The sequence below is a fragment of the Odontesthes bonariensis genome, chromosome 15 (assembly GCF_027942865.1).
Source record: "Odontesthes bonariensis isolate fOdoBon6 chromosome 15, fOdoBon6.hap1, whole genome shotgun sequence".
Classification (NCBI taxonomy): domain Eukaryota; kingdom Metazoa; phylum Chordata; class Actinopteri; order Atheriniformes; family Atherinopsidae; genus Odontesthes; species Odontesthes bonariensis.
In genome coordinates this window covers 32,126,864-32,271,042 of record NC_134520.1, presented here as the reverse complement: position 1 = coordinate 32,271,042, position 144,179 = coordinate 32,126,864, and the positions used below count along the sequence as shown (strand labels likewise).

The 144,179-nt window shown below is 40.1% G+C and overlaps 2 protein-coding genes across 4 annotated transcripts; one reads left to right on the top strand and one right to left on the bottom strand.

The window, feature by feature from the left end:
- The first annotated feature begins 33,926 nt into the window (after positions 1–33,926).
- adcyap1r1b (adenylate cyclase activating polypeptide 1b (pituitary) receptor type I) lies at positions 33,927–74,314 on the top strand. 3 transcript variants are annotated; one of them, XM_075485991.1, is made up of 14 exons: positions 33,928–34,273; positions 52,144–52,289; positions 58,368–58,464; positions 60,071–60,184; positions 60,951–61,054; positions 61,154–61,251; positions 66,030–66,162; positions 66,258–66,411; positions 66,498–66,558; positions 66,657–66,726; positions 66,810–66,901; positions 67,211–67,340; positions 68,533–68,574; positions 69,791–74,314. In XM_075485991.1, exons 2-14 carry the CDS (start codon positions 52,233–52,235, stop codon positions 70,181–70,183), a joined length of 1,545 nt encoding a protein of 514 aa, XP_075342106.1. In that variant the 5' UTR covers positions 33,928–34,273; positions 52,144–52,232; the 3' UTR covers positions 70,184–74,314. The 3 variants fall into 3 exon arrangements, with proteins under 3 accessions (XP_075342107.1, XP_075342106.1, XP_075342108.1); XM_075485993.1 differs by having other exon boundaries at positions 33,929–34,273; positions 69,804–70,082; XM_075485992.1 differs by lacking the exon at positions 52,144–52,289 and having other exon boundaries at positions 33,927–34,273.
- Positions 74,315–85,283: 10,969 nt separating this feature from the next.
- On the bottom strand, positions 85,284–131,224 carry ghrhrb (growth hormone releasing hormone receptor b). The gene is made up of 13 exons (XM_075485990.1): positions 130,611–131,224; positions 118,432–118,540; positions 101,709–101,816; positions 94,934–95,034; positions 94,040–94,137; positions 93,809–93,941; positions 91,587–91,740; positions 91,386–91,446; positions 89,095–89,164; positions 88,575–88,666; positions 88,346–88,475; positions 88,220–88,261; positions 85,284–85,766 (listed from the first exon to the last, which is right to left on the bottom strand). The coding sequence occupies exons 1-13, from the start codon at positions 130,710–130,712 to the stop codon at positions 85,572–85,574; spliced, it is 1,395 nt and encodes a 464-aa protein (XP_075342105.1). The 5' UTR covers positions 130,713–131,224; the 3' UTR covers positions 85,284–85,571.
- Positions 131,225–144,179: the final 12,955 nt, after the last annotated feature.

Below are 144,179 nucleotides of genomic sequence, written 5' to 3'. Positions count from 1 at the left end.
GATGTTTTAGGCTTCATACATTTCCACCTCATTTACTCTAGGAGCCTGGAGGCTGCAGACTGGCTGTAGCTGCTCTCTGTGGGAGTGTGTGTGGGGTCTGTGGTTGCTGTGGTTGAAGAATCCTCCTCCTCTGGGCACTGCTGTTGCGTCTAAGTATATCATAGTGACATTGTATGGGATCATTAAAGAATACACCAATCTTTACAAAACGATTGTTTGAAACAGGCAGCAGAGAAAGCAGGACTTTGCACAGCCTGGCAGATGTAAATCCAGCTCTGTGTCTACAGGAACCTGAGGAATCACTGCATCGCCCCCTCCATCTCCTGCACGTATGCTGCATAGTGACTGACTCATCAAGTCATCATCTTTCTCAGTGTAGCGATTATTTCCCCACAGAATTTATTTAATTGCTTGTGGATCCTACAGTCATCGAAAGAAAACAATTTTCTTACACCTCGCAGCACTTTTTTCAGCCTGTGAATGACATGAAACATAACGAAATCTCCCCTGAGACGACGGACAGAGAGCTTTACCTTTGCTGACCGATTTTTATTTCCTTCCACAGTGCTTAGTAATTTCATATCTGCTTAATTTTTCATCATCACCCAGGAAGTAATATATCCATGAAGTCATGGCAGTAGTATTACTGATAAAGTTGGGGATGGATTTTCACAAGAATATTTAATAAAAGCGGAGGTGACGGATGGTCTAACTTCGAGATGATTAACTTTTGATGTAAATCCTGATCAGCTTTGGCAGAGAGGTATTCAGGCTCTGACTGCTCTTCTATTATCAAATGAATGAAATGTTCCCAACAAAGTTCAGACAGAAAAAAAGTAATTTTATAAATCTATGAGGATGCTTTACTTTGTTTGGTATAGATAATTTAATTTAATATACATGTCATCTTAAAACAAGGAAGAAAAATGTACAACAGGCAGCTCGAGCCAGCCCCCAAGGAGACATGTGCTGTCACTATGAAACTGAATTTAAGATACCAAGGACAAGTGACCCGGGGAGGCCGGAGTCAAATCACTGACCTTACAATTGGTGGGTGACTTCTCTTCCTCCTGAGCTACAGCCGCTATATTCTATTCTTTAATATTTATATGATTATTCCCAGAGTCTGATGACGCAGATGTGATTGCACATCCTTTCTGTAGGTCTCAGGCTTTCTCATAAACTGTGTAATAATGACCACACTACATGTTCTTATCTACTGTTATTATTGATTTCCAAGTGCAAAAGAAGTGACCCACCCTTTATTTCTACCATAAAAATGCTGCAATGATCTATGGTAACATGCTAAGTGAAATGAGCTCCTTTATTCTTCAACACAGCCTGAACCCTCTTACACACGCTTTCATTTTTCACATTTTCTAAATTATCTTTTTAACACAACCTACTATATTGCCATGAAGATATGATACATGTTTTTTTAAAACTTTTACTTATCTTGCTGCTGACACAAATTGAACTAGGACAAATAAAAGAGTAAGCACATTCCTTATGTAAACACTCTTAACTCGCGTAGCGTAGCCACGAGGTACCTAGCCCCTTAGCTTGAACCTGTTTCCATGAGCTATACATGACTTCTAAGACACTCAATAAAACGATTCTCCTTATGTATCAACCTACAATCACACAGAGAAAATTCTTATGAACATGCTCTTAACAAATTTACATTGCTTTTTACTTATAAATACCTTGAACAAGGGAAATAGCAATGGGAGAACGAATAAATGAAACAGTTCCCTCAGCTGTGTACTGCCAGTTTACAGTTTAAACAGGAAGAAGAAGAAATTCAAACATCTTAAAAACCCAAACGCGCCAGAACACGTGAAGCTTGGCTGAATCTAAGAAATGAGAATGGTTCCTGAGCTGCATGATGATGTTGCCCGAGGATAATTTAAAAAAAGGTTTAGTTCCCTTATTGTCTCATTAACCTGTTACCATTTCTGTCTGGCACTTTTCCACTCACCCTTCATGTGACTCTAAATTTAACAGCATGTGGGGAGACAGGTGTGCTGGAGCCAGAGCAATGCCCCGCCAGCTGCAGCTAGTTTGTGATTGAGACCTCTGCACAAGGAATACATAACTGTGTACTAGTATTACTGAAATGATATATACCAATATACAAATTGTATATTTTTATATCTTAGCAGGGTGTTGTCTTTACTCTGTCTAAGTCTGACCAAACAGTGAGTGAAAACCAAAGTAAACAGCAGCTGAAAACAAAAGTCTTGTGTAAAAGCGACTCAGCCTCTTGTGGACTTTTATACCTTTTAAAACTGGTTTTCACTGTTTTTAATCCACAGATTTGAGGGTGTATTTCTATATGCCGTTGCCTTAGTCTCAACTTGCACTAATGTAGTATGAATGGAGAGACTGTGTTGTATAATCACTGGTTCCATTACACATCATCCTTCTTTGTTTGCATTCAGCCTCCCTTTTCTGAGCTCATCAACTCCCTCTCCCCGTTCTGTTTTTAGCAGGACCCTGCTTCCCATGCAGGGGCCAAACACACTCCCCCAATGAAGAGTCACATATTGCATGACAGTAAACAATCAACAAAAGGAAGTGTCTCTGCCCACTCTGGCTCATTTGGAGTTCAGTGGGGCGACCCCGCTTGTCCACCACCTCTGACCCAGAATTAACACAAATAAACATTCACACAGGGGAGGGGAGGAGTGATGGGGGGCAGAAACTGGAGATGCCAATTGGGTATGAAGCATCTCCTCCTCTTTGACCTCCACCCTCCTTTTGAGGTCTCACAGTGTTGTACCCAGCAGACGTGAGGGCGCACCTGTGTAGCTGTATTCAACACTGTGTGGATAGGCGAAGAGAAGCAGACAGCAGGGTTTGCGTTTATAAATGCTGTGCTATATCACATCACCATAAACTTCTTTCCTTGGACCACTTTCGGTAGGTCCTGACCTCTGCAGAACAAGAACCTCCCGAAGAAACAGTTGTGGAGATGCTTTGACCCACCAGTCTAGCCATCACAACTTCGAAAATTTTTAATCTAATTAATCACATGATTTCCCTGATTAATCACGATTAATCGCATTTGGACGCAAAATCCAAAAATGAATTCAAAAGTAGTGTATAGCTTTTAGCATTTAGTTTTATTTTAAATGTGCTGCCATATGAATGAAAGTGCCATTACATTTGTTGTGCAAACACACTTTTAACATCAGCATCTTTCTGTAGTTTTTATGTAGAAGCCTCGCTCCACTGTCTGTTTCCTTGAATGACTTGCTGCTATCAGTTGTGTGTTTTGCCTTTAAGTGATATTTTAGACTGGAACTACTACGCTGAGAAGACAATTCAACTTGGCAGTGTTTACAGATGACTTTGGTTCTGTCGACTCCGCCGTCTGGAAGAACTTTAAAATGAAAATGGCCGAGTAAAAGTTCCGTACCCTTCTCCAGGTTTGGTGGATCCGCCGATTACTTTCTTTTCCGGTTCCGCAGCAACAGACTTACAACATAAAAGCCTGTGAGCAACAGACTTTTACAATAATAAAATAAATAATAAAACCTGCGTGATAAAATATTTGTCTCCCAGCCCTAGTTGGAATAGATGAAGGATGTGGTTTAACATTGTCTTGCTGAAATATGCAAGGCCTTCCCTGAAAAAGACTTTCAGCATTGATGGAGCCTTTCCAGATGTGCAAATTTTCAGTTCAATTTGCACCCTCACCCGCAAGAATTTCAGATTTTGATTCATCTGACCTTTAAATGAGCTTTTTAAAATTGATTTTCAGCTGTGACCCTTTTTCACAGAGACGTCTCCAGATTCTCTGAATCTTTTGATATGATGTTCTGTGGATGATGGAATATTCAAAGTCCTCCGTTTTTTTTTTTTGTTTTTTTTTAACTTTAGGGAACGTTTGTTTAAAAAAAACAATTTTGAAACAGTTTTTTTGCAGACTGCTTGATCTCTGCCCATCTTTACTTCTGCAAGACTCTGCCTCTCTGAAGTACTTTCTTTTGTTACATACTACAAAATACATGAGAAATTGCTGCATTAGCATGCACTAAGCTCAAATAATTTACTTATTGATCAAATTTTTAATAGATATTGTTATTATCTAAGACATTTTTTTAATTAATTGTAGGTTTTGAACTAATATGAGAATATTAGTTAGTTGTATAATTGTGTTTTTTTAAGTATATCCCTTAATAACTTAAGTAGTAAGCATTTAAAACATATTTTCCAGAGACAAAGAAAATGTTTTGCAGCTACCTTGTATGATTTTTTTTGCAGGTACATTATCTTAAAAGTCAAATTCAGTCGGAAAAAGTGCTACTCAGTATTACTTTTAAAGCCTGAATGCCCTAAACATAGTGAACATGAATATTTAAGGTGAACCTTTATGGCCACATTAAAGTTTGATTATATTTGACAGAATTTTTCTGATAAAAGGTTTAGTATGTGGGATTTAATGACATCTAGAGGGTTAATTAGCAAATTACAACCAAGTGAATATCCCCTTCTAACCCCAAAACTAGTTATGATATGGTAAAGAAAACACAACTTTTCTTATTTCGATGCTGATTCTTCTTATCAGTCCAGTTCGGCACTAATGAGAACATACTTGTACATATTATATTGTGTTTCTGACAGATTGCCCTGAATGTTACGTGCCAGCCTTTTGAGTCAAAGTGAAAATGACACCCTTTTAATGTCTGAGTAGGTGTAACAAGAGAGGAAACACTTTGCTGGTAATCTGCAGTGGTATGTAATGATGAATAACTCTTGGTTATGTGCATGTGTTTATGTTGCTTTGTGCTTGAAGCTCATTTACCCATCTGTTTTGCTCTGTATGTAAACAAGTGAACACAGCAGAATCACAGGGCTCTTTTTCTGTCTCTTCATTCGTCTCATTGTCAGCTTCCACTTCTCTCACGTGACTGTATCTACCTTCACTCTGTGTGCACACATGTCATCACATCACATATTAAAAATGTGGCACGAGGTAACAGATTGCTGTTTTAATGTGGAGGAGAATCCAAAGCTGAAAAATAAACCTTTTTGACTAATTAAACCAGTGTGGCTGATGGAGTAATTACAAAAGTTATTTCAGCTTTTGGAGGTCATGATTCCTCTTTTGTCTGGACAGTTTAAAACATTTTAAACACCGATTCATCTACAGCAGCCTCAGGTACTTCTTCTTCTGCATAGCTGTTGACACCAAAACCTTCAAGTGTCAAAGGAAATGTTCTGCCCTGCGATTTAAATTGATTAGTAAATGTGAGATGAAGCTGGACTTAGAGATATTGAACAAACACGACTTGCAGGTCCTTCCTCCTCCCGCTCAGAAGCCCCTCCCCCTTTTTGTTGGAGTTGAAGCTGTCCTGGTAGGCATGGCAGTTGTAGAAGACACTGTGATCAACACCAGTAAAAGACATCTCCTGATTCTTTCTGTATGTTTTCAATGCGTGGAATTTTGTGCAAGAGAAACCTGGTGTGTTTTTCATCTATTACGAAAGTTTAATTGAGTATGGCCTTTTTAAATTAAGTTATTACAAGTTCTGCTTAATTATCTTTATCAAAAGTTGATTTAATGCAAACACAAAACTATAATTATCCATCCTCTCGTCATTTCATTGGACACACACTTGATTCTGCCTCTGGACAAGGAAATGTATGACGAAAATGTGTTGTTTGATTTGAACAGACATGACAATCACCGACTCACAGCTATAACTTCAACACACTGCAAAATTTACCAATCTTCATAAGCCAAAAATATATATTTCTATATCACTGTGTCTGCGTTGAGCCGCTGTATCAGAGACAACACTGTCGCCACCAGGCTAATTAAAAAATTACAATGATGTTTTCATCCAGCAGATGGAATAACATCCTTTTTAAATCTTCAAATTAAACTCAGCAGACTCTTTTTGGAGTCCATGGACAGTGAAACAAGCTTTCTGAGAGATATTTACACCCCAATAAGGTTACCTTGCTGTTCCAGTGGTGGAAATGGAAAGAAATGTCCAACATCCTAGTTAAATAATCACATTTTTGCTCAGCTTAAGGAGAAGCAGTTTAAAATCCAGGAGGATTACATTGTAAAGTGCTGGAGATGTGTGTCAGATTTAGGTGGAATTTTCCGTGAATCCCCCTGAATAGTTCTTTTTTTTTCTTCAAAAGTTCCTCAGTATCTTCGGAAGTTGACAAAAATCATGTAATATTCACACATGCAGGTCACACTCAGCCTCTTCCTCACTGTCCCTCATTATACAGACTTTAGGCTACCTCTGTCCTGTTCTTGCTCCCCCCCCTTTGGCTCCTTCTCCCCCTCTGTCTCTCATCCTTCCCCTCCCCGGTGAGCAGCATGGTTGGCAGGCATGCGTGTGATCTGAATTTCAACATCAGTGTGTGTCTACTAACCAGACTCCTGGGATGTTGCTGCCCAGATTTCTTGTTTTTTTTTTCTCCCATCGGCTTCTACCCTGTGGATTTGTTTTTCTTCCCCATCTTTGACTGTAATCTGGCAGTGCAATCACTTTAGAGTTGGAAAAAATTACATTTAGCTAATCACTTCAGTAAATATACGCCCGTTACAAGCAAGGTTTGACTCCTGTGTAAGTGCCAATAGTATGCTATGCTTTAAAGTTATGTAATGTGCTGTGTGGCACACTTACTGCATATCAGCATCATCAGTGAATTTCACTGCAGACTGAGTTTTCCTGCTCCTGCTGCTGTCATGGGAACAAAAGCTTAGTCTGAACCGCACTGGGATTGTGGGCTTATGAAACCTTCAAGCTCTTTAATTATGGTTAGTGATAACAGTCACTTTCGATTTAAGAGGTATTTAGAGGGAAGTTTTTTGCTCAGAGGGACCGACATTTAGGCGATTTCTGTCGAGACTACAAGAGATTTTACTGCTATTGGGAAGAATGAAGCTTAAAACTCGATAACTAGATAAGTATGTTTAAGGTTCAGTTTTCTTTCAAAACTTTATGTTTACAATTGAAAAAAAAGACTAATTTTAAAGTATTTAATCACTGTGCTTCTATTCAAAATGAAAGGAATTTAAAGGAGACTTTAAACGAGGCTGAAAAGAGTCATCAGAGGGTGATAATTGTCAGTTTTTGGGTCCTTCTCTGTCCTCCTTGGACAAGGGTTAAAAAGTCATTTTAGCAAGTTTGGCCATAATCAAAGGCAGAATATTGTGCAGGCAGAAGCTGCGCTGTGACAGGAACGTTGCTTGTGTGAATACATACAAGCAGCTCGACGCAGCTGTTGTGAAGCCGACGTGACACTTTGGAGAAGAAAACCAAAACAAAACAAGTCACCTCAGACTTAATGAGAGGAATATGGAAAGAGGTCTGCAGAAATATATCTTTTCAGAGGCAGAAACAGCTGATTGCTCATCTGAACAGTCACAGAAGTAAAATGTTTGCATGTCAGAATGAATAAAAACAAAAATCAGCTAATGTGAGCATGTTTTTTAATTATATCTCTAAATGTTGACATTTCCTATAATACATAAAAATTGTTTGAAAGAAGATTGTTTTTTTTTTCCCGGTAAATTTGAATGTCACCAGGGAATCTGTGATGGTTTCATGTGCTGAGATATAGGAACCATTCACAAATCACAGGCAGGTAGAAACCAAAAAAAGTTCAAGCATTGATAATTATCACATGAAATAACTTTACAGACAGGAAATAGGTTAAAGATATGATTCAAAATCAGAGTAACGGTAAATGAAGAGTGGCAAAAAAACAGGATTAAGAGACGGTAATATGCCACAAGGAATCATAAACAATCATAAACAACTGGAAAGTCAGGCACAAAGGAATAATCTCACAAAGTCCATCAGACTCCATGAGAGTACATTTGCGGAGTGAGTGATGATTGATCACAATCAGGTGAGGATGGCAGTAGCAGAAAAGTGGATTAATCACCTAAACACAAAACTCGTGAGGTGTAAAAACAGGAAGCAAAAGTAACAGAAACTAGCAAAATTAGCTTAGAAATAAAACCAGGAAGTGACTGAAAACTGACCAAGATGAAAGAAAACTGATCAATTCAATATCAAACGGAAACCGTGGCAACAAATCTAAAAAAAAAACTACTGCTAATATGCATGTATCTTCTCAAAATGACCACTTATATCTGATATTTTTTCCCTCTTTTACTGCTCGGACACACATCTGTGTCGTCATGTGATCATGAGATCAAAGTGGAGGTGAAAACATTATTTTCTATAATTGTCGACCAACACGCTTTCAACACAAATTACATTGTTAAAAACCCTTTGAGGAATATTGAGTCGTTCTAAAGTCTGTCGTCAGTTAATCATCTCGATTGTAACTCATGCCACAAAGTTATTTACATTTTAATTTTTGAATGAGTGTTCAGCCTTGGTGGAGGCATGAACTCCCCGGAGCTCGCTGCTCATCTTCACGCCTTGTCAGATTAATGGAGATCAGTAGACTGAAAAGAGGAATGAATGACCGACGGCGACAGACTAGCGGCCCTCTGGGAGCTTTGTGCAGATGTTTACCAGCAGACAGCGGATATGCTTGGAAATTTCGGCAAAAGAGATGACATCAAATGCAGTGGCTAAAGATAAAAAATACAATTTTTTTTAAAGACATTTTTATCAAAGATTTACAGATTACTTCTGTTTGATGAGGCAAGTTTGTTGGTGCATCCCTCAGCAGAAGAGCTTAGCTTTGTTGTCATAGCAGCATGAACAGGGTTGACAAAAAAATTGCACAGACGACACAAGCTATGTAAATACCGCAAATAATGCGGTATTCCTACCAGCAGCCATCACCATCTTCAACACCTCCCCTCTGGCTGGAAGAGAACTTCAACCTCAATAGGCTTGAAGTCTCTCCTAAAAAACAAAAACAATAACAACAACAAAAAAACAAAACAAAAAAAAAATACTGTAGATTTGTACATAGCGAATGTTTATTCACTATTTTTTATTTATTTTATTTTATATTTATTTTATTCTATTCTATTTGCTTGTTTTTACTACTTTAATTGTTTTCATATCTTTACTGTATGCTGCTGCAACAAAACAATTTCCCAAATTGGGATTAATAAAGTATCTATCTATCTATCTATCTATCTATCTATCTATCTATCTATCTATCTATCTATCTATCTATCTATCTATCTATAATGCAGTGTTTTTTCATTTAATTGAATTTCTTTACAAGGGCTGATGTCCATCAAATTTCCCACCAAGCTGATCCTGTTTTAACAGCCAAAATTCTCCTTTTTTGGGCTTTTTTTGACAGCTCAAAATGAAAGTATTCCTCTTTTTTTCCTCTTTAAAAGACAATCCAGCCTTTTTGAAGCACTGAAATATTCTGATGGTTGTTTGTTGATAGCTTCCTGTCTGAGTCATAATTTACTGCTAATGTTCATGCAACCAGCGGAAGTTTTTACAGGGAGTTGAGGTGTTTTATGTCTGACAATAACAGTCTTGAATGTTTCATTAGATTGTGTGGAGGGGATATGAGCACTGCGCAGTACTGAAGATGTAAATTCATAGCCCCTAGTGTGAGGACACAGCTAAAATGTGAGAAAAACATCCTCCCTCTGTTCTCATTGAGATGCATCTCAGTGGAGCGCCTATTTCTGCGGCTGTAACTGCTGCCCCTGCAGCTCGAAGAAGTCCCACGGAGAAGACGTACAGTAGCAGCAGCAGCAGTTGATGACACAGCAGCCTGAGGATGGTCTGAAACATCATCGGTTGAAGGTCCTCACCGAGCATCAGTTATTTGCCTTTGATGGGGTGTAAAATGACAGAGAAATGATTTTAGTCTATGAAACACCTTCCCTTCTTTGGGCTGGTTCAGAATGATTAAACAGAGTCTTTAAGAGGTGCACATTTATAGGATTTTTGTTGATTTAATAGACATATTTTAGCCTGAAGCATAATTTAAACTAAGCTAAATGTACAAATATTGCAAAAGCTAATCAAAATAATTAGCTGCTCTATCTCAAACATATGGAAACTGGTAGTAAAACTGAAGCATATACCATCACACATTCACCAGAAGATAAATGCTGTTGTTTATGATTTACTCCTCTTTTCTTTCTTTCCCTGATGCTATATTATTATTAAGTGTTCCTAATTCTGCTTCAACAAATTTAACTCAGAATCTCCTTAATTTTACTATCACTTATCGTCTCTGCTTTCCTTAACCTCCTTTACTATGTTTTGTTTTGTGTCTGCACTCCATGTTCTGAGCCTCGGGCTCTGATCTTTGTCTGTTCCTGCCGACAGACGGCAAGGCCAATTTAATTAGGCGAGCAATCCCACACCAGCTGAGAGGAACCTGGCTGAGCCGAGATAGCTGGGTTCAACCCAGGAACCCGCTAAACATTAACTGCGTTTAACCACCTGACAAGAAAATATGCTTGCCTTTTAATTATAATTAGACTCATTGTGCTTTTGAGGCACAAATTACATAATCATTATCAGTCCATGCTGCATGTTCTCTCATCTGCAAATTACAGCCTTCGTTTTATTGTACGCTCACACTCATTATCAAACTGATAATCAGAAGTGGTTTCGCAGAGATGGTTTTGTGGAGGAGTTCCCTCTGCAGTTACAATTATACAGTGTTACTACATTTTATAGCTACTGTGCACGCGCTGTCTTTTGAGAGCACGGAACACACTGCTTGTTTATTAAAATGCCAGCGAGTCGACAAGCATCACCTGCCATTTCCACCGACCTCTTCAAAGTTCGAGGGGCGACAGTGGTGTCGTCTTTCATGTGAAGTTGCCTCGGCTGACTCCAGAAGAAAAGGTTGTGGATTTACAGCTTTGCTGCTCTGAGCTGAGAGTTCATCCTCCACCTGTGACCGAGCACAACTCTCTCATGTTAGTGTTAGAGATCAATTTCCAGCCTGTCATTAAATAGTTTCTGAACAAACATCACTCAGTGTTTTTGCTGAATTTGTTAAGCCTCTTTTAGCTTTTGCACATTTAATTCCATTGACAGTGATCCATGACGTTAATGGTAACAAATCTCTGCTAACTGGGTTATGGGAAAGAATGATTGAATAAGCTTTGGGTAGAAAATAGACTAAAACTGTTCTGCACAGTGCATTATTCCAATGAGATTACAGATGAGACAAAGTCAATATAAAACAGCTCGTGCAACCAAGCAGACTGTGATGGTGTGTAATTCATAATGTGCTCTCTGTCACTTGAAGGAAAAAGCACATCTAAGCCAAGACATTTAGAGTTCAATCTTTGTTTACTGGGCTGGATATTTGAGTTATTTGGGATCTTTTGAGTATAAGCATGACAGAATTTAGTGTAATCTGGCAACAAAAACTGAAGTACAGCACTCACATGTTCACCTGTATGCTGCACACAATGCATGGCAAATTCTAAGGAGTCACTTCACTTTGAGGATGTTCATTCAGCTGTTTGTTTTGTAAAAAAAATAGATTAGAGATGTGACACAGAGCTATTTTAGGAGCGAGTTCAAATTTATGGTGGAAGTTTAAAAGAATCATCCATGACAAGGCTCCATCCTGTAAAAAGGGAGCTGTGCAAGACAGTTGGATCCTGGAACATTTTTATTTGTTAGTGAAGTCCTAAATGATTTAAACTGTCAGAACATATTACTTTAATAATTAAGTATAAATACATATGTGAATAACAAAGTTCCAATGTAAATACAAACATATACCCTTTGATATGAACAGGATAAAATTTCCAAGTCTACTTTTATTGAAGTAATTTGTCCTCCCACATTTATTTCTATGTAGTTAGTTCTTCTTTTTTTATTATTTCTGCATGTACCCACCTGTGCACAACAAAGCCTTAGACTGATTTTTTAAAAACTCTGAAAAAATCTGAAAAACATCCTCCTGCAGTTAAAAAACAGCTCCATAATTGTAAGTTTGAAGAGCCTTGGAGCACGTCCACAGATTTATCTTCCTGAGCACATGCATCTTTTAACATTTTTTTTCCCAGTGAGCACAAAGTGCATGCAGCTGCATAAAAGATAATACATGATACATTTTAAATTTCACCCAGCATCTTTCCTCAGATTGTTGTGCTGTTGTTGTACAATGACACTGAACACTCTTGTAGGAAATTTTCTAAATGTTCCAGAAAGGCACAGGTGTTGACACTTCTGAAACCACTCTGTGGGCTGAAATGATCCCCCTTTTAGCCAAAATATCATCCCAGGCTGTAGTTGTGTACACTATACTTCAACCCTGTGATCTACTACTGCACTGGAAAAAAAATCAAAGTCTTACCAAGTATATTTGTCTCATTTCTAGTCAAAATATCTCATTACACTTAATATAAGACACAACTGCTTAACAAGTACTATTTCAGCCAGATATAGGGACTTGTTTGAAGACAATACATCTGGAATATCTTGTTAAATGAAAAAGTCTTGAAAACAAATAGTTTTGAGTCGGATTTCATATGAAACAAGCTTTTTTGACATTTGAAGAGGTTTTTAAGCTAATTTCAAGATCATTTTTGTCTCAAAAGTCCCAAATATCACATCTTATTTCAAGAAATCTGGACAAGCCGATTTTCACTAGTTCCATTGGCAGATTTGTTTGCTTATTTCAAGCAAAAACGTCTTGTATTTGTTGTTTTTCTTACTTATTTTTGGAGGGGCATTTTTTCCAGTGTGTTATTCTGCAGGAGAAAATGAAGACTCACTGTGGGGCTCTATGGAGCCATCCATTTTCTAAATGTGCTTAACCCATTTCAGGGTCGTGTGGGGGGCAGGGCATGCCAAGCAGGGCCTAATGAGACAAACAACCATGCACACTCACCACTCACTCCTTCGTTCAATTTAGAAACACTTATTGATCTAACATGCATGTTTTTGGATGGAAGGAAGCTGGAATACACGGAGAGAACCCACACATGCACAAGCAGAACATGCAAACTCCACACGGGCAGGCCCCAGCCAGGATTATAACCGGGCCATGACAGTGCTAACCACCACACCACCGCGCAGCCCTGCTCTATGAATCCAGTTTAGAGAATTCTACCTTTTAATTGCAAGGTTGGAGTGAAATCTGGAAAAGCTGTGGTAAAAACGGTCAATTATAAAGTAAATACTCTGTGAAACAATGGTTCCGAGGCTACATTTACACGAACAGTTTACATTTCACAGAGCATGCCCACATTACGCCTCTTACAAAAGGGGCACGTACACACTCTGAAAGAATATTCCAGCCACCTTGAGCTTGCATGTGTCTAATCAAGGATGACGTGACATTTGTGGTTTTTGTCCAGCCCGCAACAGGCACTACGTATTTGTCTCTGACGGGCTGCCGATCAATCTGAAACTGCGTGTTTGGACCAGCATGGGTTTTCTTCTGTGTACTCTCCTGGAAATGTTTCTTTGACACCGAGTAAGAGCAAAATCCGAAGTATTCCAACAAGTTCCAACACACATAATTCCTTTGATAGGTACATGTCCGCATCTGTAAAACAAGAATTAATCTCATGCTGCAGATCATTGCGCAAACCAGACTGTTTAATCACCAGTGGAAAGAGTTTTTAGCTTCCCCCTTTCACATAATTCCAACTTTGTACTCCAGTTTTCACACTTCATGATGTTTTATTTAGTCCCCCCGTATCTACTAGTTGGACTCATCACAGAAAGTGACTCTATCTATTGAAAACCCACCAGTTTGCTGTTTTGTAGAGAGTTGTAAATGCCATAAATTTCAAGTTTTTCATATGCTTCAACTGACTTGTGACGAGTTTAAAACACCCTGTTTCTGAAAGACTCCTGGTGTGGCATGAAGTGTGAGGGTGAAGGAAAAAACACTTCAGGTGAGATGTTACAGAGCGGCACCCAGTTTAATCGTGAACTAGTCGAACCAAACAGGAAACCAGACAGCTGTCTGACTCCAGGAGATTCAAACCTGAAGAGAGCGCCATAACTTGTGTCAATGGTTCCCCACAGTTACATATTTGTCAAAGATATGTGTTTTCAGGGCCTTCTTTTTTTTTCTTGGAGGCAGTCCGAGTGCAGATCTGGCAACACTTGGCGGGGAAGCTCAGAGCTTCATTCATCAAACTCTAAAAAGACAGCATGTGCTTATGTTGATGTGAATGACAGAGGGGGCATCAGTCGACCGCAACTGGACTGAACAGGCGATTAATCTTAGAGAGGACCGAGGTCATAGCTCACTTGAGCTTTTGGCAGACTGTTCCCTTGGCAACCGCAGCTGGAATAAGCAGGGAGTCTCCTTCAAAACACTTACACTTACAAAGATGCAGCTCTTGAACCTGCACTCACATAAACACAGAGCTGACTGTCAGGTGTGCCATTGGTATTCAGAGTGTTAGCTGAGGTGTGCTCACTTTAGCTCATTACAGTGGGAAATGAGACACAGCCCTCACCCATCATCACTGTAATTGGTTAAATTGCAGCTGTATGCATTGCTTCCCACCTGTTGCCAATTTACCAATGAAAACATCTGGTTGAGAATATGAAAAAGAGAACACCATTAGCTGGGATAAGAGGTTAATATTATCAACTTCCACCTATATTGCTGTTAACACACGCTGAGGAGGAAGCAAAACTGTAACCTGGAGTAGAACCGATGATTGTCCAAATCATTCTAGAGGCATGCTTTTCATTAAACTCAGGGAAATATGAAAAAATAAATCATGAAACTTGCTCAGTAACCTCAATTATGTTTTGGGGAAACGCTGCAAAGGGAATATAGAATCTCAGAAGAATTAGATGGAGTGCTTGGACAGAGACACGGGACTGTATTTACTGTGATTGCTCCAATACATTCACATACAATTTTTGTCTGCCCTGCAAGTGTTTGTCCAGTCAATCAGTTGCTCGGGGGTAAAAACTCCTTCTGTTGCATAAGGATTTGTACGTCCAGAGTGTGGTCAAGTCCCCAGAGAGATTTAGTAAATTTTGCATCCGGTGTTCAGGTTCAAATTTTCTCAGAATGCTGTCCTCTGCAGAAATCGAGAACAAAGCTTAGATTTTGTTGTCAGTCCTTTTGTTGTGCAGTCTCTTGGGTTGTTTAATCTGTTTAGGTGGCAACAGTGAAGGAAAGATTTAGCATTGCAGTTGTTCTGGGAGTCTAATATTACTAAGCAACATTGTAACGAATGGCTCTAGAGGCACACTAGTGTGCAAAAGTCTTGAGCCATCCTTCATTTCTTTATATGAAGAATTTGAAGCAATTGATTGAAATGAACAAAGTGAATATCTGGTCTGACATCCTTTACTCTCCACCACAGCCTGAACCCTCTCAGACAAGCTTTCTGCACTGGAAAAAATGCCCCTCCAAAAATAAGTAAGAAAAACAACAAATTAAAGACGTTTTTGCTTGAAATAAGCAAAAAAAATCTGCCAATGGAACTAGTGAAAATCGGCTTGTCAAGATTTCTTGAAATAAAATGTGATATTTGGGACTTTTGAGTTAAAAGTGATCTTGAAATTAGCTTAAAAACCTCTTCAAATGAAAAAAAAGCTTGTTTCCTGTGAAATATGACTCAAAACAAGATGTTTTCAAGATGTATTGTATTAAAACAAGTCCCTATATCTGGCTGAAATGGTACTTGTTAGGCAGTTGTGTCTGATATCAAGTGTAACGAGATACTCAATGAGACAAATATACTTGGTAAGATTTAGATTTTTTCCAATGTGTCATTTCTTTAAGGAGTCTTCAGGAATAGTTCTCCAGGCTTCTTGAAGGACATCCCAAAGCTCTTCTTTGGATGTGGGCTGCCTTTTGTTCCGTTCTCTGCCAACATGATCCCACACTGCTTCAGTAATGTTGAGCTCCGGGCTCTGGGGAGGATTCATCCCTCCATCAGACCTGCTGCCACTGATTTTCAGTCCACTTCTTGTGTCATTTGGCACAGCTCAGCCTTTTCTCCCCATTTCCCCTCCCTTAGAGTTCAGTATTACAAGCTCCATCTGAAAAGACAGTTTTTGTGAGTAAAACCCAAAGAGATTGTATAATAAATCATATATATCAAACATTAAACATTTGAAATGTATCACTTTCTTAATCACTTCTTTTTGTAATGACTTTCTTGGATAGAAAACACATCAAACATTGGAAGTGAGAGATTTCACTCATTCGTAACAACATGTCTCAAAAAAGTTGAGACAGGGGTAACAAAAGGCTGGAAAAGTAAGTGGTGCCATGAAAAAAAAAAGACAGCTGGAGGAACATGTTGCAACTAACTGCGTTAACTGCGGCAACAGGTCAGTAACATGAATGGGCATAAAAAAGAACACCCTCAAGAAGCAGAGTCTCTCATACGAAGCCTCCATATCCTGGGTAGAGATCTTCAGGAAATGGGTAGAAGTTAATCAATCAAAGAGGTTGTTCTGCAGCCATTTGTTTTTTTGGAAGTGGACTATACAGAATTATAACATGCGGTTATGGGTAGGCTCAAGATAAGTCCATGAAAATCAACACTCCTAGATGGATTTGTCTGTTTCTTTCACGCTCTTTTCTCAAAATGTCATCTTAATAAACACACTCCCTACATTTGAGAGTCTCATTGAAAGTAAACAATGCATAATTAACACAAGCAATCTTTCCAGGGCAGCTTACTGGACAGATGTGACAAGAGAAGGTACAAACTGATCAGTAACACAGAGTTAACTACATAGAAATCACAGAAAAGTCACGTGGTAGGTCGCTTTAAATTCTGTCTCTTTCCAATGAATTGCAGTGGAATTAAAACAAAAAACCCTGCAACCTCTTTGATGCACAATTTTACAATAAGTGAGCTAAAGGTAAATAAAAACCAGCTACTGGGTATAAAAGAAAGAAATGCTTGCAGTTAACGTGTTAATCAATCCAAACCACCACTTCTCCACGCTTCTCCTCCCACTTGTAGGGCCTCATCTCACTCATAGTGAAAAAGGAAGAAGAATCTGTAGAGTTCTCACCCCTCCACCGCCCTGGATTGATTTTATGTAGCGTTCCAAGAGGAGAGCAGGATAATGAGATCACAGCATGCATTTTTCATGGACAGGATGAAAGCGCAAACGACACAGCTCAGAATCTACATTTCAAATAAACTGCAGCACACATCCTTCCCGAAAAGAACCTTTGGCTCTGAAAATGAACTCATTGCTCAGTGTTTTTCTGAAGCGAGGACAATAACCTTTACGAATGGCAAGACAAATGCAGAGAGAGGCTGTGAAGAAGCCAGGAAGACCCTTATTTACAGCTATTGCCTTTAATAGCTCAGCGTTGAATGAAAGAAAATCGGTAGCAGTGACAAATATGGGAATCTTTCATGACAAATGGACACCTATGTACAAACCATTTAGTCCACACAGGCAAGAATCTTGAATATGTCCCTCAATGAAAACACAAAGTTTGATTAATCAGCTTTTTGTCAGCATATTATCTGCAGTAGCCTGGATGAGGCTGAAGGATTCTATACGTATTGCTGTTCAAACAGAAGGGTCGAACTTCTAGCTGCCATCTGCAGACAGCCTGAAAATAGGCTTGCAGCCATTTCCTCCGGCTGTGTGACAGTACAAGGGGAGACAGCACAATAACAGTGATTGCACTCTGATAAAGGCAGTAATTTTATTGCGGTGGGCCGAAGCTGATGTGTGTGTTGAGAACAGGCCCAATTAAGCGTTTCACCATCAGCAGCTGTCTTTGTGTAACGGCATGTTTAAACGCAGTGACACAGCTCGGTTTAGACAACCAGTTCTCGGTTTTCTACACATATTTGGTAGTTACATCTTATGACGAGGCTCAGACTTGAAGCTAATTATGTCCAATTCAGCTGATTTCCAACTTTCCAATAAGAAATCCTGTCCGAAACCAAAAGTTAAAAGAGACAAGTGAAAAAATAGCTGTGACTTGAACTCAAGTCTCATGTTTCAGACTCACAGGAGTTTACTCCAGAAAAGACACTTCCTGTAAGTGTTGTCCCTGTCTAATAATGCCATATGACAAACATGTCTTTGTAAAAATGTCAAAGAGCGACTACTTCGGAGACGTCAGGGACTTTAACAAAACAGCAACTATTGACATCCAGGGAATGTCATGGGTTAGCCACACTGATAAAAATATGCAGTACAATATTCCCCAAGAGATGCTGCATTCTCCAAGTTCCCCAGATCCCAGTTTGTTCCGCCATCCAGAGGTTGTGTTGGAATAAAGACGATTCATGGTACCAGAGCATGGTCAAGCGTCCATGCTCCCGTCAGAGCTGCTCAAAGAGGTTCTCCATAATATTAGAGAAGTGGTTTCAATGTTATGGCTGTATGTTTACTGAAGCTGCAGAATTCTAAGTTGGAAACTGACCAGATTTATATTGTGTTTTGTAACTTCCTCTGTTCGGGGTTGGATGAAAGAGTCAGACAGGGACTATTTTTATTCATCACACTTTCCTGACATGTATAAATCATTTTGTCTCTTCTTAAAATTCAGGGAAAATGATTCAATCTCAGCAGAAGTAATTGGTTTTGAAAAGATGTGGTCGGAACTTTTAAATTCCCATGAGAGAGTATAAACTGTCACAGCTCGATGGGCTAGAATAATCTCTGCAGCTTCTCATTTCTTTCGGTTATTTATATTTGCATGTTTGTATATCAGTGTGGATATACTGCCACTAAATATCCTGACTGGCAGTTGAGGCATTTGTCATGCTGTTTTATACTGACAAGCAATAGCTATGAGGTTTGTGACAGTCATGAAAAACTGTTTATAGCCCCGATCCCCTGAGAATTACCAAATGACTCTGCTAAGGGACGAAATAGCTGACACACACTGTTAGCAGACACTGAGAAATGCGCTCCTCTGCGGTGCAATCTTCATTTCTCAACCTGGCCTGTCGAACCTCCGGGGGATCAGCTTTAATGAAAGTACTTAATGTTTTATTTATCAAACGACAACTGGTTCTCGTATTGTTTGGACTGATAATGTTTAACTGCACCACGTTTATCTCTGAAGATGTTAGTCAAAGTCCCGCCCCCCCACAGTGTTTGCCCTCTCCCTGCAGCTTTTTCCTCTTAGGTTGGATCATGTTGCAGCAGCATGTTGGGCATCTGTACTACAAATAGTGTCGATGAACCAGTTAGATCTGTTCTGTTCTGTCTGCCAGATGAATGGGCGACAGAACTCTCAGTAACTAGCTGTCACAACAAATTTGGGAGCTGACAACATTATGCTGTCATGTTTGTCCTCTTCTGAGTAGTTTATCCAGGCAGAAAAATGCAGATCTGCGTCACACTAACATTCAGGTTTTTTGATGAGGGTCCAAACAACAATGACCGATATCTCCATACATTTTGCTCCAATTCGAAAAAGAGTTGATAGCTTAGTTGATAGTCCTGCCCAAAATTTCATGTAAAAAAGGGTTTATGCATTTAAAATTGTTCTGTTCGCTACACAAAAATCTTCAGCTTTCAGGTCATCTATTATCAACCAGCTTGCTTTTCTCAGATTTTAAATTAAAAATGGATTAAAAGCATTGTTTACAGAGACAAAACTAAATTCCAAAGGTCCAACTAGAGTGAAATGACTTTCCATGGTCCTCCATTCCATTAAATCCACTTTCTGCTGCCTTCAAGCTCACCCATAAACTCAGAATGCTCTCTATCTTATATATGTCAGTGTTTAATTCTTTAGTTCATGTTTAATGCTTTATGAATTATGTAAAGCCTTTGTGTATGTCTATAAATAAAACGTGTTCTGTGGACAAAGAAACCATCACTGTGCCGTACGTATTCAATAAACCTGTACATTCTTTTCTTTACCAGATGAAAATGGAGAAATATTGTGAAATAGAAGCCTCCCCTGACAACAGCTTTGCCTTATGACATCATATTTGTTTGATGCTACCAAACAGTGACAAAATCAGCCTTTTGATTTGAAGATCAAAAATATAGCTTATAGCTTCTACTGCTTATATACTCTCACCAGCCACTTTATTAGGTGAACTTTGCTTGTAAAAGGTTGGACCCCCTTTTTCCCTCAGAACTGCCTTAATCCTTCGTGGTATACTTTCAACGAGGTGTTGGAAACATTCCTCAGAGATTTTGGACATTAACATGACGGCATCACGCAGCTGCTGCATATTTGTCGGCTGCACATCTATGATGCCAATCTCCCGTTACACCACATCCCAAAGGTGCTCTGTTGGCTGGAGATCTGGTGACTGTGGAGGCCATTGGAGTCCAGGAAACTCATCGTCATGTTCAAGAAACCAGTTTGACACCTCAAACTGGTTTCAAAATATTAGATTTGTGACATGGTGCATTATCCTGCTGGAAGTAGCCATCAGAAGATGGTCATAAAGGGATATATATATATATATATATTAATGCGTTAAATTTGACATTTTTATAGAACATGCGCACGTTAAGCTTGTGTAAAAATCTGATTTTGCATTAAATGTTTAAATTTCCATTCCACAAACAATCTTTGTGTATGTCTCATTGTAAGCATGCACAATATACTTATGACCCCACCTCTCGCCCAATGACAGCTGGGATAGGCTCCGGCCCCCCCCGCGACCCTAAATTGGATTAAGCAACTATAGAAAATGGGTGGATGGATGGACTAACTCCTGTATTCCACCAGAGGACGTTGAGTTCTTGATCAGTCATTTTTGTTAAAGCTGTGTGTATAAACCATCACAAGCATTGCCTCGACGAAATGGAATTTAGGAGCAAGGAAGGAAGCAGTTTCTATAATAGTATTAATAATGACATGGCAATATAATAATATTCTTGTCTGGGTGATAAAGGATGAGAAGGACCCAAAATGCAGATCCAGAGGGAGGAGATTGAGGAGAAACTAAATTGATTTATTAAAACTGTAACAAAAATGGCTCAGAGCACGAACATGAACCACAGCGAAATCCATGAACTGAAAGAAACCGAGGGGGAATGTAAACTGTGGGGAGAATGATTAGTGAATGAGTTCAGCTGAGAACATTGAACACAGGTGCTGCAGTGGAGGTAATGACCACAGAGACGAGGGAAACTCAGCGGGAAAGTGGAGCAAGAAACAGAACTGAGGCGAGACGAACTGAAGAAACCTGATGAACCAATAACTAAGAGCAAAAATACAAATCAAGAACAGCAAGAAATCCTAACAAATGACAGAAAACAGATAAGAGAGCTCGTTAAAGACAAAACACCGAGACACTTCTTATCTTTGAAACTGTTTTCTGCTCCTGCATGCAATTACTACTATTTCTCTTCCTAACTGAGAGTTAAAGGCAGGAAGTCAGAATGTGTTATACTTTGTATAACCATCACAGAGAGGATATGACCCGTTTTGATTGGTTTACTTCATCCCTTTTAGGTCAGTCGGCTGATGCTTATTCTGCTCTCTTCACCTCACGAGTAACCGTTTCTATTTTTGTGATATTTCTTTTGGACTTTTTCTGATTTGATTTAGAGCGGCTCCAGGAGTGTTTGTACGCTGGTCGGCAGTGATTTTTGCACACTGACCTTTGAATTACTCGCTTTGCTTGTTTTACATCCCCAGAGCCTCGTCGCTTTCACTTACCACTGTGTGTCTCTCAGCTTTCTTTGCACAGTCCTCCTGGACTTTTACCGTCACTGTGCGAACTAGTCAAAAACCTGTTACCCACCACACAGTGGGAAAAGATACAGCATGGGATTTCTGTAAAGGAGTGTTACACTCTGGTGGTGTGGAGGAGCTGAGGCGAAGAGCAGAGCAGGGCAGTCAGGGGAAGGAGGAATCTCTCTTTTTTTACCTCCCAAACTCGAGCCATGTCCATGTGTGCCGCTGCATGTCTCTTGTAAGATGTAGCAAGGCTGCTCACTCGAGTTTCCATGGTAATGGCAAAGGAAAGAAGAAGAGCGGAGAGGTTTGTGAGACCTCATGTGGAGATCTCCATTGATCTGAATGAGGCTGTAGCTAAAGAGGATGATTCACTCGCTCGGCTAAGAAAACAAGAACACAGAGGGGTGAGAGAGCACAAGGATAGCTCGGAGGCCTCGGCTTTTTAAAGAGACCCATGACTTGTTGAATTCACACTCAATATTGCTCTTATTGCAAAGACCTGACAATGAGAGAGCAAGTCCAACTGAAGGGCCATTTGTTAACACTCAATTTATCACAGGGCTCACTTGTCAGCTATTTTCTGCCTGTAAGTTTCTATGCATAAGAACAGAAAGTCTCCATGGCAGCTGATGTTGAAACGCTCACAGTCGGCCTCTGACTAATACGCCATAAAGCCAGTCTAAACACCAGCCCTCATATTGATTTAGTTTTCAGTCAAACTTTTGCTGCTTTATGTTTTGTTTGACTTTTTTCCCAAACTTCTCTAAGGTTGGATTAGCATTGATGATGGATTGTATGTATTTAAGTACACACGCATGCATATCAGCCAAGATTGTTAGATTGGTTGTCTCCTTTAAGTTTACAGTCGATAAGCATGTTTCATTTGGGAATTTACATTACCAAGAGTGCTGTGGGAAGGAATGGAATCTGAGGAGTTTCCAAAATGGGAAATTAATAGAAAGCATTTTGAGAACCACTGTTTGGGGAATAATGTTCCCCAGAGACACTGAGTGAAGTAGGTTTATTCACATCATCATAGAAAGGAGAAGATCTGGTGAAAGGGCTCCATTCAGACTGAACAATGAGGCTGAATGTGTTGTGTCTCTCTTCACAGGAACCAGTCTGTGTACAGCACAGATCACGCTGACATAAAAGGATAACCAACACAAAACGCATTATATTTTCATTCTACATTTTCACAATGCGACGGAAAGTGATGCACAAAATGTGGATAAAGAATGGATATACTTTCTGAATGTCTGCGCGTCCTTTTGTGAGTCGGTGTTTGAAACAGATGTGTTGGAAATGTGCCTTCCCAGATCTTCATAAATCATGCTGCATTATGAGAGGGCCCCAACCCTTTTGTCTTGTTCTCTCTTTCTTCCTCCAGTTTCTGCACACGGCCTTGCTTTCAGGTAGAAACTCTGTTGCCATGGTGATTTCAACGCCGTTATTGCTACAGCATTGTGTGGAGAACCTGCTGGCAGAGAGGGAGATACATCATCTTTACATTCCCCAACATGCACAGTGGACAACTGTGGCAGCATTTATCACCCTGACAGCGTGTTTACCCCTCCCACTTTCATAAATCATATATCACCAGTGTGGGATGAAGAACTGACGCATTGGTCACATTAGTCTCTTCTGTGTGCACTTAATACCTACCTCTTGTGAGATGTCTCTACCTACAGCCTAGAGATGGGACCAAGTCTCACATGTGCAAGTCTCAAGTTAGTCTCAAGTCTTAGCTTTCAAGTCTCAAGTAAGTTCCAAGTCATTCTTGGGCAAGTCAAGTCAAAGTCAAGTCACCTTATTATTTTACCTGCAGAATCTGATCTTAATAAAGTGAAAACACAAAGATATAAGTAACTGTCAGTAAACATCATTGGCCAATGTGTCCAACCTGTCCACCCCGTATCATATCAAGCTAACGTTAGCTAACTACCGACTAGGCTAACAGGATTATATTAGCTAATATGACGAGCACTTACTGGTCAGAATGGATCTTCAAATGACGAACAAAGTTGGAAGTTGTCGTCTGGCTGTCTGAGATGTTGATGCCGCATGTCTTGCACTGAGCTGTTCGTCTTTTGCCGTCAAAATGGTAATTACAAAAGCCGAAGACAACGACTCTTGGTCCCGCTGACATGTTGATGCATATCTGATATGAGTTTATTCTCTCCAATAAACACTAAGGTATGTAGAGAGGGCATGACTGATTGACAGGGTAGGGATCCAATCATGACGCCATTCTCAGCCTGCGCTCCTACTGGGTAATCGAAATTATTTTTTTTATTAATTTTATATTCAAACTGAAAACATGAACTGAATAACACTCAAGTCATTCAAGTCATCGTGTCTCAAGTCAAGTCAAGTGCCGAGTCTTTAACTTCCAAGTCTGAGTCGAGTCTCAAGTCTTTTATTTTTTGTCAAGTCAAGTCACAAGTCATCAAAACAGCGACTCGAATCCAAGTCACAGTGACTTGAGTCCCCATCTCTGCTACAGCCCACTGATCTCCGGTGATGACTTCAGTCCAGGGGCGATTTTAGGATCTGGTCTTTAGGGGTGCCCAGCCCCCCGTGCTCACAGAGGCACATTATTTCTCACTAATTGAGGCGAACTAGTACATTTAGAAATTTTGGAGCCGTATTAGTTTTGCTTTGAGTAGTGTTTTCCCCTACAACATTCAATTTTGACCTCTTTATTTCAAAAGACTGTGGCTTGACAGGGATAACAGAGAGCCTGAGACAAATATTGAAGATAACTCAACATTTATTTTGGGAGTAAAGAGTTAAAACAAAAACAAATGCTAGAAAATAAATAAAATGGTCACTAAAATAATGCATCCTCGAGCAAAAAAAAAAGTTTTTTTGCATAATATAATATTTAAAAAATGTGCTGAGCAAGGGGATGCCGAGCTATCTCACGGTGGTGCCTTGGCACCACTAAAAATACCCTAGCCTCGCCCCTGCTTCAGTCTCTGGGATCTCGCTGTAAATAGTAAAGAAAATGTTTTTCTACCAACTAATTTTACAGGCAAGCTGAATTTACAACCATTAAGTCGTCATTTGGCTGTCGGGTGGAGTTGGGATACGTGATTAATTAGCCGAGCGATCATCGATCCGGCTGCCGAACACTTCACTGGATATGGATTTCTAAATTGAAAATAAGATGGATTTTGGTCAAAAGATGCCCCTGACAGACTCTAAGAATGTCAGTGCTGGTTGATCTGTTGACAGTCCTCTTGCCTTTCTGCCTTTGAGCGATATGGGGGGTTATCATTTCAGAAAAAAAACATTTTTTCTATCTTTTTGGCAAAAATCCATTTCAGTTACTCCAGCAGGCTAGTCAAGAGGAAAAAGAGCAGTCTGTCTGACAGAAGGATGGATTCCTGCAGTTGTCCTCAGGGCAAGATCTCTTGCATCAATTTTAAGTTTCTATATGAGATGATGTAGAATTTACAACAGCAGCAAACATCTGTGTGTTACATGAAGATGTTTCAGTGTATTTTTTGAATTTTTTTCTTTTTTTTTGTCAGTATGTAAACAACACAAGAAAATGCAGAGCACTGCCTTAAAGCTGGACTCAGAAATATAACTTAAGAAGATTAATCATTGTACATTTACACAGAATCAAACATATGCTTAGAAGAAAATTAAACCATCCATCCATAATATAATAATTTTGCAATTTAGAGATGCCAATTAACCTAACATGCCTGCTTTTTGGTTGGTGGGAGGAAGCCCGGTCAGAAGCCACGCATACACGGGGAGAACATGCAAACTCCACACAGAAAGGCCCTGGGTGGGAATCAAACCTGGAACCCTCTTGCTGTGAGGTTAGGGTGCTAACCACTACACCAATGTGCAACCCACAAGGAAACCAGCTTTTGATTAATAAATAACCCTAGAAAGTGTTACATAAATTGTATAAATAACCATGATAATGTTGCACAGAATGTATAGGTAAATAAAACCAAATTTCCATAAATAAATGGCGTTGGATCATAATGTAAATGCTTTATGTCATTGATTATGATTGTGTGATTTTTAGAGAAGAGGTTCGGTGTGATGATGGATTTTGGATAAAGACACAAAAATGTTTTAGTCTTGATTTTGGTGAACCTATAAAGGCTGCCTGGGGTCAGACATTGAAACAGCCAAAGAGATTATGAGTAGATGTAGTCGGGCAGGATTCCTGAATTCAGGAAACAAAGCCTGTTCGGGCAAGCTTTGGAAAATGAAGCTCATAACTTAGAACGGCCTACATGTTGATCTGGTGAGAAGCCAAAGCCACGGCCACACCTGCACACACACCGAAACAGACTCAGGACACCGACACACGCACACACCATGAAGGGAAACTGAAATAAGAGTGAGGACCTGGAGCCGAACAGCTCGTGACATATGACAGATGTTTTTAGGCCGGTGAGGACAGCACTCACCTCACTTCAATGCATTTCTACTCCTGTATGACTCGTTGCTTTCTTACAGAGATGGGACCAAGTCACACATGTGTAAGTCTCAAGTAAGTCCAAAGTAATTTTTTCTTGGGCAAGTCAAGTATAGTCAAGTCAAGTCAAGTCACCTTATTATTTTACCTGCAGAATCTGATCTTAATAAAGTGAAAAGACAAAGATATAAGTAACTGTCAGGAAACATCATTGGCCAATGTGTCCAACCTGTCCACCCCATATCATATCAAGCTAACATTAGCTAACTACCGACTAGGCTAACAGCATAATATTAGCTAATTTGACGAGCACTTACTGGTCAGAATGGATCTTCAAATGACGAACAAAGTTGGAAGTTATGCTAGATGCTTAACACTCAAGTGGTGAACAGAATGGCATATTGACTGATGTCATAATTTGGGGGAATAATTGATTGCCAATGAAGTAAAGATGAAAATATTGGAAAAAAGTAAAAAAAACGCCTGATTTCTTTGCATTAAATTGAGCCAAAATCATGAAGAAATGTATTTTAAGAGTTATAATTTAATTGGATGTTGTCTCCACATGTGTTCTGTGCATCCGGAATGCATTTATTGACAGCTTACCCAACCCACTGAGGATTTGTGGAAAATTGTAATTTTCCAACATTTTCTATCAAAAAATGAAAGGTACATACACTAAAATGGCCACAACTTTTTTTTCGCGATGTTTCCGGCAGAGCAGCCCCTCTAATTATTGCTTCTTTTGCCTTGTGTACACCAAGAGCGACCTACGCTAACTGAGCCCCGGAAATCATTATTTCTCTATGGAGGGTGAGCTAAAGGCTGATTCATACTCGGCGCAAACGCGCAACTGTTCTGGCTTGAGAACCATTAATGACGTCATCGAAAGCGCCAGCCCCTACACAGTTCCTTCAGCTCATAAGCGCAGTTTGCGCCGAGTATGCGTCACATTTGCAGTTCTCTCCAGACCAGCGAGCGTCACTGTTGAGGAAACAAGCTGAAAAGCATAGGAAGAAAGCATACACAATGCCACCTGTGGTGTCACGTCAGCAGAGGCTGGCACATCTGATGCGGAATGAATTTACTCTGGGTGTAGAACTGTATATGTATCTCAGAGCTAAGCGGCTGCGGCAAAAACAGAAGAGAAGGTGGAATGTTTGTCCTTTGCAACAAGACGAACTTTGTCAAACGTTGTCCCAGTGTAACTTCATAGACGTGTCGTACAGATGTTTGTAGAGGCGCATCCTCTCGGTCACCGTGGTCTCTGCAGTGTTCATTTTTTCTTTTTCTTGGTCAGCTGTTTCCGGTTGAGCGCGCGTGAAGTCAGAAAAAAAGTTGTGTGCGCGCCCTTGCGCCGCGCGAGGATTTTCTAGCTTGCGAAGGGGGGCGTGGCGGAATTTTGGGACACGTGACCGTTTGCGCCATTTGCGACCAGCTAATATGAGCGAGGTCGCGCCGAGTATGAATCAGCCTTAACTGCGCTACCAGAGCGGATTCCAGAGATTAAACTCAAGCTAACTTTATGGTAATGAGCTATGACGCGGTTCGGCGAAAACCAATGACAATCCACAGATTGTAGGGGTTCGACAATCCGCAGGGTTTGCGGAAACAGACGTGAAAACTTTGGTTCCTAGTTCCTATGTCCTTTAAACATGGCTACTGAAAAATTAATCACTAATTAATGGTTAATTTTTAACTGGTTCTTTGGCCATTAGTTTAGGCCCTATCCAAACAATAGTTGTTTAATCCTGAGACTGTTGCAATTGCCGTGTCGAGTGCTTCAATACAATAGTGTAGTAACCCCACGCATACCTTTCTCACTGCAATTAAGTTTTATTTCGGATCTATTTCGGATTTTATTTCGAATTTATTTTATTTTTCACAGCTGCCTCTGCTATTCCTGCTCTTCTCAGGTGTACCTATTAATGTAATTTTACATAATTTGTAACGTGATGTATATCTTGTATAACAAATTGTAAATAACAACACATTTATTCGTGTCCCTGCCCTCTCTTTTCTCATGTTTTTTTCCAGCGGGGATGCTGCACAGCCGCGGGGCCTTTAAGAATTCAACATTCTAAATGTGACGTCACGAGCGAACACAGCTACCAAAGCAAATTCCCAAGCAAAGCTTCTCCAGCGACCTCCGCTACCAGGAAGCGTAGGTCACCCTTGATGTAAACGCAGCATTAGGGTCAGTGAACATAAAAAACACAAATAAAAAGTATGGCAGACCATGTCAGGTTCAACCCTTTTTTGAGACTTTGGCTCCCCGACTGTCATTCAAGTCATCGTGTCTCAAGTCAAGTCAAGTGCCGAGTCTTTAACTTCCAAGTTTGAGTCGAGTCTCAAGTCTTTTATTTTTTGTCAAGTCAAGTCACAAGTCATCAAAACAGCAACTCGAGTCGACTTGAGTCCAAGTCACAGTGACTTGAGTCTCCATCTCTGCCTTCTTAAGTTGCATACTGGAACTTTTATGTACTTTGTCTTCTGCAGACAGATCTGTAACTGGCCAGAAATTGCTTCATCTATGGCAACATCTCGTTGCAGCAGCGATGGCAGACTGGAAAAGCCAAATGAGATGATAAATTTGGACTGGAAGTGTTGTATAAACTGAACCCACAGGAGTGTGTCCCGACAGAGATATAAGGTATAACACTGAACCCAGAAGCAATTGGTGGGATATGGCAACTGAAAAGTAAAAAAAACACTTAAAATGAAGAAACCCAGAGTATAAGAGAGGCTTCTTTTATAAATAAACTTCAACTTCTGTACTGGAAAAAAATGTCCCTCCAAAAATAAGTAAAAAAACAACAAATACAAGACGTTTTTGCTTGAAATAAGCAAAAAATCTGCCAATGGAACTAGTGAAAATTGGCTTGTCAAGATTTCTTGAAATAAGATGTGATATTTAGGACTTTTGAGTTAGAAGTGATCTTGAAATTAGCTTAAAAACCTCAAAAAAAGCTTGTTTCATATGATATGTGACTCAAAACAATTTGTTTTCGAGACTTTTTCATTTAACAAGATATTCCAGATGTATTGTCTTCAAACAAGTCCCTATATCTGGCTGAAATAGTACTTGTTAGGCAGTTGTGTCTTATATTAAGTGTAATGAGATATTTTGACTAGAAATGAGACAAATATACTTGGTAAGACTTTGATTTTTTCCAGTGTGCTGTAATGCAGACATTATTTTTTCTTTTTCAGCCTTCCCACTTTCTTGTTCACATGATGTTTCACTGAATATCTCATAAAGTGTGTAAATCTTTAGGTGTGTTCTATTGCAGGGTTAGAGAAGATGTTGTTTAACGTTTTTTCTTTTGATGTAACAGTAGCTCTGCTCATTAAGAGGCTTCTGTCTTCGGCTCAGTCTGTGAATGTCAGTCAGTTACGTGGCTTTTTTAGGGTGTTTTTTTTTCTCCACTGCGGATTTGTTTGACCTATGGATCTGTGCAGATGTGCGTGGTCAATAACTCACAGTTAAACTAAGACCTGCGATTGATCCAAATGTCATTAGCTTAGTCTTTTTAATTCTGTCATGGGCATGATTACAGATGTGCCTTCCTGTCCTTTACACTTTGACGGAGCATGTGAATGGGGCATTTTATTTCCAATCCTGTGGATACTTTGTGGCTGGCAGGTGTTTTTGTCCCTGAATACTTGCAGCTTTTGCTTTCTTCCCCCCCCCCCCCTTGGCTCTTTTAGTCAGATTTCACCCTTTCTCCTCTTCAAACATTCAAACATATCACAACACCCACTTTTTCCTCCCCAGCATCCCCAATTACCCCCCCGAGCTTCCAGCAGCACTCCACATCCCCTCGCATTGAAATGGGCCAGTTGCTATGGCAACCCCATACAGCAGCATATTATTCCTCTTTCAGCCTTCAAGAGGATCAATTAGCAATGATGTCATTGCATCAAGAGAAACAATGAAATTTCGATCAGGATATCTTCAGAGCAGCCAGCTGCACACTGAGTGTTTGTGGGTGTAAATGTGTGCATTTGGTGTTATTGACACACATGCAAATCTGAGGGGGAAGGAAAGTAAAACAAAATAAAATAAGTATTCTTTTTTTTTTCCTGTGCATTGAAGGCAGACTTGAGGTGCTTGAGTCACCACTACACACTGTGTGGGAGTGCTGGATGGCAGCAGGATGGGGAATACAAGTAGAATGAAATCCACAGCTTTCAGCGTGAAGCTTGGATGAAAAAGAGAAAAAAAATTCATGCGTTGAATTTTAGGTGCTAGAGAAGAAAATTGGAAGTGGACAAGCTAAGTCCAGAGCAGTCGGTGGCATTTCTCTGAAAGAAAAAGTCGAGCAAAGAAGTGCTGGAAATTGAACACTGAACTCGGTCTGCTCTGCCTTTTCTGTTAAGGTGTGAATTGATAAAATAACCCACCTCCTACTTCTCTAATCCTGCTTCTTTCCTTTTACTGTCTGACAGAAGAGCAAGGACTGCTGGAGAAAAGGAGGCTCGCCCCTGTGCTCAACACACCAGTGAAACAAATGAGTTCCAGTCTTTAAATGTTACTTTAACTCTTTTTTTATCCATTTTTAGAACTGAATGTACAGCACCCAATGCATTGATTGAACTCTCCTGCAGATAAGCGGAATTCTACATCAATTGCAAACGGCAGGCGGGTAAGATAGTGAGTATATTTTTAGAGACGCTCATCTGAAGGCCCTCTCTTCCACCCCCACCATCAGCAGCTGGTAGTACGAGAACTGGATTCCCAAAGGCATACACTACCGCATCTAGCAGACTTGAATGTGCATTGACTGTGATGTGGAAATCGAATTAAAAAGCAACATGAGGTGTAACTGAGATTAAGTGAGGTGTCACTCTTTACCTTTAAATGGTAATCTTCAACCTCAGCTGAAAAAAGGTGAAATCCTCAGTTGGCCATCTGGGACATGACTCGAAGGGATGAACACACACATGGACACATCAACCTGGGAAGGGTTATAAGGCCATTCCCAAACTATCTGGAGTCCATCGTTCTGCAGAGAGAAAGATTATTCACAGGTGGAAAACATTCAGGACAGCTGTCAATCTTCCCAGGAGTGGACGTCCCAGCAAGGTCACCCCAAGGTCAAAAACCCAAGTGCTACATCTCAGACTCTGCAGCCCTCAGTATGTTAAAGGTTAAAGGTCATGTCAGCACCGTTAGAAACAGACTGAACACGAATGGCTTGTGCGGAAGGGCTGCAGGAGAAAGCCTCTTCTCTCTAAAAAGAACATGGCAGCACAGCTTAGGTTTGCAAAGCTGCATCTGAACAAACCACAAGACTTCTGCAACAATGTCCTTTGGACAGACCAGAGCAAAGTGGAGATGTTTGCTCATAATGCACAGCAGCACGTTTGGAGGAAACCAAACACAGCATATCAGCACAAACACCTCACACCAACTGTCAGCCAACTGTTATATGATGCTTTTATGATCAGTGATCAAATTCCCACTTAATTTGTTTTATATATATATATATAGTTGCAATTGTCATTAACTCAGAGTTCATGCTGCAGATGACGAGTAGCATCTGCATGCTGTTCCGCAGAAACTATGCCAGATCAAATAAAACACATTTCCTGCCTCTCTCAAGGCACCTACATGCAGCGTTTTGAGGATATGAGTGACAAACCACAAGAAAGAGACGTTAACTCTGTGAACACTTAGAATGAAGAGAAATCTCCTGCACTTACCTAGAATCAAGCTAAAATACATAGGTGTACAAGTATTTAAAAGGCTAAATGGAGTAGCTTAAAAACTACAAGCTAAACAGTATCCATTATAAACTATGAAGAGTTTTTCAGCTTTGGCAGAAAATTGTTAATCCTAACAGTTCACACGGTGCACTTGGTTGTAATAAGTGAAGAAGGGGAACTATGAAGACATTTTTAGGCACTAAAAAAATGTAACTAGAAGCTAATAATGGGACATAACTGCAGTGATAAGAGCAAAATTTGTATGAGGCTGACTTGTTTCGCATGTAAACAAGTTGGAGATGCTGGTGTCCACATGGAGCTGAAAGGGATCTGGGTTGCGGGATGTTGGACAGAGTGTTTTTCTTCCCTTGGCTCTCTCCAGTCTTTGTCTTCTTACTGCCTCAGTGGGTGAGGAGCAGAAATTGGGAGCATTTGCTGTCTGTGCTGGAAGGCATTCATGGTTGTACAGATATAAAGTGATGGGGTTTCTCACTTTGTGGACCGTCTCTTTCAGTAAATACTTATCGACAACGTCCCTTTAGAAAAAGAGAATTTTCTTCTTTTCCAACATAAAGAGGCCCACTTTCAAGGTGTGACGTTTTTTCCATGTTCTATTGTAAAAGAAACACTGTTTTTTGAGTTGTCTCAGTCATTGCACACCGTCTGTTTTTATTTACCTTTTAATTAAAAGTCATTTCACCCTTTTTGTTTGTGATACTGTTTGAAATATTGATTTTTCTCCATCACAATCCAACACAACACCACCCTCTGTAGCCTCACAGATGAGTATTTTATTCACTATGCTTTTAAAATGAACTTATTGAATAGGAAGTCACTGTCACCACCTTCGAAGTGTTAAAAGTCAACCTAACAAGCATGTTTTGAGCAGGTGCGAACTGGTAGAATGGTTTGATTTTGCACTGTTTGTGTGAACCAACATGGTAGTATGTCCAGAGGACATGCTCCGTTTAAGTTAGTTCTATGCTCTTGAACACTGTTATGCTTATGTTACGTGCACACACCTTGTTTCCATGTGCACAGCACAACTTATAACATGTAAAACCCTCCACCACACTTGATTGATGGTTACTGCATTTCTTTCTATTTCTTTCTCGTTAAGCAGGCACACTCTGGCATGGGAAATCCACCGTCCACGAGGACTCTACCATCATCTGCTGCAGCTGTGGTCACATGTAGTTTTACTCTGTGCTGAAACTTTGTGTCAGTTTGAATCATATCTAAACTTATCTGTTTTGCTTCAGTTTATAACCAAAATATATTTTATGTTCCTCAGGTTTTCCCTAGGTGAGATACACGTGCACACTGTGGACTTTTCCAGGAACACCCTCTGAAAAATCAGGACAAATGTATGAAATATATCATACATTCCAGTAATTGTCTTTATTAACACAAATTGTGGATATTTTCCATGACACGCAATGTTTAAAAAAAGAAAAATGGATCAATGAGAATTTTATTCTGAATCTGAAGAGAGTCCCCCCCAAAAAAGGTGTGAAGTTACAAGAATGAAGTTGTTTTAATGACTAAACCAAACCAAACAGCAGCTGGAAACAAAAGGAGGCTTCAAACTCACGTGAAACCCTTCAAAATGTTGAAAATTTTAATGCTGATAATAATTTATCTTGTGACAGATTCATAAACATCTGTGAAGCTGCATGTATGAATGTAATAATGCTGCCCATGAGCAGAAACAAGAGAAATTCCTCTCTCAGTATGGATGGATTCATTTCCATAAAGACAGATTCATAAACTTCTGTGAGACCAAGTCCTAAAGGTTGAAACTGGAGATATCAGTCGTATTATTATTGAACAACCACAATATGCAGAATGTAGGAGTTTTAAACCCCATAACATAAAATTCTGCCTTTATCAGAACAGCTGTTCTCCTGAAAGACATTTTCTTTTCTTTTTTTGTCCTTCAGGGATTCAATAAAAAAATTAAGGCCACTCTCCAAGGTCCTGATCACTTTTGTTTGAATCTGACGAGCCTTCATGATGACCTTGGGACCACACACGCACGCGCACGCACGCACAGTTCCACCCATATCATCCTGTGTGTTGAATCTGGTGAGACTTGATTATTTAACACAGCCCGTTTATGTCTCCCATTTATCATGCAAGATTGGATTTGTGCCTGTGCGCGCATGTGTGGAATTGCTTGTGTGTGGATGAGAGAAAGAGAGACAGTGAGTGGAGGAGAGGGGGCTAGTTGAAATGCATAGCGCATTCTTGCGCGGAGGGCGAAGCGATCAGCCATCCGCAGGGCAGAGGAATTGCTCGAAATAATCACAACCACTTTCCTCGCACGAGAGCGGAAATCTTGTTTTGTTTCTTAATTCTTTGCGCACAAAGCGAAACCCCTGCATTCTTCCAACTGTGAAGTCAGAAAGAAAGCAATCTGCATTCTGACTGGAAGTTGTGTCACCGGCAGATCGCGAACCTTCGCATCCCCGCGAGGGTTGATTTGTCTCCAGCGACGTGCGCTCAGGAGCCGCAGCGCAGGACTTTCATTTGGAGTGTGGCAATAAAATGGTAAGACTTGACATAAACGGATGAATTAGAATGTTGCTTTTTTCCCCTATCTTGAATCAAACACAACGTTTTAATGTTAAGACACAGACGGATGCGTGAGGGCGTGTGTAAAAGAGGAAAATGGAAATGAGCTTGTCGGGATCTTGCAGCAAGTGTCGGCTAATCTGAGGAAGGAGGTTTCTTTCAATCAGTGGCTGCTCACTGCCTTCAGCGTGCACAATTTAGCGCTGAATCTGGGATAGGAGGATTTTTTTTTAGGAGATACTAAATGATAAACTGTAAGTCATAATAAATAAGCATGCGTTCAAACATATTATATAATAGATCTGCAATTGAGCCGTCATAGACCCTAAATTGAGTTCAAAGAAGCTTTACTTTAAAATGTTTTTCACTGCATAGAAATCCCTCAGAATACACTGTATGTTTCCATAAATCATGTGTCATACATGCATTGACACAGCCGCATATCCACTTGCATGCCTGCAGGAATTCTGGTACCGAACAGCAATCCATTCACTTTAATATCCTACAGACTTTAGTGCTTTATTTAGGATATATGAAATTCAGCCTGGGTGCACAGTATGTGTCACCTTGTAATGCATTCTGATTTCACTGAATCCCAATTGCAGCCTTTTCTTTTCTTTTCTTCTTGATGTGTGTGGATAATTTGGGAGGATCCATGCCGCACTTAAAGCCGCTGCCGTCCTCATTATCTCCTCTCTCCTGTACCACAGGGTTTTCTGTCCAGCATGCTTGTGACAGCCTGCATCCTTCTGGTTTGGTTACACTGATAAAAACTGAGATATTTGTTTACATTTCTGAATGCTGGGCTGCAGCCTCATTCATAAAGGGTGATGAATGAGCTGCATATCCGCCCTGAAACCTCATTCAAGGCCAAACAGGTGCAATTAGTACGGTTTTGCAATAAAACAGTCAGTGGGAGCCGCCTTTGAATGGACTCCTAAATCTGTGGGAACTGTTTAAACATGCGAATTGGTTTATCCCGAAAGACAACATGTTTGAGCTCTTTTTCGTTTAAATTTACAGTTCACATCTGGTTCAAACCACAGAATCCTGTTTAGATTTGCTTGACTTACGGCAGACAAACATATCCACGATATATCTGTAGGTTGTTGAAGTTAAAACCGTGGACAAAAGATTTGTAGAATAAATACTCAGCGGAGGAGGAAAGACCTTTTTGTCTCCCAGATCTGATGTTGCTGACATTTAAATGATCCAATTACTCTCCCGTTGGCTTGCCTGACCAGCAGAGGAGAGAAAGTAAAGGAGGAGGAGAGGAAATCAGGGCGTTAGGCCCAATCTCAGCATGTTAACCTTGTAACACACCCAGTATCATGCATGAGCAGAGTGTCGGTTAGTCTTACTGGGTTCTGGATGCAAAAGACTGCAAAAAACAAACTATGATGCTTGTTTTTAGCCCTTGGTTTAAAATTTGTTGCCATATTTCCCAAGTGCATCTTGTATATACCCAGTTGAACGTACACAATGCCAATACAAAGATACACCGGGTATGTTTGTGACATTCATTCCAATGTTGATATTCTAAATGTATTCTCCATCATTTTGTACTTGGTCAGGTGGTTAGCTGGGGCCTTTCTGTGTGGAGTTTTGCATGTTCTCCCCGTGTATGCGTGCGTTCTCTCCGGGTACTCCGGCTTCCTCCCACTGACCAAAAACATGCATGTTAGGTTAATTGGTGACTCTAAATTGTCTCTAGGAGTGAGTGTGCATGGTTGTTTGTCTCATTTTGTCTCTGTGTGGCCCAGTGATGGACTGGCGGCCTATTCAGGGTGTGCCCCGCCCAATGACGGCTGGGATAGGCTCCACCCCCTGCAACCTTAAATTGGATAAAGCGGGTATATAATGGATGGATGGTTGGATAATTTAGTACTCACTTTTGATAGTTTAAACATCATAAGAAGACAAATGATCCATGTAATGTCCGAACCTCTGTCCATCTGGGAACTTTATTTTTCTGTCATGCCTTAGAGAGTTTTGCTGCCTCATTGTTGCAGTTCGAGCTCTGATGAAAACTTAACCATGCCCTGTCTAATTGGTTTTGTAAAGACCATCAAATGAAGAAAATGCTTGAATTTACTGTGCCATACGCCAGCTCAATCCTTAACCTCTTATCCAGTGCGGGGAGTTCATATGGTTTCTTCTTCTACGCTATTCATCCTCTCTTTCACAACATCATCTTGCTACACCACATAAACTTGAAGTAGAGTTCCATTTTTACGGTCCAGCAAAAGGGACAAAATTCAGACTGAGGCTATATCCTCAGTGAACCCAGCTGCTGCTCTGCTCAGTAATAAGAAAGCACTGGAACTGATGGGAAATTAGAAGGCAACATTCACCAGAGGTGGAAATCGTACTTCAGTTACCACCACAGCTGATCACTACCAACCCACTGCAAGGGTCTGATTATTCAGTCCATTTTCTCCGTTCTCAAACCAACCAACAATAATCTGGGAGCATGCCCGTATTCAGACCTTTACGGTGGATTAAAACAGGACATCCATCCATCCATCCATCCAGCCATCATCTTCCGCTGGTCCGGGGATCGGGTCGCGGGGGCAGCAGCTTGAGCAAAGAGACCCAGACGTCCCTGTCCCCGGCCACTTCCTCCAGCTCTTCTGGGGGGACCCCGAGGCGTTCCCAGGCCAGCCGAGAGACATAGTCTCTGTAACGTGTCCTGGGTCTTCCCCGGGGCCTCCTCCCAGTGGGACGGGCCCGGAACACCTCACCGGGGAGGCGTCCAGGAGGCATTCTCACTAGATGCCCGAGCCACTTCATCTGACTCCTCTCGATGCGGAGGAGCAGCGGTTCTACTCCGAGGCCCTCCCGGATGACCGAGCTTCTCACCCTATCTCTAAGGGAGAGCCCAGACACCCTGCGGAGGAAACTCATTTCGGCCGCTTGTATTCGCGATCTCGTTCTTTCGGTCACTACCCACAGCTCGTGACCATAGGTGAGGATAGGAACATAGATTGACCGGTAAATCGAGAGCTTGGCCTTCTGGCTCAGCTCCTTCTTCACCACGACGGGCCGGTGCAGAGCCCGCATCACTGCAGACGCCGCACCGATCCGCCTGTCAATCTCCTGCTCCATTCGTCCCTCACTCGTGAACAAGACCCTGAGATACTTGAACTCCTCCACTTGGGGAAGGATCTCATTCCCGATCCGGAGAGAGCATTCCACCCTAAAACAGGACAGAGTCAGCAGGAAATCGAGTTATTAGGCCAGTTTTTCTTCTCACTTTAAGGGATTATAAGGGAAGCCTGTAATAAGTTTCCTGTGACTATTATCTCATCAATCTAATTGTGATGATCTATTACTGTATGTATTTTCAACTGTAACCCTAATTTTGAATAAACAAACCAAACATCATCTGAGTTCACTTTACTTTAAGCAATTCTTGGTGACAGTTTGAAAGCTTGATGAAGCCACAGGTATAATAACATGTTATTTCTTTCCTTTCATACTTAACCCTCCTGTTGTATTGCGGGTCAAAAGTGACCCACTACCATGTTTAGCTGTAGAAAAAATACCTTAAACTATCTTTTTCCAACTTGAAATTTTATGACTTTTCCTAAAGGGACCCCATCATTAGAAAAAGTCACACTTTATTTTTGTTTATGTTTCCATGTGGGCTGTACACCACTAGGGTACAAAGATTGTCTTATGGGTCATTTTTGACCCGTGAATTATAAAAACATTTAAACACCAGAAAAAAGTTCATTTTTTTTCCCTTTTCAATATAATTAATTCAGAAGTAATTACTTCACATTTATATAATAGCAATAATAAACCTTTATTATCTAAAAGAAAACTGAGAAAACTGTTGGTCCAACTGAGAGTTGGTTTGTGGTAAAAAAAAAAAGTGTAATCCTGAAAACTGGTGATGTTTGTATTGTGTAACAAAAAATACATGATAAAAAATGTATTGAATTGAGTTGAATAGATAAATAACAGGTGGTTTCATCATACAAAATAGATTTTGGATTTAAAATTCAATTAAGTTGGTTTATTTTGGGGCTTTGGTAGGGCGGGTCAATTTTGACCCATAGGACAAGAGGAGTAAACAGAATGTTAAGACCGCACAAGGGTTAAAAAATTGGTAGTAAAATTTACAAAATGACGTCTCTAAAAGCACCATCGCCTATCTAGAGGGCTCATGTTTGCAGAGTTTGCATGTTGTCTCCATATATGTGTTCTCTGGCTTTCTTCCACTGTCCAACAACATGGATGTTAGGTTAGCTGGGGCTTCTGAATTGACTGTAGGAGTGAGTGAGAGCTAACATGGTTGTTTGTTAGGTTTGTATCGGTGATGAACTGGGGACCCATCCAGGGTCCATCCTGCCTCTCACCCAGTGGCAGCTGGGATAGGCTCCAGCCCCCCTGCAGCCCTGAATTGGATTAAGTGGGAACAAAATGGATGGATGTATGTTTGGATGGAAGTCGCTAACCTTGCACTCTGTGCTGTTGCAACGCATTTACCATAAAGTGCGTAACATGAGGGCACAGGTGAGAACATGAGCTGACATTTCGGTGACACCTCATGCTTGTCAGCGACTTATTGCTGGCCAGATGTGTTGCTGGCTTTGGCAACTTTGGCAACTTCTGCTTGTTTCTGAGGGATCTGATTTTTTAGACTGCATTGAGGAAAATAGTCTCTTGCGATTGCTGTTTATTTAATGAAAATAGAATAACATGTTCCTCAGTAAGGCCAGGGATTAGTTTAACAATTGTGGTTTCTCTGTAGGCGCCTGTATGGCCAGAAATCTTCGGGCCTTATTGTGGCTTGTCAGTGTGGTTGCAAAGTAGAGATCCACAGGGTTGTGGCCTGTTGCGAAGGAAGAAGAAAAGGGACAGTGTACATTTAGGGGTACTATATACTCAAAATCCAGTTTGATCCAGAGCAGGCAGTCAGCTCTGGAGATGCCGTTGGTGTCGAGCCTCACGATGCAGCCACGCAGCAGACGAATGTGTCTCCTTGCTCACTGGGTCATGTAGGAAATCAGAGCAGTCACGGGGCTGAAATGCATCCTGAGCTCACACCTGCTCTGCTTACCCTACAAGTCTCCTGTCGCCCAGTTTTCTTTTTGCATTTGTGTTTTTGTCCCCATAATCTTATTAGTTGCAGTGTAGGTGAGAATATTCACGGATAATCTTACTCATTATTAAGTAATATGTTTTATATATAGATCTAAAGATAGCAGTGTTATGAAAAGCAACGTAATGCTGATATTCATTCAATACTCATTTAATTATAGCCTTTAGCAAACACCCATTGCAGTCGCACCAGGTGCTCACAGGCTAAATGTCAGAGGTGAGACCAGAAATTAGTAAAGTCTCAACTGGTGCAGACATGATTTTAGGATCACAGATTGGATTAAATGCTATGGAGTTTACTTTGAAATGTACAAAAAAATGGAAACTGGCGAGTTTTATGGAGGAACCTAGTGTACAATAATGTAAGTACTTGTACCATCTCAGCTTTTTTCATGGATGCTTTTCTTCTGTGCTTACAATGAAAGTTTTTGACTGCTTGAATCACAAAGAGTTTAGTTTATGATTGCAGCTGCTGTAGTGCATAATGACTTATCTGAAGATATAAAAGTGAACACAGAGTCAAACAAGTTGAAATTATTTCTATTCAGGCCAATCAGTAAGAAATACGGCGATGACTTTAAGGATTTTCGGTGAAGCTACCGTTAGCTCCTAATCAAGAAGCCCAAATAGGATTTTTCTCTCTCTGGCAACTTTAAGTCACTAGAATGTGGTTCAGGAGGTAGAATCAGAAGGTTATCCCCACATTTTTCCTTGTGTGAGCACTTGATGACACAATACACCCGGTGTCTAAAGGCCAGCACGCACCTTTACGATGTCATCGTTGCATCGTTTGTCGGGTGATCGGCATAACAATTCGGACCGTATTTGACACGCTCGCACGTCCACCGCACACACTTGCGAACCTACGAGTTTTTTGACCGAATGTTATCACATGACCGAAATAGGAAGCCACAAATCACGTGACTTTCAAACTGGAGGCAGCCATGTTTGTGTCGTAGTCGTCCAACGTGACTAAGTGCGCTATTCCCATTGGCTGTTTAAATAATCCTGCGCGATGACATCGGAACAGAGACCGCACACACATACGATTGTATTCGGCACAAGGAAAATCCGTACGGAAATATCAAACATGTTTGATTTGATCCGATGAAACGACAAACGAAAAAATCGTCTGTCGGCTGCTACCGCACACCTTTACGATTCCCATGCGAAGTCATCGGGCCGACAAAATCGTACAGGAATCGTAAAGGTGTGGGCTGGCCTTAAAATGGAAAAAACTCAGTGTGACTGGTTGAATGGTCACCAAGACTAGAAAAACCTAAAAATGCAGTAAAATACTAATTTTACACCTTTATCAATAAGTAAAAGTAAAAAGGTGAAGAAACAAACCTCACAGATGGTAGCCCATTCGTTAGTCTTAAAGTTTCTCATCTGGAGCGCACAGTGGATCCTTATAACTTGAGAAATAACAGTGGTTTTTCCTCGTCTTTGTGCCTTTTATCGACTGTTTTACAGCCTTCAAGTGTTGGAAAAGGATTTTTAGGCCAGTAAGTGTCCCATGAAAGTTGCAGTAACCCAGTTTGGTCTTTATTGGTCTTTCTTCCACAGACCTGCACTTTTCCCGCGGAGGCTGCTGCAGCTGCGAGCAGCCTGAAAAAGCAATTGCAGACTTACAGAATAAATGTGCTGGCCACTTTACTGTTATACAGGAAAGCCCAAAAAAAGCTGTTGTCAAGTTTCACAGAAACAGAAAGAATCAGGGATCTGCTGAAAATGTCATCATCGTATTGAGGTGTTTTGTCAGATCAAATTACAGTATGTTAACCTGGCCGACAATATGTGATTTGATATATGGCTAAAACTCATCCATACTTAATCAAATGAATGATTTAATGATCAAAACATCCTCCTACTTGTTGGTAATTCTCTGTGATGTTGTCAACAACAAATCAACATGCATCATGCATAATTTGGGACCTTTCAAGTCCTTTACTGTGCACCCAGTAACCCCTAACACTAACCAGTCGAATTGGATTTCGGTGGAGTTGGACGATCCAAACGTGTGCCATAGCCAGACATAACTGCATCCACACAGCGTTATATTTCTTACTCAAAACTCTCAGCGCCTGAACATTCATTCATCCGCTTTTGATGCCCGCTGTATTCTTTACAGAAGGCTGGAGCCTATGCCAGCTACTTCCAGGCGAGAGAGTAAATCCTGGACAAGTTGTCAGTACCATCACAGGACCAACAAAGAGACAAACAACAACAATCATGCTCCGATTCACCAATCAGCTTTAAATGCATGTTTTTGTGCATGCATGCACAGGGAAAACATGCCGAAAGCTGAATTTCTAACCAGGAACATTTTTGCTGTGAATTGATGGCAGTAACCCCCATGCAGCCACAACTGAGAGTCGTAGATGTCTTTGGGCCTGGATTCTCTTTGAAAGTGGCACAAACGATTGACTTATCAGGCTCATTCTGCAGTTAGAAAACACTGCAGAAGTGTTGCTTTATATCATATATAGAAGTTGTCAAGCAAATGTAATGATATCAACATTTGTCACAAAAGGCAACTTTGTCAGTAGGTGGAATTTGTTCAACTTAATTTGTTTTCAACTTAATCCAAACCAGAATTGAAACGTAGAGACCGCCCTCTGACTTTAATATGAAACAAACAGCACAAACAAACCTTGATCCAGCAATATGAGTCACTCATATGTACGTATTGTTGCTGCATTTCCAAGATTTTCAAGTTCAAAACTGGAAAAAATGAAAGAAAATGCCAGCAAGAAGTCAGATTTCTCTGTCAGGAACTTTGGGAAAGTTGAAAGAACGCTTACCAAATAAGTGCAAGATCTTTCATTTGCATTTTTGAGCTAAAACATTTGACAAAGTACTTGAGGAGCATTCTTATTTTTCTTAAGCATGTGAGCTCTATAGCTTCCGATAAGAATTTGTTGTTGATAACAAAAAAGAAAACTTCCCACTACCCTTGTACATGGAATGCATCATGCTATGAAGTCGTGGGTGGAGATCAAGATCAGGAGGCTGGATTATTCTCCTCTGGGCTGGTGTGTAACAGAACTGGATCTTTAGATCTCGGTGGCTACAAACCTGTGACATGTTACATGTGAGGTTTTTTAGCTGGTAGTTGCTTCAGAAACACAAATATATAAATATATATAAATGCTAAAATAATCCATTGAAGGACCACATTTCTAATAAGAACTTTTATATATATCTTTGACCACTTCTCTGATCAAAAATACACAAAACAAAATAATCAAAGCATGCTTTGAATCTGTGGTTATTTAAGAAAATGTATTTAATTTCTGGTCATCTGTGATGGGACCGTGGCTGCTTTAACGGCTCCTGGTTTTCATGTCTCCTGGGATGTTGTCTGTTATTTTAACTTTATTTTTGCATCAAAGTTTCTTCGCCTCAGACACGTGATGGCACGGTTCCCAAATGAATTGTGGGAAAAAAAATCAGACATAATGGGAGTGAGAAACCAGGCCAGTTTTCATATTCTTCTTCTCTCCTCCTCTTTCTCTGTAATGTGTGCGGCTTGCTTACCCCTCCCAAAATAATGAAGACTAAGTCATGTCTGTGCATATTAATTCCCCCCATAAATCTAAGGCTAAATATAGACTTTAGTCACTTACTGTGATATTTAGTTGGAATTAGACAGTCCGGAGCTGGATTTATCATCAGATGAATAATATAGAAGCACAGAGAAGATTTAGGCTGTGGCTACACGAAAACGTTTTTCACTGTAAACGATACTTTTTCTTATCGTTTCGCTGTCGCGGCCACACGGAGCCGGCGTTCCCACTACCCCAAAACAATAGTTTTTGAAAACGGGTTCCAGAGTGGGAAAGTTTGAAAACGGCCTCGTTTCGTTTCCATTGTTACAGCTAAAATGTTTTTGCGTCAGTCACACGTTGACGCTGTGAGCCAATTTTAACACTTCTCTATTGTCTCACAGCGTGGCGTGACACAGTGGCGTGTGTACTGCATCGTTTCATCGTTTTCATCCGTTTTCGTCTGGACAGCAGCGCGTTTCCGTGTGGTCGCAAGAATTTTCGTACCCGTTTTCAAAAAAAACCTCGTTTCGTTTCCGTGTAGCCGTAGCCTTAATTGGGAAAAAAAAGCAGAAAGCTCCCTCTTGATGACGGTTACAAAGAGAACAAAAGTTCAAGGGTCTTTGTAAGTGGAGGGGGATGGCTGCTGCATGCTTCTACTCTCTGTGCTACAACAGCTGTCAAAGCCTGACCAGAATGTGTCCTGAGGGACCAAACTGCTCCCACTTAAAACAGAAGTGGTTCAACACTTTCTCCCCCCCTCTTCCCTTCATCCCCGTCTTTCTTATTCTGTTTAATGATGCGCCTTATCGCTGACTTTTCAAAGCGCTTCTCTCAGCAGTGTTACAGGTGGCTGATCACTTTTTTTCCTGCTTATTCCTGAGAGAAATGATTCATCTTCTTCTGAGAGGAATCATCCTCTCTTATGACAAACACTCACCGAGGTTCTCAACTTTTTCACCTCGTACCCTTCCTCTGCTTATTCCAGCCCAGTCTAATGGCAAAATAGAAAACTTTCCTCTGCAGACGAAGACAAAATCTTGTTTTTTCCCCCCCGGCCAATTAGCACATTCCAGAGTTATGTATTTCAGTCGGACTTGTGGTTTGCGTGTCAAGCACTTTTTATGAGTTTAGCGCAGGCCAAAACTTTTGACTGACCTTAATCAAGTAATTTTACATGTCTAAAAGGGATAGCTCGCCTATTTTGACATGAAGCTGTATGACATCCCATATTAGCAATATCATTTATGAATATTGACTTACCCCCTGCTGCGTCCTGTGAGCAGAGTTCCAGCCTCGTTTTGGTGTTGATGAAGGTGGTCCGGCTAGTTGGCTGGGGTTTAAAAAATACAGTGTTTTGGTTCTCAAAATAATATGCATTCAAAAGACTAATACATTTGCATCACAAAATCGTTCTCCAGGAAAAAGTCAGACCTCACAATCGCTTGGCCCTATTTTCTCTCCCTTCGTATCACTGCGTGCTGTGTAGACCGTGCAGACCGAAGAGCAGACCGAGCAGCAAACACCGTAACTGGTGCAGCTATCGCTAGATGGCTGGACGCATTGATATGATGGGAGCCAAAAATAGCGCAAAGCGATTGTGAGGTCTGACTTTTTCCTGGACAACGATTTTGTGATGCAAATGTATTAGTCTAGCCAACTAGCTGGACTACCTTCGTCAACGCCAAAACGAGGCTGGAACTCGGCAGGGGGTAAGAAAATGTTCATAAATGATGTTGCTAATATGGGATGTCATACAGCTTCATGTCAAAAGAGGCAAACTGTCCCTTTAAGTGATTAGTCCCTTTGAGATGTTTCGGTGTGTAGCTCCACCATCCAATCATTTCAACCTCCATTGCGAACCTTTTAAAAGAACATTTTGATAGATGGAACACTTTGGGGCTCGATGGAGTTATTTCGTGTCCAGCAGCAAGAACATCATAGATGAAGTTTTCGTGACCATGGTTGGACTGGGTTGGTTGTTCAACGTGAGCGCGTTTAGTTTGGTGGGTGAATGTGCCCGTGTGTGTGTGTTTTTTTTAATGAAGTAAGGGGTTTTTAGATGGAGCGTCAAACATCCCATACCCTCAGGCTGACTGTGTTGAATATGAAAGCCTCCGAGACTCATTAATCCATTGGCTCCTAAAGCACCTGCAAAAAAGGCTGCTCAATGCCTAAGCCAGTTTTTAGAAAAGGTCCCCAATGCCTGAGGGTTTTTTGAACTAAAAACAATTCATTGAAAACACCTAAGAAAAATTTAAAAAATTTTCGCTGGCTGGATTGTATTACTTTTTTCTTTATCAATGTTGGACATTTGGTTCATGTAGTTTTGCTTTATGATTCAGGATAATACCCAATGCTGCTATTTATTATACTACTATTACTATACTGTTACTATACTATAACTAAATCATAATCATAATATCAGCAATAATAATGAATGATAAAAAACAACCTGCAATATATCTTGCATTGTGCAGTTATACTGTAAACTTCAGTGACACGACTTCTAAAACATCATAGTTGTCATACTGCAGTAATTCGCACCGGGCTCTCTTTTTTTTACATAAGGGCAACGCCACTCAAATAAGAATGAGAAGTCGTCAGAATGCAGCGCAAGAATAAATAATTACATCATGTTGAAACGATCTCGTGCCATCACTCGGGCTACATTTGTCTGATACAGCCACTTGCTCTGCCTCCAGTAATCCCGGCGAGTTGGTAGTTTGATTATTCCAAAAGTTAGGCAGAGACCGATGAAAGATTTCATCTCCTGCTTTGACACGGGGCTCCACTTCGAGTTGGATGGTGTGTGGCCGCGCCAACTCCACATCACTTCCATCGCTGTCACAGTATGTCTCGTTAACCGCAGCCATTGTAGCCGAGCTGTCAAATTAGCTACAAACGCACTATTGCAGAACAGGCTAATCGAAAACACCCACCTCATGTGTATTTGAACCAATTATTGTGCATTACATGGTGCATGCGTCTTGAAAATAAAGATAAATGAACAATGTTGCGCTACGCAACAACCGGCGTTAGGGACAATGTTGCGCTACGCAACAACCGGCGCGAGGGGCAATGTTGCGCTAAGCAACATCCGGCGTCAATGGGTTAAACCACTGATTACAGCTCGGGAGTAGCTGCCGAGCTAAGACAGACGTGCACAAAAATATACTCAAAGACTGAGATTTTCTTTTAAAGCAAAGCTTGAGAACTTTGTGAACCTTAAAACTATGTGCATCTGACTCCTTTTTAAGTGCACTGACCTTTGTTTTGCCTGAAACTCCAGGGGCTGAGATACTGCAGTTCATGACTTTGGAGTCCAGCCGTGCACCACACTGTTTTGCTTTATGGTCATATGACATTTTCTTGGGCTTTCGATGACGTCTTTGTGACCTCTTCAACATGACAACAAATTCATTCGTTGAGCTGAACAAGTGCAGGGCACACAAATAGTTTCGTTTTCATGACAGTGGAACAAAACTATTGCCAAATTTTCTAGTCTTTAAATCTAATTTCAACTCAATTTGTGTTTTTATTCAGGGCTGATTTGGTTAGCTTTTAAAACTGTTTGTGTCAGCTTTCGGTTGAATGTCTGAACCTGTTGTGAACAGACCGCTGGTTAAGGCTGAGGGCTTTACTGGATTAGGTGCGATTGATCAACAGTTTACAGGTAAGATTTATTGGCACATGAATTAATGGCTGCTGACAGTTTCCTCAGGGTGTTTGATTTCCTAATGAAATTTATGGCCTTGCATAATCAAAGTTATGGCCCTGATTTATTGTCTAAAAAACATAAACTGTGTTCCCATCAACATTTTCATGTACATTTTGTGAGCTGCGCTGTGGAAAAAGTTTGCAAAATTGTTAAAAATGTCTTTAACTGTCACTTTAAGTAGTTAAGTAGCTTGAGGGGGATGGAAACATCGTCTCGATTAAGCTCCAAAGTAGGCAACATTTAACTCACATGACTGATCACATGGATGATCGATTGTTTCTGCTTCTAAAGAAGAAATCTTGCCTAAACTTGCTGTGATGATAGAATAATCCTGAAGACCTCTACATATGGGTGAAGTTATAAATGGGTTTCCTCAAACAAAAGCGACCACAACTCACTGCCATCTTTTAATGACAACATTCAACCTGGTTTATTTATTTCTATTTGTTTCCGCAGCGTTAGCTGTTATCCTCATGCCAAGCGTGCGTGGGACAAACTGCCGTAGCAGTGACTTCGGTTGAGTTATAATTAGGTTTATTCATTTTTGTTCCACTCATCACTGCATCCTGAACCTGTATCTGGGTCCTCTTACACACACAACTGTGGCAAAAAGCCATGAGAAGAAAAGCTGTTTGATAAATTACCAACAGCTTGTTTAGAGTGGGAGGTGTTGAGAGTTTCAGAGAACAGTGTTGGAGTATGTTCACGTGAGCATCTTTTGGTTTAAATCATGTATAACTGAAAGACAAAACTTTGGATCGAATCTTGACATCCAGCTCTGCAGTTTTGTTGTTGGAGTAGAAGTTATGGAAGTGTCCCTCTCCTGTAAAGTCTACTTTTCTCTCATTAGTCAGCTCCACAACCCCGAACCAGCCATCAGATCCATTTTAAGTGGATGTAGATTACACTGGAAAAAATCAAAGTCTTACCAAGTATATTTGTCTCATTTCTGGTCAAAATATCTCATTACACTTAATATAAGACACAACTGCCTAACACGTACTATTTCAGCCAGATATAGGGACTTGTTTGAAGACAATACATCTGGAATATCTTGTTAAATGAAAAAGTCTTGAAAACAAATAGTTTTGAGTCAGATTTCATATGAAACAAGTGTTTTGTGACATTTGAAGAGGTTTTTAAGCTAATTTCAAGATCACTTTTAACTCAAAAGTCCCAAATATCACATTTTATTTCAAGAAATCTTGACAAGCCGATTTTCACTAGTTCCATTGGCAGATTTTTTTGCTTATTTCAAGCAAAAACGTCTTTTATTTGTTGTTTTTCTTACTTATTTTTGGATGATGATGTAACAGGTAACATAAAAACACCTAAAAATCTACGTTTCACAGACCAACCCAGACCAAATCATGGTTCTCCATGCATCTTTTTTGTACATTTGGGTTTGATGTCATGTTGAATAATTTGAAACTGACCACATACAATCCTGGTGGTGCTGTGTGATGGAGAAAAATCCCAAACTTTTGCTAAACTTGCAGATAACTTGATAAAGGGCGGCACTGATGCGCCGTGTTAGATCTGGGTACTCCGGCTTCCTCCCACCATCCAAACCCACCATGCAACCCTACAGTTGGATTAAGCGAGTATAGAAAATAGATGGATGGATGGATGGATGAAATGATGGCGGTTTGTTTTAGAGCACTTATCATGAAAGCTTTTCTGTGGAAGTTCTTCTGAAGCCATTATTGTGGCCTCTCCAATACTGCAGATATGTTAGCTTTTGTTTTGTTATATCTTTATTTATTTTGTTTGTTTTATGTGAGTGTGCCCTGCTTGGACTCAAGCTAAATGCAGCGGAGACTCTGTAATTAGCTAATTAATTTAAAGTCAAAGATAGTAGTTGTCCAGAGTTTCCTATTATATAAAGTTTTTATTATATGTGTATTTTCATGAAGATCAAACGTTTACTATTTTTTTTTCCAAAAAGAAACATTGTCAAATTGAAGGGAATCTATTTACAGTAGAAGGAGCAGAAGGAGGTTCCAGGTCCACGTGGTCCACTTCAGATCCAAACTCAGCAGCTCTCTCAGCTGTTGCCCTTGACAACGCTTGCTGCTGGCAGGGTTTTGGTGGAGTAGGAATGCCAAGCTGCCAAGTTCTCCCTGTGGGACGAGGCCCGAGAGCTCTTGGCTTTGTTCATGCAAACACTCCCGGCCTCCAGCTTCATGCTGCAACCACCAGGACTCAGGCATTCATGCACATGGACTTTTAAAAATTCAAAAATTCCAACATTTGAAGAAAAACAACGATATTTGTAAAGTATTCACTTCACAGTGACAGTGACATTAACTCAGTGATGTTTTCTTGTTCAGCTTGTTATTCAGATGATGGTCACCAACCAGATTTAACAAGCTAAAACTTTTTTAACTTTTTATTGGATATTGACATCATCACTTACTATTTACATAATAATTTGCTTCCTTCCAGTCAACTGTTTTACATTACACAAAAGTTCTAGATGCTATTTTTAGTAAAAGAAACAGCCAAACAAACATTAGAACACAGTTAAAAAGTTGGACTAACCATTTTATGCAGACACATAATGCGAATGAAAGCCCCACTTAGACTGAACACAACAAAGGCACCGAAAGGAAGCCATAAAATGTTCATCAAAAGCTGCAGAAGAGTTAAACAAACTCAGAGTTTTAAAACTGAACTTCCAGTCCTGCCATCAATCAACGTAGTTTCACAATAGTTCACGAAGTGTCACACAAACATTTTATTACATTATCTCCTCGGACTTGACTTTCTTTTTGGGGTGTGGGGAACCACAGGAAAACAGCTAAGACACAGGAGAACAGTCTTGTAAAAAAAATAAAAATAAATGTATTAGGGAGCTTAGGGGAAGTTAGGTTTGGCATTAAAAAAATATTTGGTTATTTTCCATTTCTGTCAATAGGGCCAGATGTTCTGTCCTGTGCAAAAGCCCCTCATTTCTTAATATATTTCAAGGAAATTGGGAAATAGTTGTACTGATTGATTGATTGATTGATTGATACACGTGCAAACCTAAATGTAAATAAATATATAAGACAAAAAAAGGAGATTGTAAAATTAAAAATCTTTGAAGTGAATTTCTGCTCTGAGCTCCTTTCTCCTCCAGCACAGCCTGAACCCTCTCAGACGAGCTTTCTGTCCTTTCTTTAAGGAGTCTTCAGGAATAGTTCTCCAGGCTTCTTGAAGGACATCCCAAAGCTCTTCTTTGGATGTGGGCTGCCTTTTGTTCCGTTCTCTGCCAACATGATCCCACACTGCTTCAGTAATGTTGAGCTCCGGGCTCTGGGGAGGATTCATCCCTCCATCAGACCTGCTGCCACTGATTTTCAGCCCACTTCTTGTGTCCTTTGGCACAGCTCAGCCTTTTCTCCCTGTTTCCCTTCCTTAAGAATGGCTTCTTGACAGCCACCCTTCCATGGAGCCCATTTCTGATGAGGCTTGGGCCAACAGCAGATGGATCAGCTGAAGGTCCAGATGCATCTCTCAGCTCCTGTGTCAGGTCTTTGCTGGATTTTTTACTCTTTCTTAAGGACATCACTTTCAGATCCTGTTCATCTGCTGTAGATAGTTCTTTAGGCCTGACACTTCTTCTTCTGTCCTCCACTTATCCAGTTTCCTCAAATGTTTTAAGGACACACTGCACACCATGCTGAGATATGCCAAGTTTTCAGCTAACAGCTCTTTGGGAATCACCTTGTTGCTGCAGAAATCCTGTTTTCTGTCCGTCACACTATGTTATCTTTGCTGTTTTTCATAGATGCAACTAAAGAAATGGGAACAAATGATGATGTCTTTGTCTTTGTGTTTAAAATGGCTTCTTTGCTGAGTTGTCTGTTATGTGTGGACACAACACTGGTTCATCCCTTGAGTTAGGAGCCTCTTTTCTGCTTGAAAAAGGTCATAGGTCAAAAACAGATTCCTCTGAAAATGGTGAGGTACAATGATGCTTACGAGGCTTTGCGTGACATGTGCAGTAGAATTGCTCATGTTTGTAGCTTGATGTGGTGGGACTCACTGATACCACCTTAGCACTTTTGTTGCTAGATTTAGCACATTTTCAGACTACCCTAGCAACTTTTTTTTTATAAAGCACAGAGCAACAAATTGAGCTACATTTCAAATTTGTTTGGGAATTTTTAGCAAAAGGGCTAAGCCTCCAGTAATGATGTGACATGCTAATTAATGCACTCAGTCGCCGCAGAGGAAAATCAAGCTTGTCTTGCAAAAAGTTTTCAACATTTGATCAAAAGACATATGTGTTTCTCAGGGGGCTTGTTTGCTAAATTTATTTGATATATTTAAACAGTTCAACAACTTTAAAACCAAAAAACATGTGATGATAAACAAACTAATCTAAATGAAAAAATGTCAAATCATTTTTTCGGGGCCAGTCCATTTGAATCATGCCATTGTGTAATCTACGTAATGTTTTATGTTATTAAAGCTGCAGTCTGCAGGATTTGTTGTTGTCATACATAAAGTCCTAATTTTTGACATTTTAAGAGTTTACATGATCTATCAGAACGCTTGAAGTTGAAAACGGTGACCTCCGTAGTCGCAAAATGCAAGAAATGCTTATTTTTAACCGAAAAATAAAACGTTATTCAACTTCCTGTCCCGCCCCATCAAAACACATGAGAACTCGTGCACGTCTACGTGCACGCCAGATGCGCTTAGACGACTCCTCATTCATCAACTCACCTGTCATTTGCGATCATGGAAGACACAGTAAGTAGACTAGCCCGAAATGAAGTTCAATAGTCCAGATAAATAAGCGTGGGGACGAGCCTACCTTGTATCGCGCGTGCACAATCGGTGATTGACAGGCAGCAGAGCCCAGCTCGTAAACCTGATTGGTTACCTTTTACCGGTCCGGTCTGCAATTTTGTAAACAAACCTGCTGGCTTTGGAGGGACCTAGCGGGACATTTAGGGGACCTAGAGAACTCATTTTTTTTTGTATTGGGGTATTTAATGTACTACTTTCAGAATCCCCGGACAGTTCCAGGCATTATGCTTGAAAAAGAGTTGCAGACTGCAGCTTTAAGCAATGACTATGGCATTACAACGTGATTTAGCAACTTTTAGCAACAAATAGACCCACCTGCAGCAACTCCCCCTGACAATCAAAAAACAAATCCTTCCTTAAAGAATGTGAAAAAAGCTTGAAATGTGATCTGCTTAAGGATGTTTTGACAGAAGCGATCCCCAGTTTCATCATGAACATCCATTGTTTCCTTGAGGCAGATTCAGAGAAACACTTGAGTTAGATTTTGGGCTTTTCAAACATTTTCTATGGGTGGAAAAGAAAAGTGCTTTCTGGTGTGGATTTGCTCTTCGGAGATTTATACAAACACTTAAAAAGAGCTGATGCAGTAGGAAAGAAACTGGCCGGATGAGACGTGATAAAAACATCCTCTCTCTGACTGCCCCACACTCTTTCAGATCCCGAGGTGAGTTGGCATCCTGCTGTGTTTGTCTGTTCAGCTGTAAGAGCTCAGTGTTTAGAGGAACTACTGACCAAGAAGAACAAAATGTCTGCCGCTTCCATCAGCCCGCTGACCCTCACCCTGCTCTTCCTTCTGCCTTTGGTGAGTAGTTTTTCTTTCTGTATTTCTTTTTTTCTGTAAAAAATCACTACAAACTTAAACCCAAAATATAGTAAAAATGAGATTTAGTAGTCAGTGTCTTACAGCATGCATACATGGACCAGAGAGGACATGCTCGCCATTAAGGCGAAGAAGATGAAGCTGGAGACAGAGATTTGAAAATGATTGGACAAAACATGTTTCTATGAGGCCTATTTAGGGGATGCACATAATGTCATCAAACATGTTACTATACTTGGGTTGAGTCAAAAAGTCTGGCTCAATGATGGTAGTCTGCTTTTTTACTGGCTCATTTACAGGGAAATACTTCTAAAATGGGGACGATCTGTTGTGCAGTTGTAGGAAAAATGTATTTATTATTATTTCACCAGCTCGTCTCTTATAAACAGTCCTCGGTTCACCGTGTGGATCTTTAGTCTATCAGTTATGTGTGACCGAATACAAAACAAAAAAAGATAAAAGAGTTAATGTTGTTCTTTTTTGTACACTTTTGCATGGCGAGCATACGGAACACTGTTAGGACCATCCTACACTTATATCGTGAGAGTAATTGTTCAATTTCATGCTGCTAGTTGCATGGGAACTACATTTTCTCTGTAGCTTGTACCTCAAGCTATCAAAGTTAAACTAAAGGAAAAAAAAGAATACTTCAGCACACTTAAGCAAACTCGGTGATAAGTGCCTAAAATCATAGAAAAAGTGTTTCTTAGCAACTATATTGGAGCTCTCATGGCATCCATCCTAAGTTAGTCATTGTTGCAACATGTCTGCCTTTGGTTTCTGTGTGTGGTTGTGTTTGGATTGTCCACTTGCTCACTCACTCAACCACAGACAGTTTCAGACATTACTTGGATGCAACACGACATGATTATGCAGCAGATGTTTGAAATCACTGGCGTCTTCTTAAGAATGCCAGAACATCTGCATCGCAGATTTGAGGCCATGGACACCAGTGTTTGTGTTTCTTCACACGTTTACACTTGAGAAGTTGAACTGCACTCCAGAATTTCTTGGACATCTGTTTATTCATTATGGTCCACTTCATCGTGAACAGATGGATGTTCCCAACATGTGTCTGCCTCAGTGAGTCATCCTTTATACGTGCAGATAAAACGTCAATAAACCAACAGCAACAGGTGGACTTCTTCTGAATACATTCAGCAAACGGGGATTGATTTTCACACACTCGTACATTCATTCACTGAAGTAACCACATGGAGAGTCAGCATCAATAATTCATTCATCAGCATGTGACAGGAACGATGGATAAGGATCCTTTCTCATAATTTATTGATTGTTTGTTCAACATCATTGCTACCCGTTAACTGTGTAAGAACTGTTTTCTCCCATGCCTCTACTCCATTAAAAGCTCTTATAAATGTTATTTTATGACTGTATATGATATTCACATCCACTCTGTGGTCGTCGTTATGGGCAACGGAAATCAATCCATTTCATGGGAAAAACGATATGGACAAATAAGACCTACTAAGAGACAGAGTAAGTGCAAACATGAACAACCACAAAGACACAACACCTGTTTTTCTCTTGCACCGTTGTGTAGCTTGCACTTGAATTAGTTTCTCTATCTTCTAAATGTACCTGCTGAGGTTCAATGTGCCACAGAGAGGGGCCTGATAACTGAAGGCTCTGCCTCCCAAACTGGCCGCTGGTTCCACAGAGAGGGGCCTGATAACTGAAGGCTCTGCCTCCCAAACTGGCAGCTGGTTCCACAGAGAGGGGTCTGATAACTGAAGGCTCTGCCTCCCAAACTGGCAGCTGGTTCCACAAGAGAGGGGCCTGATAACTGAAGGCTCTACCTCCCAAACTGGCAGCTGGTTCCACAGAGAGGGGCCTGATAACTGAAGGCTCTGCCTCCCAAACTGGCAGCTGGTTCGACAAGAGAGGGGCCTGATAACTGAAGGCTCTGCCTCCCAAACTGGCAGCTGGTTCCACAGAGAGGGGCCTGATAACTGAAGGCTCTGCTTCCCAAACTGGCAGCTGGTTCCACAGAGAGGGGCCTGATAACTGAAGGCTCTGCCTCCCAAACTGGCAGCTGGTTCCACAGAGAGGGGCCTGATAACTGAAGGCTCTGCCTCCCATTCTACTTTTAGAAACTCTGGGAACCTCAAGTAAACCTGCAGTCTGAGAGCAAAGTGCTCTGTTGGGAAAATATCCAACTGTGAGATCTTTAAGATATGATGGAGCTCGGTCATTAAGAGCTTTATATGTGAGGAGAAGGATCTTAAATTCTATTCTAAATTTAACAGGGAGCCAAAACTGGAGAAATAGGATCTCTGCTGTTAGTTCTCATCAGAACTCTGGCTGCAGCATTTTGGATCAGCTGGAGGCTTTGGCACATCCCAATAATAAAGATGGAGCAATTTTTCTGCATCATTCTGAGACAGAATGTTCCTGATTTTAACAATATTACAAAGGTCAAAGAAGGCAGATCCTGGTCAAAAATAACTCCAAGGTTCCTCACTGTAGAAGCCAAAAAAATGCCATCTAGAGAAACAGTTTCTTCCTGAAGCACTCGGGTGCAAAGATAATGTCAGTTTTGTTCGATTTTTGAAAAATTCAGCCATCCAGGTCTTTATTAAAATGCAAATATACTGCATTGTTGTACTCCAGTACATCATCATGCATTATAATTAGATTGTAAAAGTTTAACAAACAACCAACGATTCCAATTAGAAATATTCACAATAAATATAATGGTTAAAAAATGTGCCCACAAGAGGTGGTGATTGTTGCTTCTTTTTGATTTGTCAAAAAAAAATTACATTCTTTACATGCTGTTTGATTCGATCCTGAAACAGTTAATTACACTCCAAAACTGGTGCTACACTGTATTTAAGTCTTAAAAACTTCCACGGTCAAGTGTAAAGTTGAACTGCTTTTAGATAAACGCATCCCATCAGTCATGTGATCATTTAGCAGTCATTGCACAGCTGTACTCACAACATACGCCCATGTACATGTGGTGTGAAGTTGATCCAGCTGGGTGTGCTCGGTTTGACCTAATTAGATATAGAGAAGTTATCCAGGGTGTAACAGATATGATATAATTATGATGCCTTTAAATAGAACTCTTGATAATGGGAAGTCATAGACAAGACTCAGGAATATGGAGCTGTCAGAAAATTTCTGCAAAGGAGGTTGTGAATATGAGGGACTGAAGATGATTAACACGACTGCATTTTAAGGCTCCATTAAGAATAGATTACACAGCAGAGAAAAAAAAAGAAGTTTTTTTTTTTCATCTTAATAACCTTTCTGCCATCAAATGACCCTTTTCAGTTTCTATGTACTTCATCTCAACATAAGATTAATGTTCGCTGGCAGAGTTCAGCCACAGAGTGAAATCTAAAAAGTCATTTTCATGTTAATTCCTACAGTTTTATTTCTTTGTTAAACAACAAATTAGCTCTACTACATCAGCTACAATAATCACGAGATCCATCTGTTCATTTTCTTTAGTGCTTTGTCCATTATTATTGATTCAGAGACCGGTTTCTGTCTGCAGACCCTGATAAAAATGAGTGGCTTTAAACTAATGTATTTCCAGGTAATTAATTGCTAGTAACTATCTTTGTCTGTCTGGATTCTGGTACTGGAGTACTGAGTGGGTTATTATGAGCAGTTGTCCTGAAGATTGGGTTGGTGTGCTCTCAGATTAATCAAAAACAGAAAAGTCGTTATCAGGAAAACCCAAATGATTAACTCAAAGAGGCTAAAGTGCTTTGGAGTGATTGAGGGTACGATCAGATGACCAAAGCAGAATCCAAAGTGATAAACATGTCTCATCTAGCTTAAAATATAAAAAGACCACTTGAAATAAAATATATGACATGAAAATCCAAATGATAGATCATGGAATAGTCCAAACACCACCAGCTGAGCCCAGTCTCAGCATGAAAATGTGATCAAATATTCTGACTATGGCATCAGTTTCAGGAGTTTAACTACATCATCAAACTCTTTCTCTGTGATGACATGTAGGTATCCATGTTAAATCATTGGTATGCACCCGGAATGATCCAGATTATGGTTTAATCCTGAACAATCCTGAACGGGCTGCACCTATAATGTCACCCCAGTGATGCAAATGGCAGGAATTCTCCACGACAATAGAAAATGAACTGAATTCTGATTAGTAAAATATTTCCTCAAAGGAGGAAAGCAGCTTTTGGCTTTTGCTTTCCTTCAGGGCCGGAGTGGGACTCACTTTCAGCCCTGGAGTTTCATGCCTCAGACTAGCCCACTTTAGATCACAACCTATTATTAAAATCATGTCATTCTAACCTTACATTTTGATATGAAAAACACATTATGGCTTAACCAATTAAGATATTTTCGAGGTTTATTTCATATTACTTGTATCCTATTCTCTTTCAGCTGTGGGCTTTGTGTATTTACTATCTTACTTTTAATGATAAAAAATACAATGGGTCACTACTATCGTTCGGGCATAGAAAGTGGTTGTATTGTGGTTATGGTTATGTTCACACACTCAGTCTCCTCATCACTACTGGCTCTGCTTCTGACACTAAATCACATTTTAAAAATGGTCATAATTCTCAGCACAAATCTCCCCTTTTTTACAAAGCCTTCTGATCAATTCAGGTCAGTTTCACTAATGTAGCGCTGAATCATTGAGCATCTCAGGGCACTTTTCATAGAGCAGGTCTACACCATACTTTTCATAATATTAATTCTAATAATATTCACTGAATCCTACCTGCCCACTCTGGACCTGTGGGCTCATGGCTGGTGCTTGGTGCTTCTGACTCTGAGGGGCTTCAAGACAAAGTTTCCCAGTTATGTGGCGTTGCATCATACTATCATTTAAATTCTATAACGTCACGTTATATGCCACAACGTCACGCAATTCATTGACCACTTGAACGGTGGTTTGCAGACGATGAAACGTTTCATCGTCCTCATTTGATGTTACAAACCGCAAGCTCGTTTTAGTGAAAAAGTTGCCAATATTTGCACATTAATAATCATCAGTTATATGATGACACCTGCCGACAAACTGAGTGAAGACACACACTGGAAAAAATCTAAGTCTTACCAAGTATATTTGTCTCATTTCTAGTCAAAATATCTCATTACACTTAATATAAGACACAACTGCCTAACAAGTACTATTTCAGCCAGATATAGGGACTTGTTTGAAGACAATACATCTGGAATATCTTGTTAAATGAAAACGTCTTGAAAACATCTTGTTTTGAGTCACATATCATATGAAACAAGCTTTTTTTTTTTCATTTGAAGAGGTTTTTAAGCTAATTTCAAGATCACTTTTATCTCAAAAGTCCTAAATATCACATCTTATTTCAAGAAAAATCTTGACAAGCCGATTTTCACTAGTTCCATTGACAGATTTTTTTGCTTATTTCAAGCAAAAACGTCTTTTATTTGTTGTTTTTTTACTTATTTTTGGAGGGGCATTTTTTCCAGTGTGTACTTGTTCTCCTCAATGACCCCAAACTAACGCATCTCGATTAATCTGCCAAATCATCTTTACATAAACCAGACTGAAGACTGTTGACGTCAGTGTGTAAATGTCCCCCCTGCTGCTCCCTATAAAGCTGTGACGTGGCGTCTCTCCCTACAGACGCCTGCAGAGAGACTATGATTATGTTCTTGCCAAACACCAACCTCCATTACTGTACGTTTGCCTCAGTCCCAGCATCAGCAGAGGGGCTGTGATAAAGGCGTCTCTGGATGTGACTTCTGGCAAAGTCCGTGGCATGGTGATAAAAAGTGCTCGTCTGAAAGCCTCGGCTGCTTTTCTTTTCACCGGAATAACACCCCTCCTCTGGGTCAGTTGGCATGGGGAGGGTGCCAGCAGCTCAGCAATGTTTTATTTAATTGGTTGAGGTTTAAAACAGATCTCAGAGCTACAGCCTCTCCCACACTGTGGTGTGAACCACATACAGAAGCTAATGAGGCAGCCTATTCCATTTTATCTCCGAGTCCTTCCTCAGTGCTCTCCATCTACTTGACTGTGTTTTTTTCTTTGCTCTTCTTTGTGTTTTTCAGGCTTCAAACCAACAAGTTCCCTCGAATTGTGTGATCAAGAGGGAACAGGAGAAATGTATGGAGATGATGGCCTCGGAGTATTCCAGTGATGAATTTGGTAGGTTATTGTAAGTCTTTAATCTCTTGCCTTCATGCTTACAACTTTTAAAATTTATGTTTGACATGAGCTGATTAAAATTAAAATTAAAATTCAGGGTTGACATTCTAATGAGGAGCAGATACTTTTACAAACTGTGTTTGTCTCTGACCTGCTTCACTGCTGCAAAGAGATCATTAGACAGACTTCAGTTTTTATCTGAGCTCAATGCGCTGAGAACCAGTGAGAATAAGAATTAGGATTCTCTCTTTGCCTCTATGTTTACGGACATGGAGACACGAGTGAGGCCTTAGTTGTCAGTGTCTCGTGATGATGATTATGATGAAAATTAAAGCTGAAAAGTGAGTGACAAGCATCTCCCTGCAGATCAGATGATGGATGAGCGATGCTCAGTGCTGCTTCCTTGTTTCAGAGATCTTGTTTTGAGAAAAAAAAAGTTTTGGCTTTAGAAGCAACTTTTTTTTGTATTTTAGGCATTAAAGACTGCTTAATTAGTGGGCGTGCCTTAAATGAGACCCATGCAACATCTACTGCACTGTTTTTAGGTTAGTTTGTGATGACTCCAGATACAGACAAAGACCAAAGTGCACACAATGACAGTACACCTCTAAATATGTTTATGTTTATGCATTTGGCAGATGCTTTTTTCCAAAGCGACTTACAGGTAGGCAGGTAGGGTAACGAGGGTCTTGCCTGAGGACCCCTACTGGAGGTAGTACCTGTCAAGCAGGGGATTTGAACCCAGGTCACCCACATGAAAGGTGGCAATCTTACCCAAGTTTTGTGATCATTATTATCACAATGTTAATTCCAACTACACCAAAACCATAAACAAGAAGTGTGGGAGCAGAAATGGATCTTGCATTGCTATTTGTTCTGCTAATCTGTATGGTAAAAGTTCTATTGAGGAGTAACTGGACCTGAAACAAGTACTTATTCATCCTCCAAAATGAAAAGATGTCCATGTTGCTATCTGCTTACTGTCCACTGTGAAGGACAGTTTACCACTTGGACCATTACCTTAAAATGAGCGTGATTGTTCCGTCATTATCGAGAGGTTTTTTTTCCCCCAGGGGGAAAAAGAAAGAACAAAACTAAAACACACCGAAATAGTCTTGTGTGGAAGAAAAAAAACCGAGGTGCAACTACAGCTGATGGTGACTGGTTAAGTGGAAACAGATGAGCTAATTAGCAACAAGGAACGGGTGAGAAAACAGAAGGTGGGGAGCTGGGGAGCACTGGTGGTTGCAAACGTTTCACAGAAAGAACAGATCGAAATAAGCACAAGATGGAACCCAAAGATAAACAAAAATAAATGACTATGAGCCAGACTCAATCAATATAACACCACATAAAATCCGTCTGCTGTTAACCACCGTGATTAAATGTGTTAAACTTGATAAGAAATGTGTGATCCAGCTGCAAAAATCATTAAAATAGATCAATAGATTTTTTTAATTCTCTTTATGTTCTTATCAGAGCTGCACTCTGAAAGATGCTTGCACAAAATCTAACTGGGTACCACATGAGGAGTTTGCTGTAGCAACGACCATATGGCTTTTTAAATGGAAAAAACACCGTGTTTGTGTTCCTGTCGTGTCCTCAGACTGCCCGTGGTTCTGGGACAATCTGACGTGTTGGCAGCCAGCGAAGATCGGAGACGTGATCGAGGTCAACTGTCCCGAACTCTTCTCTCAGTTTATGAGCGAGGAAGACTACGGTCAGTTTGTTTGTCCTCAGACACTCATAAAAGCTCAGGTTACGTGTTCTGCTAATTCAGTTCAGCAAGTGATGATCTTATAGCTTTATCGATGGAGACGTTCACAGTGTCGCCTCAGAATAATCTGTTCTCCACAGACAAATCGGTTTATTGTCTTTTCGGGTTATTTCCACTTGCAAACGACAGAAAAACTTCTTAACGTTTGCCTTTTGTCATCAGACTGGAGGTTTGAATTAAAAAAAAAGCAACTAGAATGTTTTAAAGTTGATGAACGAGATGAATAGAATAGTTTTTCAATGTGAAATAAAGAATATTTCTATTTGCTAACATGTTCAGAAAAGAACATAATTTTAATTAAATGAGCAGACTGTGTTTTTTGGATGAATAATCCAATTGAATTGAATAGATCGGTTAGCAAAGGAAAAGAGGGAAAAAGATTATTCTGACAACCTGAAAGCTACCGAAGAGCAAACCACAGGGAATACAAGTACACTGAAGGATTAACTATTTATGATTTTATGTAGCATTACATTCGCTTCATATTTACATTCAGAATGATTCTTAGATTATTTATTTTCTATCCTCAGAGATGTGAGGCAGCAATAAAACAAAGATCCCAGCGTAGACTTTCAGCCTAACATTTATTAGTCGATAAAAACTTCAGATGCTGGTGAACTAATTCGTTACAAAGACTTCTTTACTTCCTGTTTTCACTTGAGGTATGACTCTGTTTGCTAGAATCACACAAAGTGTTGTGTGTCCACAGAAATGGGGAAGGTGAGCCGTAACTGCACGGACTTCGGCTGGTCAGAGACCTTCCCCCACTACATCGATGCCTGCCTGTACGAGGAAGGAAACAGCAGCCACCCGGTGAGTTTACCACCGCCACAGCTGTCTGCAGCTGCATCACACAGCATCATTTCACCTTCTCCTCACTCACTCGTTATTGTGCTTGTGCTTCCATTGCAGGACACGTATTACGTGTCGGTGAAGGCTCTGTACACCGTGGGCTACAGCACTTCTTTGGTGTCTCTCACCACTGCCATGGTCATCCTGTGCAGATTCAGGTGAGATTTCTGGGGTGATGGAGATAGATAATTTAACAGGCTGGAACACATTAAAATAATATACAGTGAGGAGTTCACTGTCAGGTAAAGCTATGATGTAGAAAGCAGAGATGGGGACTCAAGTCACTGTGACTTGGACTCAAGTTACTGTTTTGATGACTTTTGATTTGGCAAAAAACAAAAGACTTGAGACTCGACTTGGACTTGGAAGTTAAAGACTCGGCACTTGACTTGACTTGAGACACGATAACTTGAGTGTTAAGCATCTAGCATAATTTCGAACTTTGTTCGTCATTTGAAGATCCATTCTGACCAGTAAGTGCTCATCAAATTAGCTAATATTATCCTGTTAGCCTAGTCGGTAGTTAGCTAACGTTAGCTTGATATGATACGGGGTGGACAGGTTGGACACATTGGCCTATGATGTTTACTGACAGCTACTTATATCTTGTCTTTTCACTTCATTAAGATCAGATTCTGCGGGTAAAATTGCAATAATAAAGTGACTTGACTTGTCTTGACCTGACTTGACTTGCCCAAGAAAAAATTACTTGGGACTTACTTGCGAATTGAAAGCTAAGACTTGAGACTTGCACATGTGTGACTTGGTTCCATCTCTGGTAGAAAGTAGGAAATGCTCAGAATAAGTCATATAATTGCATAGAGCAAAAACAAACAAACAAATTTAAAAACTGAAGAAACTGAGCATTTAAAGCTATGGTTGGTAATCCTGTTCAGAAACACATTTTGTAATACTGGGTGAAATGGTCCGTCTATCCTGAGAGAAATCTATACAAGATGTATTTAGAAAAAGGGACGAAAATAATCAGACCTCTGTGGCAGCTGCAGGACTGAGAAAAAGCTGATCTCGGATTGGGGCGCCTACAAAAAACCAATCAGATGCCTCTGCGCTTTCTGCCTACGCCCCCCTCTGTCGGCTCCCTCCTCCGCGCACGCACGCGGTTCTACCGGTAGCGAAAACGACTTTATACGGCAAAAATGGCTTTGGATGAAGCACTGACGAAATGGGGGGGGGGGAGCTTGCTAGCTCTCTAGGATTACCTACCATAGCTTTAATGAGCAGCAAAGTACTAACCTGAACAAATAGAATTAGATTGAATATTGTCTCGAAGCAGCCACAACATTAAAACCACCGACAGGTAAAGTGGTTATCTCAAATCAGTCCAGTTTTATTTATAAAGCGCCAAATCACAACAAACGTCATCTCAAGGCACTTTAAAGATACAAATCAATTCAAGCCAACAGATCGCATCAAAACTTCACTTTCCCGTCCCGAGCGTGCACAAGGCGATGGTGGAGAAAAAAATTTCCTTTTAACAGGAAGAAACCTCCTTCAGAACCAGAACCAGGAAGGGCGGCCATCTGCCTCGACCAGCTGGGGGCTGAGAGGACAGAGGGGACAACAAGCACCATAACACCAGGCCAGAGATACCTGCTGAGAGAGAGAAACACAAGTTAATGACAGCAATGATGTCACATGTACATGGAGAGTAAAGAGAGCAGAGTATATGCACTGGAAAAAATGCCCCTCCAAAAATAAGTAAAAAAACAACAAATACAAGACGTTTTTGCTTGAAATAAGCAAAAACAAATCTGCCAATGGAACTAGTGAAAATTGGCTTGTCAAGATTTCTTGAAATAAGATGTGATATTTGAGACTTTTGAGTTAAAAGTGATCTGGAAATTAGCTTAAAAATTTCTTCAAATGAAATAAAAAGCTTGTTTCATGTGAAATATGACTCAAAACAAGATGTTTTCAAGACTTTTTCACTTAACAAGATATTCAAGATGTATTGTATTAAAACAAGTCCCTATATCTGGCTGTAATGGTACTTGTTAGGCAGTTGTGTCTTATATCATGTCACGCCCATGGGACTATGTTTTTAGTTTTCGGTTACATTTTGGTTTTTAGCCTGTCATGTTTTGCCATTGTTTTTCTCCTCACTTCCCTCACTCAGTTAATTAGTTCATTCCCCTCACCTGTCCAGTTTCACTAGCTGCACCTTGTCACCAATCACTCACTCCCTATTTAGTTTCCAGTCTCCCCTCTAAGATTTAGATTTTTTCCAGTGTGCAAACTGTAAGTCACACAACAGATTTTTCTTGAAAGACGCCATGTGGGTCTGGGAGTGCATGAACCCCCGGGAGGGGTATGCACGGAGTAAATGTCATTGTCAGAAGGTGCACGCACGGCTCACCGTGGATGGTCACAAACTCTCCAATTTGTTAGTTAGTTAGATAGATTAGTTAGAGTTCTTTATTGTCCATTAAACTTACATGAAATGGAAATTTCTCTTTGGTAATGGCATAAAAAACACACAAAGACAAACACATATCACACTCAACATAATAAATAAATAGATACGGGTAAGAATAAGATAAAAACTATAGAATAAAGACACATTACTCTGTCCATTCCACTCAAATATTAAAACCATATAAAAGTTACCATACTACTGCTGAAAGACTGTTTAAGGTGCACTTAGAGCTTCTCTACACTATGTTACTTTAGAGGTAGATCTTCATTGAGAATGGCCACAGCTGATGGAACAAATGAGCGCTTGTAACCATTCTTCCTTGTCATTGGGACTTTTAGTCTTCGTCCAGATGGTAACAGCTGGAGAGCACAGTTCAGAGGGTGAGTGGGGTCCTGATAGACTTGAAATGCCTTCTTTGTTAGGGCCTGTGTGTATAGATGTGAAAGTTGTAGTTGTTTGTGTCCAATGATCTTTCCAGCCTGGTTGACAATCTGTGCCAGTTTGTTTTTTTGTTTGACAGAGAGGTGCCCATACCATGACACGATGTTAAATGTCAGCACACTCTCGGTCAGGGATTTGTAGACCATTGACATGGTGCGCTGACTGGTGTTGAGGCCCCTGAGTTTCCTCAGAAGAGCCAGGCGCTGTCTTCCTTTCTTGAATGTGTAGTCTACATGGTCTTGAAATTGTAGCTGACTATCTATGACTGTCCCAAGGTATTTGAACTGTGACACCTGCTCTACCTCTTGACCCTTCATGCTGATTGGCCTGAAGGTTTGCCCAGTGTCTTTATTGCCTCCCTTCTTGCTGCTTCCCAGCCACATCTCCTTGGTCTTGGAGATGTTAAGATCCAGGAAGCTGCTGTCAAACCATGCAGATAGGGTGTTGATGTACTGCAGGTAGGGGGAGCTGTCTGTGTCCCCTAGGCAGGCAATTAGGGCCATGTCATCTGCATACTTGATGAGGGAGAGGTCATTGCTGTTGCATTGCAACTCATTTGTGTATATGGAAAAGAGCAGGGGTGATAGCACACATCCTTGAGGAACACCAGTGTTGAGGACTAGAGAGTCAGAGAGGCAGTTGTTGATGCACACACGCTGGGGCCGGTTTCTCAGGAAGTCCCTGATAAGGAGGACTAGGCCAGAACTGACTTTCATGTCACAAAGGCGCTGTAGGAGGAGGTGTGGTTGCACAGTGTTAAAGGCTGAGGAGAAATCCATGAAAAGAACACGGGCGTGAGGGTTTGGTTTATCCAAGCGAACATATATATTATTTAGGAGAGTGAGTGTGGCGTCCTCCACCCCTCTGTTGGTTCGGTATGCAAATTGCATAGGGTCTAATTGACCTGCTACCTGGCGGGTCAGATCGTTGCGAATTAGACGCTCCATGCATTTGCTGAGGATGGGTGTGAGGGCAATGGGTCTGAAGTCATTATTGGTTTTAGCGTGGGGAGTTTTTGGTACAGGAATGATGGTTGCTGTCTTCCAGACTTTAGGGTAAAAGTTGCTGTTCAAGAACAGCTGGAATACCTTTGTGATGGTTGGACCTAGTTGGACGGCACATTCCTTTAACACCCTCCCCTTGAGTCCGTCTGGGCCTGGGGCTTTATGAGGGTTAAGCCTCTGGAATATGGAGGTTACTGCGTGCTCGTGAATAGTCATTGGGTCAGGAGTTAGACCAGCACATACATCATCACACTCTTTTTGAAAATCATGGATGTCAAACCTAGAGTAAAAAGTGTTTAGGTTGTTTGCGAGCTGGACAGGGTCCTCGTCACATTGAGAGATGTGTCTTTGCTCCCTGCCCATCATTTTGTTCAGCCCTCTCTTTGTTGTGGCCACATGCTTTACATCCCCTGTGGCCACATGCTTTACATCCCCTGTGGCCTGCACAGTATTCCTCTTTTTGTAGTTGTCCATCTATTGGAATGCGGCCCCCCCGAGTGGAATAGTTTTTAGGCTGCATCCCCTCTGATAGTTTTTCTCATTTCAAGCACTCCCATTTACAACGAATATTTGATGACTCTGAAATAAAATGATGTCTTGTTTTTATGTTTGGAAATAAGTTTCCCCGAGTGGGAGCAGGAATGATCTGAGAGGATATGAAGCGCCTCGTCTGCAGATCTACGCAGACATGTTCTTCAGGAACACATTGACTTTTAATACATTTAATTATATCAATGAACATTTTATGTGACAGTAGCTATACTATGATTTATGGGAAGTTGTCTTACAGCCTTGTAAAGCAGTGACTTTACAAATTAAAATAACTTATTTAATTGGTATGGTCTCATTTTCAGTTTGATGCCATCAACTTTTCACAAGTGTTTTGGAGTTTGAAGCTCCTGCTTCTAAAATTCTGGTATTGATAGTAAATCAAATTGAATCACAGCACAGTAAGTGTTTATTGGTATAAGCATCTTCAGCTAATACTTCTCTAATTCATAAAAAAGATATACTACACAAAATTTAGTGTGTGCATGTCTTTGTTTCCACACAGGAAGCTGCACTGTACCAGGAACTTCATCCACATGAATCTATTTGTGTCGTTCATTTTGAGAGCTATTTCTGTCTTCATCAAAGACGGCGTGCTGTACGCTGAGGAGGACAGCGATCACTGCTTTGTGCACACTGTGAGTAACAGACACACGGCTGCAGAAAAGCAGCCTGTTCTCCGTTAGTGATGCTCAATGGCCTCCAAACTTCCTTCTTCTGTGTCCTCTTTAAGCTGGAGTGTCGAGCAGTGATGATATTTTTCCATTACTGCGTCTTGTCCAACTACTTCTGGCTCTTCATTGAGGGTCTGTATCTCTTCACTTTACTGGTGGAAACCTTCTTCCCTGAAAGGAGATACTTCTACTGGTACATCATCATTGGCTGGGGTGAGACTTCAGACACATCACACACAGTCTCGTCAATCCGTCAATACCCAGACTTTGTTTACATCACCTTCTGTGTGTTACAACAGGAACGCCGACGGTGTGCGTGACCATCTGGGCAGTGTTGAGGCTGCATTTTGATGACATAGGGTTAGTTATGAATAAGTGATAAGTGATGGGCTGAGTGTCATGTCGAGGTTCGTCTGTTTGTCTGCTGAATGTTGGGTTTTATCTCGCTGCTCTCTCAGGTGTTGGGACATGAACGACATCGCTGCCATCTGGTGGGTGATAAAGGGACCTGTGCTGGCTTCGATTATGGTGAGAAACCTGGAGAAAAAACTGATTTGTTCAAAGGGACATTGATTATATTGATTGTTGTTACATGGCATCTGTGTCTGCAGGTCAACTTTGTGCTCTTCATTGGCATCATCGTCATCCTGGTCCAGAAGTTACAGTCCCCAGATATAGGTGGAAATGAATCCAGTATTTACCTGTAAGCACTTGACTTACTCAAAATCTGTATGTCAGACATAAACATCAGTCCAACATACTTTGATCACTTGTAGTTTGCTTGTGTGCACTTTAGAGAAAATGTCAGAAATAATTCTGTGTTTATTTGAAAATTGTTCTTTCATTAATTAATTCTCACTATAACGAAGTAGATTTACTCAAATACTGTCCTCAGGTACAAATATAATGTCCATGTACTTAACAGCTGAGTAAACATATGGTTATGGACAGCTTATTCTATCTGTGCGCGTCTATAAAAAGGATTCCCACCTGTGTTTGTGTTTTTTTGCAGGAGGCTTGCCCGCTCCACTCTGCTGCTGATTCCTCTGTTCGGGATTCACTACACCGTGTTCGCCTTTTCTCCTGAGAACGTCAGCAAGAGAGAGCGCCTGGTGTTTGAACTCGGCCTCGGATCGTTCCAGGTAATAGCTCCTATATATGTGCTTAAATCTGCCAAATAATGACTTGAAAAAAAAATTTGCTATAATTTTAGGATTGTCCCGTTGTTGCCGCACATGTCCTGATGACAGAAATCTGCTTTCTGAGGGTTTTACATCACAAAAAAATCCGTTTTTAACCACCCAGCCACTTATGAAGGATTGAAACAAGTGCAAAGTAAATTAAATTAGGTGTAAATATCAGCAAATGGGCGGAGCTGCAATACATGGGGGTGTGTTTACCGAAGACCCTGAGAGTTCTCAGAGCAGCTCAAATAAAACAAACTAACTGGTCAAATAAACCTTTTAGCCCAGCTGAGAATTTAAACAGGATATCAAAGCATTGTGGGCACACAATAAATCCCAGCTGTATTTGGGAAAAGTTTGTAAAACTACCAGATGAAAAATGAGACGGGTGTTGCTAGTGGTCCTTGACTCGCCATCACCATGGTTCTGCACAAAATCAATCCACTAAGTGGCCGCTGACCGTAGTAAATCCTGAAACTTAAGTTCTCAGACAAGGAACAGCACTCAGACGTCTGTGGTGGGCTGCTGGCTCTTCAGAAAAAACAATCCACAATGTGTAGCTCCAGTATGTGTACATGACGTCCCGTAACAACTGCTGTAAGATTGTTAACTTGGCTCTTCGATCCAACAAGCATAGGTATTATTATCTGAGCAGGTGTGTTGACAGGTGTGTAGGTTTCCTCACTTCAACAAATGAATTCAATTCTTACTTTCAATATTACTTGCTGATTTAAGCAAGTTCTGCAAATTCTGGCATCCAAGAAAACACTTTTCTTTGATGGATGGTTGGTTTGTTCCAGGCCTATTTTAGAATTAAGTTGTTAAATTGTGTAGCTCCACAGTTCAGTACACTGTTACACTGTTGTTTAGCTGAAAATTCAAACTTTCACTAAGAAGGGCACATGAAACATTTGATCCTTGTTGGTTTAAATAACGCTGAAATCAAACAACTACACAGGAACGTGTTTACATGCCTTTTTGTCTGTCAATTAAGTAACATGTTGAACAACATTGTGCCGTTTCTGTCAGTTTCCTCTTTATTGAACACTAAAACGAATAGTTAAAATAATTATGATTTTCCAAACAGTTGTGTTTACAGAAGATATGACAGTGTTTTAGTCTCACGTTCGAACCTTTTGTGTCTCTTCAGGGCTTCGTGGTGGCCGTTCTCTACTGCTTCCTGAATGGAGAGGTAAATCTCACTTTAAACAATCAACACATTTTAAGCACTATGTAACAAAAACAGACCAGAATTTAGTGAACATACATATTAATAAATGAGAGTCGAGGTTTAAAGTGTTCGGGAATTGTTACAAGAAGAACACACTAAAAAGAAGCTCTTTTTTAAGAGAAAAACTTCTCGTAGATGTCACTCCTCGTCTTGTTTTTAGTCCATTTTGTTTACATATAAAACAAGGTATTTATTAAGAAAAACTAAGGACTGTATTATGATCAAAGTGAACATCATCAACAGCATTGAAGCTAACAATTCATGACATTAGAAGTGTGTTTGTTGATAGGCAAATATATCTTCAGTGTTTATTATGTCCTGTATTTGTAGTTACACCAGGTGTACATTTAAATTTAAATGTACTACTTTTAATTATTAGAGTAAAATGAATAAACAAACAAAAATTGCTTTAAGATATGATGATGAAATATGTTTCAGACACTGTTCAATCCCATATTTTTATACAGATAAACTCATTTCATAGCTTTATGTATTTCATGGTTCCAGGGAAACATTTCTGGAGTTTGTTGTGTTTATTACATCAGAAATCAGCTGATTTTAGTTTCATGGCGTTTAGGGTTGTCACTTTTCATGAAAAAGTTCAAGCTGAAATTATTTAGAAATAAACTCGCAGCTCTCAGAATATATTTGAACGTTGCGTGTTAATGTTGCATCTCTCCGTATGAATCTTGCTTTGGTGCTCAGCTCGCAGGAGAGTAAGATAGCTGTTTTGTACAAAGTTTTGTACAAAGTTTGTAAAATCCAAATTGCTGGATTCAGCTATCACGATGGCTTTGCTCTCTAGATTCCTTCTCTCCATAGCAACAGAACAGACTCAACAGTGGCTTATTTTACTGAGCGGTCATCAGATCAAGCATTTGATCAAGTTGTAACTACAGCGCCCTCTGCTGGATCCCAAAGCACGCCTCACGGTCTGCATCAGACTGTAACTGATTAGAAGGGGTTATTGACGTCCAGAGTTTCTCAATATTTGATCAGATGTTCGAACTTTGAGGAAAAAGTGACAACCCAAGTGTAGATGTGAACGCTTGTTCAGTAAATGTATTGTATGAGTCACAGAGAGTGGCCCTAATGTGCAGGACAGTCAGATGTAGAGACTGAGGGACATCAAGTTTATCTCTTTCCAGCGAGGTCCATTAATAATGACCTTGTGAAGTATATCCCTCAAGGTGCAATCGGAGATCAAGAGGAAATGGCGCAGCTGGACGGTGAACAGGTACTTTGCTGTGGACCTGAAGCACCGGCATCCATCGCTGGCGAGCAGTGGGGTGAACGGGGGCACGCAGCTGTCCATCCTCAGCAAGAGCAGCTCGCAGATCCGCATGTCCAGCCTGCAGGCCGAGACCCCGGCCACCTGAGCGGTGCGGGCGTGGACACCACATCCACCAACATCTCTGTCCCCGACACCAACAAACCCACCACACCCACCCTTGTCCCGATGACCAGCCTCACCAACCCGTTCCTCAACCCGTATCCCAACCCATACCCGGACGAAACCATGAAGGAAACCCAGCTGAACTCAAGTGACCCAGAACAGCCTCTCGTCTGAACCCGAACGTGCCAAATAATAAGTCACCGGTCCAGGAGCACCTGGAATCTGCACCCAGAAAATCTTCAAAAGTCGTGATAAAGCCTGGTGTTTCCAGGCTGAAACGTGTAAAAGAAGTATCGGTTTGTGTCTGTGTATATTGTATTAGTGTTAAAGGTCGTCCGGTGCTACAGTGTCGGCTGTGCAACACAAAGGGACCACAGAGCTATTCAAGAAAGTCTCCTCCCTCACTGATCATTCCAGTCCATCAAAATGTATTTCAGACTTTAACCTTTAACTGCATTCCTCTTTAAAAACAAAAGTCTTAGCTGCTCTACAATTCAAAGCAACTTGACTGCAAAAAGAAAACATTCATACTTCAGTGGGACACTCCACGATGAAGGTTATTTCTCTTCATGTCTGGTTGCTTTTGGCTTCTGCGGCTTTGGAGAAGCTAAAATGTTAACTGTAGGCTTGTGTCTTGGTGCACCTTTAACATATAGACTTTAAAAAAAGGTGGGGTTACATGAAAATATAGTTGTCGTGCATTGTGAGAAATGTAGTATGCAGTGTTTTTAGAGCTTGCCCCAAACTCCACATCAAAGTTTTGGATTTTTGCACCTCCGCTGCTTCGATTTTGACCGCTGCTTTTTTAAATGTCCGTCTCTCGTGGGTTGTCACAAACATCACGACGCTAAGGTAGTTACGACTACTTTTTAAAGATATGAATACCGTTATTTGTGCTATTGATTGAGGAAGCAACAAAGGGGCTCATTAAACAATTCCCTCTCAGTCTCTACAGTTTCAGAGCCGACAAAGACATTCTCTCTTTCATTTCTACACCTCTGCAGTGATCCTGATGTACAAACAGCGACTGTGTGTGAAACCTCGGTAGTAATGTTTCCTGTTCAAGCTGAGACTGATTTAAAACAATGTGAAGACAGAGGAATATGGAAAGCATTCTTTAGAAGGACATTTTCGGCATCTTTGGATGTGTGCGCAACATGAGGTTTGCCAACCACGTCCGTGAAATACTCAGCACTGGACAGAAGACTACACTTCGGAGTTCAGAACGTCTGTAGTTTTAAACAGCCATTAGTACAGAAAATGTCAATGAAAATCAACTCATACTGAAGCGTTATGAGTTCATCCGCTTGCATGTAACTGAATTTACTCTGTGCTCTTTTATATAATTGATTTTTATTTGTTCTAAGTGTTTTAAGTGGATGTTGAGCTTGTATTCCCCTGTGAAGTCTGTAGTGTTGAACAGGCTGTTGTGGAGGCAGTGCGCTGTAAGCCTGAGTTTTCTGTCACTTCTTTTAAGACAGAGCCTCTACAGCAGCCCCATTATGGAAGTTCCAACATTGTACTGGTACTGATTCAAATGTAGACCATCAAAAACCTCACAGCGAGTTTTCTAGATAAAACCTTTCGGGAGAAAGCTATTTCGACAGTTGTGATTAATCTTTCTGCAGTTTGTGTAGTTGGTGGTGTTTCCACCTTTTATGCTTGAAAACAAGCACACTTTAGACGGATGTTTCTTCAGGAGAGGGACATTCAATTCTCCCATTCCAAAGATGAATCATTCATCTCTTAACTGGGCTTTTGCGCGGCCGTTTCTGTTTGCAAAGCCCGAGTTGGCTTTGCAGCTGATGTCACTGCAGATGTTTCCTTCAATCTGACCCGATCGTCCTCTGATCCCAACGCTTTGTGTCTCCAGAAGTGCCTTTAAGCACAAAAGTATTTTAGGCTTCTGTTGATAGTTTTAAAGGTCCATCTTTTCATTTCAAAACGAAACTGCAAAGTTAGGAAAAGGGTTTTCATCAAAGTGCTTTAATGATTAAATCAGTATTTTAAACCTGGAGGCCTTCAAAGTACTTCATGAGCAGAACTTACGACCAATTTGTGTTGTCAATCAAGCAGTGCTTTGATGTAATGACACTACTCTACATGACATGTACACAGTGATTAAAAAATGCTTCAGTTCTTATGTTTTACAGATATATCTACTGGACTTTAATGGAAAATTTCCTTACAATTTATTTCAAAATATTAGATTTTTCTGCTCTGAAATTGATGTTTCTAATTTTCACCGAAGACAGCTGGAGCTCAGTCTAAAAGATTTGATTAGCATGACAAAAATGAGTTAGTTCTTTCTTAATTATGTATAATTTATGATGGATGATAACAGAGACTCACATCTCAGTTCAGTGTTTTACTGCAGCTGATTTTTGTTTTTCCTTGTCAATGTTTCGAACATCATTTGGGTGATTTTTTTTTTTTTTGGGTTAAGTCACCTTTCTGGAGCTTGAAAACTGAAGAATGTCTGAAAAAAAAACTTAGTGGATAAATCAATCAAAAACTGAAGACATAAAAAGATTTCTGATCAGCTGACTGCTGTTTTGAATGAAAAAAACGATTATTTTACAACATTATAAATTAATGTATGCAGTGATTTGTGTGTTGTGAGTCAAACCTGAGACCAGCTTTTTTACATTATATTTTAGTTAGCTTTTTGGTAATTATACATTGTTTCCCAGTCCTGGTTCGGATGTTTCCCTGCTCCATCACACCTGATTTAAATGATCGGGTCACTCGGGCGTCTGCTTGATGAGCAGCTGAATCCATTTGAATCAGGCGTTTTAGAGCAGGTAAACATTTACATATGGAGGAAGAAGTTTCCAGAACCAAGACAGGGAAAGGGAAACTGGATTCCACGATAGCTCAGTGGGCTGCATGATTAACGGATTAACCACCTTTTACAGTTAGCTGAGAACATAATGCAGAGTAATCACTGAGCATATGGAATAGTTGCAGCCCTCCTGTGAAGAAAAAGGTCCAGATAAGCATGGACTCTGTTGTTTTTGTCTCCATGTAACTACGGTTTCAGTCAGTCTACAGATTTTTCCCTCTTCGCCCTGAACAGAAGGTGTCTTTGTATCGGCAGCGATCCAAATCTTTGTTCTCTCAGAGTTCTCAGAGTCTAGATCATGCAACGTCAACGAGAGAAGGGCTGACCAGAAAATGTCCCGTCCTGTTGTTGCACTGTGTGTGGGTTTAGTCTGAGCTGCAGTAATAGCAGCACAGATCCAACAGCAGCCATAAGGGGGCCCTGTTTGATCTGGGGAAAGGGCTGGACAATCACCACCTCAGCTCTGGTTCAGCTCATCACAAACATTACGACAATCCTGACCCTGTATTTATGAATTGTTTCCTTTAGTGTTTTACTGTTGGAGCTGGAGCCTTATATTGCCAGTACGATGTTGATGTCAGACAAAGATGTTGCTATTATTATTATTATTTAAGGATGAACATTGATTTGAGCCAGTTATTCTGAACTATGAAGTAGTTAGTTGAAGTGTTTAAAAGGTCTATAGCCCACCTTTGTGACAAAATAAACCGCAGTTTAAATGTACACGCTGCCAACATTGTACCTTGTAAATGAAGTTTTCTGTGGTTCAAAGTGAATAGCTGTCATTTAAAGACTTTGCCCCGATTGTTCCCATTCTTTATTCTTACTTTTTCAGTGGTGACCGTGTTTGTTTGCTAAAAGCATAAAGCCTCCGTACCCTCACAGGCTGATGCATGCGTGTTCATTCATTGATCTCATTTGGACAGAAGATGTAACTCAGAACAAGACGGCGTCGAGCTTTCAGGCCTTTACGAGGACCTGAGCCGGCTTCTTGTGTTAAAGCCGCTGTAACGAACGCATGAGGCAACTGATCAGCTAGAACACCAATTCGGGGTTTCAACTGTGAATAGATTTGTTGAATTGTAGCTCTCATCCCATCAAATGCTTTTCCTTTGAATGTTTATCTCCACAGACATGAGGGAAAGTACAGTGCCATTAAAGCTGCTGAACTCTTTGTTTTTATGGTGTAGCATGGTGGGAATTCTTTTCTTTCTACTTCTTTTTGGGTGGTTGTCTTTATCGATATGCTTCATTGTACAGATTGCCTGTTTGAATCGGTGAGAGAATATTAAATGGGGCTCAAGCAGTTTGAGCTCCGATGGCTGAATGTAACGTGAGCTGCTTCTATCTGCTCATTTTTCTCTTTAACTGCACCACTTTGTCTTTTTTCTGTGTGGGTGCACATAAGAAGGGTCTTTTTGTAAACTATGAAAGTATCAACAATAAATGTTTTTAACTTGTTGGCTCAGCTGTTTGTTGTTAATACTGTAGCTTTTATGTCTTTCGGTAACTCTCAAACCTGCTTTCTGCTAAATTCTTTTATCATTGTTGATGAATAGATTTTCTAAAATAGCCCCGATTGTTTTACAAATGTTACTTCAGCAGGAAGAAAGACATCTGCTGGGGACTATTTTAGTTGTGGAATAATGCACATATGGTCGTCTGATGACCATTAGGGCAGCAATACATTGTATGCATGGTTTGTTTAAATTAGGGCTGGGCGAGTTAACTCGTTATTATTCCGTTAACTCGTAATTTATCGCGCATTAATGGTTTTTTTTTTATTTTTTAAATTTTATTATTTATTTTATTATTGTAAAAGTCTGTTGCTCACAGGCTTTTATTTTGGCTTTTATTTTGTAAAAGTCTGTTGCTCACAGGCTTTTATTTTGTAAAAGTCTGTTGCTGTCTGCTGTGGAACCGGAAAAGAAAGTAATCGGCGGATCCACCAAACATGGAGAAGGGTACGGAACTTTTACTCGGCCATTTTCATTTTAAAGTTCTTCCAGACGGCGGAGTCGACAGAACCAAAGTCATCTGTAAACACTGCCAAGTTGAATTGTCTTCTCAGCGTAGTAGTTCCAGTCTAAAATATCACTTAAAGGCAAAACACACAACTGATAGCAGCAAGTCATTCAAGGAAACAGACAGTGGAGCGAGGCTTCTACATAAAAACTACAGAAAGATGCTGATGTTAAAAGTGTGTTTGCACAACAAATGTTATGGCACTGTAGGAGCTATTTGTAGAGTTAGCTTTTGTTTTTTGGTTCTAGTTGTAAATTTAATTTACTAATTATGAGTAACTTTATTTGATTCATTTCAGTGCTTTATTTAGATTAGATTTTTCTTGCTAATATTCTTTGTTAGTTATTTGTTTTGAATATTTTGTTAATTGGGTCACACTGGGCACCTGAGTCTATTTATGTAGGTAGGCACCTGGAGTACCAGCATGCACTGGGGTGGGCCAATGGTTTTTACCAGGGAAAGGGAGAGAGCAGCAGGTTTTCCTTGTTCTTTTGTTTGTTTTATTGTTTTGGAAATAAATCATCAGAAAAACGCAAGAATTCATTTTTGGACATTCATCTTCTTTTGCCTGCGTTAAACCACATCCCCCATGGTGCATCAGTGGCCTTTTGATTTTGTTTGCTTTAAGTTTAATTTGTTTTTTATGGACAAATGGCCACTACAGACACTTTCATTCATATGGCAGCACATATAAAATAAAACGAAATGCTAAAAGCTATACACTACTTTTGAATTCATTTTTGGATTTTGTGTACAAATGTGATTAATCAGGGAAATCATGTGATTAATTAGATTAAAGATTTTAATCGTTGACCAGCCCTAGTTTAAATACATTTCACCACTGCTGAAAATAGTCTCTAGGTGATGCACACTAAGTCCAGCTGACTTAGTTACTTATTAAAAACTAGAATTTTTGTGTAAATTAACTTCGTACAAACAGCCGATGCAGCTACTGTTCTGTCACACATATTAAGTTGGCATTTTGCATGGCAGTACAACTCTACTTCTCCCAGTAAGGTCCTATTTACTTTGCTGCTCTCCAGCTCTTCCTTTCTTCATCAGTTCTAATTTAGCTAACAGGCTTAAATTAAAGGAAAAGTGTGTAACAATAACAGACGCATAGTGATCTAGTTATGGCAACCATCTCAAATGTTATCAGCTCAATCCTGTGTTGGAAGATCTCATGACAGAAACAATCAAGCAGACCAATGAACACACCGACTCTTTTACTTTAAATAGGAACATAATTTACAAGATGAACACAATTATTTATTAAAGAGTTGTAATTTCACATCATGAAGTCATTTACTCGGGTGATAAATCAAGCGACAAGTTTTCCTACACAATCAGATTATGTCGCCCTCTGCTGGCCATTAGAGAGAACACAGAAATAGAGCAAGGCTTCATATTTCAGACCAGAGGATACATCCATCTTTTATGTACAGTCTGTGGTTGTTTGCGCTCGTCAGCCACAACATTAAAAACACTGATCACCTTGTTTCATTGCAAAGTTTGGTGGGGAAAACCTTGGGTCCTAGCAGTCGTATATTTGATGCGTACCAACCAGCTAAAATTGCAGAGCAGACACCCTCCCATGGCATTTTGAACTGAGGTTGAAGGACAGTGAGCCAGAACTACTCAGGAGCAACCTTAAGTTCCAGTGTGTCACATTCGGGGCTTTTACTGGCAGAAATTAAGGGTATAAAGATGAGCAGATATTATACCTGTTTAAAGTTACAAGTTTTGCTGTAGATCCTGCACAGAGTCAATGCAAAATTTCTTCATAAACAAAAGAATAACATATGAAAGTTGGTCTGCACACCTGCAGCACACTAGCCAGCCCACCTGCCAGATGCCCAGGTGCTTAAATCCAGTGGTGCTTGTGAGGCAAAAAAAAAAGTACAAAATGTACATATTAATGGTGACAATGTTTAAAATGCACCATCAAATCTAAAGTCTGGAAATGTTTGGGTTTTGAAAGAGGGAACATTGAACAAACCTCTGCAGAACATCAATTACATAGAAATAAATGCTATGAAATGCTAATACAGCTAAAACAAGTAAAAGCAACAACACACAAAGTAAAGACAGAGAAGCTCTTTGCGATCACAATTTAACCACGACTAAAAATGCACGTCCTCATAGGGTGCTTTAAAGCAACAGCTTTTATAACATGATAAATATATCAAGAGCCATGATTAAAAAAAAAACAACAACTAGACAGCACTTCATTTAAAAATCTGTTTGACGCATCGAACGTAGTCAAACGAGAATGAACTGGATCTTTTTGTGCTGCGGCCTCGTCTTTTATTTAAAACATCTTTGAAAGTTGCAAACCAATGCCCCACTTATAAAGAATTTTGAATTCAACATGGAAAACATTCATGATTGACACAATAAGAACTCCGAATCAAACAAACTGAACTGTGTCTTAGCCCATGTTTGTTGATGCGTCTCTACAGTGACTCAAAAGAGACGCACTCTGGCTCAAAACTCTGGCTCAAAACTCTGGCTCAAAACTCTGGCGTAGGTGGAGGGATTCAGTTGGTTTCAGTTTGGAATTTCTCCCACTAGATGTCATGACATCCTTCAGAGTAGACCGTTAAGGACCACAGCAAAAGCACTAAGAGTCGACCCAGTATCTAACCTCCACACATCCCCAAAGCATACAACAAGAGACCCCTAAAGGTTCTTCACCCACGTCCCAAGAGCTTAGAGATGTGTTGGTGTTAGGAGGGAGGCCTACATAATACCATGCATGTGGTTTTAATGTTATGGCTGATTGGTATCCATTAGCAAAGGCATTTTGAAAAGATCTACTGATCGTAGAAGAGCTGAGGGGCTTCTGACAGGAACATATAAAGTATCAATAGCCAGAAAAATCCTGTAATGTCACCTCAAAACAGAGAAAGGAAACACCGAGCCAGAAACGTGTTGTAAACGGGAACCTGAAAGAGAAAAACTTACAAAGTAATTCAAACCGCAAAGTACAGCAACAACATGAGGAGCTTTCTTTAGAAAAAAACAACAAATCAAACATCACTTCCTCGCAGGAGAGTTTCAAACTCCAAGAAAGCTTCGTCAGTGACCGAGACTAAAGCACAATATTCTGATCCTTCCTGGAATAAAACACAACACAGAAGCATGTCAGTTACACAGCTCAGCTAAAGCATTTGGTACGCTATCACAAGTTTAGGACTCAGTTGCACACATTTTGAATGCAAACTTGCAGTAGGTTCAATCCCCCTGAACTATAGAGAGACAAACTGCATGAAGGCACTGTAGGGGTCAGTAGCTGAGTAATGTCCTTTTTCTCACCATGGACAGTACTGTACAGATATACATGTGTGCAAAGTGCTCCTTTAATGTCAAAAATGCAGAGAAAAAGCTCAAAGCATGCAGTTGTTAACATAAAAGCAGCTTGTACGGTCTCTAAAAACAGCTTTTCCACATTTTATAATAATACATGTTATAAGAATAAAACTACATGAAATGTACAATACGGAAAAATCACCAATTTTGCAGCTAAAAGATCTTCTTACCTAATACTCATAGACTTTAGTTCTGCCAGTGACAAATTTAATGTGGCGGCTGTAGAAATCAGATGGACAAACTTTCACATCATAAAATACTCTCGTTCGAATCTACTTACATTCACGCAAATACGTAAAAAACAATAATCTGACTAATAAATAGAGTTTACAGTCTAGTGCTCCAGATGTGCGCTAATGCACTGTGCAACTTATTGCAGGCAGAGCCACTGATGGCATGTTCCCTCACACAAAGTTTCTGTAAGACGATCGCACAGGAATCCATCAGTATTGATACCGAAGATGTCACAGTCAGTGTGGTCACATGGCACCGAAAGGATCGGATAATTGGCTAAATTACAATAAGAATGAGTTGAGCAAGGGTAATTATCCTTGGATATATGGCGGTGAATGAATCGGATCAGAGGCACAAAGCGTGTCATACTCCAACATGAAGAGCGGGAAAAAATCTGGAGCATGCGCAGAACGCAAAGTCCAATTCACCACGTGCTTCACCCGTTTAGTGTGACGATACATTAGTGTCCGATGCAATTTCTTGTCATGTGCCATGTTACCTCACTGACTGGGGTTACATGGCACTGTAAAAAAGGATTATTGGCTAAATTACAATAAGACTGAGTTTTTAAATTCATGTATACACCTTAATCTGACAAGAAATTGGATCGGATTGGGTTACTTGTGATAGGATTAAGCATGGGCGTCAGTTTGATTTCAGAAGTGCTGGGGACAATTACCATAAACCTGAGTAAGGTTTGAAAAGTGCTGGGTACAAGCTAGGCCCATTACTTCCGAATTGAGGTTTCATGATAAATAATAGGCATTGCATTAGATGATGCGTATTGACGCGATATTGTCCCTATATGAAAAGTTAAAAGCCATCTGCGCGGTCTTGTTTAGGCCGTCGGAAACATCACTGCGGTCACGCCATCTGCGCTTCAGAGAGGCACGGTCGCGCGATCTACACTTGAAAATCGAGTGCGCGTCTACATCGCGTTGTAAGGTAAAGTGTTTGAGCCCAATGCATGATGTACATGGCCAGATTAAAATATTCATAAAAACAAAAATTCAAATTGTTTTCTGCAAACTCCATCTGATTCTTGTTCTACATGTCCCCAGCTACCTCTGTGGTGATTTTCAAGTTATTTCACTGCATCATTTTTTAATACATCCCCCATCTCTTTATATCACTCTTCTTCTTTCCTTTTGCATAATGTGGTTTCATTTCACAATTTTTGCCTTTTACTTGCTTGATGTCCTTGTATGTGTATGTGTGTGTGACCATATTCCTTATTGGACATCCAGCCCTACCTGCACCAGCCCAAATCAACTGGTCATCTCTGCCTTGTTTGCACCTCTCATCAGTGCACTACAGCCAAACAGGGAAGAGACAGAACCAAACTTAAATTATCACCACAACACCTCACAGTGAGCAGTTTAAAAAATACACCCTATCATAGTGGCCACTTGCATGGAAGATTTTGTTGAGAATTTTAATAAAATGTCTTCTCAGATTCCCAAAGAAACTTAATATTGATAAATCTGATGTAGCAATCAAATTTAACATATTTAAAACTCAACATATTAAAAATGATTTAACAGAACTATATATGATGCCGTTACACAACTCAAACTATAATTTATTTTCCATCCTAATGCCTACACTGAACTGTCAACTTTGATATAGATTTCTGAGTTTACGGGGTGCACTTGAATGCACCATAAAACCGCTCACACGCTTTACCGTACGACGCGATGTAAACGGGAACTGGATTTTCAAGTGTAGCTAGCGCCACCGTGCCTCTCCGAAGCGCAGATGGCGTGACCGCAGTGAAACATCCTGGGATGGGACAAACTTAAGTGTAGGCCCTATTCGTATTTCAAAATCCGCATTTTAGTACAAGACACGATTTCGGTTATTGCACAGCCCTTGACACACCAACAAATCTCAGACAAACCTCGACCAAGCAAGAGCGCATCAGGAGACGTAGCCTGGCTACAAACAGCCCTTGTCCTGACAAAGTTTTCAAACATTGCCAGGCTATGAAACGACGGGCAAGAGTGAACGAGCAGCAACGCCTCTGTGAAATAAGTTTTCATTAATTGTCTCTCGCCTGATATGCATTATAAACACTGACGAATCTTCACCTGCAACACCAGCGACGTCTTTCATCGCTCGTTACACTGTGACAGATTCAACATAGTTGCTATTCAGCAATGTGGGCTGATTGCAAGCGCATTCATACAAGGAGAGTGAAAGCAGGGCGGATCAAATAGTGTTTGGTTAGGAGCCATGATATAAAATGATAGTTTTTAGGTTCTGCACCAAAAGCGGCGTTTGCACTTTCTCTACTTTTTTAAAGTGGTGGGGACAAATCTGCTCATCAGACGAAGTGCCGGGGACGCGTCCCCACCGTCCCCGGCGGAAATGACGCGCCTGGGATTAAGACCCCGAGATAACTCGGTTGAAAGTCACACTAAACTTGCTTGTAGACGCTGAAGCTCGTGGTGAATCAGACTTTGCGTTCTGCGCATGCTCCAGATGTTTTCCCGGGGTCGTGACCCGGAAGTCAAAGGAGACGATATTCCTGTTGCTGTCGCCGTCAGAAAGAAACAAACAACGCGATGGAGAATGCTCCGTTGGGCATCGAGTTTGTGCAACAAGCAGCTCATCACAGACCAAATGTAGAGGGACGTAGCTTCGTCTTGCTCTACGTTCTCCATCTTTCTCCAATGCCTGAGTTTGATTCGATTCATTCACCGCCACATATCCAAGGATAATTTCCCTTGCTCAACTTGTAATTTTGTCAATTATCCGATCCTTTCGGTGCCATGTGACCCCACTGAGGTGTGGCAAACTTTAATGGACCACATAAAGTCACAGAAATTAAAAACCGACGAGGTGGAAACACAAACTCTTTTCTGTTAGAACAACAGCAGTTTTGTTGGGTTTCTATTAACCCTTTTATGTATACTTTGTAATATTTTGAAGGCTTTAGAAAAGTTTGATTAAAAAAAGGGAAAAAAAAAAAAATCACAAAACTGTGTCTAACTTTGTTGAGATGGTTTTTGCCTTTTTTTTAAAACATCTAACTCAACAAACATGGCAAGTACTCACTAACATGACCTAAATAATCACAATATTACAACAGTGTAAAGAACTTTGTTTCCAGTTTGCGACCACTACTCTGTTTATTACAGGCACGTGTAAAGTAGCCCACAGTCACCTGCTGATGACACTACCCAGGCTAGTTTATTCACTCCAAACCAGTCAGTAAAAAACAAGCCAGACGAGACGTTTTAAAACTATTATCTGGATAAAAAAAAAACGAGATAATAAATATTTAAAGGGATAATCCGGAGTAAAATGCACTTTAGATCAATTTACGGGATGTTGGGAGTACATACGTTGAGTTGACATCAAAATTATGTCATTCGGATGTGTTTTGAGAATTTCGATTTGACCGTTTTTAGCCAAAAGTCGTTAGATGGAAGTGAATGGGGCAAATCACGTCACCGCTACAAAAAGCTATTTTTATACCTCTTCTACAGCTCCAAACAACATAACACTTACGTGGTAGTGAGTAGAGGGTCCCTAAAGCCAAACCGAAGTGTCCCGAGGTCTTCATGTGGTCGGTTATAGAGTCCAGAATGAATTTAATCAAGCCAGTACCTTTCCGGAAATGTGTCTGCTGCAGCTGCCGCTACAGACCGTGGTGAAGTTGGTTTGATATTGGTTTGAAAAAAAAGACACCTTATTTCCTTATTGTGAATATCTGTCGAATATCCAATATCAAACCAACTTCACCACGGTCTTAAAGGGATAGTTCGCCTCTTTTGACATGAAGCTGTATGACATCCCATATTAGCAACATCATTTATGAACATTGACTTACCCCCTGCTGCGTCCTGTGAGCCGAGTTCCAGCCGAGTTTTGGCGTTGATGAAGGTAGTCCGGCTGGCTGGGGACACAAAAATAAAGCGTCTTGCTTCTCAAAACAATATGCGTTCAAAAGAGTAATACATTTGCATCACAAAATCGTTGTCCAGGAAAAAGTCAGAGCTCACATTCCATGGCGCTATTTTTGCCTCCCTTGATATCAATGCGTCCAGCCACCTAGCGATAGCCGCACATTACGGTGTTTACTGCTCGGAAGCAGGGGACTGCTCGGTCTGCTCTTCGGTCTGCACAGTTTACATTGGGTGCATTGATATCAAGGGAGGCAAAAATAGCACCAAGCGATGTGAGGTCTGACTTTTTCCTGGACAACGATTTTGTGATGCAAATGTATTACTCTTTTGAACGCATATTGTTTTGAGAAGCAAGACGCTTTATTTTTTAAACCCCAGCCAACTAGCCGGACTACCTTCATCAACACCAAAACGAGGCTGGAACTCTGCTCACAGGACGCAACAGGGGGTAAGAAAATGTTCATAAATGATGTTGCTAATATGGGATGTCATACAGCTTCATGTCAAAAGAGGCGAACTATCCCTTTAAGCGGCAGCTGCAGCAGCAACATTTCCGGAAAGGTACTGGCTTGCTTAAATTCATTCTGGACTCTGTATCCGACCACATGAAGACCTCGGGACACTTCGGTTTGGCTTTAGGGACCCTCTACTCACTACCACGTAAGTGTTATGTTGTTTGGAGCTGTAGAAGAGGTATAAAAATAGCGTTTTGTAGCGGTGACATGATATGCCCCTCTCACCTCCAGGCTAACGACTTTTGGCTAAAAACGGTCAAATCGAAATTCTCAAAACACATCCGAATGACATGATTTTGATGTCAACTCAACGTATGTACTCCCAACATCCCGTAAATTGATCTAAAGGGCATTTTACTCCGGATTATTCCTTTAAATAAGGGTGCTAATCTGGTCAAGGAGTCGCTCATTTCTAAACACTGGATATCATGAATAATAGGCCGACTGTGAGGCTGTCAGGATAAGAATCAGCAACTCCAAGCCTGAGGTCACGATCTCCAGCTGGAATAGAGGTTGGGAGTGGGTTGCTGTCTCAGGTGGAAGAGTTTACGAAGGTTGGGGTCTTGTTTACAAGTAGGGACAGAATGGAACGCAAGATAAGACGGATGGACTGGGGCAGCATCTGCAGGGACGACCCAGGAACCATTGGAGGGTTTAGATCTCTTGGCTGGCTTGGGAAGGACTCTGTGTCACCACAGAAGAGCTGGAGGAGGTCGCTGGGGAGAAGGAGATCTGGGGATTTCTGCTCAGACTGTTGCCTCCTTTATCCAGAGAAGGAGCAGAAAACGGATGGATGCGATCAGATCCTGGATGCAAAGTCCTGTCGCATTAACAGGCCACAGAAGCTGCCCGCACAGAGATCTTTTTTTGTTACTGGAAGAGTTCCCAGAACCCGGTCAAATGTCAATTTAACATTATATGGTTACAGAGTGCAGATGTTTCTGCAGGAGTGAACGGACAGACACACATTTGCTAAATTTATCCAGAATTTGCGTCATTCACTTTTCTGATAGTCAACAATAAGACCGATTTCTGCAAAGTTTAATTATGGAGCCAAAGTCAAACCAGAAACTCTGGAGTTCTGCTCCGGAAATAAGAAAACTTGATTAAAAGAGAAAAGACCGATGTTAAATACTCTCGTTTTTTTCTGTGCCCACAAAGAAATGTTTCACAGAACTTTTGAAGGTCTGTCACCTTACACACAGACTATGTGTAAGGTGAGCTTCCCACCCCAGCGTGGCACTGTGTGTGCTGACACAGACATTCAGTGGAACATTATTCATTCACATGGGAGCTGAAATAAAAAAACTCTAAAGGATGGTCATGGTCGCCGTGACATCACAGGTTTTATTGTGACTTACCATTTTCAAGACTCCAGTTTGGCATTCAGCTGTTGCTACGTTGGTCTTTCTGAAACTAGAACTGGCAATATTTGGACAGGGGATGGAGCTGGAGAGTGATACCTGAATCCTGATTGGACAAAAAGAAATGACCTCGTATAACTATGGAATCATTTTCACCAGGAGGGAATCTCCATAATATCTTCGAAATGACTTGTAAGACAAACTTTAAGACACTTCTGCATCAGCTACTTCTGGTACGTGAACGACGACGTCTGTTTTTATCTATGATCTTTTCTTCAGCCATATATCGACACCCCTTTTTTCCTGACACTGTTTTTTGGGGGATAAAGCAGGCCTTTTTAACTGGATCGTGGATAACAAAGTGTTCTCAAAATCATGGTTGGGGATTTTTGCCAGAATGCAATCGGGACTTTTTAATACTTCTTATTTCCAGCATTTCCCAAAGCTAACGGGCCTCTTCCTTGGCCCATCTCCCAAGCCAGTTAGCCCTCAACCCCCTGCCTGTTTCTGCTCCTGAGTCAGCTGTCCTCTGGTCAACTAGCTCCATGCCAGACCATGGTTGTTTCTGTGGTATCCTGTCTGCTGAAACGTTGACACCAGGGAGTGCCATGCTTGCGTCACTGTTTAGTTACATGTTACATGTGAATGCAATGTTGGTTTAATGTTGTGTTTGATTGATGAAATCAATTTGGAGTTGAAGATAACATGAGATCATTTTAAAATGGTGGAGATCTTCTGATACGTAATCTCACAAGATCATGATATCAGTCATCTGTCATGCTCCCACTTCTGGCCTCTGACTATCTAATTGTAGGGACCATAACAAGGAAAAGTTTTTTTTTTTCTGATTAGCATTTTACTTTATGAGCAGCTCAACAAGTCAATAATGTGAACAAAAACAGCACAAACACAGAAATGAACCACAAAACAGCAGAATACGTAATAATTCTTACGAACAAAATGGAGCTTACCATGTGCTAATTCTTAAAGAACAACAAAAAGCCATGTGATATAAATGCTTTTTTTTTTTTAAAGTGGAGTAAGAGATTTGAATAAGATGTGGAGGAGGAGCCCCAAAGCAAAAATACAGGTGATATAGTACATTACCTGTCCATCAAACACTGTAGTCTCTGTGTTGTAAAATAGAGGTCTCATATTTGTTCAGCAAAAAAAAAATCATAGAAAGTTGAGAAGTACCTTAAACATTCAACAATCGGGCTCTGTGGTTTAGTCTCTGCTCAGGACGAAACGCAGAGCAGATGTGCAATAAAGGACTCAACTGCCAGCTGTTTCTCAGACGGCGGACACATTGCTGGGTGTGAGGGCGTGTGCCTCTGACACTGGCTGGTCTTTGGGGCTGGATTTATCCAGGACGGATATCTGAGTGATGGTGCTGCTTTCGTTGAACAGCGTACGGCGTCGTTTACTGTAACTCAGGTAACTCTCAGTCTGCCACTTCCAGAAGCGCTTCTTCAGCTCGGCCTGCACCTGAAAACACGCATGAGCGAAAATAATAAAGAAAGATCCGTAACACGGGAAACACAAATTCCACAAACAGAATGGAGTTCTGTTTTTTTTTTTTTACGAGAGGGACACGTGGGGTCATGGGTATAAGTACAAGTGAGACTCTTCTGGTCTATCAGATCAAGTTTGGAGGGCGACAGAATGCTTCTACACACTCACATATGTCCATTACCAGATATTTCAGCAGGGATATCAGCATATTTTTTAATGTATTACTATTATTACCACCCTCTGTTCATGAGCTAAAACGGATGTTCTTGTCCAATGTCACTAGCTCAATTACACATTTCAGTTTTTGTTTAATTAATCTTATTTAATGTAATCTCAGGGATTTCACTTTTATCTTGAAATATCATGTTTTTTCTCATTCTTTTGACTGTACTTGAAATTGTGTTTTAACTTTATTCTCACAATCTCTACATTATTCTCCACACGTCGGCTTTATTTTGGAAGAAACGGTCCGGTCTTATTATTTGTTCCTTCATGTGGACCCAAACAAAACTCTGTTGTACTTCATTGAGCATTTCAGCTTTTAGCTAGTTTGTCCTTAATTTATTATATAAAACTGTTGAGAGATGTTGAATATATAATTACTATTTTTAGTATTATTATTGTTTTAAATGTCTTTTATGTGTTTATGTTTTATATCTTTTAATTTATTCTTGTATTTTATTCTTTTAATTTCTTTGTTTTTAAAAAAAAAAATTTCTGTACAGCACTTTGGTCAACTGAGGTTGTTGTAAAGTTCTTTATAAATAAAATTGGATTGGATTGGAAAAAAGTCATGGTGGAATAATCTTGCCAGGAATCTGTGGCTGAAACTTGGCTGTCATGCGTCTGCTGTGAGGAAACAACTGATCCACAGACAGACTATAAAAAGTGCATGAGATACTTCACCCCAACAGATCTTGGATAGGCAGTAAAGATATAACTGCATTACTAAGTTTGATGTGAATCTCAGTTAGTATGACAGTATGAAAATAATCATTAAATCATTAATTAAATGTTGTGGCTGCAAAGAATTTTGGGATTCAATTATCTCATAAAGGATGTTTCCCAATATAATAAAGGAGGCATTTAAGCTCCAATCCTCAGCATTTGGAGAATTCAGGCAGCTTTTATAATTACTGCCACACATCAGTCATTTCTAAGGTCACTTAGTGAACCTGATCCCTGAGAGTCAAGGTCAGAATCCTAAACCAGAGACAGTAAAATCCACTTTCAGTGTGCAAAGTCTTTGCAAAAGTAGCTTTAAAGTTCCAGTGTGTACAATTCAATAGTGTAAAATAATAATCTGTGTTCGAAACCACATACTACATACTACATACTTGCATACTGATCGATCAGACAGTATGCAGAGCGTTTACCCAAAATGCATTTCGCTCCTGCCAGAGCAGAAATCAGCCGGCCTGAAGCTGATTTTCGCTTAAGCTCTAAACTGTAAACTTTAGCAACATTTGAAACATTTTCAGGTGAGAAAGTAGTCGTTTAGATCGCCAACATGTTGAAAATCTGACAAAATACCGGCTGGTTACAATTTTGTTCCCACGAATTCGGCGCTACCAAAGCTAGCCGCAGTGAGCAACGCACTTCCGGTTATTTTCACAAAATAAAATACCCGTTGCCTTTTATCATAGGGAAAGCCATTTGTGGCCCCCATAGTTTGAGGTTAGTTGCACGGTGTCTAGATAGTTGGAATTTGTGCTGCTATATGAAACTGAACCCAGCAACAGGTGTGAAATAAAGAACATATCAACCAACGTTTGTCCTGCAGTTTGGGGGAAGTAGGGTATTACTACATCCTCCTCACTGAAACCCTGAAATTACCTGTCCTGACTTCCAAAGAATCCTTTTTTGGAATAACTTTTAACAGTGATATCTGCTTCATCAGATAAGGAAAATACAACAAAAGTCGTAAAATCTCAAGCAGCATATTTTTTAAACATAATGGCACTACACTGGAAAAAAATCAAAGTCTTATTTTTGTCTCATTTCTAGTTAAAATATTTCATTACACTTAATATCAGACACAACTGCCTAACAAGTACAATTTCAGCCAGATATAGGGACTTGTTTGAAGACAATACATCTGAAGAGGTTTTTAAGCTAATTTCAAGATCACTTTTATCTCAAAAGTCCCAAATATCACATCTTATTTCAAGAAATCTTGACAAGCCGATTTTCACTAGTTCCATTGGCAGATTTTCTTTGCTTATTTCAAGCAAAACGTATTGTTGTTTCTTTTACTTTTTGGAGGGGCATTTTTTTCCAGTGTAAAGTGGTTCTAAATCTGAGAATCTAATAAGTTGCAGTTTGATTTGTAAATAACAGGCAGATTAAAAAAAAAAAAGGACCTGTAGAGGACAGACTAACAGATGCAAAACCACATCTGTGTACAATATGTAGCTGTTCCTTACCTCACCGTTCAGGAAACAGTACAGCAGGGCCACAACGAATCCCTTTAAAGCACAAACACATTATGTGATGTTGTCAGAAGTTGTTTTTTCTTTCTCTTTGCATCTGTGTTTTCTGCTGTGCGATACCTGAAAGGATCCCAGACCGAGCTCTATAAAGATTCGAGCCTCTGCTCCTGTGTTTTCTGGGAGGAAAGCGAACACCATGTAGTGCATCCCAAACAGGGGGATGAGCAGCAGAGTGGATTTGGCCAGTCTCCTGCACACACACATGCACAGCACACCATGAAGAAAACATGCATGTAATCCATGATAATCCTTCTATGTATTTGTTAACGCTGGATTTGTTCGGTCTCACTTGAAGTGACTGGTGTCGTTGCCACCAACTCCAGGTGACCTCAGCTTCTGAACCAGAATACGAATCACATTGATGAAGATGATGAAGTTAACCTACATGAAACAAACAGTTATTGCCTTTGTTTGATGGCCCAGCTGAAAAATCGAGCAGTTAATGTCATTGCTGTACTGGCAACGGGAGAATATTCAGCACCATGTCCTGCCAGAGATGCTAATCAGAGGGGATTAACTGAAAGAGATCATGATAAATATGTGCAGCCTTTTGTTCTCATCCCCACTGATAATAAAAACACATAACTCCACTTATAACCTTCTTAATCAAAGAAACTAAAGCTCACCAGCAGAAAAACAGTCTTTTCTGTAGACTGGTCAGGTTTTATGTCGGAAATAGATCACCTTCTCTCGACTTTTTATTGTTCCCCCTCATGTTATCACAATATTAGAGTCAAAATGCACAGGGAGCCAAGATTGAGGAGTGTTATAATCCTTCAATATCTCCCACTTTACTGCTCTGTACTCACCAGTAGTGATGCAGTTATCGGGGCTTTTATGATCCACCAGATGAAGGCCACATCTGTGTCGTCCCAGCACCTGAGACACACAACAGGTAACAATAACAAAAGAAAACAAGACAGTTTTCAGCTCTACAATTTGTCTCTTATCTACTAAGGAAACACACAACAACTCCAGAGCCAGAGCATTATTCTGAAAATAAAAGAAACAGCTGCATCGTCACATTCCTCACTGATCAGGCAGTCACTACAATATAATCAACATAACTGCACTGCTAATTAATTCAGTGATAAACGGGTTTGGTCTAAATGGTGAGGGCTACCAGGATTTAAAGTTATGTTCTTAAATCAATATATGAGAGACACCGAATTATTACCTTTTATTCATTTGCAGTTCCAGAAAATAATAAAACTGACCTCTAAAAAACAGGAAAAACTCCTATTTGTAAATGCAAAACAGGCTTAATATTTAGTTTGTAGTACGTCCATCCACAGAAAAAGCTTCTTTCTGGCAGGATGGGTTGTGTTTTACAGTGTCTCTCTCTGTGGGATCTTACACTCAGGGACATTGCAGCAAAAAGAAGAAATAACAAGTGAAAGAGGTTTTTGATTTTAAGTAAAGAATTTACATCGAGGGAAACTGTAAAACAAGGTGCTTTAAACATTTTATCCCTTACTTATTGGTTCACATAGAATACTTTGCAATGTGCATGTAATGAAATAAAAGTTTCAATTTTGATATTCTTTTAAATTAAAGCTCTAAAAAGTAATACATTTGGAATAGATACTTGATTGATCTAACTTCATTGGTGGCTTTAGAAGAACAAGAAGTTTGCGCCCCTTTTCATATGATTATTTATGAATGAACCCATGTGAGGTACGGTTGATGGAAAACCTCTCATACCTTGAAAAATGCTGGGATATAACGCAACCTCTTCTTCATTCAGGGAATGGGGATCTATGAATAATGCTAATCTGGCCTCGCACACATCTGACCCAGCCAGCAGCTGACTGCAGCCTTCCCTGTCTCTGTAAATAAGATCAGCTATAAATCCAGAGAAAACCAATGATTCTCAGGAAAGCCTCACAAATTGTATAAGCTCATACAAATGTGGACGTATCATCATTCAGTTCCAGGACAAGAGGCACAAAGTCGAGGCAAAGCCAAGCTTGGCTGGCCTGGAAGCTTAAAGAGCAAAGTCTTGGTCTGGACAAGCAAGTTTCCTATCAGCGAATTTTAGTAAAGATTTGTTTTCTTTGGTGTTCATGGGAATATTTACACCACTCTCACATTTTAAGCTGCCAGTTGGCTTAGAGCAAAGACTGAAAATAGAATAAAATATCCAGCCTGACTTTACAAACCTCTGAATCAAAGTAATTCCCTTCCAGATGTGGTTATATCATGTATGTTTTGATTCAGTCCAAAAACAGACGTGTAAAAGGTATAATTTTCCACTTCAATCCACTACTTGTTGCTTCCCTGATAGTCCCAGCTTTTTTATTTGTCCTCAATCAATCCTCATTTTTGTTTCAGTTATGCTCTCTCTTTGAATTTCTTTTCAATACATTTTTATTTCTTTCTCCACCCTCCTGCATCCAGAAGCTGCATCCACATTTGGGTCCTCTCCTCTCTTTCAACAAACACACATGCATTCGCTACAAAACAGACCAAATGATGTACAGAAAGTGTCCCCCACCGATGAACTACACTGGAAAAAATGCCCCTCCAAAAATAAGTAAAAAAACAACAAATACAAGACGTTTTTGCTTGAAATAAGCAAAAAAATCTGCCAATGGAACTAGTGAAAATCGGCTTGTCAAGATTTCTTGAAGTAAAATGTGATATTTAGGACTTTTGAGTTAAAAGTGATCTTGAAATTAGCTTAAAAACCTCTTCAAATGTTTCATGTGAAATATGACTCAAAACAAGATGTTTTCAAGACTTTTTCACTTTACAAGATATTCAAGATGTATTGTATTAAAACAAGTCCCTATATCTGGCTGAAATGGTACTTGTTAGGCAGTTGTGTCTTATATCAAGTGTAATGAGATACTCAATGAGACAAATATACTTGGTAAGATTTAGATTTTTTCCAGTGTAATCCAAGTTGTTGTGTTAAACTCCTTATTAGTAAACAGCAACAAACCCAGCTGGACCATTTGGGGAGGAAATCCCTTTGCCTCCCTTTACTGCCCCATATTCCAGCAGATGTGGTGGTTCGATGCATAAATTCAGAGGACACTTTCAAGCTTTCATGCTTGATATTTTCTCTAATTTTTCAGCAGCAGCAGCAGCTCACCCGTTGTTATCGTAGAAGTTTCGGGTGAGGATCCAGGCTGTTATGATTGTTGTTGGTAGACCTGAAAGGAGCAAACAAAGTGACCGGGTCATTAGGAAAGAGGCACAGTAGAGCTCTAACAAGGGACAGGCAGAGACAACGAGGAATAAATAACATCAAAGGAGACCAATGAAAGGGGGTCACGGTGACTGAGGCACGAACCCCAGCCGATGAGGATGTACCACCAGAAGTACTTCTTCTGGAAGACAAAGGTGAGTGCGAGCAGCGTCTGCAGGTACATCCCTTCCACCAGGAGCCAGAAGTAGTTGGCCAGGATACTGAACTGGAAGAAGGCCACAGCTGATTTACAGGAGGTCTGCCAGACAAAAGCAGAAAATCCAAAATCTGAGTCGACTGACTTTAGTTAGTTCTTGTTTGATAGTATGCATTGTTTTGGTACTCTAAAGCACGACTGGTTTAACTGGATTATCGAACACAGAAGTTGGACATGCATCGTAAAGCAGTTACAAAAAAATCTGATGATAGCACAATTATAGTGTCCATATATGGTCTCTACAATCAGAATACTTCACACAGCTGATTTTGGTTATTTCTTACTCCAGATGTGACCTAAATCAGGTTTAGGTACTCAGACGATGCCTTCCATGGAAACACATCCAGAAGCAGCTGGAAATAACGTAAGTTGCTGCTGCTTTTAATCATTGGAGAATGGATGTTTTCACTTCCTGCCTTCATCCTCACGTGGCACCAACATGTAGCGCTGCATCGTTGGAAGGAAATGCCCTCTATGGACTTTTGTGTTCAGTCCGCAGCTGGAGAATAACAAATATTGTGAAAGTCTACGTGTATTTGGGATGTTTTGTGTTATTTGGTTTGAGTTCACCTTGTTTTTTTGGATTTCAGAGTATTTTGTTTTTTAAATTCTGCTCCTCAGTTAGGTATAATTCCTGTTCACTTCAGTTAAATCCATTTAGTTTTGCATCCTCTTCTTGTTGCACACCTGGTTATGTTAGTTATCACCTTCCTCAGTATTTATGCCTGCCAGTTTTCTTTGTCCCTCACTATTTTCCCATTTCAGGTCCTCGTTATCTCTACTGCCTTGTTTTTGCTCTTTTGCTCTAGCTTGGCTTTGTCTTCTGGTAATTCTATTACTGTTCTAACCCTATTATATTCTGGTAACTCTATTATAACCTCTATTCTGTTAGTTATCACCTCCCTCAGTATTTACACCTCCCAGTTGTCTTTGTCTTTTGCTAATTCAGATCCTTGTTATCCCTTTTTCTTTGTGTTCCAGCTCTACGACTCCAGCTTGACTTTGTATTCTGGTAACTTTTCGCTTGGATTTATGTTGGATCGTTTTAAATTTCCTGCTCTGAAGCCATTTTTCATTCAGTGACTTACATTAAAGTATCTTTAGTTTAAAGCAGAGATACTCATTGCGCGGCCCCTCAAGCTCTAATTGGTGGCTCGGACTCGCATAGTAGCTTATAAAAATATGGTAAGAATAACAATAATTTTTTTAAATAACACACAGCGAATACTGCACAGCATTAAGTATTTTCATTAAGTTTGCGTTTTTGTAGTATTAAGTATTTTTATTAAGTATTAATTAAGGCTTAATGGTGTTTCCTAAAGGGGGCACACTGTTAAACCTGGCAACGCAGCCCGCTTAAACTATGTTGTGGTAAAAGTGGCTCTTCACTTGATTTTGCTCTGCCAATGTGGCTCTTGTGAAAAAAATAGTGAGTATCACTGCTCTAAAGTCTGCTTACCCTCTGCCTGTGAGTCTGCATTCCTCAATTATCTTCAACTGTGACAAAAATATTTCCAATTCAACAATCAGCATTCTCAGCGGACATGAGACGCTGCCAACTGTTCAAATCATTTATGTTTGTGTGGGTTGTTCAATTAGGGTTATTTTATCACTATTTCATTTTCACTCTTAGCCCTTTTCCGCTGCCATCTCCTCATCTATTCATCACCGCCGTCTTTTTTTGGATGGAGCAGACTTTCTGATGTCTTATCAGCGTCTGTCTCCGCCTCGCTTCCCCTCTAAATGAGTCACAGAGTGCTGATGCTGATCCCTCACTTACCTTCAGCACAGCAGCGTTATCAGCAGAAAAGGAGGAAGAGAAACAGTTATCTTTAATGCTCTCAGTCATTCGCTGCATTCCAATCCTTCCTGCTCTCTATGATAAGCTCTTTAGGGTATTTCAGAACAAAGAGCAGGTAATCCCGGCTACATGCTCAGACTTTTATAATTGTACACGCCGGATAGTGTTTCATCTTTTCACTTTCATGGAATCACATTTCTGAATGAATGTGGTCACACACGTCGTCTTTTGTGCTATCCTGCTGCTGGTTCTGCTTATGTGAAGGATAAATATAGACACGCCGATGGAGCTGGATGGCGGCACACTCACCGTGGACATGAAGCAGTGGTCCAGGTTTTCATCGGAAAAAAGAACGCCGTCTTTGATGAAGACTGCGCTCGCTCTCAGGATGAAGGAGAAGAACAGGTTGATGTGGATGTAGTTCCTGGTGCAGTGAAACTTCCTACAGAAAAATAACTTTACTTAAAAGACTTTACCTTTTTTTCCCATTCCTGGACAAATTCACACAAGTGAGAGTCAACCTGAGACTGTGATCGTTACCTGAAGACAGTGAAGACAAAAATAGCTGATATGAGAGAGATGAGGGAGGTAGCGTAGCCGGCGGTGTACACCTGCTTGAAGTTGGAGAAATATGTTGTCTGAAAAAGACAAAAAGAAATAAACTTCTCAGTCCCAACCTTCACCATCAATGGTTCAGTGTTGAACAAGTAGTGGGAAACTGAACTCAACTCTTTAGTTGTTGAGTGAACAATGCAGTGGCTGTAATTGAACTTAATGGGATTTGGATTAAACTCCTTGGAAGCACAAGGCAAAAAGGGTTGTTAAACATTAAATTAAGAATCTTCCTGTCACTAAGAAAGCTGGAGCCTATCCCAGCTGTTTTGGGGTGATTTGCTCCTGTTTAGTTAAAACAGATGTTAAAGAGAATTAAATTAACTTTTCTTGAGAAAAGTGCCCCAATAAACCAGGTCCTACCTCATCCGTTTCAACCTTCTTTTTTGCTACTTAAAGGCGAGTCTCGATTGTTTCTCAACAACAGAAACATTAGAGATTTTTCTGCACTTCAGTAAAAGACTAAATGCTTCAGCAGCCGTTGAGAAGGGCTGAGACTGATGCTGTCATTTAGTGTGTCTATATATGACAGTAATAAGGGCTGGAGTTGAAGGCATAGAAATGAAATCTCTAACAGATATGTGCTGCTTGTAAGACAATATAGTCCCCACTGACTGTCAGCAGGGCAAAAGGGTTGCCCACTGGATTCTCAAAGATTGGAGGAGTGGTACAGAATGATATCAAAGTGGTCTTTTACAAGAACGCACAAACAAATAAAGAAGCCAGAGAGCGGAGAACCATTAAAGTTAAGGGGCTCAGAGAGACACAATTATTTGGGATGAAAAAGAAGACTTCACGGGAATAATCAGCGAAAGCGTCTACCTCTGGTTCTGCCTCTTCATCCTCTGCAAACTCGCAGGCTTCCTCGTAGGACGGGTACAGCTCAGACCATCCTTTCTCTGTGCAGTTCCTATAAACGTAACCTAGGAAACAAATGAGGCTCTCAGTGGCTTGGACAGAAGAGAGGCTTAATCCAGGAAAACCGATTAATCTAGAATAACAGATGAAGAGAAAGGTGGAGAAAGGTGCAGTTTAACATCTGAACCCGGACCAGTGAGATGAGGGAGGGCAGTTAAAGAGTTTGAAGATGCTGAACACATTGGACTAAAACAAGAATTTAAATGTGAGGAGGAAGTTTTCACTTCAGGACAACTCTGGGAAAACTTCAGACTGCTGACATATAACTGAATAAAGCAAGCCACATTAAGGATAAGACTTTTTTAAATATGCGTAGAAATTCTCCTATCATAGAGTTTCTGTGGTACCCCCATTGCTCCCTCAGTAGAGCCCCAGGGGCCACATGACTTCTCATTTAACTCACGATAGACAAGCGTACCTGTTATCTCCACCAGATGGACACATGGTCTCAGCAATTAATTCAAGTATTTCTCAGAGATTTCCACATGGATGAAAGGAAGAAACCTTTAACTAAACCTCCCTGAGACTGAACAGTTGGTCACCAAACCGGTTTGTCTCTTCTTCACAATCCCTCATCATTCACCTCGATCAGCACTGTGAGAAGCCTGTGTGTCTAGCTATCCTTCTTTAACATTGTTTCATCTGTTTCTTTGTCATTTCTCTTTGAACTTTACAACGTAAGAAAATCTGCTTTTACTAAACCTGACCCAGCAGGCCACCCAGCTGTTCGTACAGACAATAGTTCATCTTGAGAAATGCAGTGCTATTCAAGCAGATCCTCCCAGCAATGCGGAGTAAAAGCCCCACTGATGGCCCAGAACACATATCTGCTGTTTGACCAAACAAAAAAGGGCATATTTAACTCCACCTGCCTGAATCAAATTAAGTCACTAATGCTGCTTACAGAGTAACTTCTATATCTGCAGCCAGCTGCTAAACTGAGTCAGAAAAGGTTTATGCTCCTTCCAGATCACCATATTCCTCTCAGGAACATCGTCTGATACATTTACCCTGCACTTACTTTTCGATTTCCACTTGTTCTGTCCCTTTGAATAGATTTATTACCTGATGAGGACTATAGCCTCTGTACATGGGGCGCCTGCTCAACCCACTACGCCATGGACCACCCCTGTTTTATTATTTATTTTATTGTTGTAAAAGTCTGTTGCCGTCTGCTGTGGAACAGGAAAAGAAAGTAATCGGCGGATCCACCAAACATGGAGAAGGGTACGGAACTTTTACTCGGCCATTTTCATTTTAAAGTTCTTCCAGACGGCGGAGTCGACAGAACCAAAGTCATCTGTAAACTCTGCCAAGTTGAATTGTCTTCTCAGCGTAGTAGTTCCAGTCTAAAATATCACTTAAAGGCAAAACACACAACTGATAGCAGCAAGTCATTCAAGGAAACAGACAGTGGAGCGAGGCTTCTACATAAAAACTACAGAAAGATGCTGATGTTAAAAGTGTGTTTGCACAACAAATGTTATGGCACTTTCATTCATATGGCAGCACATTTAAAATAAAACTAAATGCTAAAAGCTATACACTACTTTTGGATTCATTTTTGGATTTTGCGTACAAATGCGATTTATCGTGATTAATCAGGGAAATCATGTGATTAATTAGATTAAATATTTTAATCGTTGCCCAGCCCGAAATCAGATGCATTCTGTGCGAAAACACCTGGACCATTTTGTCCTTAATGAATGGGACAAAGTACAATATTCTGCAACTGACAGGCTCCAGCAACACTATGTGTAGCAACAAAGTGACAAGCAGCACGTCCCACAGGTTTTACAGACTACCTTTGGGTGACTGCGACATGCTGAAGTTCTGCAGTGCCTTTTATCCACCACGTTTACAGATTTAATTGGAATGACTACAGCCAGTAGTCCAACATTAAAGTATCTTTTCTTCAGGAAAATACAAATACTTTTACTTTGTCATGCAACCAGTTCAATTGGCTGTTAAGTTGGGTTATTACAGAAAAACATCCCTCTTATATTTGTCAGAATGAAGAGAAAGTTTTGCCCTGTATCTGCTTTTTCTCAGATGCTGAACAGCTGTGCAGCCACAGTAAACATCTGCAGCTCATCCAGAACGCTGCTGCTGGAGTTTTAACCCGGACTAAGAGATCTGAACACATCACAGCAGCTTTAAAATCTTTACTCTGGCTTCCAGTCGGTCACAGAATAGATTTTAAAAGCCTGCTGATGGTTTACAATCTGTGATGTGTTCAGAGAATATAAAGCCAGCAGAGCTCTTAGATCCAAGGACTCAGGTCAGCTGGTCCAGTCCAGAGTCCAGACTAAACATGGAGAAGCAGCATTTAGCTGTTATGCTGCAAACAAGTGGAACAAACTGCCAGTGGAGATTAAACTTTCACCAAATGGAGACATTTTTAAATCCAGGTTAAAAACATTAATTTTCTCATGTGTCTATGCATGAAATCTGCACGATATCTTTGAACTTATCTGGACTGTTGCTTGTTTTTAAATTCATTTAAATCATTTTATTTGTTTCTCTTTATATTCTTTTATGTATTTTTAATGCTTCTTACACACCCTGCAATGCTTTTATTTTATGTAAAGCACTTTAAATTGCTTTGTACATGGAATGTGCTATACAAATAAGTTTGATTTGGTTTGATTCGATTTTCTCAAAGCTTAACATAATTAACTGTCTATAAATCCAAGATAAAGAAAAACATAGAAATTATTACTCTTTCTTTCCTCACTCTCTAAAAAAATGCTTGAGGTCAGTATTGATGAAGTTCAACCAGGTAAACTGAATTTTCAGCCATGTCCTCCCACTATGGCTGAGAGCTAAAATGATGGAGCTCAACCACAGAGTTCCTCACACGTCATGACACACAAACAGTCACATTGAGCGAGTTAATACACGTTTCCAACAGAGAGGATACAGTGAAATGTCAGGTTTAAGTTTCATGAGATGAAAATGCTGTCCGGCTCCTCAGTACAGCAGAGTGTGGAGGTTTGAGTCGTGGGTGGATTTACCGATATCCAGCCGCATTAGCCTCAGTACAGCGTGACATGCAGAGCCTACAGGCCTGCAGCCGCAGCCAATGGTTGGATGTGAATGGAGGTTTGAAGGCCGAGGCTCTGGGGAGGGTGCTAAAGCTCATATCGCCATGCTTAACAAGCAGCGCCTACTCCCTACTCATGCTCCTGGCTCTTCGGTGAACTCTTTGATTTTCCAATTCATTATTTTCTCTGCATGCAGAGTCCCATTGGAAAGGTTGGATCCAGCACACAGCTACAGCGTTGCACTCATCCAGGTTGTCTGTGGAGGAGGAAATCCAGTGGGGTCCAGGAACCCACTAACACAGAGTTATGAGGTCATCGAAAGCAACCTCCGCCTCCTGATGCCTCCACGCAAAGTGTTCGCTTAACTTCTACTCACAACTTGCTGTTTTTTCTTCTTCTTTCCTGCTTGTTCAAGTCTTTCTCACAATCAAACTGCATCATTTCAGCACCCACATACTGCACTGTAAACGCTCTCTGCTGGTATGCACGTCTAGGGAAAACTATTGAGCAATATGACGGAAACATCTGCATCTCAGTGACTGTGGGTCATATTCTTTCATTAAAGATCAGCAACTTGTTTACAGTAAGCACATTTTACATACCCTTCACTCTCGCCTCCTTAATCCTGTTCATCTGCAAACAATATTCACAGTAGCATCAAATATCAAACACCAATAGAACTGACAAAAAGTCGAAGAGAAACTAGCAGCTATCACTTCAGAGCAAGATAAGCAAAGAAGAAAACACCCTTCAGACCTCATTAAAACTATCTCTGCATGTCACATCTTCAGCTTTAGGTCTAAATAAGTGAAAAGATTATTTTTAAAGATATTTTACCAAAATCCTCTAATCTAAATCCACTTCTTCAACTATCGGAAACAACAAGATATCATCCGTGCTCAAACTTTCAAAGAGAATGTGGGTGATTTGATGTAAATCACTCACCTTACAGGATTACAGAATGTACTAAGTTTGATGATCAATGTAACAGGAAGTGACAAATGTTTGGTTGAAGACACCGTACCATGTATAAAAGCTATTACAAGAAAGTGGGAAACTGACATAAATTGAAACTACAAAACATGTACCTGAACAAAAGAATGGAAGAAATTAACAGTATGCAAAACTCTGAGCTCGGTCTGAGCTCCTTTGTTCTCCAGCACAGCCTGAACCCTCTCAGACGAGCTTTCTGTCCTTTCTTTAAGGAGTCTTCAGGAATAGTTCTCCAGGCTTCTTGTAGGACATCCCAAAGCTCTTCTTTGGATGTGGGCTGCCTTTTGTTCTGTTCTCTGCCAACATGATCCCACACTGCTTCAGTAATGTTGAGCTTCGGGCTCTGGGGAGGATTCATCCCTCCATCAGACCTGCTGCCACTGATTTTCAGCCCACTTCTTGTGTCCTTTGGCACAGCTCAGCCTTTTCTCCCTGTTTCCCTTCCTTAAGAACGGCTTCTTGACAGCCACCCTTCCATGGAGCCCATTTCTGATGAGGCTTGGGTCAACAGCAGATGGATCAGCTGAAGGTCCAGATGCATCTCTCAGCTCCTGTGTCAGGTCTTTGCTGGATGTTTTCCTCTTTCTTAAGGACATCACTTTCAGATGCTGTTCATCTGCTGTAGATAGTTCTTTAGGCCTGACACTTCTTCTTTTGTCCTCCACTTGTCCAGTTTCCTCAAATGTTTTAAGGACACACTGCACACCATGCTGAGATATGCCAAGTTTTCAGCTAACAGCTCTTTGGGAATCACCTTGTTGCTGCAGAAATCCTGTTTTCTGTCTGTCACACTGTGTTATCTTTGCTGTTTTTCATAGATGCAGCTAAAGAAATGGGAACAAATGATGTGTCTCTGTGACAGGCTGCTGGGAACAAAGTGCCTAAAGATCCAGTTTAAAATGGCTTCTTTGCTAAGTTGTCTGTTATGTGTGGACACAACACTGGTTCATCCCTTGAGTTAGGAGCTTTTTTTCAGCTTGAATGATTCATAGGTCAGAGTTAAGTGGTCCGGTACAAGGACTGGACTGAAAATTAGTGAAAAAGCAGCAAATTTCCAAAGAAAAACTCTGGAAATCCTTCAGAAAGTCTGGAGAACTATTTCTCAAGACCACTTTAAAATGTTACAAGGAAGTCTGGCTGCTTGTGTGCAAAAAATAAGGAAAAGGAGGAGGGTGGAGGGGTGGCTCTAGACTATTACACAGTACTTTACACCTAAAATATCGCAGTTAAGTGGCTTAACAAACAAACACATTCCTCTGAAAATACTCAGGTACAACGACTGGACTGAAAATGAGTGAAAAATCAGAAAATGTCCAAAAGAAGAACTTAATTGTTCCTGTGACCCAAGTTAAGGGGAGAAAGTCTAACTGATTTATCAATGGACACTGACAAAAATCAAATTTTTCATCTTCATAAATTCACTTCAGACACTAAAACATAGATGGATTGTTCTGATGTACGACAGCAGCCAGTCATGTATGTATATATGTTTCCATGTTCATGCGACAGCCACCAAACTGAGCTCATTTGATCGTGTTAATATGTCTGATCTCTAGCAGAGCCTTTCTTACTCTGTAGGTGCACAAATCTCTGCTGCTTCGCATTGTGCAGAATGTGTGGTGCTAAAGTCAGCTTGCACAGAAAAACAGCAAATGAGAGTCATAACTGCTGATTCAAGCAGCTGTGTCGACCTGGGATGGTGTTTGAAAAGATATCAAAGAAAAAAAAAGTCTTTTGGGGAAAATATTCTGTCAATTCAACTACTGAAGGATTATATGGAGATTTAGTTTGGATTATCTCTGGATTAACATTAATATAGATTTAATTTTTTCTCCTCTTTCTTAAAGTTAGCATTTTGTGTCTGTGTGGAAAGGTTCTGACGGCCTCCTCTTTCCCTACTCAGCATCTCCCTTGGGTCTGTTTGTGACAGCACACAGATTTTTCTGGCCCCAGATTCCCTGAAATGCTTTTCTTCCATCATCTCATCTGCGACTTTGAATCTGAATCGTGCATTTTGTTTTCTTCAGACCAGACAGCTGGATGAGACGGGGGTCTGAAGAAGCGGCTGGGGGTCATGTAAACAGTCGTTCAGACATTCCTGATCTCCATAAAACACTCAGTGAAAACACAACACTGGTCCCCTGAGATTTCTAAATATAACGTGGTTATTTTACAGGGCTGAAAAACCTAAAGATGGATGATCTGAGGGAAAATTGCACATATAAAACTCTTGTTTTACCAATAAAAGTCATCATGGCTTTTAAACAAAGCACTGACTGAACGCATCAAGGATAGAAAAACAGTACAGGCACAAGCAAGAGGATAAAAAGAGGATCAGCATGACTGTTGGCAGGATTATTAATCATCACTGCTCCGCACTGCCACATACAGCGCTGATATGTGCATTTCTGCAGCTCTCAAAATAAAAAGTGCTAATGTGCACCACAGAGGTTCATCTCAGTCTATATCAGTTTTCTGACAGCAGAAAATCACACAGGAAAAAGCAGTAAAAAGGTATAATAGAGTTCATTTTCGTTCCGTCTGAGAGGCTTTGATCTGCTCCGACAGAAGGCTGTAAAGTTCTGGTGTTTCAGCGGTGACCTTTGTGTCATAGCTGACTCACCAAGAAAGAGATTTACCTTGGTTATTAGTGAACAGCTGGGAGACGTTGGCACACGAGACGCTCACCACCTGCCCCTCCTCAGCACGATACCAGCACCGAATGTTGTCCCAAACTGTCGGGCAGCCTGAGACAGGAAGACAACATTCATCTCACGTTAGCAAGCGTCACAATTAGCAGCTGCGCTGATGAGTTCTCGTGACAGGTATAACACCTGAAGAGATGCAGAGAATGTGGTCAGAAACACGTTGCATACAGCAGTTAGATCAGCATCTACAATAAAGGCACATTTTAATATCACAGCATCTGTTAAAACAAAGCTGGAAGCAAGGATTCAGATCAAGATCTTTTCCAACTTGAAGTAAAAATAAGCAACCAGAAAATAACCATGCTCTGATGAAACAGGAAGAAACAAGTTTGCATTGTCTTTATTGTAAAGATTTAGGAAAAAGGAGCAGTTTTTGGTGATTACCCTTCCCAGAACCAACTGGAAGAAAAGATCCAGACTGGTAGAACCAAACACTCAGCTCTACATCACGAGAAGTTAAAGCTGGTTTTATGCTTCACGAGTTTAAAAGCAGAATATCACAATCGCTCGGCTCGCGGCAGGATTTCATGGCAGTGCATGTGAATAGCACACCACTTCAGACGCACCTTTGGCTGACATTTATATGCATTTAGAGCTTTTTACGTGTCATTTATATGCAGTTTAAAATGCCACTCTAAACGGTTAGGTTTTGGATAAACGTACAGAGCAGGGCATCATCCTGTCTGTATTCATGCTGAAATCACACGAAAACCAAACAAAGGATGTGACATTGGGCTGTGGGGGTTTATCTCTGTTCATGCTGTGATGCACAAAAATGCATTGTGATGATTAATTATTATAAACAAATATCTATTATTTATAGGGCTGGGCGAGTTAACTCGTTATTATCGCGTTAACTCGCTAATTATTTAACGCAACTAATATTTTATTGCGCATTAGTGCAGGTTTTATTATTTATTTTTATTATTGTAAAAGTCTGTTGCTCACAGGCTTTTATTTTGTAAAAGTCTGTTGCTGTCTGCTGCGGAACAGGAAAAGAAAGTAATCGGCGGATCCACCAAACATGGAGAAGGGTACGGAACTTTTACTCGGCCATATCCATGTTAAAGTTCTTCCAGACGGCGGAGTCGACAGAACCAAAGTCATCTGTAAACACTGCCAAGTTGAATTGTCTTCTCAGCGTAGTAGTTCCAGTCTAAAATATCACTTAAAGGCAAAACACACAACTGATAGCAGCAAGTCATTCAAGGAAACAGACAGTGGAGCGAGGCTTCTACATAAAAACTACAGAAAGATGCTGATGTTAAAAGTGTGTTTGCACAACAAATGTTATGGCACTTTCATTCATATGGCAGCACATTTAAAATAAAACTAAATGCTAAAAGCTATACGCTACTTTTGGATTCATTTTTGGATTTTGCGTACAAATGCGATTAATCGTGATTAATCAGGGAAATCATGCGATTAATTAGATTAAACATTTTAATCGTTGCCTATGAAAACAAACAAACTTACATTTTTAAAGTGACATGCAGGACAAATCGGTCAGCGGTGAAGAGGAAACATCTTTCTGGATCTAGATGTTAGACCAAAAGAACAACAAGGCAGATGGCTAAATCCAAAACCAAGAAAATATTTGAAGATTCAGTGTGTAGGATGAACTGTAATGGCATCTAGTGGCTTAACGTGCAAGTTGCAAACAACTGAAAACTCCCCATCGAACCCCAAACTTAGGAAATACTAAACAGACCGCTTTAGAGCCACTTATAATGTTTATATAAAGTTGAGTAAATTGAATTTCTCAAAGTTGGATTAACACACACTGCTAATGTGGTTGAAAGTCAAATTTCTCCAGCTCTAACACGCTCAACTGGACTGAGCGTGTAAGAGCTGGAGCTCAGTCCAGATGCTCCATGCTCGCTCCACAGTTTCTGCTCCGGGCTTTGACCTGAAAGTAATAGCAGAAGCTGACTAATGAGCAAGAAAAACTGGGACAAAGAATCCAGTCCAATTAAATGGCCCACTTGAGCTATAACTGTATCTGAACTTAACTGTTTATGGTGTAGATTATTGTGGAACGTGGGGAGGTCGACCAGCAGCGTATTTGGGAATAGATTGACTGTGCTGAGGCAACAGGACCGGCAATTACTATATTAACGTTATTCCACACATTAAAAACAGTTATGGATAAATAGATAAATGAGCTAATTCAAAGCAGGAAATTCAACTTATTGATCTTCAAGCACTGCTCAAATGTTCCTCTCTTCTTAAGGTGAAAAAAAGAAACAGATGCCTTAATAAGAAGAAGCTGAATATGCCTGGTTTAGATCAAAGAAAGTTGAATTTAATCCTCCATCTTTATTCTCATGTGACTTAGAACACGTCTTATATCTACAATTACCCTTTAGTTAATCACTTCAGAGGTGCAGAAAGTCAGTGTTTTTTTAAGGGGTTTCCCCAGCTCTGGGAAAGTGAAGGGGTGTTTGATTTTATGACGTCCTCGGCCCTCCTCTCTGCCCACGCTTTGTCTCTGCTGCTCCCATCACATGGCTGACGGGCCCTCCCCACAGCCTCCGCCGCTCCGAATGAAAGACATGCGTGTGTTTGCGTGTGTGATAAGAGAGAGCGGTAATGAGGAGCCCATCTCTCTCTGCCACCACAACGCCTCGTACATCAAAGCTCTTCGGCCCGGTGTCAATTAAAACGGCCGCGCGGAGAGACACGCCACCACTCATTCATAATAAAACACAGCTTCTGGCTACTGCTGCAGGTTCTCCTGCCAAAGCTGCAAGGAGGCAGACATCTCACTGGATAAACGTGGCTTTGAACTCCCCTTTGATTTATTTTTTTCTCTGCATCGCGGCTATTGTTTTTACACTTACACCAAATTGCAAGTGATATTTTCATTTTTCATCTTGCTGTATTGATTGAAGATGGAGTGTTGTTTAGTTGTCAAATGCTCTAATGGCACTCAAGGTGATGAATGGCCCCCACGTAGGGGTGACACAAATGAAGGCAGTGCTTTTGTTTGCATCACTGGGAGAAGGAGCCTCTGTAAATGGCAATGACGTTCCATCATTAGCTGCTAATTAAAGCAAAGCTCGTGACATTCTGGCAGGATGATACAACGGATGAATGGACTTGTGCTTCTCATCACATATTAATGGCCGTACTTTCTGTCCTGTTTACAGTGAGCACGTTGAGCACAATGCCAGTTAATCCCAGCACCAGAGACAGTAATGGAGGATCAGTGGTCTGTTTGACGGGATGTTATGTAACGAGCATCATTCCAGTTAAACATGCACAGAAGTCTCATTGAGACCCAGCTCCAAAGCGGAAATAAAATCTCTTTGGGATGTTGAGTTATTGTCAAAGTTTATGTTTTAAAGATTTTAGAAATACTCATTTTGATGCTGCTGCACCATCACACTGCATTCTCAGCATAGCAGCAGAGAGGGAGGAACGGGAAGCCTCCAGTTGTTGTTTACTCACATAACTGGCCTTCCATATGGGATGGAAATTAGACCATAGTTGCTATTTGTATTGTGTTACATACTGTAAAAGTTTATAGAGCTGTGAAAAAGCTTCAAAACAAACCAATCAGGATATATAGCTGCTTTTTAATTATTTTCTGCAAATGTAACAGACATATTAATTCTTATATAATAACGCTTTGAAGGGTGATGACTTAAGGCAGTAAGACCATATTAAACCCCCAACCTGACATTGACTCATGTATATTTTATATATTATTATAATATAGTTTTTTAGATTATTTTCTGTTGTCACTGCTCCATAAGGGCTGCTTTGCTTGCTAGTTTTCTCCAATTTTTATAGCAACACAGCAAACACATTATTATCTTATTTTACTGAGAGGTCACCAGGGCAAGCATGAGGTCATCCTCTGCTGGATTACAAAGCAAACTACTTCTAATGGTCTAAAAGAATCCTTCTATAAAGAATGTGAAGCCACTTCACGCTGCTTTGCATGCTGGGACTTAAGCGACATCTTATAAGGAGATTGGTCTCCTGTTACCTCTGCCTACTGCTCATGTTTGATGCTTGGTTTCTGGGTTTTTTTTAGGGAAAAACAGTCAAATTTAGTGGAAAAGGGAAGAGATGGAGAAAGGAAAGGAAAGGGAGAGAAGATCAATCTTAATGGAAGTCATTGAGTCAAGGTGCTAAATGCAAGATCTGCTAATCATTAAGCCAGTTTAGAGCCGAAATCTGATCCTCTGATTATCCTTTCTTAATTAATCAATGTAAATTAATTCTAATACTAACATAATACTTTATTATATAGGGTCACATGGAGTGGGTTTAAGCTTGAAACTCATTTGCATTTGGTTATGAGGACTCAAGATGAAGTGAAATAGGATTTATGGGGCTGATTTAGGGCAGAAACACACACCCTCGGTGCAAGTTGGAATAAATTATGGCATCTAAATAAACCGACGCAAGACGCCAACTTTGCATTTTCTATATAGCCTGAGGTCTGAAGCATTTTCAGACTAACAATGTTAATTTGGTTGCTTATAAGAAGGCGTGGAGACGTGAAGATAGCTTGTGGTTGGAATTATTGTACATGGTTAGGGTTAGGAAAATATAAATGGCAAATGCTTAAATGTTTTAATATTCGTGGATCTTCATTATATCAATGACAATAAGTTTTGGACATGTGGGAAAAAGTACCTTTTGTATGATTCATTGTGAAACTGGGCTTAGAAAATGTGTATTTGAGGCAAATATATTGATTTCTGATTGATTCAAAAGGAAGGAAGCAGTGCATTGATCGGGAGCGAATCTTACTAATGAGAAAAGTTAACATTCTTTTGGAAGAAGAATTGTTTCAATCCAGCGGTTAGCTGCCATCAGTAGTTTTGCTCTTTCAGGCTCTTTCTATTTGCTTCACTTCCTCGTAGGTCTGTGTATTTTTACAGTGTACATAAGAAGAAACACACACAAACTCACTGAGAATGAGACCATCAATTTAAAGTAAAGCAGGTACACAACAGTCCATCATTATTTCAAGATGAGAGGGTCAGTTAATTTAAAAAAAAAAAACATATGTGGTGTAACAGGGTTCTTATAAAGACCTCCTCAGAAAAGAGTTCCCCGTTATCCGTCCAAGAAATAAACAACAAAACAACAAACAAAGTTGAGTTAAAGTTACGTTTTTTGTTTTTTTTTACGTGCTAATATTAATTAGCTGAATGAAATTAAAGCGGGTTCTGCATCGGCCTGTCGTGGTGAAGAAGGAGCTGAGCCAGAAGGCGAAGCTCTCAATTTACCGCTCAATCTGCGTTCCTTACCCTCACCTGTGGTCACGAGCTGTGGGCAGGGACCGAAAGAACGAGATCCTGGATACAAGCGGCCGAAATGGGCTTCCTCTGCAGGGTGTCTGGGCTCTCCCTCATCCGGGAGGGGCTCAGAGTAGAGCCAGATGAGAGGGCTCGGGCATCTGGTTAGGACACAAAGTAAGGACTGATGATGCCTCCTGTTAGGCACTTTCCATTGGGAGGAGACCCCGAGGGAGACCCAGGACACGTTGGAGAGATGTCTCACGGCTGTCCTGGGAACGCCTCGGGGCCCCTGGGGCTGGGGGCTGGAGGCTGGGGCTGAGCTGGAGGAATTGGCCGGGAACAGGGACGTCTTCTCTGCTCAAGCTGCTGCCCGACCCCCGGAGGAGCGGCAGATGATGGACAGATGGAAATCAAAGTAAGGGTGAAATTACTTTAGAGTGACCACCAAATCCCTAAAGGCTAAAAGATACACATTTGTGAATTTCAAGATCCATCTTATTTCTCAGCAAACATATATATTTTTAGAGATTCTAACAATAAGAAATCCTGAGGATGACCTTGCTTCATCAGAGGTGCGCAGCAGTGCTGGTTCACAGCTGCCATCTAATGTGACTTATTGGATTGTTTTCCTTGCAGAGAGCTGCGAAAGGTCAAACCTGGCTGCACGGTTTTCACCGCGACATTCGAGGATTCACCCCTTTGACATTTGTGTAACTGATAACAAACATCAGGAACAAGTTATGAAGAAAGCTTCGTCATTCCTGTGACAAACATTACGAGCGGGGGGAGAATTAAATTGATCAAATGTCACAACGTATGGCCTTTATTTCCTCTTCACTGCCTGCACATCTCAGTTTATTCCTCCACTGGCTTTCCTTCTTGCAAATCACTTTTTCAGACTTTTCATGATTCAATAAAGCACACATCCACTGGTGCTGCTGCTGTAATATTGTTACAAATAATACAAGAGTGAGGCTCTGGTGGGATTTACACAGATTTCAGATGAAAGGGAAGCAGAGGAGGACAGACTTTCAAACAGAAAAAATTGCTTGACCAAAAATGAGCTCTGTCATTTGAGCAGTGTAAATGACAGATTGTGGAATAGTTGAGTATGTTCAGAAGAAGCAGATGTCTCAGCTACCCCAAACAAACTCATCTAATCTGCTCTACAAAACCAAACTCTGCAATCCTCCGCCGCACACGTCGTCACACTGAACAGATTAAACACCTAAAGAGGGCCATGAAGTCCAAATTTAGGTAGATATTTACAAAGCAAAGTCTCTTAAACTAGTTCCTGCAGCCAACAAGAGTGAAGACGGAAATATTTCCTTCTCATAGGACAGGGTGAAACAGGCATGACATTTAAATGATTGTATTTGTGTTGATTTTATTAATCAGAAATGTTTTTTTTCTGGCTGATTCAGGTGAGACAGGAAGCACAAAAAAAGACACAAACCTGTATATTTGGTATAAGAAGCCTTGCATGGGTGTCTCTTGGAATGTGTGAATGAGAAACACATGTAAATCACTCTGTAGAAACTAGCCAAGACTAAAAACTTGCTATAAAAGAGTGGACGATTTACCATTTTGTGTTTTAAAACTAGAAATGACTTGGTGCCACAAGTCAAAAAAGGGGGAAAACACAAATTAGACGGATTAAACTCTGAATGAATGATAAAAGTTTAATTATTTTTTATCCAGGCACTGACTGTTGCACATTTAGCTGCAAATATTTAACATAATTGCAAATAACATTTTTTGTTTAGTCCATCCTCTGTCCAAAAGCCAAAGACTGGAGTTTATTCTTTCGTGTTTTTAGACCAGTTGTTTCTGCAGTAATACGTACTTAGCAACTTTCCACCCCCGTATAATTAGTTGTGAAAACGGCAGCTGTGGATGACCTGTGAATACTAAGAAGCCAGGACGGTCGAGGTCTGTAATGATCTGTGGAAATGCCAACAGTGGACCGTGACAGCCATGTGGATGACACACACACACACACACACACACACACACACGCACACACACACACACACACACACACACACACAGATAGCTCTCTGAGTTTAACTATGATTATCGTTTTTGAATGAAAAACATTGTTAACCGCCCTGTCTCCCGCATCTTTTTTTCCCCCTGTCACTTATTTCCTCCATTTCTTCTGTTGTGGTGTTTCTTGTACTGGACGTGTGAAGGTAATTAACACAAATGATAAGAAATCCGTCCCTTCTCCCTCCAGCGGATCGTTATTACTGGCTGTAGAAACAGAAACGGGCAAAAACCGAACGCGATGATTGCTGTTGTTTACCCTGAGCAGTCAACTAATTATAAAACCATTTATTTCAGAGCAGAATCTTTTCATAGGGCTTTTGCAGCAGAACCATAACACGAGTCATCATTTTCTAATTCTTACAAAATGTTAATAACATAACGACGAGGACGCAAAAGGGCTAAAAACAGTAAGCTTTTTTTTAAAGATGCTTTTACTTTTAGTTTCTAAATTAGATGCTTTGCTGTCTGTATGCAAGCTGCTTCGAGACTCAGCCTTAAATTGATCAAAATCCACATTGTTGTTTATATATATATATATTATTTTTTTCCCTTCATGCAGTTACACTATATACACCACCCCTTTACAGTGAAGACAATAAATGCTATTTCCTTGTTTCAATCTTGCATGACATGTGGACGCCGTGAATTAGAAAGCGCCGATATCATTACATCCACATTGCTTCGTTATCTCAAGCCCCGCAACACACTACTTTCTGTTTCTGAGCTTAGTTATAAATACCAAGTGTGTAATTTTTTTCTTTTTTCTTTTTTACCCCTCTTTTTCCTTATAGTGACATAAGAAAATAGACATTTTGCTGTTCAATCACTAAAAGATGCCAAAAGTCTGTCCAAACTTTGACTTGTGTTGGATGTTGAAACTTACACGTCAAACATGTAGAGCATTGGACTGATTTTCCGAACCATGTATGCACATCTGATGGACAGCTTTTAAAGTTTTTAAAATCTAACACAGAGTTTTTGCTCCTTGATGTTGAGAAGATTCTGTGCCATTTATGAATTCACGTGATCGAGTTAGTCCTGCGAGGCCTTCAAAAGAGCTGCGGCTTTCTTCTTGAGACGCAGCTGAATTTGAGAATCATCTGCATAGCAATGAAATGCGATTCCATATTTTTTTGGAAATAGAACCTAACATAAAGGGAAGAAGTTACTGGATCAAGAATGGACGCTTGAGGGGTGCATGAGAGGGAAACTAATGATCAGAAACCACCCTGCCAGACAGCTTCTGTCTGTCAAATATGAATCAAACCACTCAAGGTCAGTTCATTTCATTCCCAGTCAAGAGACAAGGACGCCATGATCCCCCATGTCGACAGTTGTCCTACATTTGTATCTTTGGTGCTTCTGATATGCAGTTTTACCTTCTCAGAGGTCCAAAGAATGACTCAGAATAGTGATCTGACTGCCCGGTTTATAACCTGCTGGCATGTGGGTGTAGTGGATGAGTTCCCATGTTTTTCTGCGTCCTTCATGATATCAAAGGAATGTGGTTGTGGCAGCCAGTTAGATGTGGAGTGCCTGGACCAGCTACTCCAAAAAGATTAAAGTCCAGCCCAGTTCTGCTCTTTCCTTGTCATCCCAGCATGTATTCTCTTTGATTTATATTTTGTTTCGCTCACAACACTTCACTCTTCATGCTCACATATTTGCATCGCTTCTGCTTCTCACTGAAACACTCCATGTTTATTTATAAGAAAATGTCCTGATATTACAGCTTCCATTATATCCCTTTCACTCATGGCCTGGGATCTGTTTTGTGACAGTGGCATTATCAGTTTAACATTTGCTTTTGCTTGATTATCTAAACAGAGCACTCTGCATGAACATTTTTCAGTATCAGGGACAAGATACACTGAGGTTTTTTTCACCTAAGACCTGCCGATACATTGTTCATTTGGGAAACATCAGGTCAAATCTTCATGAAACATTCATGTTCTTTTAGAAGTTGAGTAAAAGAGTGATCAGGTGGAAGAAACGACAACAATCATGGCATCAGTACATTCAGGTGGGCTTCTGTAGATCAGCACATGCCTGCTGGCAGGATGAAACACATTCACTTTCAAGATCTCACCTTTTATCAACTTTAAGGTATTAAGTCATTAGACATGTTTTGTGCAAAATTTAGCAATGACATAGTTGGCAGCTGGTTTCCTCTCCCAAAAAGACCAGGAGAAAATCATCCATGCATTCATCTCCAGTAGACGCCATTACTGTAACGCTCTTTTAACTGGACGTCCCAAAAAGAGCATTAAACATCTGCAGCTCATCCAGAACGCTGCTGCTGGAGTTTTAACCCGGACTAAGAGATCTGAACACATCACAGCAGCTTTAAAATCTTTACTCTGGCTTCCAGTCAGTCACAGAAAAGATTTTAAAAGCCTGCTGATGGTTTACAATCTGTGATCTGTTCAGAGAATATAAAGCCAGCAGAGCTCTTAGATCCAAGGACTCAGGTCAGTTGGTCCAGTCCAGAGTCCAGACTAAACATGGAGAAGCAGCATTTAGCTGTTATGCTGCAAACAAGTGGAACAAACTGCCAGTGGAGATTAAACTTTCACCAAATGGAGACATTTTTAAATCCAGGTTAAAAACATTTATTTTCTCATGTGTCTAAGCATGAAATCTGCACGCTTGTTTTTAAATTCATTTCAATGATTTTATTTGTTTCTCTTTATATTCTTTTATGTATTTTTAATGCTTCTTCCACTCCCTGCTGCAATGCTTTTATTTTATGTGAAGCACTTTGAATTGTTTTGTACATGAAATGTGCTATACAAACCAATTTTATTTTATTTTATTTGATTTTGATTTGATAGTTGAGATAAAGCAAAAAGTCTCTGCACCTGAGTCTGTTTCCACTTCCATCTGCTCTCCCATCTGACCCACATAACCTTAAAGCTTTTCCTCAGGACAGCATGGATGAATATTCATGCGTCGAGCACTCATTAAAGGTGGCTTAAATGTGCGTCTCCATGTGTGTGAGCAGCTCACTAATGACGAGCCAGTTACTTTAAAGGTTGTATAGAAGAATCTAAGTGCTGCTCTTCATCCTTTTTGCTCATTTTTGATGGGAATTAGTTTTCAGTTTCCCCTCTTTATCATTCTTGTGAGTAACTCAAAATCACGTAAATGCATTCTAAAGGCTCGCTTACATGCAGACAGAGAAGCAAGTCCCAGCTTTTATGAAAATGCCCTATAAGTAATGCTCAGCCTGGTTCAGAGCAGAGGATGCATTTGCATTCAGAGATAAGATAATAGCTTCCATCCTTCGCCCCTTCTTCAGCTGCTTGGCCACCAGCTGATGCACCATATGTCCTTATAGGATGTCTTACTTTGTGTCTGCAAATATATCTCTCCACATAATAACAAAAATACATAAAAAAATAAACATTTTATCTGCTTTTTTTCTTGGCAGGCATGAAATACATTCAAGCGTGTACAGAGAAAATATATATGATCACTGTCTGTCATTTTGAAATAAGCAAGCAGAACGATTTTTGCACTGCAAAAGGTACTGAGTTGCAGGTTTGTTTGAGCAATCAGTTTGTTTAATTCAGCAAAGATCACTGGATGTCTGGGAAGCCATTATGTAAACCCAACATATTCAACAGATAATAGTTGAGTTGAGTGATAGATTGATTGGTTAAGCCTCCAGGGAAACTTTGACTCGACCCTTTAATATTATTTTTCACTGCTGACTGGGGAAGTGAAACAGAGTCTCAGCCTGTTTCAATCACTCTTCTGTCCAGGCATGAATCAGCTCCATCCTCCCTCTTCCTGTTCTAATTGTCACATCTTTTCTTTGGATGAACACAGCACAAGGTGGCAAATGATGCAATTAATTTTGAGCAACACCAGCTGTCTCATCATGCAAGGTGAGGAGGGGAGAGAGAGCAGAGTTTACCCCACAGGAACGACCCAGTCGCACAACTCAAAACACTTCAAAACAAAGAGAATTCCTATTTCAGGTGTAATCAACATGCTTTTCAGACAGATGAAAAATGCAACACAGTTCCCCCAGACTGATGAGCTGTTCAAGTGTTTTGTTTTTCTGAGGCATTAAAGAAAGGATGTCCTCTGGTTCGGTTGCCTCGCCTTCTGCAGAAGAGGACAATCTTAAACAGATCCAGGCTTGGCTGGCCAATCCGTCTCTTTAATCCACATATTTCCTCACATGATTAGTTGCATTGATTGTGAAGCTGCTCAGCCAATTGAGGGATAGTCATGGGATAATAAAAAGAAACTGAGCTTGCTTTGCTTTTGATTAAAGAATAACAATCATTCGGGAAGCCATCCAACAGGCCTGCTGTGTGATGAGATCTTTGGCACATTTATCTCGCAGTGATGTATGAATATGCCACATAACTGAAGAAAAAGTTACAATTGTAGAAATGTAAAAAAGTTTCAGCAAATTAATTGTATTTGATGGGCCGTTGTGGCCTGATTGTGATGGTACTGCATATATAAAGCTTAGTACTCAGCTTTGTATATGTCACAGACAGTATTTATAATGGCATTCAAACTGGCTGAAGGCTTTAGGCTTAATTCTATAAAGATTCTACAAAGTCTTTTTAATGTATTTTAATTATCATCCAACAAATTGGGAGGTAGGCTGGAATGCCAACAGGTCACAGCTGACACACCTCAATAGCAGTGGCGGCTCCTGACATTTTTTTTAGGTAGTGCAATTTCCAGTCTGTGAAAGCTGCATCAGAGTGAGCTGTGCGAAGCTGAACCGATTGCACTGATGCAAACCTGTTATGCTCCCACACAGGAAATAAAATGTCCAATCATCCAGAAACTCCTTGTCTTCCTTAAATAAACACAACGCAGAGTCGAGGGGTTATTTGGTCTTCCAAATAACCAAAGTGACTCTGCAATTTCCCCCGTTATGTCCATAAGTACCATAAAAGTCCATAGGACTGAGGTATATTTGTCTAGGTAGCATAATTTATTGTAATAATTTTTATTGTAGTTATTTTTTGCATAATTTGCCAATCAGTTAATATTACACCTTAACCATTATTTATTTATTTTCCTCATATTGTTCCAGGATTCTATGAAATAAGTAAACACATAAGCTCTCAATGATAAGATTCATTCAATTTTCATTCTAAAGAATGTAATTAAAATGACAACATATAAATCCAAGTCAAGTGTTTATTGAAGTTTTGGAAAATATGACTTAGAAAAGTATAACCAGTTGTCAAACATGGTTAAGTGCAGCTTACTTATGTGAGATTTCTCTCTTTTTTAAATATAATACTGCACCATTAACAATGAATGTGTCATTATACATTCTGCTATCATTGTCAACATTATATAAAAGATTTAAATCATTACAAGTCAATGATTGAGCACAAAAGGGTAAGTTATACTACCTGGAAAAATAGCAGGGTTGGTGGAGCCCTGGGTTTCATCTTTGCCTCGCAAGGCGAGCCCGAAAATTCTTCCAAACTTCCTTCTCCGCATTAGTACGACGACTAAAAGGGAACTTCTGTCAGAAACACTACCGTATTGTTGCACTCGACACTCGCCATCTTCTTCATAGAATGTTTTTTTTTTTTCTTTATTGAAAACCACAATGTTACAACAACAAGTAGAATGTTCATGGTCCCGCGCAACAGACATATGACGAAAGCACGTTGTGCGTCGTTTGTGCGAGCACATAAACTCTCATAGAAAATGCATTGGGAGCAGGTTTTTTAAAAAAACGAGGTCCCATTCATGTCAATGGGAGCTTCCTGGTGCAAATTCGACCCTGACAGAAATCGCACAAAATGGGCGTAGCAACACCAGGCGCGACCTTAATCTGATTGGACAATGACATATACAACCAGTTTGCCTACAGCAGATCAGTCCCACTTTAGCAACTAGATTAAAAAAAAAAAACTCCGTGTTTGGTAGTGCGTCGCACAAATCGCCCCTATGGAGGAGCCGCCACTGCTCAATAGTTTTACGTTCAATATAACTGTTTAAACATCTGCTCTCTCCAGTTATTCTAAGTTTTGGTTTTGCATGTAAACCAAATCTACTTGGTTAACTTTATGATGGATGTTTGAATGTTTGGATGTGGTAGTATAGAGACCGACATGGCTTTCACCCATAATACCATTGTTTGTATCTGGTGTGGAGGGATTATTCCTCCTTCAAGGCAAAACTTTGGTGCATTAATAATTGCACAATTGTGCAGTAAAGTAATTAGAGTACATTAAAGAAAACCGGATTGATTGTAGTTGAGCCATCCTTCACAACAAAAGTCCTAAAAAATATTTTTATATAATACAGGTTGTGTTGTGCCCATCAACCATCTAACAGTACTGTTCCAAACACGTCTCACAAAATAATATCTTCTGTCCTGAAAACGTTCTGGTTAGGAGGAAAAAAATCTAGCGGTAAACTTAATTTAAACTTAATTCTCTTTTCTGCTTCAAATTAGTTTTGATTTGCTATTTCCTTTCACTTGCACACAAGGCATCATGGCATGCCTTATATTTAACATTCTCAATCTTCTAATGAGTATTACGCTTCTTTTAAAGGTCAGACTGTCAGTGGGAACGCAGTAATCAGGTCAGAGGTCAACGATACCATCGGAGCTTCATGATGTTGTTTTCAGCTATGGGCATTTATTGTGGAAGCTCCTGTAACCTTCATATGTGCTACCTGTCCTGGCTTTGATTAAAGCAAAAAGAAACTAATTTAGTTTCATCAGTGCTGCAAATCTTATATCCTGCAAAATAATCATTTCATACTTTGAAATGGCTTAGATGCTATTCTTCACCTTAGTCTAATTCATTATGCATGAACCAATTAATTTCCCAATCATTTCCACTTCTCTCTCCAATGGCTGAACTGTCTGAAGCAGCTCATCCCAGATTCTGGCCAAATGCTATGTTTTGCAACACAAGTAGGATGTAGTATTGGATTTATTCAGGTATATGTGAAACCAGGCACAGATTCTGTGGAAGGGCTAATCATAGAGAGTCGCCTGTATTTAATACATTCCTCTCCTATCCTGTATTTGTTCTTAAGTGTGCTCCATATGAAGCCCTGCCTGTCTGAACTGATGCATTAAAGAGTGTCATAAGCAGCTCAAAGACAGACTAAAATTAGATTTGCACTGAAGGTGTCTTCAACATCAACACAAGTAGGAGTATGATGGCGAAACGGGACCCTTCAGCCTATGATTATCTTTAAAGAGACATGACATTTGAATTTAAGAGTCACTGTAAAATTCGTGCATCACTCAAACCAACGAACGTGTCAAGTTCAGCCCTTAATGGCTGTAATTTTACTTCTGATGAGGGTGATGCCCAGAAGAAAGCTGTTTCTTTTTTTCTTTTTTCCCAGTGACAGAAACTGAAGTGGCTCATCGTATTTCTGTGAATGATCTTTGGATTTAGAGGGAAAATATCTGTTATTTAAACCTAATGGCTCAACACTCAAGGGTTACTTTTCAATGTCACAACTAAAATGTGCACTGGTGTTCGATATAGATGACCAAATATTCCTCTTGCAGCTCGACGGAGCTTTTTATGAGGAAAGTTTCCTCAGTCTAGGTGAATTGATGAAGACTCATAGATACATTTGCTTATCAGAACAATCTGTAAATCAAATCAAATCATCTTTTGTGAAGATGCAAAAGTGTCACATTACAGTGAAATGTTTCCATTGTATTTCACTTTTTTCCACACCACTGGTTTTATCTATGTTTGCAGACATCCTTGGAATGACACGTCAAATTCAACCTCAAAAGCACATTTACTTTTATTCTATTGGAGACAGTGTGAACCCAAGATATTTTGTCTCAACAGCCTAATTTAATTTGTTAAATGGATATTTATTACTTTTAAATCTTTTCAGAAGCAATGTCAAAAGGTGAGTGTCATCACGACTTATCAGAAAAGTATCCATGAAAGGCTTGAGAAGCAGACATAGGCAGAGAAACTCATGTTTGTTAAAAAATGTGTGAGAAAATCATTAAAACTGTTTAAAAACAATGTTCCTCAAAGACAGACTGGAAGCGATTTGCATATTTCTCCCTCCAAAGTGCAGAATATTATTAAAACATTCGAGAAATCTGGAGGAGTTTCAGTGTCAAGGACAAGGGAGCAAGCCTAAGCTGGACACCCGTGACCTCTGACCCCTCAGACGGCGCTGCATCAAGAATTCATTCATCAACAGCTGATAGAAGCACACGGACAAGGGATTACTGTGGGAAACCTTTGTCCAGCACTACGATCCAGAGTTCCATCCACAGGCTTTACTGTGCAGAGAAGAAGCCTGATGTTAGCCTGTTCCAGAGGCGGCGTCCACTTCTCTGGGCTCGGAGGCGTCTGGGATGGAGCGTCCCACGGTGGAAACGTGTGCTGTGGTCAGAGCCATCAGTGTTCCAGATCTTTGTTGGAAGAAATGGAGCAAAGAGCAGAAGGAGCATCCAGCCTGCTGTCAGCAACCGGTCCCTGCAGCCAGGCTCTGGGATGGGATGGGGCTGGATCACTTCTCCACTTCTGTGATGGCAGCATTAATGCAGAAAAGTTCACTGAGATTTTACAGCAACATGTTCTGCCTTCAGGAAAACATCTGTTCCAGGGACGTCCGTGCATTTACCAACAAGACGATGTAAAACCTCATTCTGCACACATCCCGAAGGCATGGCTGAGGAAGAAGAGGGTGCTGGACTGGCCTGTCTGCAGTCCTGATGATCCGTCCGGAATGGAGAATGTTTGAAACAACATGTTGTTCATCTTAAGACGTGTCAGCAGGAAGGGACAAGTGGGACAAAATAACACCTGAAACTCCTCGTTACTTCGTTTCCTCAATGCCAGAATATCTTTTAAGAGTTGTGAGGATTAATGGAAACTTTACAAAGTGTTAAAAGATTTACTGATTAAAGTTTTTTGGGGGGATGAGCTGCAGGTCTGAAAGGGAAAAATCAATGTATGTGAATGAAAAATTAAGTCAGCGAGAAAAATAAACCTGAAATATTTTGGGTTATGCTGTCTGCAATGATTTTAGACATCAACTAAATTTCTTTTCATTTCATTTACACATTTTTTATATCATTCAAACTTCTTCTGATTTTAGGATGTCGTATTAATTTCTCATTATATATCAGGAAACTGTTACAAGCCTAGTGTGATCAGTTTCAGACCTCAGTGCTGAGGTACAGCACATATAGGAGTGTTTGAACAAACAAACACTTTACATCAGCACACAATAGTCAGTTGATCCCTGTGAAGGCCTAAAACTGTCCCCAATTGGAATTGTTCCTCACCACAAGTCTTCGTTCCCACAATGCCATTAAAGTGCACACCGACCTGTCCTATCAGAGCGGTTGTTCTCCTCCTGCTTCAGTGTCTGGTAGCATTCTTCCTGAGCCTTCATGTGTTGCACAACCAGGGCACAGTCTGGGTGGATGGCCTCCGTCTGAGGAGCAGAAAAGAAATCAAGTTATAATTAAAAACAGACACCACCACATCGCTAACTACACAACTTTTAACATCCAGCTGTTTCGGTCACACCACCACTGAACTGACATTTGCAACAAGCCAAAACACACATAACAGCTACATCGTTCGTACATGGACAAAAAAATTTTAACTGGATAATGAAAAACTACATGCAAATAAGAGTTTTTCACAAAAAAAAACTATGGCTGGGCAACGATTAAAATTTTTAATCTAATTAATCACGTGATTTTCCTGATTAATCAGGATTAATCGCATTTGTATGCAAAATCCAAAAATGAATTCAAAAGTAGTGTATAGCTTTTAGCATTTAGTTTTATTTTAAATGTGCTGCCATATGAATGAAAGTGCCATAACATTTGTTGTGCAAACACACTTTTAACATCAGCATCTTTCTGTAGTTTTTATGTAGAAGCCTCGCTCCACTGTCTGTTTCCTTGAATGACTTGCTGCTATCAGTTGTGTGTTTTGCCTTTAAGTGATATTTTAGACTGGAACTACTACGCTGAGAAGACAATTCAACTTGGCTGTAAATGCAGGATTTTTTTAAAAATGTATTTTGAAAACAAAAGCCTGTGAGCAACAGACTTTTACAATAATAAAACCTTCGTTAATGTGCGATAAATTATTTATCGGCTTTAAACAATTAACAAGTTAACGTGATAATAACGAGTTAACTCGCCCAGCCCTAAGAAAAACATATATATTTAACATTATGTCAAGTCTGTTTGGAGAGATTTTAGCAACTAAATCAATTGAAATGATCCATCACTCAACTGACAATCAAGTTATTGATCACTTCTGTGTCAAAAGCACATAAGGGTTTAAACTGAAGCCTTATTCGATGCTCATCGCTGCCTCTTCGCCCTCCTGTGAAGAGGTCTCCCTCCTGGGATTAGCCTCTGAACAGTAATCATCCCCTGCAGCCTATATGTGAGTGTCTGATGACTTCCTCTAAGTTGTGAGATCTGATTTAAAGCTCCTCCATCTTTCACCTCATTTCGTGCCTTCTTAATAACATGAAAGCCAGAAACATGAAGGCCTGTAAAAACCTGAGATGTATAATTTCACACAAACCTGAAAAAACCCCGCCAACATCTGCAACCTGCGCCTGAAATGAATGAATCAGGTGTAAGGTGTCAGGTGTAAGATAGTCTCGATAATTGGTTTGAAGGTGTTGAGGCGGTTTCAGTGGGGAGGTATTTGAACTGTGTGAACCCTTTTCATGCACAACACCTGCGTGTTGGACAGATGGACACGCTGCAGGTGAATGTGTGACCTGTGACCTGCAGCATTAACACGAGAGGTTCACCGCTCTTAGACCTAAACACCTCCTGTTCTGATGCACCTTGCATCTGACAAGGTGCTGCCGACAATGCATTGATCTGTGTTTAACTTGTGTGTTCTTTATTGAACCAGTAAAAGTTTGAATTAAAGCCAACAGGTATAACGTCTTATGGCTCAAATTAGACGTTATACCTGTTGGCTTTCATTTAAGGTAGGGTTCAACTACCTTATGAGAGGAAATTTCAAGAAGTTTTACTCCCCCGATCAGAAACATGCTAGAGCGGTGACACTTAGCGGTCTCATTGTCCCGGGAGTTGGAACAAATGAATCAAAATTTAAATTTAAATCCTTCTTTTGTTGACTTCTTAATGACATTGGCGCAACAAGTTGTTACAAGGTGTCAACGAGCCAGGTGAACATATCAGAACTAATTACAATCTGCCTGCTATGTGCTAACAACATCAGTTTTTTTGATCAATTAGTGTCATTGCTCACAGTCAAATCAATTCAATTCAATAAAACTTTATTAAGCCGTATTAAACATATCTACTCCCACCTCCCCAACCTTCTCCAGCGTCAGGAAAATCCTTTTCATTGTTCATCCTGCATTCATTCTATGCAGCAAACCTCTCAGTGGTGTTATAATGAGGCCTCTGCCGCAATGAATTTCAATGTTTGAAATAAAAGAGACTTTCCTCCATCCCAAAACCTGCTGATACGTCATCTTTCCATGCAGCAGATTTGATCAAAAAATTGTAAACAAAATAAGCGACTGCTACTCGTTGTGTGGCCTAATATAGATATAGTGTAGCGTCTATAAAAATAAAAGCCGATATGTAAAAAGAGAGTATTCTAGCTCTAATTACGGGGTTTTTCTAACTATACCCAATAAGTTTTGATCTCTAACAATCTTTCACATCTTGCTGTGAGATGGAGCTGAGTTTTAAAAGAAATTCACAGTCACTGCAGTGTGACAAAATAATGAATAGAATACAAAAAAGGGAGAGCTTAAGCTTAAGAAGTAAATGTTTTACAAAAGTGATTTTTTTTACATTCAAGTGTTGCAACAAATACTATGTTTTACATAATAATACGTTTAATTAGGACAAAGGTTGATGTTTAATATATAAAAACCTACTTTATCTACTCTAAAATAGTGAATATTTAGGGGAAACGTTGTAGAATTACGGATTATATGTATGTACAGTATTTCTCAGCATTTGGAGTGCTACTTGCAACCCATTGTCACATGTTACTCCATTTAGCATGTCGTCTGCATCTGCAGCAGCGAGAGAGAAATAGTCCTACGGGATAAATAATTGGATGGGGAAGATACTGCATATACTCTTACTGAGTAATATTTGCGTCATACTTTTTGTTTTTTTTTGTTTCCACAATGGCCCATGGTTGCTTATGTTTAAAAACTAACAGAATTATTATGCATACAAAACACATGCTGTCTCTATCTGGACACATTTAAATATTAAAATCTCACCACGGGTGTTTTTGTGGTGTTATGATTCTGCTTGCACTGAGCTCACATCTTAAAATGCAGATGCAGGATCGAGCTTACAGCTTAGTCAAAATAGCATCCCTGCAGCGTGAACTCAACGTATTTAACCTTTGCCAAAGAAGAGTTCCTTTAAGATGTTTTTCCAGCTTATTTTTCACAGCTAGTAGAGCCTGAGGTATGAGCTACAACTCTTTTGTGGGTGGATGAGCAGCAGCACCTCCAGATTTTTTGAGGTCCAGCTCACAAGGTGCATATTCTTCCTTTATTCAAGTAATACATCCCTGTGTTGTTGACTCTATGGCTTACAGTTTGCAGTGTGGAACACAAGATCATTTTAGGATTTTTCAGCTATCAAAAGAAATGCTCTACTTGCAAATCTACTATGCAAGAACCTTGTAGTACAGCAACTGTATCACCAATTTTCATGGCATCATTATTTTCAAGACATGATATTGTTGCCTTTCAAATGGATTGGAAAACTTACCCAAATGTATGCTTCCTCCGACTAGATTCTGATTTTAAATGGGGCAGTAAAGCATTGAGCAGCTTGTTTTACCTTTGAAAGTTTAATTTAAAGTCTTTATCCAGGAGTCAAATAAACCCCCCCCAAAATTCTCTGTTCATTAAAATAACACATTAAGACATTTCCCCCATGAAAATAATCCCTTCATGGCTTAAAATGGCTTAATTGTAATTCTATACTCTCTTGTCCCATTTAGTGTTTTGGGACGTGTGAATATGCAAATCGAATCTTCCTCTCCCCTATGCTGTTTGCTGCACCCGTCGCCACCTGCAGCTTCGAGGCATCTGTTGTCTGCTGCTCCGATGAGGCAGAAATTCAATCTATCGGTCACACCTACAAAGTGTTTTTTCAAACATGAGAGGAAAACCCATCAGAAAATCGGACATTCCAGGGCTTTCGCATGGCAGATTGCAAGTTGTCGACTCATCGGCTCCAGAAACTTCTGCCTCTTCTCCTGGATGAGCTTGTCTTCGCTGTTTTATATAGTTTTATTTTATTTTTAAACAAGGCATGCATTTACAACATGCATTCAGAAGAAAGTTAGGGTGGTTTGGTTTTTGTGAACTTAATTTAGTTTGTCAATACAGACCTGTATCACGCTGCAGATAAAAATGTTAAGACAACTGGTGCAATCTGGGCTTTTGTAATGAGGCGGAAACATTGAGAGGTGACTGAATCTATCAATGAAAGTTAGTTTTTTGGATAAGCAGACGATTTTTTTTGCATATTTCTCTCTCTGCAGTGCAGAATATCAATAAACCATTCGAGGAAGCCGGAGAAGAATTTCATAGACAGCGAGCAAGTCTAAGCTGGGCGCCTGTGATCATCAGCTGATAGAAGCACATGGACAAGGGATTACTGTGAGAAACCTTTGTCAAGCACTACAATACAGAGTTCCATTCACAAACATTACCGTGCAGAACAGAAGCCTTATGTTTACCTTGTCCAGAGGCCACAAGCCAGGGTCTGCATGTATGGAGTTGTATTCGTGTCCAAAAGAGAGAACATAGAACTATTTTTCATCAAGAAAAGTAATGATGATGATGCTATTTTTGACTCCATCTCTCTCAGTACTTGTTCTGATCAGGGTTTGTGTTGCATGGACACAAAAAATGTATGTAATATATGAGATATTTGAGCCAAATAAAAAACCCTTGAAAAGACTCAACATTAACAATAATTGATGTGTAAGGAATTTGTTTTATCAAGCTTGAAAAACTGATTATTATTCTGCAACTTGCCTTTAGAGGTTAAAACTCTCAGATTTAAAGTCAATCTGGGCTCTCTGATAAACAGCCCTGTCAGTTTAATGATAAAATGTCTTCCTTTTCCCCATTTAGCTCTCTACTATTTCCACTGCGCTCATTTTCTTTTTTAAATATTATCAGGTAAGTCTGTCATGCCTCCCACACACACCTCCGGGTGGAGAATTTACAGTGTAAAAGCAAAACATTTCCAGAATCTGTTTCAGCTGGGCAGCTCGTAAACTCCCACAACGCTAACAGTTTATATCCAGAGCAGCAACAAGTGAGGCTGTGTCACTGAAGAACTTGATGTGACACAACACAGTGCAGTCATATCTGCTCTGCAGGTTTATGAAACAGACTCCTTTTAAGAGGCAAGACAGTGGCAGGACATGTTGTCTTATAAGGCCGCACGGCGGGTCATTTTACAGAGAATCTGGAATAACCCGCGTGACGTGAAGCAGATGTTTAATACCTTCAGTATGCAGAATATAAAAATCTGATTGGGTGTGCATGTGAGAGAGAAGCTTGAGCGCCATTTGAGCACACTTTAATTATTGTAACCTTCATTCCGAAATGGCAACAGTTTTTGTGGCTGCAGTCATTTAAATTCAAATTCAATCGCTGTCTTAATGAGGTCATTATCGCAGGGCGGCGGTCGCCTCCGGCCTTCCTTCAGTGAGCCGCCATCATTTACATTTCAGAATTTCACTGTGACACAAAGGACGGATAATCACAAGGCCTCTGTGTGTGCACGTGCTTTGTCCTTTTTATGCTTTCAATCTGCATTCACCTCTTGGTTTCCTCTTTGGTAACATTCAGACTGCAGGACGTAATACTCAATTCATTTTACTGCTCAGATCTGATTTTTATGATGCACATGAGGAAAAAAAAAATTGTAACTAGATACGCGAATTATCCTCCAAAATGCTTATTAAGTCCAGCACGTCGTTGGCCCAAATCAGAATAGAAAAAAACTGGATTCCATGTGACTTGTGCTGTTTACACTGTCATGAACAAATCAGATCAGGTGAGCAAAAAATTGTATTCAGGCCACATTTGACATGCAGTCTGAACGTAGCCATACACACCATTTGGTTTCAGTTTCACGTTGCCATCAAACAGGTAGACTATACGGACTCCAGCTGATGTCTCTGCGAAGTTCTAGTTTTAACTGCATCACTCAGTGGGTCTACATGATGAGATTAATTCCATTATAGCTATAGTTGGGTTATGCTCCTCATTTGAGCGAGGGTAATTCTCCTTGGATATATCGCAGTGAATGAATCGGATCAGAGGCACAAAGCGTGTCATACCCCGGTATGATAGGTGGCGCTTTACCCATTCCAACTGTTGCTAATAGAGCCACTTCCTGTTGACCTCTTCACCAACAACAACAACAACAAACTCAGGCATTGGAGAAAGATGGAGAACGCAGAGCAAGATGAAGCTACGTCCCTCTACATTTGGTCTGTGATGAGCTGCTTGTTGCACAAACTCGATGCCCAACGGAGCATTCTCCATCGCGTTGTTTGTTTCTTTTTGACGGCGACAACAACAGGAATATCGTCTCCTTTGACTTCCGGGAAAAAATCTCGAGCATGCGCGGAATGCAACGTCCAATTCACCACGTGCTTCAGTGTCTACAAGCAGGTTTAGACTGACTTTCAACCCAGTTATCTAAGGGTCTTAATCCGACTGAGAGTAACCCGGTCCGGTCCAATTTTTAGTCAAACTGAGGTGTATACATGAACTTAATAACTCAGTCTTATTGCATTTTAGCCCTTAATCCGATTTTTACAGTGCCATGTAACCCCACTGAATGATATGAGACTGTAGTCAACAGTCAATTAGCTTAGCACAGAGCAGAGACCAGGAGGGAAATGGCAAAGTTGCACCTCTTTCGCTCACTCGACACATTACATGATGTTAATGTTCAGTGATTATCTGATATTTCTAAAACCAAAGCGAAGACATGTGCATTTTGAAGTTGTGCATTAGAAAAGATTGATGAAAACATGCTAAACTAAATGAAACGCTTCCTCGATTTCACAAAGAAGAAAAAGATTTGCATTTGCTTGAGGTGGTTTTTGTGTTTTTCTGAAAAGAGGTGGTTCACATCAGTGCAGATAGAGTTTGAATCAGTCACTTTCATGAATGATGAACACTCGAACAATCAGTTGCTTTTTTCTGAAAAGATTCATGACAACAGTTGAAAAGAAGTCCTGTAGACCTGTCCATTTTTCTTATGGATATTGCAAAAGTCGCCGGGTTTTTTTTGTCTTCCTGAAAATGTAGTTTCCATTTAGGGACTATTACTCTGTTTATTACAGCAATGTGCAACATTGTCTACATCACAGCAGTTGTTTAGCACCAAATCTTGAAACAGGCACATTTTCCATGAAACAACAGTTCCAAAGATTTAATGGAGACACAATTATTTCAGTTCAGCTTGAAAAAAAGTTGGACTGGTTCCGTACCTGAAGCAGGACTCAGTGCAATGATGTTTAAATTCTTTTATGACATGCTTCCGCACTGATGCTGGTTGTGTCCATTCTTGTGTGATTTATCATATTACTTGGCTTTCAAGGGTCTGGTTGAATAGTCAGAAGATTTGCTCCTATCATCTTTTCCTCAGCTCTTATCCTCGACCTCCATGGAAAACGTCATTGGGTTAGGAAAAGATGACTCCGCTGTGATGTAATAAATATAATAAATATTCTACAAAAAGTCCCTTAGATGCTTCAATTATCTCATTTAGCATATAAATATGTATTACTTTTTTGTTCTATCAAAGTTTGTAATTAAAAAAAGGAAAGAAAAGTCCAAAAAGTGAAATATAGCATCGCTAGCTGCTCACTCTCAACATCCAGCCTTCATATTTATCCACATAAATCACAGTTAAGACGACTGGATGAAAGTAACTGTTTTTTTTTTCAAGTTATGGACAAAATATATTGTGAGAAAAGATATGCATGACAAATCAATTAAATGAAGCTAGCTTACGTGTTAAATGTTAGTTTACTGATGACGTCACGATGACTTCATGAGTAATCGACTTTAATTTGCTTGATAAGTCGACCATCCCTTTTTGTGGGACATGATCATCTTTCATAAAAGGATGGTCCAGCGGATCCTAAGCTAAAGGAGATCTGAAAGGAGACATTGGAGCCCCATTCCTTTGCATCAAGAGTTCAAACAGCTGTTATCATTGCTGCTGCTCAGATACTTCTGGGCCATTTCACTTAGATAGGTTCCTAAACAAAATGGTGTTTTTAATCAGGCCCAAAGGCTGTACCTGATATCTCTAATGTAAGCCATCCCATCACAAATTTCAAGCCTTAGTCTGGCTGACAGAGTGATAAATCCCGCTCCATCTACAAAGAAATCTCCTACTTTGAAAACTATGCCAAGAAGTTTACAATCTGTGTCAATCTCTAGGAATCAAATTATTTCCACTTTACCATTTACAATGAGACTGTGTGTTTATATTGTAAAATGTAAGTAGCCCTATATACAGTATTTATATGTATTTAGATATAAACTGTATGTTATTAGTTGTTCTCTGCTCTTGAACAAATCTGATCTCACTGAATATGTGAAATTAACACTCTTTAACACCTTTAACAACACGCTGTGTTATGTGGTGGTGGGATGTGATTCGGTTGAAATGACCACAAACACATAAAAAAGCCGCTTTAGTGGACGTATTTATGACGACCCAAAAAAAATTTACTTTCGGAGGAAAATGAGAAACAATTTCATGATTTTTAACCTGGAAATGTTTCATTTCCATATTCTCTGTTGATTTTAAAACTGTTCGTGTCTGTGAAGGAATAACATGCAGGATTAAAGATTTAACTCCAGGTCAAATCCAAAAGGCAAGATCTACAAAACCAAGCACAAGTAATTGGTCCATGAGGCAAACTACACCAGGAAACCATCCACCTCCAATACAGGCAAAGTCAAACACACCAAGGACAAAAGGCTGGACTGAACTTAGACAACCTGGCAATGATGAAAAACAGAAACCGGACATGTGCACAACAGTGGGGTAGCCACAAAACAGATGTGGAAGAAGAAGCACATGCAAACAGATATGAATAAGAACAAAATAAGCTCCAAAATTAAACAGTAACCATTTTGAAAACAACAATTTCAATCTCTAAAAAAAAAGCCCACACCATGATGTCGTGTTTGGTTGGGTTTAGTAAAAATGTGCCTTAAAAAACAACGATGCGACTCGATTTCATGAATGGATTATTTTCTCGTCACCCTGGTAACCAAGCAGGCTGACCTGACAGACAGATGTGACATCAGAATGACTTCTTAACACCACGGTCAATCGGGAATGAGCTTGTCACTTCCTGTTGTTTTGTATCGTCTTGGCACATGAGGTAATAACTTGTTTCAGGTGGCCTATTCGTCTCAGAGCTGCCCTCTCTGAGCTCACCTTTCTCTTGTACTTTCGTCTGATACCAATAAACCTGTGATGGCATACTGCTCATTATGATTTTGAGCCATAAAAATAGCTGTACAAACATCAAATATTCATCTTAAAACTAACACAAGACCCATTTTGTTTGACTGGAGATACCATTTTACTCTTTAAAAACAATAAACCTTACAACAAAGCTGACCATCTATCTCTAAAACTGGATCTTTCTCCTCATTTTCTGATCCAGAAACCATTCCCGCCTTTGTTCTCAATTGAAGTTACTGTCATTCATTATTGGCCCCAAAAATCAATAGACCTCCTTTGGTGTGAACAAAAACATAAGAAACAGCCACCGAAAGGGCTCGAACAGGACGTAGAGAAAAAAAAAATACTGCACATTTCCTCATTTTAGCCTCACTGCACAGATTACCGGTGGCCTTTAGAATTGACTTAAAGGTTTTGCGGCTTGTTTTGAAGACAGAGGCAGGATTCGCCTGAGGCTGGAGACAGAAGGCGGCGGGTCATTTAGTGTCAGGGCTCAAAAGTTCACGAGAAGCCTTCAGCAGGAAATCAGAGGAGAAACCTCCCAACCAAGCATGACTACAAACATAATATCATTTACTTCTCTTCAGTTGATATTTAGACTACATTACTTCATTGCTTCCTTTTGATTTCTAGTCTAAACTGGAAAGTTTCTTAAAGAAAACTGGTGAAAGATTGTCAAATTTCAACAAGAAGCTAAAAAAAACTATCCCTTTTGATGCAGCGAGCATCAACGGAAAATATATCTATTTATGTATGAAAATGAAGTGACGATCAGAAAATAATGCCTGGAGGAAACGGCTTTAAAAGAAGAAAAAACAGAGGATCATTAAGGGCCTTCAGGACCATAAAACACACAAATCCAAAACCTTTGAGAAGTGCAGCCAAAGCTGACAGATCTGACAAATTCAAATGAGGATTATCTGGATTATTTGAATTTCAGACCAGCATATGTACATGTGCAGAAGAAAAGGAGAAAATATTAATGCTTTCTCTTTGCTGATGTCTGTCTGCAGCCAACAGGAGCAGAGTCAAGCAAGTGTCCGATGTTAATGGAGCCGCTGGAGACACTGTTTCTTTTCTTTTCTTTTCTTTTCCTTTTTATTTATTTAATGTTTACCAGAGCTATGTGTTTTTGTGACTGAGTGCTCATATTAGTAGCATATACATGTGTATGTTGTATTATATTCTCCCCATGAGCACACCAAAACAACGACAATACATTTTTTTTTTAAATTTAAGAAAAGTCAGGAGCATGAAGACCAAAAGAGGTCAGAAACTGAGCATCACATGACTTCCAGGGGAAATGAGACCACTGGAGACGAATGGTTCATCCATCAGGGAATTATGAATCTAATTCACAGAAACAGTTCCGACTGACCTGACAAGCCTGAAGGCAGCATGTTGATAACCAAAGATAACCCTCCTAAATGTTCGGTAGGCTGTTTATGAAAATGAGATCATTCTTATTTTTCCACCTGAGTGCAGTAAAACTAATACATAAAGTAAAACTGTGCATTAGTGTTTAACGTGTGAAATGTACATTATTGCAAAAGTCCTGATCCATCCCTCATTGTTTTATATTTCCCTTCAAGCTGCCAGACTTTCTTTTAATCCTTTGAAGTGGTCTCAGTAGTTCTCCGGGCTTTATGAAAATCTTTCAAAGTTTTTCTTTGGACATTGGCTGCTTTTTCAGTCATTTTCAGAGGAATCTGTTGTTGACCTATGACTCATTCAAGCAGAAAAAAGGCTCCTAACTCAAGGGATGAACCAGTGTTGTGTCCACACAGAACAGGCAACTTAGCTAAGAACCAGTTTTAAATTGGATCTTTAGGCTTTTTGCTGGATTTTTTCCTCTTTCTTAAGGACATCACTTTCAGATCCTGTTCATCTGCTGTAGATAGTTCTTTAGGCCTGACACTTCTTCTTCTGTCCTCCACTTGTCCAGTTTCCTCAAATGTTTTAAGGACACACTGCACACCATGCTGAGATATGCCAAGTTTTCAGCTAACAGCTCTTTGGGAATCACCTTGTTGCTGCAGAAATCCTGTTTTCTGTCTGTCACACTGTGTTATCTTTGCTGTTTTTCACACATGCAGCTAAAGAAATGGGAACAAACGATGTGTCTCTGTGACAGACTGCTGGGAACAAAGACCTGAGAGATGCATCTGGACCTTCAGCTGATCCATCTACTGTTGGCCCAAGCCTCATCAGAAATGGGCTCCATGGAAGGGTGGCTGTCAAGAAGCCGTTCTTAAGGAAGGGAAACAGGGAGAAAAGGCTGAGCTGTGCCAAAGGACACAAGAAGTGGGCTGAAAATCAGTGGCAGCAGGTCTGATGGAGGGATGAATCCTCCCCAGAGCCCGGAGCTCAACATTACTGAAGCAGTGTGGGATCATGTTGGCAGAGAACGCAACAAAAGGCAGCCCACATCCAGAGAAGAGCTTTGGGATGTCCTTCAAGAAGCCTGGAGAACTATTCCTGAAGACTCCTTAAAGAAAGGACAGAAAGCTGTCTGAGAGGGTTCAGGCTGTGCTGGAGGAGAAAGGAGCTCAGAGCAGATATTCACTTTAAAGCTGCTCAGAACTGAACTAACTCTGGTTTTTGCCTGATATACTGTGTTTACATTTACGTTTGTACACTTTTCAGTAAATTGTTGCATTTATTTCTGATTTTATTGGTCTTATGTATGAGACGTGGCTCAAGACTTATACACAGAACGGTATGTCAATACATGAATATTTTCTATGTTTATTAAATGTAATGTGCAAAAGTACAATTTAATTCATCATAACAGAGGAATGACGCCTTTTTGGGACATGGTAATCATTCTAACTGTCAAACTGTGACCACAAGAGTAAAATATATTGTGTTTGGTTTGTATCTACACGTAAATTAGCTAATTTAATCAAATAAAAGCCTATTGACACTTCAGCTTTCAGCTCCATAACGTTAACGTGATCGTGCCGGCTCTGGACTCACCGTGTCCCAAACCGCCAGCTGCAGGAAAATACCCAAGTGAAGAAGAGTGTGCGTTCTTCTCAGCCACGAGCTTCCAGAGAGCAACAAACTGTGCAGTAACATGCTTCAAGGTTTGCCCGCTCCAAAAAGTTCACACCCAAAAATGAAAATAAAAAACGTGTCCGAGGGTCGAGTGAGTGTTGTAGAATTAAAAAAATATATTTCCCTGTTAAATTTCAGGAACTGGCAACAATCCATCAATCGCGCAGTTTGCCTGGAGTTTGCCGGTGTGTGTGTGGCGGGTGTCTCTCCGGTGAACGATGCGTGAGGATGTCTGCAAGACGCGCGGAGGAGAGCTGCCGCTCGACTGAGCAGAACAAGGTGCGCTCCTCCCTGAAAAGGCTGAGACGGAGCGGAGCGCAAAGACGCAGCAGAGTAGCGGAGCGGCGCGCGGGAAGAGGAAGAGGGGGGAGAAGAAGAAGAAGAGGACAATCACCTGCAGGAATTACAGTTCAGTCACGCAGTGCTGGATTCAGTGATTTTAGTTGTCCATCTCAGCAGTCTGTTGAATGTACTGTTACACTTGTATTTGCTGTCGACTATGAGGCCAAAAAAAGACTCATACTCATGGAATACTTTCATTTAAAATCATTTAGTTTCTTTACCAAAAGGTCCCATCTGCCTGGAAGTCACATAAACAAGTGAGAAACAACGTAAGACATCGTGTTAGATGTAAGTCCAAGATTGCTGCTAACATATTTTGGCCTAATCAGAGGCACTTTTAGCACTCGGTTATGACCGGGGCTCTCAAGTTTTCAAGTTTGCTTGGAGTGAGATTCGGGCGGGGCAGGGGCCGGGCCATGTGCGTGGGGGGGTTTCTTTCGGGTTTTTTTTTTTTTTTTTTTGGGGGGGGTCCCTTGCAGTATCCCATCGCCATAAACTAGCTACTTAAAGAACAAAGAAATTGTTTTATTTATACCAAAATCACAAATCTTCACTTTTACACTAAATTCTGCTATATTTGAAAATAAACTGTTTTAGGTATGCAAAGTCTTAACAAAAAAAAAAAAACAGACAAATGAAATTAAGAAAAACAAACATAACCCCAAATGGGCCCCTTGAGCAGTCCCTCTCTGTGTGTGTTTGTTTATGAGTGTTGTTGTAAGTGTTTGTGGCAGATTTTGATGCTTGATGACTGATATTGGGGGCTCCCATTTAAAGCACTGTGGCTCAATGTCAGCCATTTTCACAGTCATGATGGATGACAGAGTTCCATTCAGAAACAAAGTGTTCCTGGTCTTGGTTTTATTGAGCCCCACCATGGAAAAAACCCTCTCTGCATCAGCATTTCAGTGCGGCAGAGCTAATACCAGTTTGGCAAATGTAGATAGCCTTATTGGGAAACTGTTCATACCAGTCACCTTTGAAAAAAATGAACCACGGAAGCCTAATTACACTCCTACATATTTTTCATTTTTCATTAAGTTGCTCATGTCAAAGGGTGTGTGCTGAATATTTAGGTCTACTACTCCAATGAACACTTTAATCGGCAGGTATTGGTCTTTTACAAAGAGTAGGAAAACTATAGTAACTAATAAAAGATTCAAATAAATGAAGATATGACCTGCTGATGATCCTGACGGTTCTCTTCCACCTCCAGCTCATCTACAACTTCTGCACGCATTCAGAGCATAATAGGCTATGTCCGCTGTGCATTCATGGGACGCGTGCTTGCAGCTGAAAGCTATTTCACACCCGGCAACAAGAAATTCTGTTTTCTGATTGGCTGAGAAATTCTATTTTGTGATTTGCCGATGGGTTGCTAAATCAAGACAGCTGTACCAGAGCTATAGTTCTGAGCTGTACGAGCGCACAGTAACCTGCCATTGACTCGTTTATAGTATCGGCCATTAGAATTTCTGTGCGACGAAGTTGATCATTTCTCAGCGTGAGAAATGGCATGTGTGGCGTGTGAGCGTGTGAACTTGTTGAAATGCGTGTGTCTCACGCTCATTGCGTGAGACTTGAGAGCCCTGGTTATGACACTGGTGTGTGTTTTATGGGTCAGGTGTGGCCAGAAGAGGGCTCTGGTGTGGGTTTTGGTAGGTGTTTAGAGGGCCTGGCAGGGCCAAAAGGCCCAAGAGAAAATGTGAAATGTTGTTTTGGTCATTTCACTTCAGTCCTCCCATCAAGACAATATAAATAATTTGTTTAAATCCTTGAATACGACCATAATGCCATTCTTTTTATCACCACCTCAGGGTGCTACAATGTCCCCATAAGGGAGAAGGAGGGAAAGGTAGACGACACCCTTAAACGTAAAGCTTTCGTGCCTTAAGTGTGACGTAAAATCAAGACCAACATATGAAAACTTCAGTTCAACATTTTACTCAAATATTTTTGTGTTAGTTTAGACAATAATGTTACTTGCTTTGCGTTATAAATAAAACTTTTTTGGTTAGGGTTAGTAAATGATAATGGTTAGAACATCTTAATACAATGTGGCCATGTTGTCCTTTTTTACACTCCACGTGCAGTTGCTATCAAGACAACTAGAGGTCGCTTATTCTCCGAAGGTGATTATAGGTACTTTCTGCCCACATCCAGACAGCTGATTAGCATGTTTCTGGAGGCGGATCCATGCCCTTTTGAGTTATCTTAAAAAGGAATTAAGCTATTATGATGGCGAACTAGCTCTCTGTATGTACTCCTCGGGATTTCGGACCTCTCTTCTTCTGCAATGATCTCCAGAAATTTGAGGTTCAAAGACTTACTGCTTAATTCTGGTCATTAATTCTCTCCACAAGTTCTGGACAAAAGTCGCATAGACCATGCTGTGCCACTTTTTCTGCTGTTGACCCCTTTGAATGCATATTTCTGATCATTGTCTTGTTGGAAGGTCCCCTGCAGCCCAATGCCGAGTTTTTCTACGCACTAGCAGAGGTGATCCATCATTCTTTTTGAAGGATCATTCAAAGACCAAGGCTCACCATAAGGTCTCAACATCTAAGGGCACGATATACTTCAAATGAATTGAACTCAAAGATGACTCACCTATGCAAGAGAGACACACAAGATCAACTACCCTTTTCTGGATAAAGCTTTTAGTTATCAAAAAAATGTGTTGATGGCGTGAGACTGCAGGGACATCCGCCAAAAGTCGACAGAAGTCAAAACCAATCCTTTGAGATACATCTAAGAAATTTATTAGAATTAGAATTTTTTTTCATCATATTGTTGTTTCTGAAAGGGGAATTATTTTTGCTAATTTTAAAAATGACATGATTTCAGCCCTTTTTGAAGGGCAGCACATCACACATAGAGAAACATACGAGCGTTTATGCTTCATCGTGTAGATATTTCGAGTGAGTTATGGTTGAGCTGATTCGTGGGTGCACACCAGTGCAGAATTGTTTTACTGTTGAGGACACATTATACAAACAGAATACACCTAAAGCGAGTGTTCGTGTGTGTTGGAAGCACCTTGCTCATTGCATGATGGATGACGGACGGTGTTTTTGTCTTTTCCATCAGATCACCGACAGTGAACTTCATGGAGTGAGCGGTGAGGAGGCAAAAACCGTTTGCTCTGTGGTGAGGAGGCAAAAACAACAATAAATCTTCTAAGATTTAAGGAATTTATTACAGGATGACAAATCAAACTAGAATGAACAACCAGCAGTAGTCAGCACTGATCACCAAACAGAGTCACAGTCTCACTATTCGGGCCGAATAGGGTGCAGCCTCCTTCAACCACAGAGTCTGGACAATCCACTGGTGCCAAGATCGGTCCTTTTATACAGTGTGTGACCACGTACACACATTCGTCCTGACAGTTCAGATTCCATCTGAAGTACATAGAGCACGCTGGAAGACCAAACATCATTTGCTCGAGCTGTTCATGCAGTTCTGTTGTATAACAGTTCTGGGAAAACCAGGTGTTACACAACAACATAAAGAGAAACCCTAATTTCCCATAACAAGCAGCACTTGTGAGCAGCAGAGGGGTGTCTCGTACAGCTTAGGATGCACATATTCCTTTACGTTTGTGCCTCATGAATATTGCATAGCGACATCTCAGAGCCTGAACAAGGCTCGTGATAACGTAGCTCCTGTTAGTCAGCAGGTTTTCATGCATTTGCTTTGTGCAGTCAGCTCCATATTGATGAAGACACTATTGTTTTTGCACTCCAACACAACGTATTTCACATAAAGTGTACAGGTTTTATGTTTTGATTAACTGAATAATGCCGTCTACTATTTAGTAATATGGGACATTTTTTTGCATTTTGACAATTTGACATTCACTGATGAGCAGTTTCATGGCCGGTTTTCTTATTATTTCTTGTGTTTTTGCATTAAAAAGCACATACATGTTTCCTTTGAAGCCATTATAAGCAGAGATTCCCTGATGGGGATCTAAAAGTTGTTTTTTATCCCTGAAGCACAGTCTTCCATCCACCAGAAAGGCAAAGCCACAACCTTAGTAACCAACTGCACATCTTTATATTGCCAAGTCTCCAGCACTGCTGAATCTATCTTTACTTCTGAGAGACTCTGCCCCTCTTAGGTGCTCTTTTTTATTTCCAATCATGTTGCTGTAGCTGATGCTAATTAACTTAACTAGTTGCAGTTTCTCCAGCTGAACTGCTTATTTTTTCCAAGCTCTTGTTGCACAGTTCCAAACTGTTTTGCCTTCTGCCGTCAACTCAAGATGAGCAACCATTTGTCCTGGAATTGTAAAATGTCTCACTTGTAGCATTTGATTTGTGTTGTATGTTCTACCGTGAATGAGATATTGGTTTATGAGATTTGTTTAATTCTTTGGATTCTGTTTTTATCCAAATTTGAACAGCATCCAAACTTTTGGAGTTGGTAGGTTGGTAGTACACGGATGCGGACTCAGAGGTTCAAGACAAGAAACTGGGTTTTATTCACAGAAAACAAAGTTAAACAAAAGGCGCGTCTGAGCCGGATGACAAAAACTTAAATTGTGGGACAAAAAATATGACTAAGGAAAATCAAGACAAGGAACATTACTTGGTATAAAATCAAGTGAAAATCAAGGAAAGGATTTCACAAAATGACAGGGGAGCCTGGAAACTAAATAGGGAACTGGGAGTGATTGGTGACTGAGTGCAGCTGGGGACAATGACAAACAGGTGACGTGAGAGACAACTAATGAGCTAGTATGTAAAGTGAGGGGAAAAGCAATGGCAAAACATGAACTCAAAAACCAAAACATAACCTAAAACATGATAAAACATAAGAAAATCCCATGGGCGTGACAGGTTGAAGCTAAGAGAATCTCTCGAGTTGGAGTTAAAGCAATGAAAACAAAAATACGACAGAATAAGACCTTAAATTGAGGGATTCCCTCAAAGGAATTCTCTTTCTGCCCCCAATTAAAAAAAATAAATAAATGAAAGTCCTTGTTTTGTCATAAAGTGCTAAATCAAAGGTTTACTACCTTTACTACCTTGTGCTGGTGGCCATTTTGATAACCTGATATTACACACACTAACAGAATCTGTCCTAGTCAAAATATTCCTATTTGGCGTTTGTTCATGCGGGAAGATGGCACCATTTATTACACCCAAAGCACGTGCAGTCTTTGGTGTTTGTGAGAGCAGCGGTATGTGAATGGAAAAAATGGAGTCAGGGTGACGGTCGAGTTGTACGAAACATGTATTTTGGACGTAGAGATTATGGTTTTCTACTGAATAAAAAACAGAACTGATGAAAAATGTCCTCTGTTCAGTTATTCCTCAAATTTGATGTCCCAGTTTATCTTGCTGTAAATTGCAACAGATTATTCTTCTTTTAAGACAAATCACCAGAGATTTGCTTCAACGGGATTATAAGCTCAACGCTAACCTTTTACAATGCAATGTTACAATAAAAACAGCCTAAAGAACCTGCAGGCAGATGCCCTCAGTCCTTATTAACTATAGATCAGCTATTTTGGATTGTTTAACAAACAATATTCAGAAATCAAACTTGGAAACTTAACATAAATGTAAGTGATGAAGATCAGGCTATTTTGCAGACAATCAAACCTAACATGGTGCTGTAAAAACAGCCTGCAATGTCAGCCAAAACTGTGAAACCACAAGACAAATTTGTTCAAAATTCATTTTTATCAGGGCTTGCTGTATATAATGATGCATGAGGCAAAAATAATCTGAACTCAAAGAAGCCACAAATGATCCTCCTTTCATTCGGTCTCCAAAGTTCATCTCTGAAAATCTTCTGTTAAGACAAACCAACAGAGACTTCTGATGATGAGATTAAATGTTCAAACTTGATTTACGATCCAGTGCCACAATGAAACAGCTGAAAGCCACCAAAACCTGCCGAAAGGAACAGGTCTGAGTGATGCTCGCTTGTTACATCTGTAGCTCTGTCAGCTGTCAGGTGATTTATGGTTGTTCCTGCGGCTTCTCTGCCAAAACCCTTTGGCCTTCTAATTCAGATTGTTTTCAGGTTAAAACTGTTAATCTTTAGTTTTGTAACACGCTGTAAGACTGTACTCCCCTATGCAGTCATTTTCATTTCAACATGCATAAAAACAGCTGAAGCCATGCCGTTAAACACAAATCAATGGATTATATTTCATAGAAGTATCACTTCTGTCAGATAATGTTGGATTATAACATTATCTGACAGTGTGGTGTTTTACCCTACAAAGTTTTAGTTTTTCTGTTTTAAATCAATCATTCCCAAACTAATGATAACATTGTTGGTCTTAAAATCAGGAAAACCTATGCAGTAGTGGAAATGAACATTTAGCAGATGCATTCAGTGATTCTCTGGTTATCTCAGTGTAAATATTTTATCCAAATCATGAGCCACAGAATCCCTTTTTGGTTTTTGAAACTATCTCAAAGCATCATTTATTGATTTATATTGTTGTGTGTGCATGCAGGCATGAAAATAACTGCACGCTCACGTTAATCTAAAAAATTACATTTGTTTTCAGTTGTTCTTTGTTTAGGTTTAGGCATAATACTGTATTTACACAGTGTTTTGGTGTAGATGTTAGGGTTTGTGGGTTTTTCCCTTTTGTTTTGTGACTTTGGGCTAGATTCCTTGTCTTGGTTTGATCTGTGTGTTTTATTTGATTCTGTTTTCTTGATTGAGTTTTTATGATTTTAGATTTTAGATTAGAATTTATTGTCTGTTTGTATCTTGATGTGCTTTTTTGTTTTTGGCCTTTTTTATGAATTACCTTAGTCTTTGTTCTTGCTTTTGTTTTTAAGTATCTGGTGTAGTCTTGTCTTGCCTCTGCTTTCTTCATGTGTTTACATTTTAGTCCTAGTTTATGTTTAGTTTCTTTTTATTTTGTCTTTATTTCACATATGCATCGGTAGTTGTGGCAAATTCCCTTCGTTTGGTTTTCCTACACATCTATTTCTAACTAACTGGTCTCACTCTGACCATCCACTGCCTCGTCTCAATGGTTCAGCTCCGTCTTTGTCAGATCCTCAACATCGTCATATCTGTTCGTTCTCGATCGTCTGTTTCCTGGTTTTCATCTGCTTGGTTTGGTCTTCTGTTTGTCTTGTTAGTTTAATTCATAGCTGTCCAGGCTGGCTGCGCTTTTCGTTTTAATTTTGAATACAACCGTCAGTTAAGTTTCAATCCGCCGGCGGTCCGCTGTCGGCGCTTGGGCCCTCAACAACCTCCCACCACCACCACCACCAGCATCCCCAACAATAAATGACTGGGTTAGGTTTAGGAATTATCACAGCACGCCTTAAACCAAACTATCTTCTCATGTTTACCCATTTCAATTTCCATTTCCTGGTTCACTGGTTGATGAGTTCATCTGTAAAAGACACAAAACATAGTTAACTATTAATAAAAAATATGTAAGAAAATCACACTGAGCATCACAAAAAGCCACAGTTAGTGTTCATAAGCACAAATACATTTATTTCTTACTTTGTGTCTCGTGTTGCTGCCATGTGTGACTGATGAGGGAATGTTGACATCTTCAGATTTCACAAAATAATGTTTTTTGAGTAAAAAAAAGTTTAACCTCGAGCCTACAGTTGACATCCTTTCTGTTTGTACAGATTTGCTCCTTTGTTGGACTGGTGCTTGGTTTGAAAACAGCGTACTCTGTTTGACTGTGTGTGTGTTTGTGTTGTCATTGCTGGACACCTGCTGTTTGCAGCTGCTTGCCCCCACATAGCTCTCAGAGATGCTGTGAAGCTCCGAGTCGCAGACTGCTGGGATCGACTCACTCATATGTGTCACCTCATGCCGTCATCATTGTTTGTGACGAATAGCAGCTGTCGCCGGTAACGATAAGACAAAGATTTACCCCAGCAGCAGCACTGTCCCTCACTGGAACCCAAGGAAAAACCTCAACAGGAAGTTCCAATGTTTCCCACCAATCAACATAAAGTCTTTAGTCCTCCACAGTCAGATGTGATTTATTTTTAAGATCAACACATTTTGAGCTAAGAAACAAGTTATATATGTTAGACAGTACTTGTTTAAAATGTGTAAAAACGTGCAGAACTTTAGTTATTATACAGTCTTTCATGGATTTGTTTTAGGGCTGGGCAACGATTAAAATGTTTAATCTAATTAATCACATGATTTCCCTGATTAATCACGATTAATCGCATTTGTACGCAAAATCCAAAAATGAATTCAAAAGTAGTGTATAGCTTTTAGCATTTAGTTTTATTTTAAATGTGCTGCCATATGAATGAAAGTGCCATAACATTTGTTGTGCAAACACACTTTTAACATCAGCATCTTTCTGTAGTTTTTATGTAGAAGCCTCGCTCCACTGTCTGTTTCCTTGAATGACTTGCTGCTATCAGTTGTGTGTTTTGCCTTTAAGTGATATTTTAGACTGGAACTACTACACTGAGAAGACAATTCAACTTGGCAGTGTTTACAGATGACTTTGGTTCTGTCGACTCCGCCGTCTGGAAGAACTTTAAAATGAAAATGGCCGAGTAAAAGTTCCGTACCCTTCTCCATGTTTGGTGGATCCGCCGATTACTTTCTTTTCCTGTTCCACAGCAGACAGCAACAGACTTTTACAGAATAAAAGCCTGTGAGCAACAGACTTTTACAAAATAAAAGCCTGTGAGCAACAGACTTTTACAATAATAAAATAAATAATAAAACAGGGGTGGTCCGTGGCGTAGTGGGTTGAGCAGGCGCCCCATGTACAAGAGGCTATAGTCCTCGCTGCAGCTGGCGAGTCCCGCATCGGACGGCCCTGTGCTGCGTGTCGTTCCCCCTCTCTCTGCCCCCTGCTTCCTGTCTCTCTGAACTTTCTTGTACATTAAAGGCACAAAAGCCCCCAAAAATAATAATAAAAAAAAAACTGCGTTAATACAATATTTATCTGCGTTAAATAATTTAGCGAGTTAACTCGATAATAACGAGTCAACTTGCTCAGCCCTAATTTTTTGTTCTGTCATACATAGAGAGCGGTTCAGTATATAAGGTAAGCAAAAAAAGAAAAAACCCAAATAGATAAAAACTGTGATATATAAAGTGATATATCTGTATGATATCCCCATGTAACTGAGATTACTCAGTGTGCTCACACAAAACCACGGCTTGGTTATCTTGGCTAAATCCTCTGCTGCTAACTTAGCCTGCAGCTTTAAGATGAATGAAAACTCTGATATCAGAAGGGTTAGTTTTTGGTTTCATGTCTAACCAGTTTGTGTCAGTTAAAGTGAAATCTGCTCAGTTTCTCCTGCTAGTTGGTTCATTTGAGCTGATCTGAGATCTGTTAATAAGGATCTCAGAGCAGAGACCACTGCGCACCTCATTTTATTTACTTGGGGGTTATCTATCAGGCATGTTGCCTGTAGTTGGTCTCATGGTAAATTAGATGATCATCTGCAAAGTTAAGTTCCAGTTTCTAGAATTTCAGGTGAAATAGTGACAGAAAAGTTAGTCACAGCTATTTATTAGCTTAGAATAGTTTGAAAATAAAAAATGATATGCTTTCTTTACTTTAAAAGGAACAATATATATCAAAGGATGCCATGAGCTGCCCTTTATACCCCCCTTAAGTTTCCTGTTTACTATGAGGAAAAGTGAGTTGTGAGGTATTTAAATGGTAGAAGCCTATGTTTGGCTTTCTGTCATGGTTTATCTAGCTTTCAGCACTGGCTCTTTTTATAAATGTGCCCCGGCAGAGATGTCATTACGTCTTATACACTGAAAGGCTGTGCTTAAGAAGGCTGAATGACAGCTGAGGTGCTCTGAAGAGACAATGACAAAAAAAAAGCAAAAAAGAGGCAAAGGAGCAGAAAACATGACCCACATCTGTTTATTCTATCTGAATGATGCTCTTATCCTCTGTGACAGCATTAAAGATAAATCTCCCTCCTGCACATTGAGTGATCACTGCTCTCAATAAGGCCTTTAACAGACACTCAGCACTTGTTAACCTTCAGACTCCCCTTTGGAATGTCTTTGGGAGACATTTTAAGAAAATACAGCCAGATTTTACCAATGATACAATAAGAGTTATGATTATACAACAAATGTTTTGTATTGCCGAAAAGCCAGATGGTTCTTTGAATAAACTCATGCCCTCATGCCATGTGTTATAATGTCCTACCATATTTCACCAATATATCTCAATCAACTTGAAGTGTTTAGTAATTGTCCAGAAGCACTTAAAGTATGATCACAAACAGTAAAGGTATTATAACTATAAAATATCAATAACCATCTAACCACAGCTTCTTGACATTTACTTTCATTTCGCTTGAGTTTATCAATCAATTCTTCATATTTATACGAAAGAAACAGTTTGAAGGTCAGATTTAATTGTATCATGGAGAGAAATTTTCACGCTGGAAACGGCTTGAATGTTTTCTCATCTGACCCGGACACTGAAAGATGTCGAGGGCATCGTGATCAAAAGGCGGACTTTCAGAAAATCATGAGGTGGATTTGCAGGAAATGAGCCAATATAAGTGCGTTCAGCAGATGAGTTATAAAGCACGGCCATTACAGGAAATCACAAGTTATATGATAAAAAGTATCTGGCTTCTAACTTTTTCTATTATTTTAAACTTTTTGTTTAGTACTAATTAGATTGTATTCGATAAATAACCATTCTGGCAATGAATTATTGAATTGAATGCATGTATGTGTTGTTTGTATGTATGTATGTAACCCAGGCCAGAAGGGACGTATAATCCCTCCAGCAGGTTCTGGGTCTGTTCCGTGGTCTTCTCCCAGTTTGATGTGGCCATATATACACTCAGAGGCCACTTTATCAGGTACACCTGTTCAAGTGCTCGTTAAATTGCTAATGACCCAATCGCATGGCTGCAACTCAGTGCATTTAGGCATGTAGAGGTGGTCAAGACAACTGGCTGAAGTGAAACCGAGCATCAGAACGGGGAACGCAGGGTTTAGGTGACTTTGAGCGTGGCGTGGTTGTTGGGGCCAGACGGGCTGGTCTGAGTATGTCACAAACTGCTGATCTGCTGGGATTTTCCACGCACAGCCATCTCTTTTTATTTTTATTTTTTTTTATATTTTATATTGATGTGTACACAAGAGTAACAGAGGCATGTACATATAGCGGTATACAACGGTGTGGTCATTAAACATGTTTGTATACACCCTTAGATTTAGATTATATTTTTATGTTTTAAGAACAAACGATTGCAGAAAAAAAAAGCCAAATAGACTATACAATGAAAAAGGATTTATGACATAGTCTGTTTAAGATTAAACTGTCCGCATAAACATAACAGATAAATTACATAAATAATAGAAATAAATAAAATAAAATAAATAATAGAAGAAAGAAGGGGGGGGGGGGGGGGTTATATTGTCGCAAAAAAGTCCATAAATGGTTGCCATTTACTGTAAAATTTTCTCAAGTTTCTTCTACTTGAATATTTAATTTTCTCTACTTTCAAAGATGACATAGTCACTTTGATCCATTGTGTGCTAGAAGGAGCTGTTCTGGATTTCCAATTCAGAAGGAGGTGGCGTTTAGCGAGGTAAAAGCTATTACTTCCAATTCTTTAGCGGAATATAGGGTATAGTCTTCTGGAAGACCAAAAATGCCAGTGTGTGGTGAAGTGGGAATAGTCCTTGGGAGTACCTTGGACTCTGAAGTAAATTTGCCAAAAGTGACGCACAACCATCTCTGGCGTTTACAGGGAACCCTCTCAGCAAGAAGGTCCGTGGTTTGAATCGCAGCTCGGGCCTTTTTGTGTGGAGCCTGGTACTCTGGCTTTTGTTTCTCTGGTGTAGTTTAGTTTTGACTGAATTATTTGAAAAGTAATTAATTGTGTTTCTTTGTTAAGAATTTTTTTATCAGATAAGAAATGCATGCTGTGTCCAAGTTCTGCCACAGTCCAAAAACAGGCGTGTTTGGGCTTCTAAGACGATCAAAGGGGTAAGTGTGAGCGTGCAGGGTTGTCTTTGTGTTGGCCCTGTGTTTGACTGGGCACCTGTCCAGGATGTTCCCTGCCTCTCTGTGACAGGCTTCAGTCCCTTCACATCACTGAATCCGATAAAGTGGGTATGGATGATGATTAGAGGGACTCTGGCTGCTTTGCTGTACATTTGTCACGAATGGCTTATATTACACAGCTTCTCTCTACTTGTGTTTGCATGCTTTAATGAGGATATCAAGTTAGAGGCAGATAGCTGGCTTCTGATTATATTTTAAGGCTGACTCATGTGCCATTTAGAAAGGCTGCATTGATCTCCTCGGTTAACATGTTAATTCTCTGAAGAATTTAGCTTTCTACCCAGTCACAGTTACTATAGAGTTGCAAAGGTCTCGGCCTAATCAGATGAACAAGAAGAACAGAGCGCATTTCCCCTGTTTCTGATGGTGTCTTGTTAATCAAACACTGGAAGCCTTGCATTCATCACCATTATCTCTGATTTACATTGGCACCGGTTACGCTCTGGCCATTACGGCAGCTGTCATTAATATAGATGATTTGTTGTTTAAGGTGCAGCATCACTTGCAAATGCATGTCACGTGATCTGCATGAAAGCTGACCACATCACAACAATACTGTGAGCATTTCATTTGATGTTTCCAGGTAGTATGATTGCCATCTTGTTAAAGGGATAGTTCGCCTCTTTTGACATGAAGCTGTGTGACATCCCATATTAGCAATATCATTTATTAAATTTGACTTACCCTCTGCTGCGTCCTGTGAGCCGAGTTCCGGCCTCGTTTTGGCGTTGATGAAGGCAGTCCGGCTAGTTGGCTGGGGTTTAAAAAATAAAGCGTTTTGCTTCTCAAAATAATATGTGTTCAAAAGAGTAATACATTTACATCACAAAATGGTTCTCCAGTAAAAAGTCAGACCTCACAATCGCTTGGCCCTATTTTCTCTCCCTTCATATCAATGCGTGCATAAAAACGCAAAAAAGTGAAACCGCCCTCCAGAGTGGAATTCTTGAAAACGCTCCACTGTCGCGCCACCGTGTAAACGATGAAAACGCAAAACTGCGTTTCTCGTCACATAGAAATGACTTGACAAGCATAATAAAGCGCCAGGAAACCGTTGGAAACACATCAGTAGGCTATCAACATGTCCGTCC

Coding starts and splice junctions, on each gene's coding strand:
- adcyap1r1b (XM_075485991.1), top strand. CDS start 52,233: ATGTCTGCCGCTTCCATCAGCCCGCTGACCCTCACCCTGCTCTTCCTT. Junction 52,290..58,367: donor TGCTCTTCCTTCTGCCTTTG/GTGAGTAGTTTT, acceptor TGTGTTTTTCAG/GCTTCAAACCAACAAGTTCC. Junction 67,341..68,532: donor TCGGCCTCGGATCGTTCCAG/GTAATAGCTCCT, acceptor GTGTCTCTTCAG/GGCTTCGTGGTGGCCGTTCT.
- ghrhrb (XM_075485990.1), bottom strand. CDS start 130,712: ATGTTACTGCACAGTTTGTTGCTCTCTGGAAGCTCGTGGCTGAGAAGA. Junction 118,541..130,610: donor AGCTGGCGGTTTGGGACACG/GTGAGTCCAGAG, acceptor TCTGCTCCTCAG/ACGGAGGCCATCCACCCAGA. Junction 95,035..101,708: donor GCTGTTCACTAATAACCAAG/GTAAATCTCTTT, acceptor TTTGTTTCCTAG/GTTACGTTTATAGGAACTGC.